The following is a 144,179-nucleotide window of genomic DNA, read 5'->3' as shown; positions in this document are numbered from 1 at the left end:
GGTAACTATGACATAGTGGGAATAACCGAGACATGGTTAGATGAAAGCTATGACTGGGCAGTTAACTTACAGGGTTACAGTCTGTTTAGAAGGGATCGAAGAAATCGGAAAGGGGGTGGAGTCTGTCTATATGTAAAGACGTGTCTAAAGCCTACAATACGGGAGGATGTATGGGAGGGAAATGAGGAGGTCGAGTCCTTATGGGTGGAGATACATGGGGCAAAAAACAATAATAAAATTATTATAGGAGTCTGTTATAAACCACCAAATATAGCAGAAGCCACGGAAAGTCTATTAATGAGACAAATAGACGAAGTAGCAAAAAATAACGAGGTGATTATTATGGGGGACTTCAACTACCCCGATATAGACTGGGAAACCGAAAGCTGTAGATCTCAGAAAGGAAACAGGTTTCTGTCAATTATCAAAGACAATTATTTGTCACAACTTGTGCAGGAACCAACTAGAGGGACGGCCCTTTTAGACTTAATATTAACTAACAGGCCAGACAGAATAACTGGGGTGCAGGTCGGGGGGCACCTGGGAAATAGTGACCACAACATTATACAATTCCACATGTGCTTCAGTAGGGTGCCCAGCAAGGGAGTCACAAAAACACTGAACTTCAGGAGGGCAAAGTTTGATCAGCTAAGAGATGCCCTTCACCTTACAGACTGGGATAGTATCTTCAGTAATAGGAGCACGGATAGAAAATGGGAAATTTTCAAAACAGTCCTACATAGTCACTGTAGAAGGTACATACCTTATGGGAATAAAAGGGCTAGGAATAGGAGGAAGCCAATATGGCTAAATAAGGAAGTCAAGAGGGCAATGAAAAACAAAAAAAGGGCTTTCGGTAAACTTAAACAAGAAGGCAGCGAGGAAGCGCTAATATCTTATAGGGAAAAAAACAAAATCTGTAAGAAACAAATAAGAATGGCAAAAGAGGAGACAGAGAGACTAATTGCCAAGGAAAGTAAAACGAATCCCAAACTGTTCTTTAACTATATAAACAGTAAAAGGATTAAAACTGATGGAGTTGGCCCATTGAAAAATAACCTGGATAAAATCATAGAGGGCGATGAGGGTAAAGCAAACCTACTCAATAGCTTCTTCTCCACGGTTTTCACAAAAGAAAACAATTTATCGGAGGAAATGCAGAGTGATAAAGTAAACCCTCCGCTAAATATCACCCACCTAATCCTGAGGAAGTTCAGAAACGCCTAAATAATATCAAAATAGACAAGTCACCAGGCCCAGATGGCATACACCCCCGGGTACTAAAAGAATTAAGTAATGTGATAGACAGACCGCTGTATCTTATATTCAAGCACTCTTTATGGACAGGGACTGTCCCACTAGACTGGCGCCAAGCAAATGTGGTACCAATATTCAAAAAGGGGTCTAAAAGTGACCCTGGGAACTATAGAGCAGTAAGCTTAACGTCTGTTGTGGGTAAATTGTTTGAAGGATTTCTTAGAGATGCTATTGTAGAATATCTTAATGATAATAACTGTCTAACTCCATATCAACATGGATTCATGAGGGATCGCTCCTGCCAAACAAACCTGATGGCCTTCTACGAGGAGGTGAGCTCACAGCTGGACCGGGGAGAGTCAGTGGATGTTGTATACCTTGACTTCTCCAAAGCGTTTGATACCGTGCCACACAAAAGGTTGGTATATAAAATGAGAATGCTTGGTCTGGGGGATAATGTGTGCAAGTGGGTAAATAACTGGCTGAGTGATAGAAAGCAGAGGGTGGTTATCAATGGAGTAAGCTCAGGGGGTGTCAGGGTTACTAGTGGGGTGCCTCAAGGGTCTGTCTTGGGCCCTATATTATTTAATATATTTATTAATGATCTAGTGGAAGGGTTGCATAGTAAAATAGCAATATTTGCAGATGATACTAAACTTTGTAAAGTAGTTAATACAGATGAGGATAGGGCACAGCTACAGGAGGATTTAGATAAATTGGGGAGTTGGGCCAAAAAATGGCAAATGGGGTTCAATGCCGATAAATGTAAGGTCATGCACATGGGAAAGAAAAACAGCAGTCACCCATACATATTAAATGGGAAACCGTTGGGGAAATCTGACATGGAGAAGGACCTGGGCATCTTGGTTAACAGCAAATTAAATTGGAGTGCCCAGTGTCAGGCAGCAGCTGCGAAGGCAAATAGAGTCATGGCATGCATCAGAAGAGGAATAGGGGCATATGATGAGAACATTGTTCTTCCTCTGTATAAAGCGCTGGTAAGGCCGCACTTAGAATATTGTGCACAGTTCTGGGCTCCGGTGCTCAGGAAAGACATATTGGAGCTAGAGAGGGTACAAAGGAGGGCGACTAAGGTAATAAAGGGAATGGAGGGACTAGAATACCCAGAGAGGTTGTCAAAATTAGGCCTATTTACGTTGGAAAAGAGAAGGCTTAGGGGAGACCTCATAAACATGTATAAATACATCAGGGGGCAGTACAGAGATCTCTCCCATGACCTGTTTATACCAAGGATGGGGACAAAGACGAGGGGGCACACTATGCGTCTGGAGGAAAGGAGGTTCCTGCACCAGCATAGAAGGGGATTCTTTACGGTCAGAGCCGTGAGACTCTGGAACTCTCTGGGAGAGGAAGTGGTGATGTCCAACTCACTTAATGAGTTCAAGAGAGGCCTGGACGCCTTTCTTGAGAACAATAAAATTACATCTTATGCTTAGTGATAGTTAATTAATCCAGGGATTTAATCTGACTGCCAGATTGGAGTCGGGAAGTGAATTTTTCCACAATGATGTAAATTGGCCTATACCGCATGTTTTTTTTTTGCCTTCCCCTGGATCAACGCTGCGGAATAGCTGCAGTGCACAAGAAATAGGCTGAACTGGATGGACGCTTGTCTTTTTTCGGCCTTATAAACTATGTAACTATTTAACTATATGTAACACACTGCAACAAAATTTAAATGGAGGCCAGAAATGGCTGAATTTGAAGCACACTTATATATGATATGTGTGACAGAAAACCACAGTTTTAAATAGCTGGCCTGTAGGTTACTATTTTCCACAGCTACCTGGTGCCAATAAGTTCATTAACACACTGCAACAAAATTTAAATGAAGGCCAATATTTTCCACGTTCACTATAAATTTCTGGATTTTTATCACTGTAATATGGAAAGGATTTGTCTGTATTCTGCAGTGCCAACAAGCAAATGGAGCAGAAAAACAGTGTTCTCTGGATTGCTTTTTAAGCAAAGAATCAGGATTAAGATAAAAAAAAAAAAATTATCCCTGGCCCCTGATACCTGGGGCTATTTGTAGAAATATCTGTAATAGCAGCAGCAGACAGAACTGGAATGGAGCCTCTTGTGCTGTATTATACACTGCAGTCTGCCACATACACTGCCTATTATAATAACCCGGCACTCAAAAACTTAGATTAATTTTCTTGATTTGATTTTAATGAGGTTTAATAGAGTGTACAAACCTTTCGGTCGCTTAAGACCTTCATCAGTGTACTAAAACAACAAAACAAAAGGAAATAACAATCAATATTTGGTCACAGAGGTTGAGAAAAAAAACGCCATTATATAACAAGATATATAATATGTGACATGTAGTTTATAGTTGTGGCAATTGTGGACTACCTGTACTGGGAAGGTCAGGGAAGGAGGGGAAGGAGGCATGAGGTAGATGTCCCAGAAATGGAAGAAAAGAAAGAGAACATACCAGTATTTGTTTGTTTAGAGTTTCATGAGGTGGGCATGTGGCACCCTGCTGTTCACAGGAACCACAGGACCCAAAATGGTGTATGGATGGACTTCTCCACAAGAGGCCCTCATTACATGCAGACATCTCCATCCTTCCACCTCAAACCACCAGAGGGAACCCTGTTAGGGATATATAGGAGAGAAGAGAGGAGTTGAGGGGGCAGAGGAGCATCATAGGCTCACCCCAAGACACAAACCGGACACCGGGTCCGCGCCTACAGGGTCCTCTATACACAGTAGGGACAACCGGCATACCAGGAGGCTTCCAGACACCTGGTCATCCTGAAGCTACCAGCAATAACCGGACTAGGAACCACAAAGGCCCCGGCGTCCAGGGATAGTGGTTGCCAAAGAAAGGTCCTACCACCAAGCGGTCAGGTGAGAGAGCAACACAACACAGAAACTAGGCCAAGTTTCAGGCTGGCTAGAAGCTTAGAGAGAGAAACACAGATCAGGAGGCCTTATACCCACTCACTGGGGAGAAGTCCTGAAGTGCACCCTTTTTAGAAAGTACCCTGGACCATACCTGCCCTTACACCAGTAAAGTTACTGAAGCGAATCCCCTGTGTGAGTGTCCGTCATTCCCCCTGACCTGGCCGTCTCTCACCTGCACCCTTTCCATCTCCACTGCCCCTGGGGCTCGCTCCACCTGTGGGGAGCGGAAACATACCAGATGCCATCCCATCACCCCTGGAGGTCTGCAGCAGCGCCGGTAACCGTTACCGGAAGCCACAGGTGGCGTCACGAAACAAACTTTACACTAAAAAACACTTTTTCAAGAGAGACCCCAGAGTACGGGCCCGGGAGCCGACTGCCGTGACATCCTAAGCAAGGTAAAAGGCCTGGGTACCGAGTCCCCTATATCACCCTGGGTAACACATCTCTCTTCATGGCGTCACGAACAGGATTTCGTGCCCGTTGCCACCGGGTACTGTGTGCCATAATTGAACTGTGTTTAAACTGTGGTGAACATCGCCGCCATTACCGCGTCGCCGCGCGGGAAGAAGAGGGGCGTAACCGCGGGAACCAGAGAGGCATGACCGTTGGTAGCGCGCGAAGCTCAAGCCCCACCTCGCGCTCTGACGCAGCACCAGGAAGCGCCAGGTCCTGGAAGGTGACCGTCGTCTGCGGAGCTGTGGCCTACCTGAAAAAGAACAGGAGGTAGGCTACGGTTTACTAGGGGGGCGCAACCATGGCCTACCACCAGCAAGATGCCGGAGCACTGGATAATGCTCTCGATGCTCAACTTGCGCCCAGCGCTGATCTGACCGGAGCGGCCTCCCCACCAGCAGGGGTCGTGACTCCGTTAATACCTATGGCCCTGCCGTATATCCCTGGAGCAAAATGGCTTCCCCAGTATGACGGCAAGCCTGAAACTCTGTCTGGATTCAAAAGGAAAATATGCGGTGTATTGGACATGTATTCAATGACTGGTAAACAGGTTAGTCCAGCCAGCATTCATGGTGAGGACAAAATGCTGACAGAACAGTTCATCCGGGGGTTGAGGTCTCGGGAGGAGAGCAGTACGGTGTGGTCCTTAGATCATCCAAATGCCATACTGCTATCCAGTGTTACCAGGGTGGGGCCACCCCAGTGCCCGCAGCACCCACTGCTCCTTCATTAACGGCTGAAACAAATATGAAAACAGTGCCCCCTAGCGAGCTGGACAGCCTGCGCTCTGAAGTGCGTCAGCTAAGTAAAACCCTGACCACCCTGACCACTGTCCTGAGCGCCCTGCAGCTACAGGCGGAGCCCGAGCTGGAAGGAAGGATCCTACTCGCCGACTGTCCTCAAGATGTCCCCTGGATGAGGAGAAGAAGGAGGACAACGCCACCCCGTGGGAGGACAACGCCACCTCATGGGAGGACCAACGACCAACGTTGCCCTCCAGGAGACTTCATCTGCTACCGTTTCCACAAGGCAGGCCACACCGCGCGGAACTGTCCTTTAAACGGGCATACCCGGGGGCCAAGGGCCAACACCCATGAGTAGATCAATCAGGCCCATCAAGCTGGTACCACCGGTTTGTAGGAGGAAGGCCTTTCCTGTCTATCATGCTGGATGGCATAGCAACACCAGCATTTCTGGACACCGGCTCATAGGTAACCATCATACCTGATGTCCTCTACAAAAAGTACTGGTCCATAGATGAACTCCACCCGCCAGCCCCGAACCTCTCTGTGTATGCCTCGAATGGCCTTCCTCTTAACCTAGTGACTCGCCCCCGGGGGCCTTACTGTTTGGGGGTAGTATATCACAGTGGCTGGCCCGGGGCGGTCAGTGCACAAACGGGTAGCAATTACTAATAACAGTTCAGAGAATTTGTGATGCCATCGAGGTGTTGAAGGCCGTCTTCTCCCGATCGTCCTCAGCAACAGTTACTTGCCAGTACCCACTAGTGAGGTCAAGGGTGGAGAAGTAATTTTCAGACTTTAAGGCAGCCAGGGATTCCTCTATATGCGGTAAAGGGTATGCATCTTTATGTGTAATGCGATTTACTTGTCTGTAATCTACCCACTTTCTCATGCTTCCATCCTTTTTCCTGACTAGAACTAGGGGAGCTGCCAAGGGACTACAACTATCCCTTACTACCCCTGCCTTCTTTATGTGGTGCAACATCTCCTTCGCCTTCTGGTACTGTGCTGGTGGTATAGGCCTGTAACATTCCTTGGTGGGTGGATGGTCACCTGTGGGTATATGGTGTTGTACCCCTTTAATCCTCCCAAAGTCAAGTGGGTGTTTACTGAATACCTGCTCGTATTCCTGAACCACCCGGTGTACACCCTGTTTCTGATGTGCAAGAGTGGTGTCTGTCCCAACATGGAGCTGTTGACACCAATCCTCCACCTGGGTTCCCGGGTCATTATCCTCCACTTCGTCTGGTGAGGTTAAGGACTCCGCCGTGTGTATGGAGTTGTTATCTACTGTGTACAGTTTGGCAACAGTGGCGTAGCATGGTAATCTAATCTCGTCCTCCCCATAGTTTAGGATGCGTATGGGCACCCTCCCATTGTGTACATCAACTACCCCTCTGGCAGTCAAGAGTGTAGGTCTGTGCTCCGAGCTAAGGGGCTCTACTATCGCCTGGTAGCTCCGTCCTTTGAGACCTATTGCTGCTCTACACCAAATCAGCATTTCACTCATTGGGGGAATCACAATGGGTATCGGGTCTGTCACCCGTACATTACCAATTAAACCACCTGATAGCTTTACCTGTTGCTGGTACATAAGGGTTTGGATCTCTTTCTGGAGCACCCTCCTCTGCCCTGGTCTGGCGGTGTCAGCCATCTGTTGGAGCAAAAACAACACTTCTCCCAAACAGTTGCCGACAATATTTGTGCCAAGTACCATATACAAATCTGCATCATCAGGATTAGTCTCTACTACAATTAGTCCCTGGTCCTTCACTTCCACTCTTCCCACCTTTACTGCCACATCCTTAACCCCTAGGTTAAGGGGAAGGTCATTGGAGGCATACACGGAAAGATTTGGAGCTGGCGGGCTCAGTTCGTCTATGGACCAGAACCTTTTGTAGAGGACATCAGGCATAATGGTTACCTGAGATCCTGTGTCCAGCAGGGCAGGGGTCACGATGACGTCCAGCACAATGGACAGGAAAGGTCTTCCTCCCACGAACCGGCGGTACCAGTTTGATGGACCTGGTTGGTCTACTCCTGGGTGTCGGCCCCCGGCCCCAGGGTTTCCTCGTTTAAAGGACACCTCCGCGTGGTGTGGCCTGCTTTATGGCAGCGGTAGCAGATGAAGTCTTCTGGAGGGCGACGTTGGTCGTTGGTCCTCCCACGGGGTGGCGTTGTCCTCCTCCGGGGTGGTGTTGTCCTCCTATGGGGTGGCGTTGTCCTCCTTCTCCTCATCCAGGGGACATCCTCAGGGCTGTCAAATAGCAAGATCCTACCTTCCGGCTCATGCTCCGTCTGTAGCTGCAGGGTGCTCATGACAGTGGCCAGGGTTTTACTTAACTGGCGCACTTCAGAGCGTAGGCTGTCCAGCTTGCTAGGGGGCACTGTTTGCATCCTTGTTTCGGCCGTTAGTGAAGGAGCGGTGGATGCTGCAGGCGCTGGGGTGGCCCCACCCTGGTAACGCTGGATAGCAGTGTCTGTGGTTTCAGGGGATGAAGGCCCTTTATAGCCAGGTCCTTCAGGGTGTCAAAGGTGGCATCTGGATTGTCTAAGGTCCACCACTGTACAGTTCTGCTCTCCTCCTGGGACTTTAACCCCCGGATGAACTGTTCCTTCAGCATTTTATTTTCATCATGGATGCTGGCTGGACAAACCTGTTTCAGGGACCGCAGGACCTCCTGCAAGAGCCAGGGATAGTTCCGGATACTGTCCTCAGGTCTCTGAACACACTGGTAGAACCTCATCCGGAGATCTGTCTTAATGCGGTTTTCAAACGCGGTTTGCAGTCTTTTAAAGATGGTGGACACTGATTCTTGGTCTGCAGCTGGCCAGGTTTCAACTTCTCTCTCAGCGGCACCAGTCAATTGTACTAACACTACAGAGGCTCTCTGCTTGCCAGTCATAGAGTACATGTCCAGTATGACGCATATTTTCTTCTTGAATCCGGACAGTGTGTCCGGTTTGCCGTTATACTGGGGAAACCACTTCGCTCCAGGGATATACGGCAGGGCCATAGGGATCAAAGGAGTTACGACCCCTGCTGGTGGAGCGGTCGCTCCGGCCGATGCAGCGCCGGGCGCAGGTTGGACATCAGGAGCGTTAATTGATGCTCCGGCGGCTTGCTGGTCGTCGGCCATTGTTGCGCCCCCCTAGTGAACAGGAGCCTACCTTCTTCAACAGGTAGGCCACAGGTCCGCGGGCGACGGTCTTCTATCAGGACCTTGCGTTGCTCGTGTCAGACATCAGAGCGTCCTCCGGCTCCTTCCAGGACCTGATGCTTCCTGGTTCGACGTCAGGGGTGGGGCATGTCCTCGACTTCGCGTGCTTCCAGCGGTTACGCCCCTCTTCTTCCCGCACAGCGACCCGAAAATGGCGGATAATGGCGGGAAAAGCTTCACCACGGTATGCAACAAAGGTTCTTTAAGGCGCACAGTACCCGGTGGCAACGGGCACGCAATCATGTTCGTGACGCCAGTTGGGATGACTCGCCTTGGGGGGCCTTACTGTTTGGGGGTAGTATATCACAGTGGCTGGCCCAGGGCGGTCAGTGCACAAATGGGTAGCAATTACTAATAACAGTTCAGAGAATTCATGATGCCACCCGTGGTGTCTGGTGAAGGTCGCCAGCGCTGCAGTAGTCCTCTGAGGCAGGTGTCAAGGCAGCTTAAGATGGTACAGCTCCCCACAGGTGGAGCGGGCCTCAGGGCAGTGTACATAGATAGATGGTGGAGGATACGCTGGGCATTGTAGTGAAGGGGAAGAACGATGGCGCAGCCGGAGTAACGGACAGAGACAGGGGGTTTGGCTTCGTTACCTTTACTGGTACAGCTGTTAGATACGGTCCAGTGTACTCCAGGTGAAGGGCGCACTTTTGGACTTCTCCAGAGGGAGCGGGTATAAGGCCTCCTGTTCCGTGTCTGCCTCTGTGTAAGCTCCTGGCCAGCCTGCAACTGGGCCTAGCTTATGTGTTCTGTTTCTACTCCACCTGTTGCTCTGAAGTAGGACCTCTGGTTGGTAACCACTTTCCCTGGACGTCGGGGCCTTCGTGGTTCCTGGTCCTGTATGTGTCTAGCTTCAGGTTTGCCAGGGACTTGTAATCCTCCTGGGATTCCGGTTATCCCTACTGGGTGTAAAGGGTCCCTGTAGGCTCGGACCCGGTGTCCGGTATATATACTGGGGTGAGCCTAGTATGCTCCTCTTCCCCCTTTATCACTCCTTTCCTCCTCTCCGTCGGCCACGCTCAGGGCCCTCACTAGGCTTCAGTGCTGCTGGAGGCCTAGCCTTCCTCACACAGCAGCCTGCGTGCTGCTCTCACTCTGAGCACTAACTGCACACTAAATTCTGACTAACTGAAGACTGAGCTGCCTGGCTCCACCTTCCCTTTATATATCCCTATCAGTGCTCCCTCTGCTGGTATGAGGTGGAAGCTGGAGGTGTTTGCATGTAGTGAGGGCCTCTTGTGGAGAAATCCATCCATGCACCCTTCTGGGTTCTGTGGCACCATGCGCAGCAGGGCGCCACACTAATAGGGGTTAAGGATGTGACAGTGAAGGTGGGGAGAGTGGAACTAAAGGACCAAGGACTAATTGTCATAGAATCTAACCCTGGTGATACCAATCCGTATATGATACTTGGTACAAATATTGTTGGTAACTGTTTGGGAGAAGTGTTGTTTTTACTCCAACAGATTGCTGACACTGCCAAACCAGGGCAGAGGAAGGTGCTCCAGAAAGAAATTCGAGCCTTCCTGTACCAGCAACAGGTAAACCTAACAGGTGGTGAGATGGGTAATGTACGGGTGACAGACCCGATACCCATTGTGATTCCCCCTATGAGTGAAATGCTGATTTGGTGCAGAGCAGTAATAGGTTTCAAGGGACAGAACTACCAGGCGGTAGTGGAGCCCATTAGCTCAGAGCACAGACCTACACTCCTAACTGCTAGAGGGGTAGTTGATGTACTCAATGGAAGGGTACCTGTACGTCTCCTAAATTGTGGAGAGGAGGAAGTTAAATTGCCAAGATACGCCACTGTTGCCAGATTGTATACTGTGAATAATGATGCCATACACACAGTGGAATCCTTGACCCCACCAGATACAGTGGAGGACAATGACTCCGAAGCTCAGCTGGAGGATTGGTGTCAACAGCTCCATGTTGGGACTGATGCCACCCCTGTCCATCAGAAACATGGTGTTTACAGAGTGGTTCAGGAATATGAACAATTGTTTAGTAAACACCCACTTGATTTTGGAAGGGTTAAAGGGGTAAAACAACACATACCCACCGGTAACCATCCACCCATTAAGGAGTGTTACAGACCCGTACCACCAGCACATTACTAAAAAGCCAAGGAAATATTGCATGACATGAAAAAGGCAGAGGTAGTTAGGGATAGCTGTAGCCCGTGGGCAGCTCCCCTGGTCCTGGTCAGAAAGAAGGACGGTATCATGAGGACTAGATGGTGGCCCGATTCTAACGCATCGGGTATTCTAGAATAGGTATGCGGCCGACCGGGTGCAAGCAGCAGAGCGGTGTTTACATTTGGCGCCAAAATCGCTGATTGGTCGAGGCCGGCAACCGCGACCAATCAGCAAAGCGGTGTTAAAATTTGGCGCCTATATCGCAGATTGGTCACGGCCGGCGGTCGCGACTAATCAGCAGAGCGGGGTTTAAATTTGGTGCCAATAATGCTGATTGGTCGCTGCCAGCGAACGCGACCCATCAGCAGAGCGGGGTTTAAATTTGGCGGCAATAATGCTGATTGTTTGTGGCCGGCGGTCGCGACCAATCAGCAGAGCGGTATTTAAATTTGACGCCAATAATGGTGATTGGTCACGGCCGCGACCAATCAGCAGAGCGGTGTTTAAATTTGTCGCCAATAATGCTGGTTATTCGTGACCGGTAACCGCGACCAATGAGCAGAGCGGTGTTTAAATATGGCGCCAATATCGCTGATTGGTCGCGGCCGGCCACCGTGACCAATCAGCGATGCGGTGCTTAAATTTGGCGCCAATATCGCTGATTGGTCACGGCCGGTGGTTGCGACTAATCAGCAGAGCGAGGTTTAAATTTGGCGCCAATACTGCTGATTGTTCGCGGCCGGCGACCGTGACCAATTAGCAGAGCATTGTTTAAATTTGGCGCCAATCTCGCTGATTGGTCGCGGCTGGCGGTACCGACCAATCAGCAGAGCGGTGTTGGCGCAAAATTTAAACAACGCTCTGCTGATTGGTCGCGGACGTTGTTTAAATTTTGCGCCAAAATCGCTGATTGGTCGCGGCTGGCGGTAGCGACCAATCAGCAGAGCGTTGTTTAAATTTGGCACCAAAATTGCTGATTGGTCGCGGCCGGCCACTGCGACCAATCAGCAGAGCGGGGTTTACATTTGGTGCCAAAATCACTGATTGGTCGGGGCTGTCCACCGCGACCAATCAGCAGAGCGGGGTTTAAATTTGCCGCCCATATCGATGATTGGTCGGGGCCGGCGGCCGCAACCAATCAGCGTTGTATTAGTGAGGACCGGGGAGCGGCGCTGCCTGTGCGGCTACTTCCGCTGCGAGCAGCTGGGAGATGAGCGGCTGCTCGCAGCAGAAGCATCCCGACCGGCGGCGCCGCTCCTCGGTCCTCCGTTCACACTTGCCGCTATGGGAGATCATAGCGCTGTTTAAATTAGGCGCCAATCTCGCTGATTGGTCGCGGTCGGCTGGCGGTCGCAACCAATCAGCAGAGCTTTGTTTAAATTTGGCGCCTATGTCGCTGATTGGTCGCGACTGGCGGCCGCGACCAATCAATAGAGCGTTGTTTAAATTTTGTGCAAATCTCGCTGATTGGTCGCGGTCGGCTGTCATCCGCGACCAATCAGCAGAGCGTTGTTTAAATTTGGCGCCAATCTCGCTGATTGGTCGCGTCTGGTGTGCGCAACCAATCAGCAGAGCGTTGATTAAATTTGGCGCCAATCTCGCTGATTGGTCGCGGCTGGCAACCGCGACCAATCAGCAGAGCGTTGTTTAAATTTGGCGCCAAACTCGCTGATTGGTCGCGGCTGGCGTCCGCGACCAATCAGCACAGCAGTGTTTAAATGTGGAGGCAAGATCGGTGATTGGTCGCGGCAGATATTTAAATGTGGCGCCCAAATCGGTGATTGGTCGCGGGCAGCGGCCGCGACCAATCAGCAGAGCGGTGTTTAACTTTAGCGCCAAGATCACTGATTGGTCGCGGGAGGAGAGCGCGACCAATCAGCGAATCGTATTGGTGAGGACCGGGGAGCGGAATCGTATTGGTGAGGACCAGGGAGCGCCGCTGCCTGTGCGGATACTTCCGCTGCGAGAAGCCGGGACATGAGCAACTGCTCGCAGCAGAAGTATCCCGACCCGCAGCGCCGCTCCCCGGTCCTCCCTTGTCACGCTAGCCACTGATGTCCCCACAGTATCCGCATGGTGTTACAAAGGTCCGGACTTTTGTGTTAAAAATCGCTGATTGGTCGTGGGCGCTGCCCGCGACCAATCACCGATTTGGGCGCCAAATTTAAATATCAGCCGCGACCAATCACCGATTTTGGCGCCACATTTAAATAGCGTCCGCGACAAATCAGTACAGCGGTGTTTAAATGTGGAGCCAAGATCAGTGATTGGTCGCAGCCAATATTTAAATTTGGCGCCCAAATCGGTGATTGGTCGCGGGCAGCGTCCGTGACCAATCAGCACAGTAGTGTTTAACTTTTGCGGCAAGATCAGTGATTGGTCGCGGGCCAAGACCGCGACCAATCACCGATTTGGGAGCAACATTTAAATAGCGTCCGCGACCAATTAGCACAGCGGTGTTTAAATGTGGCGCCAAGATCGGTGATTGGTCGCGGCCGATATTTAAATGTGGCGGCCAAATCGGTGATTGGTCGCGGGCAGTGCCAGCGACCAATCAGCGATTTTTAACACAAATGTCCGGACCTTTGTAACACCATGCGGATACTGTGGGGACATCAGCGGCTAGGGTGTCGAGGGAGGACCGGGGAGCGGCGCTGCGGATAGGGATACTTCTGCTGCGAGCACCCGCTCATGTCCCGGGTTCTCGAAGCGGAAGTATCTGCACAGGCAGCGCCGCTGACATCCATGCGTCTAGGGTATGAAGGGAGGACCGGGGAGCGGCGCTGACATCCAATTGGTCGCGGCCGCTATTTAAATGTGCCGCACAAATCGGTGATTGGTCGCGGTCTTGGCCCGCGACCAATCACTGATCTTGCCGCAAAAGTTAAACACTACTGTGCTGATTGGTCGCGGACTCTGCCCGCGACCAATCATCGATTTGGGCGCCAAATTTAAATATCGGCCGCGACCAATCACCGATCTTGGCTCCACATTTAAACACCGCTGTGCTGATTGGTCGTGGACGCTATTTAAATGTGGCGCCAAAATCGGTGATTGGTCGCGCCCGGCGTCAGCGACCAATCAGCACAGCAGTGTTTAAATGTGGAGCCAAGATAGGTGATTGGACGCGGCCGATATTTAAATTTGGCGCCCAAATCAGTGATTGGTCGCGGGCAGCGTCCGCGACCAATCAGCACAGCGGTGTTTAACTTTTGTGGTAAGATCAGTGATTGGTCGGGTCCGAAGACCGCGACCAGTCATCGAATCGTCTTGGTGAGGACCGGGGAGCGGCGCTGCCTGTGCGGGTACTTCCTCTGCGAGAACCCGGGACATGAGCGGGCGCTCGCAGCAGAAGTATCCCGACCCGCAGCGCCGCTCCCTGGTCCTCCCTATCGCATGGAGGTCAGCGACGCCGGCGGTCCTTCCGCTGCTACCGGCCGGGATATGAGCGCCTCGCGCCGCTCATCTCCCGGCTTCATCGCCGCTGAGCTCCGTCCCGCAGATGAGCCGCTAACGGCCGCCATCTTTTTTCAGAAATCCCGCGGCGCTGATTGGCCGCTGCCGGACCAATGAGCGACGCAGGATTTCCAGGACAGACAGACAGACAGAAAGACAGACAGACAGACAGACGGGATAAGACGATTATATATATAGATGTGTGTAGATTATAGACAAATTAATCGAATAACACATAAAGATGCATACCCTTTGCCCCGTATAGAGGAATCCCTGGCTGCACTAAAATCTGCCAATTACTTCTCTACATTGGATCTCACTAGCGAGTACTGGCCAGTATCTGTTGCTGAGGAAGACCGGGAGAAGACAGCCTTCACCACCCCGATGGGATTATGCAAGTTCAACAGTATGCCGTTTGGGCTCTGCAACGCCCCTGGTATGTTCCAGAGGCTGATGGAGTGTTGCTGCTATACCTGGATGACGTTATCGTGTACTCGAGGACGTATGAAGACTAGTGTTGAGCATTCCGATACTGAAATATCGGGTATCGGCCGATATTCGTGGTATCGGAATTCCGATACTTAATTCCGATACTTTTGCAATATCGTATACCGAAATCGGAAGTTCCCATAATGCAATGAGCCATTTTCATTTTATTCAGCCAATGAGGATCCTAAGAAGTGTGGGCACATCCTGTTAGGCATGTAGGCATCTTAACTAATGGCATTGCTGTGATTGGCTGCTGAAATGATGTCATGATGCACTATAAAAGCCGCCGCCGCCATTTTGAGCTCACTCTGCTGTGAATTCAGTTAGGGATAGGATGCTGTTGTTCTGAGGGACAGTTTTAGCTACCTATTTGGTCTATTCTGCTTTACCCTAGCTACTTTATAAATCGCTGTGCCTTGCAGCGCTAGTGCACAGTTCTCTGTGCTGTTCACCGCTGTCTGCAAGGTCTGTGTGTGTGAGTGCAGCTCACTCTGTAGTGTTTGCTTCAGCCACGTCTGGTTGTAGTGCACTCAGTGTGTGTCACTGCCTCATACATTGTCCTTTTTTGCCAATTCATAATTTTTCCTGATATCTCCTATTAGTGTGGTGGTTCCATCCGTATTCAGCTAAATTGGTTCCAAACACACTATATAGGAGTAGGTAGAGGAGCCTTTCTGCAGCATTGTGCCCTGCAGCCCCAGCCAGATTAGTATTAGCCTATTTTTTGTAGCCTCATCTATTGCATTGTAGGTTACCTTCCTACATTGTAATAGCTACAAAAAGTTTGTGATACTATCGGTATTACATCTTTGGGCACATCCAGTGTCTTTGTGACAAAAAAAAACCTAAATAAAGTTCACTAAACACTCCACTTTACAGTTGTGTAGGCCACATTAGCTCATATTAAAGTCTAGTCCACACTTTATAAAATTAGTGTTTCTTATACCTGTTAGCAGCTGTTCAGGAATAAGCACACTAAGCCCTTAGTACTTTTCTGCCTATCTTTATCAGTCTACCAAGATGAAGAAGGCAGGGAGTAAGGCATGTGGTCGTGGTCGTGGGCGTGGAGTTTCTGCAGGGAGAGGACGTGAGGATTCTGTGCCTGCAGGGAGAGGACGTGGGGATTCTGTGCCTGCTGCGGGCACCAGTGACTCAGCATCCCCCAGTTTTACCAGGGAATAGTCCTTTACGCGCAGCTTTGTAGGAGCTAGCCATACCCCACTGCTGCGGGAGGACCAAATTGAAGCCATTGTCGGATGGATGGCAGCTAACGCATCGACTTCAATTAGTTCCAGATCCTCTCAGGTCCTGAGCACTGAAGAGCACCCATCTGTCTCTTCACCACCTGCCAAATTGGCCAGGCAGTCAGAGAGCCCTGGACAGGAGCCATCTCTACTTCTGTTCTCTGAATCTCTTGGCTTGGAAAGAGGGGGCCAGTCAAGCAGAATTCGAGAATTTGAAGAAGAGGTAGTATGCAGTGATGCGCAACCGTTTTGTCTCTCTGAATCTGAAGAGGCGGGTGGGCCAGTGCCTATGGTCAGCAGCACACCTCAGTACGCATCTGATGATGAGACTCAGGTGCCACTTTCTGGTGCATACTGTGCTGTCGAGACTACCCAGGAGAAGCAGATGTTTGAAGAGGGTGGTGTAGATGATGAGGTCCTTGACCCATCATGGCGTGAGGGACAGGAAGGTGGTGGGAGCAGCTCTGAGGAAGAGATTCCCGGAACAGCCCAAAAAGGAGGGAGAGGGAGGGGGCAGACTTGGTTGCCTGTAGCCTCCACTTAGGCACCCATTAGGAGCATGGCTCTTCCAAAATCCAAAGCGGGCGCTCCTAAGACTTGCAGTGCCTGGTCCTTTTTTGACACAGTTGCAGATGACATTTGCTTTGTCAAATGCAAGCTGTGTAATCATAAAGTGAAAAGAGGGAAAAGTGTCAGCAACCTCAATACCACAAATATGTGGAAACATGTGCGGACCAAGCACGTGGTGGAGTTACAAAAACACACTGAAGACCTAGGACAACCTACAGCACCACCTACCACCTCTTCAGCTCGTGTTGTAGCCTCTTCCTCCAGCTCACACACAGCTGGTTTGGCTTCCTCACAGGATCGACATGGAAGAATCTCTGGCACTGTTGTACAGAGACACAGTGTAATTCCACCCACAGCACCACTTTCCCAGTCATCCTCACACTCCCAGGCCAGTCTACAGCCATCGTTAGCACAGGCATGGGAGAAAAGGCGCCCATACTCAACAAACCACCCCCGAGCACAGGCTCTGAATGCTGGCATTTCTAAACTACTGGCCCTTGAAATGCTATCATTCAGGCAGGTGGAGACTGACACCTTCCGTAACTTTATGGCATTGGCAGTTCCACAATACAACGTGCCCAGCCGCTTTTATTTCAGCAGGCAAGCCGTCCCTGCCCTGCAACATCATGTGGAGGGAAAAATTAAACATGCGCTACAAAACGCCGTCAGTAGCAAGGTCCACCTGACCACCGATGCGTGGACCAGTAAGCATGGACAGGGACGATACCTTTCCCTCACTGCCCATTGGGTAAATGTTGTGGAGCCAGGTACAGATCTTGAGAGTGGCGCTGTACGTGTTCTGCCAACTCCAAGGATTGCAGGAATCCAGTCTGTACACATTGACTCCTCCTCATACTCCAATTCCTCTGAATCAGCGCTGCAGGAGCCGTCACGGTCTACCTCCACATCGACCCGTGAATGGTTACCTGTTATGATGACCGATATGAGCACAGCCATGGCCAAATGTCAACAGGCCGTATTAAAATTAATTTTTTTGGGGAATCGAAGCCACACAGCGCAGGAGCTCTGGAATGCCATCAAGCAGCAGAGCGACGTATGGTTTGTGCCAGCGAATCTCCAGCCAGGCATGGTAGTATGTGACAATGGCCGAAATCTGGTGGCAGCTCTGGGCCTAGGCAACCTCACTCACATCCCATTTCTGGCACATGTGCTCAACTTGGTCGTGCAGAGTTTTTTGAGGGACTATCCGGATCTTGATGCACTGCTTCACAAGGTCCGCATAGAGTGCGCTCACTTGCGGCGTTCCAGCAACGCAAGATCACGCATTGCAGCTCTGCAGCGCCGATTACGTCTTCCGGAACATCGCATCATATGTGACCTACCCACCAGGTGGAATTCAACGTTACATATGTTGGAGAGGTTGTGTGAGCAGCAGGCAGCAGTAATGGAGTACCAGCTGCAGCAGGCGCAAACAAGTCGCAGTGCGCGCCGTTCACACTTCACCACCACTGAGTGGGCCTCTATGAAGGACATTTGCCACGTTTTGCGTGCCTTCGATTATTCCACGCGGATGGCGAGTGCAGATGATGCACTAGTCAGCATGACTATCCCCCTTATCTGCCTGCTTGAAAAAGTACTGCAAGCACTAAGGGACGAGGTTTTGGAAGAGGTGGAGGATGAGGAGTCACAAATGCCATCATCTGCTTCTCTACAGTCTGCGCAACGTGGTTCCTCACAAAGACCTAGGCAGGGGACACTTTGTGAGGAGGATGATGAGGAGTCAATGGATGAGGAAGACATCTGTCCAGAGGAGGGAGGTACACAATGCTCTAGTAGTCAGTATCTAGAGGGACGGTGGGGTGATGCAGAGCAGGCAGAGATCACGCCTCAAGCAGGGGACAGCGTTTCTTGGCCAGTAGGCAGTCTGCAGCACATGGTTGATTTCATGCTGCAGTGCCTGAGAAACGACCGCCGCATCGCCCACATTCTCAACACGGCTGATTATTGGGTGTCCACCCTCCTAGATCCTCGCTACCGGGACAACTTACAAAGCCTCATAACACCGTTGAACCGGGAGCGTAAAATGCGGGAGTACCAAGACGCACTGGTGCATTCCATCATGTTCTCCATTCCAACTGAGAGCAGTGCTGCTAGTGCTTTACAAAGCAGCTCAGTGCGTCGAGGCAGTGGAGGAAGCTCTGCACAAAGAGGGAGCAGAAGCAGCGCCTCAGCACAAGGCAAGACCAGTATGGCCGAAATGTGGCAAAGTTTTGCGTCCCCGCCGCCACAAATGTCTACACCATCACAGACGGCTCCAGTCAGCAGGAGGCAACGTTTCCGTCAGATGGTGACAGACTACATGTCTTGCCCTCTTAGTGTACTCCCAGACGGCTTTTCTCCCTTCAAGTTTTGGGTCTGTAAGCTGGATACATGGCCAGAGCTTAGTCAGTATGCATTGGAGGTGCTAGCTTGCCCTGCTGCTAGTGTATTATCGGAACGCGTCTTTAGTGCCCCAGGTGGTGTACTAACAGACCGTCGCATGCGACTATCCTCCGATAACGTTGACCGGCTTACTTTTCTCAAAATGAACAAGGCCTGGATCTCTCATGAATTTGCCAGTCCTCTTCCAGAATAATTAATTGGTTGGGAACAGTATCCAGGTCTCCTGTTGTGTTCATGTTTCTACCACCTGAACTGTAATCCCTGAGCTCCAACATCACCAGTTGGCGCTCGGAAGTGCCATCTGCACAGTCAACACTTGTTGCCGTGTTATTGGGGCTCAGTAACGTCAGCTGTTCCCCTGCTGTGCGGACGGCAATGTCTCCTGCTCTGTCCACATTCTAAATACTACAGATTTTAAAGTTGCTCCAATTACACCTCTGGCTCCTCTGTTTTCAGTATTATCCCTGAGCTCCAACACCGCCAGTTGGCGCTCGGAAGTGCTGTCTGCACAGTCAACACTTGCTGCCGTGTTATTGGGGTTCAGTAACGTCAGCTGTTCCCCTGCTGTGCGGACGGCAATTTCTCCTGCTCTGTCCACATTCTCACTACTACAGATTTTAAAGTTGCTCCAATTACACTTCTGGCTCCTCTGTTTTCAGTATTATCCCTGAGCTCCAACACTGCCAGTTGGCGCTCGGAAGTGCCGTCTGCACAGTCAACACTTGCTGCCGTGTTATTGGGGTTCAGTAACATCAGCTGTTCCCCTGCTGTGCGGACGGCAATTTCTCCTGCTCTGTCCACATTCTCACTACTACAGATTTTAAAGTTGCTCCAATTACACCTCTGGCTCCTCTGTTTTTAGTATTATCCCTGAGCTCCAACACCGCCAGTTGGCGCTCGGAAGTGCCATCTGCACAGTCAACACTTGCTGCCGTGTTATTGGGGTTCAGTAACGTCAGCTGTTCCCCTGCTGTGCGGACGGCAATTTCCCCTGCTCTGTCCACATTCTCACTACTACAGATTTTAAAGTTGCTCCAATTACACCTCTGGCTCCTCTGTTTTCAGTATTATCCCTGAGCTCCAACACCGCCAGTTGGCGCTCAGAAGTGCCGTCTGCACAGTCAACACTTGCTGCCGTGTTATTGGGGTTCAGTAAAGTCAGCTGTTCCCCTGCTGTGTGTCCGTCAAATTCTCCTGCTTTGTCCAAATCCACTGTACTACTGATTTAAAACTTGCTCCAATTACACCGATGGCTCCTCTGTTTTTAGTATTTACCCTGGGCTCCAATACCGCTAGTTGCTGCTCAGAAGTGCCGTCTGCACAGTCAACGCTTGCTCCAGTGTTATTGGGGTTCAGTAACGTCAGCTGTTCCCCAGCTCTGTGTCCGTCAAATTCTCCTGCTTTGTCCACATCCACTGTACTACTGATTTAAAACTTGCTCCAATTACACCTCTGGCTCCTCTGTTTTTAGTATTTAACCTGGGCTCCAATACCGCTAGTTGCTGCTCAGAAGTGCCGTCTGCACAGTCAACGCTTGCTCCAGTGTTATTGGGGTTCAGTAACGTCAGCTGTTCCCCAGCTGTGTGTCCGTCAAATTCTCCTGCTCTGTCCACATCCACTGTACTACTGATTTAAAACTTGCTCCAATTACACCTCTGGCTCCTCTGTTTTTAGTATTTACCCTGGGCTCCAATACCGCTAGTTGCTGCTCAGAAGTGCCGTCTGCAAAGTCAACCCTTGCTCCAATGTTATTGGGGTTCAGTAACGTCAGCTGTTCCCCAGCTGTGTGTCCGTCAAATTCTCCTGCTTTGTCCACATTCACACTACTACAGATTTTAAAGTTGCTCCAATTACGCCTCTGGCTCCACTCTGTTTTTAGTATTTACCCTGGGTTCCAGCACCGCCAGTTGTTTCCCAGCAGTGTCTTTGGCACGAGTACTCCCTCCTGCCCAGCCTGGTTCCAGCACGCCAGCTGTTCCCAGGTAGTGTCAACGTCACTTTGCCTCCAATGCATTGTCCTGTCGTTTTGCGGTCGGGTTTGCCGACTCTACGGTGCCTGCAGTTTAGGTGACTCCTATGTGGGCTGCGGGATCTGGCAATGAAGGCTGGTTCCATAGTGCCAATAGGACAAGCACCCCCTGTAGGACGGTGGGTTTTGGTAACTGCGGCCGGCTCGCGGCCTTGAAACTTATCTTTACATGGGTACCTTCTGCTACCCATCCGGGTTCCAGTACCGTCAGCTGGTTCTCGGCAGTGCCTTTGGATTAGGTGCCTCCTTCTCGGTATCCAAGTTCCACCAACGTCTGCTGGTCCTTGGTAGTGCTTTCTGGCACAGGTACCTCCTGCTTAGTAACCGAGTTCCAGTACAGTCAGCTGGTCTTCAGTAGTTCTATTGGCTCTTGTACCTTCTGCTACCAATCCGGGTTCCAGTACAGTCAGCTGGTCCTTGGTAGTTCCTCAGCCTTCTTGTACCTTCTGCTACATTTCCAAGTTCAAGCTTTTTGAAATGGTTCTTGGTAATCACTCTGGATCTCCCTGACGAGGACCCTGAAGACGAGCACCCTGAAGACCAACCCGAAGAAGACGAGGACCCCGAAGACGAGGACCCTGAAGACGAGGACCCTGAAGACCACCCCGAAGAAGACGAGGACCCCAAAGACGAGGACCCCGAAGACGACGACCCTAAAGACGAGGACCCCGATGACGACGACCCTGAAGACCACCCCGAAGAAGACCAAGAAGATGACCCTGAAGAAGTTGACCAAGAGGACAAAGAAGATAAGACAACCACCAAGATACAGAAGAACAAGAGACAGAAAACCAAGAAGCAGAAATACAAGAAGCTGCAGAACAAAAAGCGGAAGAACATTAAGCACAAGACTAAAACTCAGAGCAAAAGATAATATCTAAATTATAAGCAGAAGATGACTAAGCAGTGTATGGGGGTGAGTCCGTTCCTCCTCGTGGTGCCCCTGGAAAAGACCTGCTGCTGCAGGCCAAACTGAATGCGGACAAATCCTGTTGTAAATCTTTTGTGACGGGCAGAACGAAAGGTGTAATGTTCAAACTTTTATAGATAGCAACTACAGGAATGCCTGTCACAAATAAGAATATGATGAAGAAGAAGAATATGAAGAAGATGAAGAAGTAGAATATGAAGAATAATAATAGTTGAATAAGAAGAATATGAAGAATCTAAAAAAAAAGAATAATACGAAGAAGGTGAAGGAGAAGAAGATGAAGAAGGTGAAGAAGTTGATGAAAAAGATGCTGATGCTGAGGATGATGAAGGAGAAAGTATGGGAGAAGTAAAAAAGAAGGTGAAGAGCATGGAAGTAGTGAAACATAAATATCTGACAAAATATAAAAATACTTAACATAGTCAATATTTCCGTAACTCAGAACGTCTTAAAAAAAATATTAATTCCTGCTATTTCATTTGATTGGGCTAAACCTCTATGCCTTTATTGTCTCCCCCACCTCCCCCAATACATTCTACATTATTCTTAGTTGTTTTCCTTCATGTAGAATTAACCTACAAGGAAAGAAAGGGTTTATTTTCATTCCGATATTTCTGTCCCATTGGCTTGCATTGGTTTCCGGTATCGGAATCGGCGATATCCGATACTTTTTGGGTATCGGTCCGATCCAATTCGATCCGATATTTCCCGATATCGGAAGGTATCGCTCAACACTAATGAAGACCATCTAAAGCACCTGGCGGAGGTTCAGTAGCTGGGACACGTGGTCAGCTCAGAGGGAGTAGCACCGGACCCCGAGAAGGTCACTGCCATGCAGAAGTGGCCTGAACCGAGAAACATCAAGGAAGTACGTCAGTTTCTGGGACTGGTCGGGTACTACCGGAGGTTCATAAAGGATTACACCAAAAAGGCAGCACCTTTACAAGATCTCCTGGTAGGACAGTCCAAGAGAGGTAAAAGTCCCCCATTCGAGTGGGGTAAGGAGCAGGCTGAATTCTTTGCCGACATGAAGGAAGTCCTAACTGTTGAAGAAATCCTGGCTTACCCTGACTGCAGCCAGCCTTTCCTGTTGTATACTGACGCCAGCAACGAGGTACTGGGAGCTGTGTTGTCCCAGAAGCAAAACGGCAGAGAAAAGGTAATTGCTTATGCCAGTAGGAAGCTTCGCCCTACTAAAAGGAACCCGGAGAATTACAGTTCCTTCAAGCTGGAGTTCCTGGCCTTGGTCTGGGCTATCAATGAAAGATTCAAGCATTACCTAGCCTCAACTAAGTTCACAGCCTTTACCGTCAATAATCCTTTGACACACCTGGAGACAGCCAGGTTGGGAGCCATGGAACAGCGTTGGGTGGCCAGACTGTCGAATTATCAGTTCACAATCAAGTACGGGGCAGTTCACAAGAATACCAATGCTGATGCCTTGTCGAGAATGCCCCACCAGTCGGACACCGAGGATGAAGTGGATGATCTCGAAGAAATTGAGCTACCTGCTTTCCACAGAAATGGAATGGTCCACAAGCAGTAAGCCTCCAGAAGATGTCATGGTAGGACGCCAATCCCTCTACCTCATCACAGCTGGAAGGAGAACCAGGACAGTGACCCGGTTGTCAACCTCATCAAAAGACTGATAACCCAAGAAGGTTCTCACTTGGAGAAGAATGCTCCCCCACAAGCCAAACACCTGTGGAATGAGAGAAGCCGGCTGTTTATCTACAGAGAGAAGCTGTGCAGAAGGTATGTCAACCCCAAGACCCATGAAATGGTGTGGCAGATTGTTGTACCTAAGACAGATATCCAGATGGTGTTAGAGGCCTACCACGACCAGGCAGGTCACTTTGGCAGGAAGAAGCTGGAAACCCTGCTGAAGGACCGGTTCTGTTGGTTTGGAATGGGGAGTTCCATAGAAAGGTGGTGCCGGAATTGTGGGCCCTGTAGCCTCAGAATGAAAGACTATGACAGCCAGAAAGCACCCTTGCAGTCCATTAAAACAACCCTACCCCTGGAGATTGTCGCTGTGGATCACGTCAAATTGTCACCCAGCAGATCAGTCTACTCCTATGCCCTGACCATGGTTGATCACTATTCCCAGTTCCTGGTGGTAGCCCTTGTCAAGGACCTGACAGCAGAAACTGCAGCAAGAACGTTCCAAGCCTACTTCTGCAGACCCCATTGATATCCGGAAAAGTTGCTCATAGATCAAGGCCCTGCTTTGGATGCTGAGCTATTCAAGGAATTCTGCCACCTGTATGGATGCAAGAAGATCCGGACTACGCCATATCATCCGCAAACCAACGGTATGTGCGAGAAAATGAACAACATCATTATAGACCTGTTGAAAACCCTACCTTTGGAAGAAAGGAACCAGTGGCCAGAAAAGCTACCTGACCTAGTGAACCTGTATAACCACATACCTGTGAGTTCTACTAATTGTACCCCAGCGTACCTTATGAGAGAAAGACCTGGAAAATTGCCCATGGACCTGGAGCTTGGAGTGGTAGAACCTGCTGCAGATACGTCCACTGAACACTGGGACACAAGTCGGCAAGAGCAGTGCAGGAAGGTACAGGCCTGTGTCGAAGACAGTCTAAACAAGGTGAGGGAAAGACAGGAAGAGCAGTATAACAAACATGCACCAGCAGAACCCTTGGCACCTGGAGAGATAGTGGTAAAGCGGAAAAGAAGAGGTCACAAGCTCTATGACCAGTGGGAAAGAGAGCCCTACACTGTGCTAAACTCCAGATTTGACAACAGTAAAACCTGCCTGATTAGTAAGGATGGAGGTAAGACAACCGCAACAGTCTCAATAGACCACTTGAAGGTGTGACCAGGTCTACTGAAGACAGCGGAGGAAGAAGTACCTCCTATAGCACCGGAAGAACCCAAGGAAGATGTGCTTCACACAGTTCTTGGAGATTTCCCTGTGGACTGGAATCAACTTGATGGAGCAGTTTTTATACCAGTAATACACTTCTATCAACCACAAGAAGAACCTGTGAGCGCCCTAGAGGAACCTGCTCAGGAACAGGAAGAGTCCCCAGTCAGAAGAGGATCACCCGTTGAAGTAGAGCCTGAAGGCCCATTAATCAGTGCACTTTCCAGTCCCATAGAGAGATTGAGGCAGTTTTATAATCTACCAGCACCTGATAGGTTAGCAGAGAGTGCATGCACAAAGACCAGTACCACCCCAGTGCTACGAAGATCCACACTCAGCACACAAGGCCAAATCCCTGCTAGGTTTAGGGATTAAAATATGAAATGCCTAAAGTATAAATAGTTACCCAGTTGGGTATTGCCTATTGTTTATTGTGTGAACTGAAATTAATGTGTGCCTGTAGTTACCCGACAGGGTATAAAGACTTGTAGGCTGAGGACTGTGAGCAGGCAAAAATTGTCCTTGCAAATAGTTGCACTCATCCAAAAGTGCTCCTCTTATTTGACCACTGAACAAATACCCATTTGGTGTGGCCGAAGACATGGTCCAACACCTGGATCACTTATGCCCTGTAGCCACGCCCAGGGAGTACATTGAGGGTTTTCAGGCGGGTCCCTCATGTTACTCATTTTACGCTTTCTTTGGTGAAATGGACACCGGGTTACTGGACTCACTGAAACTTTATTATTGTTATTGTTATTATAATTATTGTTATTGTTGTTACCTGTTTTAAAAAAATGCTTCAGTCCAGGAGTACTGAATTGTACTACGGGGGAATGTGGCACCCTGCTGTTCACAGGAACCACAGGACCCAAATGGGTGCATGGATGGACTTCTCATCATTACATGCAGACACCTCCACCCTTCTACCTCAAACCACCAGAGGGAACCCTTTTAGGGAAATATATACATGGAGAGTGGAGTTAGGCAGTCAGTCTGAGAGACAGTTCAGTCAGAGAGCGTGCTGGCGCTTAGACCAGTGAAGAAGCAGCACGTCTGCTGCTGTATTGAGGGCCCCGAGTGTGGCCGGAGGCAAAGAGGAGAGGAGAGAGGAGTTGAGGGGGCAGAGGAGCATCATAGGCTCACCCCAAGAAATAAACCGGACACCGGGTACACGCCTACAGGGTCCTCTATACCCAGTAGGGACAACCGGCACACCAGGAGGCTTCCAGACCCCTGGTCATCCTGAAGCTACCAGCAATAACTGGACTAGGAACCATGAAGGCCCTGGCGTTCAGGGATAGTGGTTGCCAAAGAAAGGTCCTACTACCAAGCGGTCAGGTGAGAGAGCAACACAACACAGAAGCTAGGCCAAGTTTCAGGCTGGCTAGAAGCTTAGAGAGAGGGAGACATGAATCAGGAGGCCTTATACCCGCTCACTGGGGAGAAGTCCTGAAGAGCACCCTTCCTAGCAAGTACCCTGGACCATACCTGCCGTTACACCAGTAAAGGTACTGAAGCGAATCCCCTGTGTGAGTGTCCGTCATTCCCCCTGACCTGGCCATCTCTTACCTGCACCCCTTCCATCTACACTGCCCCGGGGGCTCACTCTGCCTGTGGGGAGCGGAAACATCCCAGATGCCATCCCATCACACCCGGAGGTCTGCAGCAGCTCCGGTAACTGTTACCGGAAGCCACAGGTGGCGTTACGAAACAAACTTTACACTAAAAAACACTTTTTCAAGAGAGACCCCAGAGTACGGGCCCGGGAGCCGACTGCCGTGACATCCTAAGCAAGGTAAAAGGCCCGGGTACCGAGTCCCCTATATCCCCCTGGGTGACACAGACAGAAGCCACTAAGGAGGCTGTGGAGAGAAAGGGTATTATTAGGAAAAGAAGGTAATAGCCGCTGGGTCCAGAGAGGGGTCAGTGGTGGACACATATCTTGCATTAATGTATGGGCTGCATGGAGCTATAAGAATGCGGTATCCACCACTTGTTCCGGAGATGTGTGGTGTGGACTGTATGTGGTAGGCCTTAAATAGGCTGTGGGTGAGTCTAGTGTGAATGAATGAACATTGGTGGCAGTTGGACGCCGAGGATGCGCGCAATGCTGGAAGGACCTGCCGGACCGGAAGTGACGCGTCGGACACGTCACCAGGCCCTGTAGCTGAGCGGCGGTCATGTGGGCAGAAGTGACGTGCCGCTTTCGTTCCACTCCGTGGGCTGTGCGTTCCACTGTGCAGCTGGTGAAAATGGCTGGCTATTGCAGGGGATAAAGCAAAATAATGAAAAAAGGAAAGAAGAATCCAAAGTAGGGACATAAGGAGGGATCAGGGAAGAAGGCTGGGATCTAGGGAGGATTCTAGGAGATAAGGAAAAAGAACGTTAGAATACATACAATGATACTTATACCAGAATGTATCCTCCTTAGTGGCTTCTGTCCACCTCATGAAACTCTAAACAAACAAATACTGGTATGTTCTCTTTCTTTTCTTCCATTTCTGGGACATCTACCTCATGCCTCCTTCCCCTCCTTCCCTTACCTTCCCAGTACAGGTAGTCCACAATTGCAACAACTATAAACTACATGTCATATATTATATATCTTGTTATATAATGGTGTTTTTTTTCTCAACCTCTGTGACCATATATTGATTGCTATTTCCTTTTGTTTTGTTGTTCTAGTACACTGATGAAGGTCCTAAGCGACCAAAATGTTTGTACATTGTATTAAACATCATTAAAATCAAATCAAGAAAATTAATCTAAGTTTTTGAGTGCTGGGTTATTATGATAGACTTATATTTGGCTTGGTACCATACCCGGGCACCAACCTTTACCAGGAGTGCAATAGTTTTTCTAATGCATACACTGCCTGCCTGCCTAGCTCTGATATATAAACAGCTCTGGCAAAAATTAAGAGACCACTGAACAGTTTTGTATTAGAAAGCATGGAAAGACTGGTGGAAAACCTGCCAAGATGCATGAAAGGCGTGATAAAAATCATGGTTAGTCCACCAAATATTGGTTTCTGAACTGTTCCTGAGTTAAAACATGAGTAATTTGAGGTCTTTTAGCACTGTTTCTTTTTTTGTATTTTGACGCATTATCATTTGTTGCAAATAAATACAAAATTTTTAGCTTTGAATTTCGGAGACATGTTGTCAGCAGTTTATAGACTAAAACAACAATGTACATTTTACTCAAATATATACCTATAAAGAGAAAAATCAGAGAAACTGAAAATTTTGCAGTGGTCTCTTAATATATATTGTGGAATACCTAGACAAACAGAATGTTCAATGGACCCTCTTGCTAAATGCACTGCAGTCTGCCACATACACTGCCTGACTGCCTAACTACTGCTATCACCTTCACCACTGAAAATATGCAGCCGGATTGTTTGTTGAGATGGATATGTGTCTCTAATATAGCCTGGTATACCGGGTTAGACTGTGACGAGCATGGCGGCGCCAGGTCTTATATAGACCTGATGACGCTGTGTGGCCAGCCAATCACTGTAATGCCACAACCAACATGGCTACTGTATGTGCGTGGCAGGCATTCTCTTCATGTTCATTGGCTCTCTAAAGAGCGCCAAACATGCAGGGAGGGGACCCGAGCTCCCGCCTGAGCAACCAGGTAATACTCGTAGAGCACCGAGCATCTCGAGCTTTTGTATTTACAGTCATGGAGTCAATCCATAGTTTAATTGCTACATAAAACCCTGCAAAAAGGAAAGAAAAACTGCCAGACATGTATAAAAACAAACAATCTTTTATTAAAATTAATGTAGACAATAAATAAACATGAATACAGTGTAAATATGTAGTGAGCTGGCAGGCTCTGGCTGTTCTGTGATAATTGAGATAGAGCCTGTGACAGAAATGATAACGCAGGATGGTGTTGCCACCTTGTGGCCAGAGGTTGCACTTGCGCAGGATGTGATGACAGAGAAAAAGACTGAGTCTCCTGGGTCCCTCCCTGGAGAGTCATGTGAGCAAAGTGAAAAAAAAAAGCAAAAGCGCGCAAAGAGTCTGAGGTGGTCTCTGAAAGGAACCAGGAAGGTGTGCAGGTCCTCGTGTGTGCCGTAGAGGATACTCTCAACGTGGTTTCTGTTATCTGACACCTTATCCTCAGAGTTTTCCCCAGCTTCCGCACTGCTGAAGGATTCAGCTGTTACACTCCCCGCTACTGGAGTGTGAACCACATAAGGGAATCCACAAGAGCTACTACCCGGATCAGAGAGACTGTAAGCGGGACCTCTGGCGAGAGGCCGAAGTATTCCTTCCTTTCAGCGAAGTGTGCTGTTCCTGTTTTCTTCGGCTGGGACGCCTTCCTGCAAAGACAGACAGGCCTGCGACGGGGGACACATCCTTCTGGAGTAAAGGACTGGTAACGTGTGAGTAGGGACAGTGAGGGTCAGCTTATAAGTACGCGTTATTGCTGTGAACATTTACGGTTGTCATTTATTGTGTTCTGCTGTGTTAAAAATGTATACAAGTAAAGATACGGTTATCAAGGTAGAGTCTGTGTGTGGGGATCTTGCTGGGCCAGATCATAGATACCAATGTGCGGCCTTGCCCGCGGTCACTTCAAATATACAAAGGAAACCATAAGCATAAAAGGTATGGAGACCAACATACACAAACATAGCCTGACATCCCAGATTAAGCTGTAGTGAAACGTGTGTCGGGTGTGTCTAATGGGTGAGTATGTGTATCTTGATGTTTTATAGCTATACATTTTTATATATATATGTCTTTTTTAGTGATCAGCGAGCGTGCTCACCACTGATCGATACTCGATCGAGCATCGGGGTGCTCGGGTATTGTGGGTGCTCAAGCGCCATGCTCGAGTCCCCACCCTGCATCTTTAAGTGATATTATACAGCCATTAAACAAGAGGAGATTGCCTGTCATACAGGGTAATGCCATAGCCATGTTGGGCAATGTTTAATTGCTATTGCAGTACTTGTATACTGCTGCTGTGCTATTAAAAAGTTGTCCACTACTTGGACAACTGTTTGTCATGCCTCATGCTAGACCTCGATAAAATAAAAAAGCTTAAACTCACCTCCTGTGCTGGCGCTGTTCCAGTAGTGTCATCACTCGCGATCCCGAAACTCTTGTGCAGTTGTTGTGACACGTGACCCCGGCACCCAATCAGCACTGGCGTCACTGTTCCCAACTTTGTACAAATTGAACATGAAGAAGAAGTCAGAGATCAGCTGCAGCCTGGAATTCCTCTTCATGTTCAATTCGACAATAGGCGAGGACAGTTATGCCAGCACTGATTGGGTGCCGAGGTCACATGTCACAACAACTGTACGAGAGCCCCGGGACAATGAGAGACGACAAAGCTGGAATGGTACCAGCATAGGAGGTGAGTATAAGTTTTTTTATTTTATCGGGGCCAGATATTTCGATCAAGAAGGGGTTGTCCTAGTAGAGGACAGCCTCTTTAAAACAAAAGTCATTTTAAGGGCTACATAACTATCCTTTCTCTAGTAAAGCCACTATTATCTGCATTCAGTATAGAGATAGATGGTGGAAGAGGTATAGTTTTTGATTAAGCTTCTTAATCATGATCAGTAATACTAGTATACTGGACACTACGTATTTTCACTGCATCTAAAATGCTGCGTTGTATAGTACAAGCACAATGGATGGGATTAACAGAACTCCCATGCCCACTGTGCTTTTTTTTTACTCTGCGTAAACTGAACTGCGGTGCATGTTTCTGAGCCGCAGCATGTCAATTTTTCTTGTGGGAACGCTCAGTCTTCTCTGTGTAATTTTCCCATAGACTTGCATTAGATGCGGTAAATCCACAGTTAAAAAAAAAACACATGCATTGTAAGTGCATTCGTACAGGTATTTTTAGCTTGGTTTTAATAAATAAATAAATAATTAAAAAAAATTACATGTGGCCATATTTTTGATAACCAGCCAAGGAAAAGCAGACAGCTGCGGGTTTATATTATCAGGCTCGGAAAGTCCCTGGTTATTGGACCCTTTCCAGACTAAAAATACCAGCCCTCAGCCGCTCAAGAATTGTTGCACTATATTAGATGAGCCAATTCTGGCATTTTGCGTGGCACTTCCCGATTGCCTAGGTATGGTGGCATTTGTGGTAATGGTAGTTGCGGTTGATGACAGCTGTGATTTGTCAAAAATCACAGCTGCCTTCAAAACCTAGGGTTAGTAATGGAGAGGATAAGACTCCCCCATTACTAACCCGGTAATAAAAAATAAAATCACACAGAAAAAAAAACACTTTATTTGAGTAAAGACTCCCCCACACTATCCTTCGGTTACCAATTTATTACCCAAAATGTTGCCACGCAGGTCCAATCTGGTCCACGTTCCTCGATTCTGTCTCCGGCATCTGTGAATATATCTTTGCATATCTAATAACATACCAAAGAGAGACAAAAATGCATGCTGCACAGATGTAACAAAAAAGCATGCGGCAAAAACAATTACAAAAACCGCAAGTGAGCCCAGATGCGGGATTAATGTGGAAATTCAGCTGCCTACAAGCCTGAACAAACACTGATTGTGGGCAAATACCATTAAAGCAGAAAGACTTGTCCCTTCTGCCAGAAAAAAATGAACAAGTGTCTCCAGTACGCGTGAAAACTGTCACCACATGTGCCAGAAGCACTGACGTGTGAAGGAGGTGTGTACAGGGTGTATCAGAGTCCCTCTTCATTCTAATTTTTGGCTGTTCTTGCATTATCCGCATAGGTTTTGTAGGTTTCAGAGTTCCACCTTCATAAATTAAACAGGATGTGTTTGACCTTGTCACACATACTACGTATATGCCGAGATAAGGTAGTAAAAAATTAAAATTACATTTGCTGGTGACTATCGGTGGGTGTAGTTTTATTTCCCCACCTATTATGTAATTTAATGTAGTCAAAGGCGACAGGTAAATGTGTTGACAGATGGCCCGGCTAATAAGGGGTGGAGGAGGCGTTTTTTATTTTTTTCTTTAATTTTGCCTTATATAAGAGTCATTATACAGGAAAGAATGTTTCCTAACATTTCTTCCAGTAAAATACATTTTATCTTCGGTTTTGGACATTCTATTGTCGGTCCGTAAAAAGGGCGAAATACTCAGGCAAAATTGTTCACAGCAGTGTCGTGGGATTCAGAGATACTTCCAGGGGTTTTCCCCAATTCTGTTCCCATGTCATTTAAGTGCTGCTTCTATCCATTTCAGTGATTTTCCAGCCTCCCCAGCCCTCCTGTTAGAATCTTCCGTAAAAAAGCTCAAGTTTCTCATTGACTTCCATTATACTCGGTACTCGAGACACACCTGTCCGAGCGTCCGACCTGCTCGATTCGAGAACAGAACGTTCAAGCATTTTATTACTCGGCCATCACTACTTATTACTAGTGTTGAGCGAGCACCGTGATACTCGTGTGCTCGACCCGAGCAACGAGCTCAATGTTAGTCTATGGGAGACCTGAGCATTTTTGCGGCTGCACCCCCGGCCGTCTGTAGAAAGCCTAAAAAGTACCCAAAACGATAGTGACAGTGTTCAAATGACATGGGGGCAGTATGGGGATCGCCCCAGGAAGCATTTCTGACCCCCAGGTCACTGCTTTCAACAACGTGGTCAGAGGTATTAAGCCACTTTTACGGGCTCACAATAAAACGTTCAAAAACGAAACTGAAACGGTTTTCCTGTGAAATATGTTGAGGAACTTCCTTTCCAGGGTAAAGACTTGTGTATAATGTACAATAAATAACCAAAAACAAAAATACTCCTCCACACCTTGGGCTATGTTCACAAGTAGCATTTTTTATGCATTTTTGCACTTTTGTATTGCTTTCAACTGTGACAAATGCATTCACCGGGAAATGTCATTTTAACATTTTACAACCTTATCTGGCCATGTGCTGTGTGACACATGCATACAGTGCTGAAAAGACATGGGAACAGCATGGGGAAGACACCTTGAAGCAACTCTGACACCCAGGTCATTGCCTAAAAGTGTGCCCATCAGAAGATGCAGACTTGTGCAAGTCCTTGTCCCAGGGCACTGTTCAATTGTACCTCACCCATTCCTTGCAATGCAAGCGCAAGTATGCAGCCTGCCACCCACCACCCCCAGGCTGCAATACCATCCTGCTTGCTTGATCTTGAAATTGGGCCTTTTAGGCATGTGGAGGCGGAATCTGGCCACCACGAAATGGCTGCGTCGGCAGCCTGGTGTCCATACTCAGTCCCCAGCCGCCCGGCGGCCGGGTGTCCACTCTTGGTCCCCAGCCGCCAGGGGGCGGCCGGGTGTCCATACTCTATCCCCAGCCGCCCCGTGGCCGGGTGCCCACACACAGCCTAACCACAAACACGTGGACAAGTGAATGTGGCCAGGGATGGTCCATCTCACTGACGCCTTCACACTGGGTTAATATTGTGGAAGCCGGGGCACAGTTGGACACTGGGATGCAACACGTCCTCCAGACATAGAGGATTGCGGTTCCTGGGTCAATCGGGCTACAACACAAAGTTCAGAAGGTAGACAGCAGCAGTGGTCGGCTCCTACACAACAAGTACATTATTCATGATCATGAGGCCATCCATCTCCTTAGCTTTCTGTGCCTTGGAATTCAAGCACATGTATGTAGTAGCGGCTAGGCCTGAGGTGGTCAGTGTTTTGGCGCATATCCTACCTCCTTCGAGGATTGCTGGATGTTTTCCTGCTACTATCCCATTTCTATGACTCCTGTTAAAACAAAGCTTCAGGTGATGAATGATGGATGAGGTGATAGCAAAGGAGAAAGAGCAGGAGGAAAAGGGACCATTCACATCAATATCAGGCCAGTCAACCACACATGTCTTGTAGGATATGTTTCTGTACCAAAAGGAGCGGTTCGGCTACACCGTTATAGGGCATACAGTTAGTGCTATGCCTACCAAAAATTTTGAGGCACTCCAATGCCCCTTGGAAGTGACATGGAGGTCAGAGGACCTTAACTAAACCGTTTTTTCCATTTATAGCAACTGGGTCTCCTGTACACTGCTGGCCTAAGCAGTGAATGGAAGGCTTTCCAAAAATTAAGAGGAAATGCAATGCCCCTTGAAACAGATGTTGATTACAGCGTACTAAAAGCCTTCTACCCATTATTGGAGAGTGGGTCTCCCTTAGTTTTCGCCTATGCATTGAAAAGCAAAAGCTAACTAAAATTAGGAGGAAATACAATGCCCGTTGGAAGAGTCATGGAGGTTAGAGGTAATTAAAAACAACATTTCAATGCCCCTTGGAAGAGCTGTGGAGTTTAGAGTGGTTTAACAAGACGGTTTTAATGCCCCTTGGAAGAGACGTGGAGGTCACAGTAGCTTAACAAGAAGGTTTTAATGCCCCTTGGAAGAGAAGTGGAGGTCACAGTAGCTTAACAAGATGGTTTTAATGCCCCTTGGAAGAGCTGTGGAGTTCAGAGTGGTTTAACAAGACGGTATTAATGCCCCTTGGAAGAGACGTGGAGGTCACAGTAGCTTAACAAGACAGTTTTAATGCCCCTTGGAAAAGTAGTGGAGGTCGCAGTGGAATAAAAAGACAATATCAATGACCCTTGGAAGAGTGGTGGCGGTCACAGTAACTTAACAAGACGGTTTTAATGCCCCTTGGAAGAGCTGTGGAGTTCAGAGTGGTTTAACAAGATGGTTTTAATGCCCCTTTGAAGAGACGTGGAGGTCAGAGAAGCTTAACAAGACAGTTTGAATGCCCCTTGGAAGAGTGGTGGAGGTCGCAGTGTAATAAAAAGACAATATAAATGCCCCTTGGAAGAGACGTGGAGGTCACAGTAGCTTAACAAAACAGTTTTAATGCCCTTTGGAAGAGTGGTGGAGGTCGCAGTGGAATAAAAAGACAATATCAATGCCCCTTGGAAGAGTGTTGGAGGTCACAGTAGCTTAATAAGATGGTTTTCATGCCCCTTACAAGAGCCATGCAGTACAGCATATTAAAAACATTATTCTCATTATTGGGGAGTGGGTCTCCCATAGTCTTTGCCTATGCCTTCCAAGCAAAGCTGCCAAAAATTAGGACGGAGGAACTTGCAATGCTGGCAAACAAGAGCCATGCAGTACAGCATATTAAAAACATTATTCCCATTTTTGATGAGTGGGTCTCCCATAGTCTTTGCCTATGCCTTCCAAGCAAAAGCTGCCAAAAATTAGGATGGAGGAACTTGTAATGCTGGCAACACAGACCCCGGTCACCCTGGTGGTATAGTGGTGGTGGAGGTTGAGGATAAGGAGAAGAGCAAAATACATCTGAAATGAGGAAGCGTATACCCATGTGTGGGTGTGAAGCGGTGCATGGGAATGCACCTCCCGAAATAACACAGTGGATTTGACTTTATGTAACTCTGCTGTCATTTAGTGGTGATGAGAAGTCTGGCTCAATCCAGCCCTTGTTCATTTTGATAAGGGTCAGCTTTTCAGCATTGTCAGTTGACAGGCGAGTGCGCTTATCAGTTATAATTCCCCCAGTGGCACTAAAAACACGCTCCGATAACACGCTAGCTGCAGGGCAGGCCAGGACCTCCAAGGCATACAGAGCAAGTTCATTCCAAGTGTCCAGCTTGGATACCCAATAATTAAAAGGCACAGAGGAATCACGGAGAACACTGGTACAGTCAGCAATGTACTCCCTCACCATCTTTTGAAACTTTCTACTCCTTCTGAGAGTACCCCGCGCCTCAGGGCCTGTAAGCTGGGAGGGTCTCAGAAAACTGTCCCAGAACGTTGACAGTGTTCCCCTGCCTCTGCTGGATTGGAGTTGCGTCTCTCTCGCCTGTACACCTTGGTTGGGCAACGAACTGTGACCTCTGCCGCTAGAGTGTTCAGATGGGAATTTTTTTTAACAGTTCTGCAGCAAGGGCCTTCTGGTACTGCCATATTTTTGTAGACCTCTCCACCTCAGGAATAAGAGAGTTCAAGTTCTCCTTGTAGCGGGGGTCTAAAAGTGTCACCAACCAGTAATGACTGTCACCCAACATTTTGACAACGCGACGGTCACAGTTAAGGCAGTGTAACATAAAGTCAGCCATGCGTGCCAGACTGGTAATGGGCAAGAATTCCATGCCCTCACCAAGATGACGACTGACCATGCTCTCCTCCTCTTCCTCCTCCCCCCCTGTCCTCAGGCCACCCACGCTGAACCGACGGTATGACAGTTGTTCAGGTACTACCATCTACAGCGCATGTTCCTCCTCCTCCTCCTCCTCTCCCTCATTGTCCACCGATGCACGCTGGGATGAGATGAGGCTGGGCTGTGTGTAATCGCCCGTTACTGCTTCTTGATTCATCTCATCATACTCTGGCTGCAATACCTCCTCTTTAATTCTCTGCAGAGAGCGTTACAAAAGACAGACAAGTGGGATGCTGACGCTAATGATGGCATCATCGCCACTCACCATCTTGGTGGACTCCTCAAAGTTTATCAGGATGGTACATATGTCAGACATCCAGGTCCACTCCTGAGGTCTTATGTGTGGAGTCTGACCTGAATATCGAAGGCCTTGCTGCAGCTAGTACTCCACAACTGCTCTCTTCTGCTCTCAAATCCTTTGCAACATGTGGAGGGTAGAGTTCCAACGTGTGCGGACATCACACACCAGTCGGTGTGCCGGAAGCTGCAAACGCTGCTGCAACACAGCAAGGGTAGCAGAAGCTGTAGCCGACTTCCGAAAATGAGCTGACAGGCGGCGTACTTTGACGAGCAGATCTGGCAACTCGGGGTACGATTTAAGAAACCGTTGAACCACGAGGTTAAGCACATGAGCCCGGCATGGTACGTGTGTGATCTCTCCTCAGAGCCGCCACCAGGTTACGGCCATTGTCACTAGAGATGAGCGTTGTTCTACTCGAACTGTTCGCCAATCTCAAATTCGAGCTGTTTTGGGCGGTGTTCGAGCCGGTCGGCGAACACGAACAATTTGAGAAAAATTCGGCTGTTCGAGGTTATGTTCGATAACTGTTCGTGCACCAAAATCATAACTGGATTTTTTCTCAGTAATGATGAAAATTAATGTTAATACGCAGTTTGAGTGTACAGCGGGGCGGGGGGAGGGGCAGGGGATGGATCTCTGCAGGAACAATGAAGATCTCCATTTTTTTTTCTCTTTCCCGCATTTGCAGTGGGGAGGTGCAATCTGTCAGCCTATCAGCAGCGCACACACGGAGCGAAGTGCTTTTTTTCACACAAGCAAGGGCATGTGTGATTGGCAGTGTATGTCACATGTCCTTGCCCTATAAGACCAAGCCATTTTCCCCGTCGCCACCATTTTCTCACTGCTGCAGCTGCGTGTTAGACGGCACCGCTGTTGCTGTGTGCGCTATACCTTGTTAATTTCAAGCCAATTTTCGCACAAATGTACAGATAGCTTGGGAGTAGGGAATAGTTGTGATTGCAGTCCTTTTAAGGACTAGGTTACAGCATTTCCTACGACTTTTATCAGGCAGGTCTGTGCTCTTAAATAGATAGATTGTGGGAGTAAAGACTAATTGTAATTGGAGTCCTTTTCAGGACTAGGTTACATCAGTTCCTATCAGTTTTTGCCAGGCAGGTCTGTGCCAGTGCTGTGCAAGTTTTTTTCACAGCATTTGGCTGAATCTAGCAAAGCTAATCCTTTTTGGCCTATTGCAGAGTGTGTTAGTCAGTGGAGTAGCCTATCTGTGTTGCAAGATATACCACCTGTGTATAGAATACCAATTTTTTTACTGCACCTAGTGAAGTAAAATCTTTTGGGCATAGCATCATTCTATTAGTCCATCTATACTGACCTCCATCAGGTTGCAAACTGAATATAATTTTTTTCTGCATCTAGCTCTGAAAAAATATTTGGGCTTCTAGCGGTGTGTGGGACTTGGTCTATTAGTCCATCTATACTGACCTCCATCAGGTTGCAAATTAAAAATAATTTTTTTCTGCATCTAGCTCTGAAAAAATATTTGGGCTTCTAGCAGTGTGTGGGACTTGGTCTATTAGTCCATCTATACTGACCTCCATCAGGTTGCAAATTAAAAATAATTTTTTTCTGCATCTAGCTCTGAAAAAATATTTGGGCTTCTAGCAGTGTGTGGGACTTGGTCTATTAGTCCATCTATACTGACCTCCATCAGGTTGCAAATTAAAAATAATTTTTTTCTGCATCTAGCTCTGAAAAAATATTTGGGCTTCTAGCAGTGTGTGGGACTTGGTCTATTAGTCCATCTATACTGACCTCCATCAGGTTGCAAATTGAATAAAAAAAAATTCTGCATCTAGCTCTGAAAAAATATTTGGGCTTCTAGCGGTGTGTGGGACTTGGTCTATTAGTCCATCTATACTGACCTCCATCAGGTTGCAAATTAAAAATAATTTTTTTCTGCATCTAGCTCTGAAAAAATATTTGGGCTTCTAGCAGTGTGTGGGACTTGGTCTATTAGTCCATCTATACTGACCTCCATCAGGTTGCAAATTAAAAATAATTTTTTTCTTCATTTATCTCTGAAAAAATATTTGGGCTTCTAGCAGCGTGTGGGACTTGTTCTATTAGTCCATCTATACTGACCTCCATCAGGTTGCAAATTAAAAATAATTTTTTTCTGCATCTAGCTCTGAAAAAATATTTGGGCTTCTAGCAGTGTGTGGGACTTGGTCTATTAGTCCATCTATACTGACCTCCATCAGGTTGCAAATTAAAAATAATTTTTTTCTGCATCTAGCTCTGAAAAAATATTTGGGCTTCTAGCAGTGTGTGGGACTTGGTCTATTAGTCCATCTATACTGACCTCCATCAGTTGCAAATTGAATAAAAAAATTTTCTGCATCTAGCTCTGAAAAAATATTTGGGCTTCTAGCGGTGTGTGGGACTTGGTCTATTAGTCCATCTATACTGACCTCCATCAGGTTGCAAATTAAAAATAATTTTTTTCTGCATCTAGCTCTGAAAAAATATTTGGGCTTCTAGCAGTGTGTGGGACTTGGTCTATTAGTCCATCTATACTGACCTCCATCAGGTTGCAAATTAAAAATAATTTTTTTCTTCATTTAGCTCTGAAAAAATATTTGGGCTTCTAGCAGTGTGTGGGACTTGTTCTATTAGTCCTTCTATACTGACGTCCAGCAGGTTGCAAATTGAATATAATTTTTTTCTGCATCTAGCTCTGAAAAAATATTTGGGCTTCTAGCGGTGTGTGGGACTTGGTCTATTAGTCCATCTATACTGACCTCCATCAGGTTGCAAATTAAAAATAATTTTTTTCTGCATCTAGCTCTGAAAAAATATTTGGGCTTCTAGCAGTGTGTGGGACTTGGTCTATTAGTCCATCTATACTGACCTCCATCAGGTTGCAAATTGAATAAAAAAATTTTCTGCATCTAGCTCTGAAAAAATATTTGGGCTTCTAGCGGTGTGTGGGACTTGGTCTATTAGTCCATCTATACTGACCTCCATCAGGTTGCAAATTAAAAATAATTTTTTTCTGCATCTAGCTCTGAAAAAATATTTGGGCTTCTAGCAGTGTGTGGGACTTGGTCTATTAGTCCATCTATACTGACCTCCATCAGGTTGCAAATTGAATAAAAAAATTTTCTGCATCTAGCTCTGAAAAAATATTTGGGCTTCTAGCGGTGTGTGGGACTTGGTCTATTAGTCCATCTATACTGACCTCCATCAGGTTGCAAATTAAAAATAATTTTTTTCTGCATCTAACCCAGCCAATAGTTTTGGCCTAATACCACAGTTTGGCCACTCAGCTCTGCTCGGTTACCATCCATTGTTTTTTTGTGCAAACAACTCCAGAGTTGTGAATTAGTTAACCACCAAAATGAGTGGAAAAAGGCCTGCTGCTGGTGGAAAGGGGAATAGGCGTGTTGGGAAGGGGAAAAAAGGTTGTGTCCGTGGGGTAGGTGCAGAAGAAAGACAATCTTCCAGCCAAACTAAAATGTCTACTTCTTTTAGCGGACAATGTGATAAGATCCCTTTCTTACGGCCACGCCAATCGCTACAAATTCCAGATGAGGCACAAAAACAGCAGGTGCTTCAACGGATATCAAGTGCTCCTTTAAGTGGGCTCTCCTCCACATCAACTTCAACATCACAAATACTCCAGTCCTCAAAGGTGTCACCCAAATCACACTTGCTTCCTCACAGCTCCCAAATCTCCAGCTGCCCGTCTGAGTATGAGGTAGAACAGATGGTTGAGTCTGCAGAGCTGTTTACTCATACTATAGCCTGGGAATCAGAGGTCGACTCCAGCGCTTCTGTGAATCCAGACGAGGAAATGATCTGCACTGATGCCCAGAATCTTTATGAGTCGGATCCAGGACCAGACGCAGAAGGTTCTGACCATAATGTAGACCCTCATTCCCAAACTGTAACTCCTGTTGGTGGAGACAATGAGGAAGACGATGATAAGACTCAAATACCTGATTGGAGCGACAACTTTAGTTTTTTGTCAGGGCAGGAACAGGTTGGCTCTGAGGACGACGGGTGTGATAACGCACAGGGTGATGATGATGAGGTCGGAGATCCCACTTACTGTCAACCCACAGTCAGCCAAGAGATGACGTCAGCAGAGGAGGTGGAGGAAGATGCTAGTGACGACGAGGTCAGGTTGCGCCTTCTTGGACAGAGACGTAGTACTGGAAGCACGTCAACAACTGCATCCTCAAACACAACTCTGCCTCTCACCACAAGTCGTGGTGGCTCTTCAGGTCGCATGGGTGCTAAGCCTTGCATAGCCTGGGCATTTTTTCAGATCGATAAAGATGACCCAACTCGTGTTATCTGTAACATTTGTCAGCAAAAGCTAAGTAGAGGCCAAAAAATACATAGTTTGAGTACTTCATGCATGAACCGGCACATGGACATGAAGCATAAGTTGCAGTGGGAAGCTCAGTGTGCTACAATGCGGTCTAGCCGGCCGGGCCAACCACCGTCTGCCATATCTTGTGCATCCGCGGCCTCTTCATCCTCTGTGACTGGGGGGACAGCAGTCACACCTGTTTTGGGGCGCAGACCTGCCACCTCTTTACCCGCAACAGCCAGCGTGATTGGCAGGTCATCATTTTCTTTGGAGGTGGTAACACCAGCTGGTCTTGAGCGCTGTCCGACATCGATAGCACCACCTTTGGATCAAGGCAACCTAACATGTCCGCCTGCATCTTCCTCACAGACCGGCAGTTTGCCGGGGACACCCTTATCAACCCCGTCTAAGCACAATAGCCAGCCCTCGGTCCCTCAGATGTGGACAAGTAAAAGACCATTTCCTCCTAGCCATGAGAAAGCTAAGAGGTTGAATTTCACCATCTGCAAGCTCTTGGCTACAGAAATGCTGCCTTTCCGCCTGGTGGACACAGAGGATTTTCGAGACCTTATGTCCGTCGCAGTGCCCCAGTACCAGATGCCCAGTCGGCACTACTTCTCAAAGAAAGGTGTGCCTGCGCTCCACCAGCATGTCGCACACAACATCACCGCTTCTTTGAGAAACTCTGTGTGTGACAGGGTGCATTTCACCACAGACACTTGGACGAGTAGGCATGGACAGGGGCGTTACATGTCGCTGACTGGGCACTGGGTAACTATGGTGACAGCAGGACAAGGGGCTGCAGTCCAAGTCTTGCCGTCCCCACGAGTTGTGCGTCAATCCTCTTTATGTCATTTTTCCTCCACTGCTTCTGCCTCCTCAACCTCCTCTCGGTCTTCCACCTGCACCCAAAGCCTGTCTGGTCATGCCACAAGCTTTCTAACTGCGCAGAAGGGATCCTGCACACCTCCTTACTATGCTGGCAGTAGGGCTCAACGTCATCAGGCGGTTTTTACATTGAAATGTCTGGGAAATGTGAGTCACACAGCTGAGGAGTTGTGGTCAGCTCTGGAGAACCAATTTCATCAATGGTTGTCTCCACTGGACCTGAAACCAGGGAAGGCCGTGTGCGACAATGCTGCAAACCTGGGTGCGGCCCTTCGCCGGGGCAATGTCACACACGTGCCTTGTATGGCTCACGTGTTGAACCTGGTTGTCCAGCAATTTTTAGCCCACTATCCCAGACTAGATGGCCTTCTGCAGAGGGCACGGTCGCTGTGTGCTCACTTCCGCCGTTCGCATCCCGCAGCTCAGCGACTTACATCTCTACAGAAGTCGTTGGGCCTGCCACTTCACCGGCTAAAATGCGATGTGCCTACCCGGTGGAATTCAACTCTGCACATGTTGCAGCGACTGTGGCAGCACCGACAAGCCCTGGTGCAATACGTTCTGACGTATAGCCTGGGCCAACGAGATTCAGAGGTGGGGCAAATCACGCTGGAGGAGTGGTCTCAGATCAGGGACCTATGCACCCTTCTGCACAGTTTTGAAATGGCGACGAAGATGTTTAGTGCTGACGATGCCATTATCAGCATGACTATTCCGGTGATTTACATGCTGGAGCACATGTTAAACAGAATTCGGAGTCAGGTGGTGGCACAAGAGGAGGTGGAGGAAGTAGAGGAGGAGGAGTTGTATGCGGAAGGGCTAACATCTGCAAGGTCCAGACGGTCGGCAGCACCAAGGCGGCAGGCATGTGAGGGTGGGGGAGATGGTTTAACCAGGGCGCATGGTAGCAGCCAAACTAGTGAGGAAGGTGCAGGAGCCCAGGAAGAAGTGGAGGACGAACTGATGGAAGACTCATCAGATGAGGGAGACCTTGATCACATTTCTGTTGTGCGAGGTTGGGGGGAGAGGACAGAGGAAGGAAGCATGATTGTTACCTCGCCACCAACACAACAGGGACTTGGTGCTCCTGGATGCGCAACACACATGAGTGCCTTCTTGCTGCACTACCTGCAACATGACCCTCGAATTGTGAGAATTAGAAATAATCCTGACTACTGGGTTGCCACACTGTTAGATCCCCGGTACAAAAGTAAATTTGCAGAAATTATTCCTGCCATAGAAAGGGATGCACGCATGCAGGAGTATCAGCAGAGACTGTTGCAGAATCTTACATGTGCTTTTCCACAAAATACCAGTGGTGCACGTAGTGAATCTCACAGTTCCAACTTGCCAACCGTGGGACCGTCAAGTGTTCAGCACTCAAACCGTAACAGAACCACAGTATCTGCTGGTAACATCAATTTTGCGGAATCATTTCACCACTTTTTTAGCCCATCCTTTGCAAGGCCACAGGAGACAAGAAGTCTGACACATAGTCAACGCCTAGAGACGATGGTACAGGAGTATCTCCAAGTAAACATTGAAGCCACGACTGTGTCACTGGACCCTTGCTCTTTTTGGGCTTCCAATCTGGATAAATGGCCGGAGCTAGCCACTTACGCCTTGGAGATCTTGTCATGCCCCGCAGCCAGCGTTCTGTCTGAACGTGTGTTCAGCGCTGCTGGTGGTGTGCTGACAGATAAGCGCACGCGGCTCTCCACTGATAATGTAGACAGACTCACGTTCATAAAGATGAACAAATCATGGATCCGAAACGACTTTTCTACCCCTGTGTCATCCTGGGGAGAGTAAAAGCTTGATGATTGGTTAAAATCACCCTACCAACCGTTTTAAGCTTTCAAATTACTAATCATGTTTATCTGTATCTTGACTGGAAAATAATTTGGGCTTTGTAGCAGTGTGCAGCACTGATCCTATTAGGCCATCTATAATAAGCTTCACCAGATTTAAAATTAAAAATAATTTTTAGCTGCATCTAGCCCGGAAAATAATTTTGGGGATCCGAGATGCGCAAGACACATAAGTGCCTTTTGCTGCACTACCTGCAGCATGACCCTCATATTGTCAGAATTCGAAGTAATCATGACTACTGGGTTGCCACACTCTTAGATCCCCCAAACTTTTCGATCAACCTTTTCATTTTAATAAAGACCAAAAAAATGGTCATTTTTGAAATTATAAGCATTAGCAGGTTGTTAGAAACTGAAATCAAACAGTTTTCAACTCAAAACTTTATTCTAGGTGATGTTGCATTTTCACATAGGACCCCTTGTTCGAAAGGAGCTTCTGAACTCTCTCGTCCATTGAATTTGTCAGGTTTTGGATGGTTTCTGCTTCAATTGTTTTGCATGAGGACAGAATACCCTCCCAGAGCTGTTGCTTAGATGTGAACTGCCTCCCGCCATCATAGACACTCCTTTTAATGATGCTCCAAAGGTTCTGAATGGGGTAGAGGTCAGGGGAGCATGGGGGTCACACCATAAGTTTGTCCCCTTTTATGCCCATATCAGCCAGAGATGCAGATGTTTTATGTGCAGCATGAGATGGTGCATTATCATGCAGAAAAATGATCTTGCTGTGAAATACACGGTTCTTCTTCTTGAACCATGGCAGGAAGTGCTGTTTGAGAAAATCCACATACATTATGGAGTTCATCTTTAGCGCCTTCAGGGATCCTAAAGGGGCCGACAATCTCTCTCCCCATGATTCCAGCCCAAAACATTACTCCACCTCCTCCTTGTTGGCGCTGTAGCCGTGTTTGCGTGGGGTGTCCATCAACCAGCCATCCTCCACTCCATTCATCTGGACCATCGAGCGCTGCACGGCACTCATCCGTGAACAAAACAGTTTTGAAATCAGTCTTCATGTAATGTTTGGCCCACTGGAGCCGTTTCTGCTTGTGTGAAGTGGATAGAGGAGGTCGACAGGATGGCGTATGCACAGCTGCAAACCTCTGAAGGACCCTGCATCTTGTTGTTCGGGGGACGTTGGAGGCACAAGCAGCTTCAAAAACTTGTCTGCTGCTATGACAAGGCTTTTTTGCCGCTGCTCTTTCAACCTGACGTAATTGCCTGTAGGAAAGAGTCCTCAATTTGCCCTTATCAGCACGCACACGTGTGTACTGTGAATCAGCTACATACTTCTTGATTGCCAAGACACTTCATCCTGATCATCGCACAATGTTGATTGTAGTCATGCCTTGACCTAAACACTCCACAATTTGTTGCTTCTCAGCAGCCGATACATCCTTTTTCTTTCCCATTTTGGCAGAAAATGTAGGCTGCTTAATAATGTGAGAGAGCCTTCTTAAGTAGTCTTGCCTTTATTGGACACACCTGCCAAACTAATTAGCACAGGTGTCTGCAATTGCTTACAGTGATATAAAGAGCCCTGACACACATCACCATCAATGAGTTTAACTGACAAACAAACAAATTCTTCCCTTATCACTCCTAAACACTTTTTGCATAATAATTTGGAACGCGGTGTACATGTGCTTTTCCACAAAACACCAGTGGTTCACGTAGTGAATTTTACAGTTCTAACTTGCCAACCGTGGTCTGTATGGAATTGTTCAATAAAGGGCCCAAAATTAAGATAACATAGATGGGAGAGGTCTCTATGAATAGGAATTCCTAAGTATTTGATACCCTGTGAGGGCCAGGCAAAGGGAAAGTTGGACTGGATGGAATCCTATATGGATTTAGGGAGGGAGACATCGAGGGCCTCAGACTTCGCTGCATTGATTTTAAAATTTTACCATGTAACAAAGTGATCTATTTCAGCCATAACAGCAGGGATGGATATATGTGATTGAGTGATATATACTAGGACATCATCAGCAAATAGAGAGCACTTGTACTCGGTGCCTCCCACCTCAATCCACCTAATATTGGGGTTATGGCGAATTGATGAGAGCAGGTGCTCCGTCACTAGGATGTATAGGAGAGGGGACAGAGGACATCCCTGCCTTGTCCCATTGGTGATTGTGAAAGGTGATGAAAATGTTCTGACGCACCCCCTGGGCCTTGGGACACCCGGAGCCGGACCCTTTTTGGTGGATGCTGGTGGTTGTAGTCTTCGTGGCGGCGATCCGGTTCCGTGGCTCAGGGCGGTCAAACCAGTGGCGGAACTATTTATGTGGTTTTGATGTTTAAATGTCCGACTACGCCACCCGTGGATTGCGGTCAGAGTGAACCGCCGCTACAGGGCAGACCGCTAAGGCTGGTGTTGTGGGTGCAGCAGAGCGTAGCATAACTCCCCACGGGAGGAGTATAGCCTCAGGGCAGTGTATGCGGAGGATGGGGGTGATGGTGCAGGGCAGCAGCAGTAACGACACGGAGTCAGTGATGCAGTTCAGGGCCTTTACTCACAGTTCTTATTATCCAGACCACGTCTGCAGGTAACGGCTGCCCACGTCGTACTGTGCTCACCAGGTGAGGGGCTCAGACAACTCCCAGATAACTTTGGAGCGCTTCACAGGACCCCCTTTGTGTGTCCTTTGTCTGGCCTTTCTTACCAACACTTCTGTCCGGCTGCCTCGGGCCTCCTCTTGGTAAACTTGGCGCCAGTTTCCCTGACCCTATGTGGTGCCTTCCTAGCGGGTGGAGCAAGGGGCTGCGCCACATAAAATGTCAGAGCCTCCGGTTTCTAGCTGAGGGTCGTTTCCTGCCTCCACTAGTTCGGGGACCGGTCTCCCCCTTTGGCCTGACCCCTCCACGCAGGTGAATTCGGGCGTGCGGTGGCGACTCGCCCGTCCGCACCCCTGGGATCCCTTCATTCCTCGTTCCTGGAGCCTTCTCCGCTCCTCTTCCTTCCTTCTCCCTCTTGCAGGCCTGGGCCTCTGTTACTAGGCCCGCCTCCGGAGCAGAGCTCATGCAGAGCCCCTGCTCCCTGCCACTTCTGCTCAGACTTCTCTGCACTGAACTAAGATGGTGCCCACCTTTTATACTCCCTTCTCAATGCACCCAGGAACTGCTTCCTCCCTGCTCCTGCACTGCAGGGTTCCCCTTCCTCAGTGTTCCCTCCCCCCACTCCAGCCAGGGACAGGGACTGTCGTGCCCATCTCAGGGGCATATTGGTCGCCCTGCCCCACGGCAATGTGGTGTAATGCATGCAGGTGTCGGGTCCTGATCCACACTCCATCCTTATCTGAGAGTGAGATATCACACCTCTGGGTGATGTGCAATACGTCTGTAGCAACCGAGCCCTCGGTGCTACAGTTCCATTTATCTTCAGCCTAGGTGACGTATTGTGATACAGGGCCGTGATTTTGGCTATAAAAGGGTCCCCTAGACCCCTACCCCAAGCTTTTTAAGAGAATCATATATGGCGTGCCAGGAGACTCTATGGAATGCTTTCTCAGCATCCAACGAGAGTATCTACTTACAAATTTTTAACTGCATCTAGCCCAGGAATTACTTTGTGCCTAGTAGCAGTGTCTGCTAGTCAGCGGATTATCCCGGCTGTTAAGCAAGCTACACCACCTGTAGTTTGGACACTTAATTTTTTCAAAGGAAATGCTTCGGGACCACGGGATACTTAGTGAAGAGCATCAGGAGGCACCCCAAGGCATAGGGGCTGGGACTGGCACTAGGATGCCTTGCGGTGGACAGCCGAGCTCGATCCTTATAAAAGCTTTTTAACTGCAGCAGCTTTAGTGGACGCTACTGGAGCTGGAATTACGTGGCTGCTGGCATGAGACTTGCCCTCCAATAGATCCTTGTAAATGGATTTAAAGTGTATTCATTCAAATTAGAGGGACAATTTAAATTAAAAAGCTTAGAGCTGCCTCCACCACAGGGGGGCTCTCTCGACCCACCAGCGGACAGGCACCAGTATTGGGAGAGGGGGGCTGGCCCTCAGGGTTCACCGCGGCTCTGGCACAAACCCGGCGACACGGAGGTGGCACGGGCAGGAGCGGTCTGGCCGTCTCGGCTTCTCACTTTTTGGATTTTAGAAGGGCATGACATGCCTATATCTGTGTCTCCCCCTCCTTTTACTCCTCCACCTCTTTTCTTTTCGCATGACTATATGTACTTGTCACTTTTCCATGTGTTAGTTGTGTCTTCTGAGCAGTTTGTCAGCATTTGGACACCTTTGAAGGTGTTTTCTATGTGTTTCTATGTGTTTTTGTTTGCCTGCCATTGGTTTTAACGGTGTTTGAAGGTGTTCGACGAACAGTTCGACGAACTGTTCGGCGAACACACGGGTGTTCGACGAACCGAACCGAACTCGAACACTACGGGGGTGGCTCAACACTAATTGTCACACACGACCATGCCTGGATTTAGTTTCAGCGGTCTCAGCCACAGATCTGCCTGCTCTTTCACAGCTGTCCACAACTCACAAGCAGTGTGAGGTTTATCACCTAAGCTTATGAGTTTCAGTACAGCCTGTTGCGGCTTGGCGGAGGCAGTACTGCAGTGCTTCCAGCTTGTAACTGATGTGGTGATATCTGAGATGGAGGCTGAACATGAGGAGGAGGAAGAGGATGATGTGCAGGAGCTGTACACTGTGGGGGCAACTCTAGCTGACATAGGGCCCGCAATACTCGGTGTGGGGAGGATGTGTTCCGTCCCAAGGTCCGACTGGGTCCCGGCTTCCGCTATGTTTACCCAGTGTGCCGTCAGGGACATGTACCGTCCCTGGCCACAAGCACTTGTCCACGTGTCCGTTGTCAGGTGGACTCTCCCAGTAACTGCGTTGTTGAGGGTACGGCAGATATTTTGGTGCACGTGCTTGTGTAGTGCGGGGATGGCACACCGGGCAAAATACTGTCGGTTGGGGACCGAGAACCGAGGGACGGTCACCACCATAAGGTTGTGGAAGGATTCCATCTCCACCAGCCTTAAAGGCAGCATTTCCAACCCAAGCAGTCGTGAAATGTGCATATTTAGGACCGTGGCCTGTGGGTCATTGGCTGTGAATTTGCGCTTTCTTTCAAAGCTCTGGGATATGGACAATTGAACGCTGGGGTGGGACGTGGACATTGATGCTGTTTCTTGAGAAACTGCCATAACAAGTGAAGACTGAGAGGAGGGGCACCTTTGCATGAAGTATGGACAGGGGATTGCCTTGCACACACAACAGGGGGTTCTCTTACATGCACAACAGTGGATGAAACAGTGGTGACACCTGCTGAAACTGGTCATGGACCCTGGTGTTCGCCCCACAAAGTCGGGTGCTTTGCTGACATGTTCCTGATCATGCTGGTGGTGGTCAGGCTGGAAGTTTTGTCACCCCTGCTGATGCTGGCATGGCAGGTGGTACAAATGGCCTTTTTGAGGTTATCAGCAGACTCTTTAAAAAAATTCCAGACTCTGGAAGACCTACCGGTTGTACTGGCAACGTCCCTCATGTTGGTGTTACGGGGAACTGTTGCCCGCCTTCTGTGTGCGGCCACCACACTGCTTCTTACCACCTGTTGGGGTACTCTGCCTCCCCCCACCTGTGTTCTGCTGGCCTTGCTCTGCGTGTCCTCCTGCCACGTTGGGTCAGTTACTAGATCATCCACCAAATCCTCCTCTTCCACTTACGCACCACGATCCTCCTCCTCACTTCCTGGCAATTGTGTCTCTTCATCGTCCACTTCTTGTGACAAATTTCCAGCGTTGACTTCCTGTGGCAGTGGCTATTCAAATATTTGGGCATTGCTACATGGGATCTCCTCTTCCACCACTTCAAGCGGAGCAGGCGAGGGGCACAAATCTGGAAATAGACCAGTGAACAGCTTTTCAGAGTGTCCAAGTGTGGGATCAGTTGCTGTCTGATGACACTCGGCATGGTGGGAGGAAGGAGCATCAGGGAGAGGAGGAGTATGCGGTCGAGACTCACGGCTACTAAGATTTGACCGTGAGGAAGACGGACCGGAGGTGGTGGTGCCCAGGTAACTGGAAGTATTATCTACTATCCAATTAATAACCTGCTCACACTGATCAGTTCGCAATACTGGTGTTGTAGTGTGCTTCCCTAGTAATTCGGTCAAGAAGTGGGAGCGAGAAGATGTGGCTGTAGGTTGTGGCACATTTTCACCTTGGCCTCTGCCCCGTCCTCTACAAACACCATCACCAGAACATCCAGTTCCATGTCCCTTGTCACGCGCCTTGCCCATTGTAAATGAAGTAAAATAGCTTCCACTCGCACTATCAATGGAAAAAGGGTAATAAAAAGGAGATTAGAACCGTGGAATAGGAAAACCACAGTTCTATTTCTCTGGCCTACACCAGAATCTTTTAAACAGATATATTTGTGTCTGAACACTGAGCGTGACACTCAATTTTTTTTATGTAAAAAAGGCAAAAAGGTGGATAATATATAGGTTTGAACAGTGGAACTGCCAAATCACAGTTATAGTTATGTGGCCTACACCAGAATCTTTTAAACAGATATATTTGTGTCTGAACAGTCAGGGAGACACTACTACTGTTTGTTTATACGGAAAAAAGGCCAAAAACTGGATAATACAGAGATTTGAACCGTGGAACTGCAAAACCACAGTTCTAATTATCAGGCCTACACCAGAATCTTTTAAACAGATATATTGGTGTCTGAACAGTCACAGACACACTCAATTTTTTTTTTTGGGGGGGGAGGAATACCAAAAGGTTAATAAGACGCGTACTTGTACAGTCTGACTGATGAAAAAAAAAAAAGTACAGGATTTAGATGAAAAAAATGATTTTTTCCTGGCCCAGGAGACCGGGGGATAAGTTTAGCAATTTGACCAGCAGGAGCATACAGGACTGTAATGCAGTGTTTGTTGGTATAACCACTGTGTCTCCTATACAACCTGCCTGCCTGCCTGATATCTGGGATGGATATTAATCCTGAGAACGACTGTTTGTTTGATTTGGCAGGCTTTAGAGACCCCACACTACCTATTTTGCACTATATATCTCTCGCTAACTCAGCAGCACTGACCCTACACTGTCTGATCCCGGGCGACTGTGTCCAAGATGGCGGTGCCCAGTTTTAAATACTCGAGGTAACGCTGTGCGGCCAGCCAATCACTGTAATGCCCACAAACAACATGGCTGCGGCATTACAGTTGCTGGCTGGCAATCCCTGCATTTTCATTGGCTCTGTAAAGAGCGTCAAACGTGCAGGGCGGAGACCCGAGCTCCCGTCTGAGTAACCCAGAAATGCTCGGTGCTCGCCGAACATCCCGAGCAGTGTGAAGCTCAGATGAGTACCGAGCAGTGTCGAGCATGCTCGCTCAACACTAGTTATTACCCTTTGGCTCTTGAGATATCCAATATTTGATATGGTCCACACTATGTGACGTTCAGATCACGGCATCTTAATGTTTTTATGATATTTTCATACTTTATATGTTTCCAAAGCCATGTACGGAGAAGAAATTCATAAGGAGACTAGCCTTTATTATTTCACATTGTCTCTGCCCCACATGCATCTGTACCATTGTATATGATGTCTTCTATGACAGCTACCTAATAAAGGTACCAATCATTTCCTCCTATTTAGAAACAATTGTGTAGAAGGGAAGCTCCCCAGAATGGACATACACACGGTCAAAATTGTTGGTACCCCTTTATATTGCATGTTCGCCCATGCATGCAAATATATATATATATAAATATATATATACAGTACAGACCAAAAGTTTGGACACACCTTCTCATTTAACGATTTTTCTGTATTTTTAAGACTATGAAAATTGTACATTCACACTGAAGGCATCAAAACTATGAATTAACACATGTGGAATTATATACTTAACAAAAAAGTGTGAAACAACTGAAAATATGTCTTATATTCTAGGTTCTTCATAGTAGCCACCTTTTGCTTGGATGACTGCTTTGCACACTCTTGGCATTCTCTTGATGAGCTTGGCTTGGCTTAAATATCGGCCGGCGACCAATCAGCGATTTTGGTGCAAAATTTAAACCCCGCTCTGTATCACTCTGCTGATTGCTCGCGGTCGGCGGCCGCGACCAATCAGCAGTATTGGCGCCAAATTGGCGCTCCACCGACATTTTATAAAAGCCGGAGCCCCGCACCTTCCATACTGTTCCATGCGTCAGTCTCCGGGAAAATGGCCGCCGGAGGCGGTGCATGCTCAGATTCAGATCTCGGCACCGAGATCTCATTTCCCGAGATTTTGGCTCAGATCTCAATCTGAGCATGTGCCGCCTCCCGGCGACCACTGCATGGAATAGTATTGCTCCGGCTTTTACAAAATGTCGGCGGAGCCCCTGCACCACCGGACACCAACTGGACTGCAGCATGAGAGTTCTGAAGCATGGGATGTCCACAGCATGGGAGGTCCGCAAGCAAGGGGACCACAGCATCAGGACCGCAACAATCTCCTGCCTCGACCCTGCCACCCGGGATCCCGCTCCACCAACGCCTCAACCCTTCAGGTAAACAGATTATAACATGCACCGGTTTATAAAAAAACATTTTTTTCCTATTCTCCTCCCCAAAATTTGGGGTGTGTCTTATAATCCACACAGTACGATCTATTTCAAGTGTTTATTTAATGTTGATGGTTATGGCTTACAGCCAATGAAAACACAAAAGTCATTATTTCAGTAAATTAAAATAATTAACAAAAAAACACTTGCAAAGGCTTCTTAATCATTTAAAAAGGTTCCTTAGTCTGTTTCAGTGGGCTCTACAATCATGGGGAAGATTGCTGACTTGACAGATGTCCAGAAGGCAGTCATTGACACACTCCACAAGGTCCCAAAGTTCCAATTTTCATTCAGAAATCAAGGTCCCAGAGTCTGGATGAAGAGTGGAGAAGCCACAATCCAAGCTGCTTGAGGTCTAGTGTGAAGTTTCCACAATCAGTGATGGTTTGGGGAGCCATGTCATCTGCTGGTGTAGGTCCACTGTGTTTTATCAAGACCAAAGTCAGCACAGCCGTCTACCAGGAAATTTTAGAGCACTTCATGCTTCCCTCTGCCGACAAGCTTTTTGGAAATAAAAATTTCATTCTTCAACAGGACTTGGCCCCTGTCCACACTGCCAAAAGTACCAATACCGGATTTACACACAACAGTATCACTGTGCTTGATTGACAGCAAACTCACCTGACCTTAACCCCATAAAGAATCTATTACAGACAATCTATGGGGTATTGTCAAGAGGAAGATGAGAGACACCAGACCCAACAATTCAGACGAGCTGAAGGCTGCTATCAAAGCAACCTGGGCTTCCATAACACCTCAGCAGTGCCACAGGCTGATCGCCTCCATGCCACGATGCATTGATGCTGTGATTGATGCAGAAGGAGCCGCGACCAAGTATTGAGTGCATTTACTGAACATACATTTCAGTAGGACAACATTTCGGATATTAAAAACATTTTCAAGCTGTTGTTATAAAGTATTCTAATTCACTGAGATAATTTTGCAAATTGTTATGCAAATGTTCAGCCGCCTTTTGCAGTACCAGCAAATTCTAGGAGAAACTAGAATTCTCTGTTCACACATCATGTTTGTTTTTTTTTTTGTTCAGGATTTTGTGCCTTGTATGGTTCTTTGGAAAATAGAGCATGTCACTTCTTTCAGCATTTTTTCACTGATAGGAAATAATGGGTGATGAAAAAAACGCTAAAAAACGCATCAAAAATGCATCCAAATTTGTATCAGCGTTTTTGATACCAAAATAGAATGGGGTTCTAAAAGAGACAGAAGGACAGTGAAAAAACGCTGAAAAAACACCAAAAATGCATCAAAAGAGCACCAAAACTGCAAGAAAAATCCTGAACAAAATGCCTTTGAAGACAGATTTTGCTGCAGAAAATTGACACAAAAAAAACATGATGTGCCAACATGTAAAGAGAGGAGAGAACAAGGCGCAATGGGTGACTCAGTATTGCAATTGTTAGAGGGGTGTGAGGATGGCTACTAACCTTATGAAGTTGTGCACCTCTGCACAACCCCAGTGTAAAGCTCCACAAGCTCCGCTCTGTTGGTGGCTGTCATCTAATTCCAGCGGCGTTCCCAGATCCTGATCTCTCGGTGGTGGATCACGTGGTCAGGTTAGTTGCATGTAACGCCGAGATGGACGCCCAGCTTCACCAACACCCCAGGCAGCGCTCGGGAGGGCTTAGAGCAGCGCAGCTTGGAAAACCTGGGTAGTGATTCTAATTAAATTCCTCCCACAGGTGAAAGAACAATAAATTAAAGGCAGCTCTACCGCACCCCAACAGGGGGAAAGGGACAATCAGTGAATATGGATAGCGGTACTAGAGCGCCAATAACAGGGCAAAAATATTAAAAGGACTGATTTATTAATATACACACAACGCGTTTCGGTGGACACAGCCACCTTCAGGAAGTATCTGCCTGTGCGGATACTTCCGCTGCGAGTACCCGGGACATGAGCGGGCGCTCGTAGCAGAAGTATCCCGACCCGCAGCGCCGCTCCCCGGTCCTCCCTTCACACCCTAGCCGCTGATGTCCCCACAGTATCCGCATGGTGTTACAAAAATCCAGACATTTGTGGCTGTGTGATGAAGGTGGCTGTGTCCACCGAAACGCGTTGTGTGTATATTAATAAATCAGTCCTTTTAATATTTTTGCCCTGTTATTGGCGCTCTGGTACCGCTATCCATATTCACTGATGATGTGCCAACATAGCCTTATGCTTATAGCCTCCTTTTTATATTCATACTGTATTCGTGTTTATTTTTTGTGTACTTTTTATTTTTAATAATGCTTGCTTGTTTTTATACGTCTGCCAGTTTTTCCTTCCTTTTTGCTTATTATACATCTATGCGAGTAAAACACATTACTGTTCTGCAATTGCCTTATAGGGTTACATAAACCCAGTACACAATCCAAGCAAAGTAACTCCTGCAGCCGGGGGCTCCAGCTCTTGGGGACAGTATTATTATACTAGATGGTGGCCCGATTCGAACGCATCGGGTATTCGAGAATAGGTATGCGGCCGACTGGGCGCAATTAGCAGAGCGGCGTTTAAATTTGGCGCCCAAATCGCTGATTGGTCGCGTTAGGCAACCGCTACCAATCAGCAAAGCTGTGTTTAAATTTGGCGGCAATATCGGTGACTGGTCGCGGGCGGCGGCCGCGACCAATCTGCGAACCGTGTTAGTGAGGACTGGAGAGCGTGTTTAAATTTGGCACCAAAATCGCTGATTAGTCGCGACCAATCAGCAGAGCGGTGTTTAAATTTGGCGACCAATCAGCCATTTTTAACACAAATGTCTGGATCTTTGTAACACCATGCGGATACTGTGGGGACATCAGCGGCTAGGGTGTGAAGGGAGGACCGGGGAGCGGCGCTGCGGGTCGGGATACTTCTGCTGCGAGCGCCCGCTCATGTCCCGGGTACTCGCAGCGGAAGTATCCGCACAGGCAGCGCCGCTGACATCCATGCGGCAAGGGTGAGAAGGGAGGACCGGGGAGCGGCGCTGACATCCAATTGGTCGCGGCCGCTATTTAAATGCGCAGCACAAATCGGTGATTGGTCGCGGTCTTGGCCCGCGACCAATCACTGATCTTGCGGCTAAAGTTAACCACTACTATGCTGATTGGTCGCGGCCGATATTTAAATTTGGCGCCCAAATTGGTGATTGGTCGCGGGCAGCATCCGCGAAAAATCAGCACAGCGGTATTTAACTTTTGCGCTAAGATCAGTGATTGGTCGGGTCCGAAGACCGCGACCAATCATCGAATCGTCTTGGTGAGGACCGGGGAGCGGCGCAGCCTGTGCGGCTACTTCCGCTGCGAGAACCCGGGACATGAGCGGGCGCTCGCAGCAGAAGTAACCCGACCCGCAGCGCCGCTCCCCTGTCCTCCCTTCCGCATGGATGTCAGCGACGCCGGCTGTCGTTCCGCTGCTACTGGCCAGGACATGAGCGCCTCGCGCCGCTCATCTCCCGGCTGCAACACCGCTGAGCTCCGCCCCGCAGATGAACCGCTAACGGCCGCCATCTTTTTTCTGAAATCCCGCGGCGCTGATTGGCCGCTGCCGGACCAATGAGCGACGCGGGATTTCCTGGACAGACAGACAGACAGACAGACAGATAGATAGATAGAGAGACAGACAGACAGACAGACAGACAGACGGGATAAGACAATTATATAGTAGATAGGGTATTTTGCAAAATATCACAAAGCACCTAGTTCATTAAACACAGTCTCTTTCTAAACCTACCCCGTCAGTTTCTAAAAATTTCTTGAATTGCAATTGAACAAAACACATGCGAAATGAGGCCACGGTTAACCTCACCCATGTTCTAATTCTTACTTGACATAGTAAGAGCAGAACTGTTTTCAAGCCAGAAAATATCTGAAGAACGATCAGAAGCCAGAATGTATCTCTCAGAAAATATTACCTTCCTTCTTACAGCTGCGGTGTCTTGTCTCATCTTAATCATAAGTTTTTTGCATTTTTGGAGAAAGGGGAACTTACCACCTGGACCTATCCCATTGCCAATATTGGGAAACTTACTACAACTAAGAAAAGAAGACATAGTGAAATCTCTGCTGAGTGTAAGTGTTTACCAAGATCTGATCAGCCTATGAGTAAGTAATCTAAAGTTATATTTGCTTCACGTACTGTATGGACTTGCTATTGTGACAGCAGAAGGGACAAACACCAGTCTCTGCTGCCATCACTGAACCTACAATGGTCATGAGTGACCGAGGTTAGAGACTGGGGCACAGTGGCTGGCATTGTAACATCGCATGATACGAAGTCCTTAGAAACATTAGTGGTTGCTTCCTTGAGTCCGAGGGTGAGGGCTTTTGCTGAAACCCTACTGTTTGTTTAGCAGCATACAGTTAGGTCCATATATATTTGGACAGAGACAACATTTTTCTAATTTTGGTTCTAGACATTACCACAATGAATTTTAAATAAAACAATTCAGATGCAGTTGAAGTTCAGACTTTCAACTTTCATTTGAGGGTATCCACATTAAAATTGGATGAAGGGTTTAGGAGTTTCAGCTCCTTAACATGTGCCACTCTGTTTTTAAAGGGACCGAAAGTAATTAGACAGATTAAATAATTGTAAATAAAATGTTCATTTCTAGTACTTGGTTGAAAACCCTTTGTTGGCAATGACTGCCTGAAGTCTTGAATAGTGTTGAGCTACCCCCGTAGTGTTCGAGTTCGGTTCGGTTCGTCGAACACCTGTGTGTTCGACGAACTGTTCGTCGAACTGTTCGTCGAACACCTTCGAACACCGTTAAAACCAATGGCAGGCAAACAAAAACACATAGAAACACATAGAAAACACCTTCAAAGGTGTCCAAAAGCTGACAAACTGCTCAGAAGACATAACTAACACATGGAAAAGTGACAAGTACATATAGTCATGCGAAAATAAAAGAGGTGGAGGAGTAAAAGGAGGGGGAGACACAGATATAGGCATGTCATGCCCTTCTAAAATCCAAAAAGTGAGAAGCCGACACGGCCAGTCCGCTCCTGCCCGTGCCACCTCCGTGTCGCCGGGTTTGTGCCAGAGCCGCGGTGAACCCTGACGGCCAGCCCCCCTCTCCCAATACTGGTGCCTGTCCGCTGGTGGGTCGAGCGAGCCCCCCTGTGGTGGAGGCAGCTCTAAGCTTTTTAATTTAAATTGTCTCTCTAATTTGAATGAATACACTTTAAATCCATTTACAAGGATCTATTGGAGGGCAAGTCTCATGCCAGCAGCCGCGGTAATTCCAGCTCCAGTAGCGTCCACTAAAGCTGCTGCAGTTAAAAAGCTTTTATAAGGATCGAGCTCGGCTGTCCACCGCAAGGCATCCTACTGCCAGTCCCAGCCCCTATGCCTTGGGGTGCCTCCTGATGCTCTTCACTAAGTATCCCATGGTCCCGAAGCATTTCCTTTGAAAAAATTAAGTGTCTAAACTACAGGTGGTGTAGCTTACTTAACAGCCGGGATAATCCACTGACTAGCAGACACTGCTACTAGGCACAAAGTATTTCCTGGGCTAGATGCAGTTAAAAATTTGTAATTAGATACTGTCGTTGGATGCTGAGAAAGCATTCCATAGAGTCTCCTGGCACGCCATATATGATTCTCTTAAAAAGCTTGGGGTAGGGGTCTAGGGGACCCTTTTATAGCCAAAATCATGGCCCTGTATCGCAATACGTCACCTAGGCTGAAGATAAATGGAACTGTAGCACCCTGAGGGCTCGGTTGCTACAGACGTATTGCACCTCACCCAGAGGTGTGATATCTCACTCTCAGGTAAGGATGGAGTGTGGATCAGGACCCGACACCTGCATGCATTACACCACATTGCCGTGGGGCAGGGCGACCAATATGCCCCTGAGATGGGCACGACAGTCCCTGTCCCTGGCTGGAGTGGGGGGAGGGAACACTGAGGAAGGGTAACCCTGTAGTGCAGTAGCAGGGAGGAAGCAGTTCCTGGGTGCATTGAGAAGGGAGTATAAAAGGTGGGCACCATCTCAGTTCAGTGCAGAGAAGTCTGAGCAGAAGTGGCAGGGAGCAGGGGCTCTGCATGAGCTCTGCTCCGGAGGCGGGCCTAGTAACAGAGGCCCAGGCCTGGAAGAGGGAGAAGGAAGGAAGAGGAGCGGAGAAGGCTCCAGGAACGAGGAATGAAGGGATCACAGGGGTGCGGACGGGCGAGTCGCCACCGCACGCCCGAATCCACCTGCGTGGAGGGGTCAGGCCACAGGGGGAGACCGGTCCCCGAACTAGTGGAGGCAGGAAACGACCCTCAGCTAGAAACCGGAGGCTCTGACATTTTATGTGGCGCAGCCCCTCGCTACACCCGCTAGGAAGGCACCACATAGGGTAAGGGAAACTGGAGCCAAGTTTACCAAGAGGAGGCCCGAGGCAGCCGGACAGAAGTGTTGGTAAGAAAGGCCAGACAAAGGACACACAAAGGGGGTCCTGTGAAGTGCTCCAAAGTTATCTGGGAGTGGTCTGAGCCCCTCACCTGGTGAGCACAGTACGACGTGGGCAGCCGTTACCTGCAGACGTGGTCTGGATAATAAGAACTGTGAGTAAAGGCCCTGGACTGCATTACTGACTCCGTGTCGTTACTGCTGCTGCCCTGCACCATCACCCCCATCCTCCGCATACACTGCCCTGAGGCTATACTCCTCCCGTGGGGAGTTATGCTACGCTCTGCTGCACCCACAACACCAGCCTCAGCGGTCTGCCCTGTAGCGGCGGTTCACTCTGACCGCAATCCACGGGTGGCGTAGTCGGACATTTAAACATCAAAACCACATAAATAGTTCCACCACTGGTTTGACCGCCCTGAGCCACGGAACCGGGTCGCCGCCACGAAGACTACAACCACCAGCATCCACCAAAAAGGGTCCGGCTCCGGGTGTCCCAAGGCCCAGGGGGTGCGTCAGAACATTTTCATCACCTTTCACAATCACCAATGGGACAAGGCAGGGATGTCCTCTGTCCCCTCTCTTATACATCCTAGTGACGGCGCACCGGCTCTCATCAATTCGCCATAACCCCAATATTAGGTGGATTGAGGTGGGAGGCACCGAGTACAAGTGCTCTCTATTTGCTGATGATGTCCTAGTATATATCACTCAATCACATATATCCATCCCTGCTGTTATGGCTGAAATAGATCACTTTGTTACATGGTAAAATTTTAAAATCAATGCAGCGAAGTCTGAGGCCCTCGATGTCTCCCTCCCCAAATCCATATAGGATTCCATCCAGTCCAACTTTCCCTTTGCCTGGCCCTCACAGGGTATCAAATACTTAGGAATTCCTATTCATAGAGACCTCTCCCATCTATGTTATCTTAATTTTGGGCCCTTTATTGAACAATTCCATACAGACCACGGTTGGCAAGTTAGAACTGTAAGATTCACTACGTGAACCACTGGTGTTTTGTGGAAAAGCACATGTACACTGCGTTCCAAATTATTATGCAAAAAGTGTTTAGGAGTGATAAGGGAAGAATTTGTTTGTTTGTCAGTTAAACTCATTGATGGTGATGTGTGTCAGGGCTCTTTATATCACTGTAAGCAATTGCAGACACCTGTGCTAATTAGTTTGGCAGGTGTGTCCAATGAAAGGCAAGACTACTTAAGAAGGCTCTCTCACATTATTAAGCAGCCTACATTTTCTGCCAAAATGGGAAAGAAAAAGGATGTGTCGGCTGCTGAGAAGCAACAAATTGTGGAGTGTTTAGGTCAAGGCATGACTACAATCAACATTGTGCGATGATCAGGATGAAGTGTCTTGGCAATCAAGAAGTATGTAGCTGATTCACAGTACACACGTGTGCGTGCTGATAAGGGCAAATTGAGGACTCTTTCCTACAGGCAATTACGTCAGGTTAAAAGAGCAGCGGCAAGAAAGCCTTGTCATAGCAGCAGACAAGTTTTTGAAGCTGCTGGTGCCTCCAACGTCCCCCGAACAACAAGATGCAGGGTCCTTCAGAGGTTTGCAGCTGTGCATACGCCATCCTGTCGACCTCCTCTATCCACTTCACACAAGCAGAAACGGCTCCAGTGGGCCAAACATTACATGAAGACTGATTTCAAAACTGTTTTGTTCACGGATGAGTGCCGTGCAGCGCTCGATGGTCCAGATGGATGGAGTGGAGGATGGCTGGTTGATGGACACCCCACGCAAACACGGCTACAGCGCCAACAAGGAGGAGGTGGAGTAATGTTTTGGGCTGGAATCATGGGGAGAGAGATTGTCGGCCCCTTTAGGATCCCTGAAGGCGCTAAAGATGAACTCCATAATGTATGTGGATTTTCTCAAACAGCACTTCCTGCCATGGTTCAAGAAGAAGAACCGTGTATTTCACAGCAAGATCATTTTTCTGCATGATAATGCACCATCTCATGCTGCACATAAAACATCTGCATCTCTGGCTGATATGGGCATAAAAGGGGACAAACTTATGGTGTGACCCCCATGCTCCCCTGACCTCTACCCCATTCAGAACCTTTGGAGCATCATTAAAAGGAGTGTCTATGATGGCGGGAGGCAGTTCACATCTAAGCAACAGCTCTGGGAGGGTATTCTGTCCTCATGCAAAACAATTGAAGCAGAAACCATCCAAAACCTGACAAATTCAATGGACGAGAGAGTTCAGAAGTTCCTTTCGAACAAGGGGTCCTATGTGAAAATGTAACATCACCTACAATAAAGTTTTGAGATGAAAACTGTTTGATTTCAGTTTCTAACAACCTGCTAATGCTTATAATTTCAAAAATGACCATTTTTTTGGTCTTTATTAAAATGAAAAGGTTGATCGAAAAGTTTGGGGGATCTAAGAGTGTGGCAACCCAGTAGTCATGATTACTTCGAATTCTGACAATATGAGGGTCATGCTGCAGGTAGTGCAGCAAGAAGGCACTTATGTGTCTTGCGCATCTCGGAGCCCCAAAATTATTTTCCGGGCTAGATGCAGCTAAAAATTATTTTTAATTTTAAATCTGGTGGAGCTTATTATAGATGGCCTAATAGGATCAGTGCTGCACACTGCTACAAAGCCCAAATTATTTTCCAGTTAAGATACAGATAAACATGATTAGTAATTTGAAAGCTTAAAACGGTTGGTAGGGTGATTTTAACCAATCATCAAGCTTTTACTCTCCCCAGGATGACACAGGAGTAGAAAAGTCGTTTCGGATCCATGATTTGTTCATCTTTATGAACGTGAGTCTGTCTACATTATCAGTGGAGAGCCGCGTGCGCTTATCTGTCAGCACACCACCAGCAGCGGTGAACACACGTTCAGACAGAACGCTGGCTGCGGGGCATGACAAGATCTCCAAGGCGTAAGTGGCTAGCTCCGGCCATTTATCCAGATTGGAAGTCCAAAAAGAGCAAGGGTCCAGTGACACAGTCGTGGCTTCAATGTTTACTTGGAGATACTCCTGTACCATCGTCTCTAGGCGTTGACTATGTGTCAGACTTCTTGTCTCCTGTGGCCTTGCAAAGGATGGGCTAAAAAAGTGATGAAATGATTCCGCAAAATTGATGTTACCAGCAGATACTGTGGTTCTGTTACGGTTTGAGTGCTGAACACTTGACGGTCCCACGGTTGGCAAGTTGGAACTGTGAGATTCACTACGTGCACCACTGGTATTTTGTGGAAAAGCACATGTAAGATTCTGCAACAGTCTCTGCTGATACTCCTGCATGCGTGCATCCCTTTCTATGGCAGGAATAATTTCTGCAAATTTACTTTTGTACCGGGGATCTAACAGTGTGGCAACCCAGTAGTCAGGATTATTTCTAATTCTCACATTTCGAGGGTCATGTTGCAGGTAGTGCAGCAAGAAGGCACTCATGTGTGTTGCACATCCAGGAGCACCAAGTCCCTGTTTTGTTGGTGGCGAGGTAACAATCATGCTTCCTTCCTCTGTCCTCTCCCCCCAACCTCGCACAACAGAAATGTGATCAAGGTCTCCCTCATCTGATGAGTCTTCCATCAGTTCGTCCTCCACTTCTTCCTGGGCTCCTGCACCTTCCTCACTAGTTTGGCTGCTACCATGCGCCCTGGTAAAACCATCTCCCCCACCCTCACATGCCTGCCGCCTTGGTGCTGCCGACCGTCTGGACCTTGCAGATGTTAGCCCTTCCGCATACAACTCCTCCTCCTCTACTTCCTCCACCTCCTCTTGTGCCACCACCTGACTCCGAATTCTGTTTAACATGTGCTCCAGCATGTAAATCACCGGAATAGTCATGCTGATAATGGCATCGTCAGCACTAAACATCTTCGTCGCCATTTCAAAACTGTGCAGAAGGGTGCATAGGTCCCTGATCTGAGACCACTCCTCCAGCGTGATTTGCCCCACCTCTGAATCTCGTTGGCCCAGGCTATACGTCAGAACGTATTGCACCAGGGCTTGTCGGTGCTGCCACAGTCGCTGCAACATGTGCAGAGTTGAATTCCACCGGGTAGGCACATCGCATTTTAGCCGGTGAAGTGGCAGGCCCAACGACTTCTGTAGAGATGTAAGTCGCTGAGCTGCGGGATGCGAACGGCGGAAGTGAGCACACAGCGACCGTGCCCTCTGCAGAAGGCCATCTAGTCTGGGATAGTGAGCTAAAAATTGCTGGACAACCAGGTTCAACACGTGAGCCATACAAGGCACGTGTGTGACATTGCCCCGGCGAAGGGCCGCACCCAGGTTTGCAGCATTGTCGCACACGGCCTTCCCTGGTTTCAGGTCCAGTGGAGACAACCATTCATGAAATTGGTTCTCCAGAGCTGACCACAACTCCTCAGCTGTGTGACTCACATTTCCCAGACATTTCAAAGTAAAAACCGCCTGATGACGTTGAGCCCTACTGCCAGCATAGTAAGGAGGTGTGCAGGATCCCTTCTGCGCAGTTAGAAAGCTTGTGGCATGACCAGACAGGCTTTGGGTGCAGGTGGAAGACCGAGAGGAGGTTGAGGAGGCAGAAACAGTGGAGGAACTTTGACATAAAGAGGATTGACGCACAACTCGTGGGGACGGCAAGACTTGGACAGCAGCCCCTTGTCCTGCTGTCACCATAGTTACCCAGTGCCCAGTCAGCGACATGTAACGCCCCTGTCCATGCCTACTCGTCCAAGTGTCTGTGGTGAAATGCACCCTGTCACACACAGAGTTTCTCAAAGAAGCGGTGATGTTGTGTGCGACATGCTGGTGGAGCGCAGGCACACCTTTCTTTGAGAAGTAGTGCCGACTGGGCATCTGGTACTGGGGCACTGCGACGGACATAAGGTCTCGAAAATCCTCTGTGTCCACCAGGCGGAAAGGCAGCATTTCTGTAGCCAAGAGCTTGCAGATGGTGAAATTCAACCTCTTAGCTTTCTCATGGCTAGGAGGAAATGGTCTTTACTTGTCCACATCTGAGGGACCGAGGGCTGGCTATTGTGCTTAGACGGGATTGATAAGGGTGTCCCCGGCAAACTGCCGGTCTGTGAGGAAGATGCAGGCGGACATGTTAGGTTGCCTTGATCCAAAGGTGGTGCTATCGATGTCGGACAGCGCTCAACACCAGCTGGTGTTACCAACTCCAAAGAAAATGATGACCTGCCAATCACGCTGGCTGTTGCGGGTAAAGAGGTGGCAGGTCTGCGCCCCAAAACAGGTGTGACTGCTGTCCCCCCAGTCACAGAGGATGAAGAGGCCGCGGATGCACAAGATATGGCAGACGGTGGTTGGCCCGGCCGGCTAGGCCGCATTGTAGCACACTGAGCTTCCCACTGCAACTTATGCTTCATGTCCATGTGCCGGTTCATGCATGAAGTACTCAAACTATGTATTTTTTGGCCTCTACTTAGCTTTTGCTGACAAATGTTACAGATAACATGAGTTGGGTCATCTTTATCGATCTGAAAAAATGCCCAGGCTATGCAAGGCTTAGCACCCATGCGACCTGAAGAGCCACCACGACTTGTGGTGAGAGGCAGAGTTGTGTTTGAGGATGCAGTTGTTGACGTGCTTCCAGTACTACATCTCTGTCCAGGAAGGCGCAACCTGACCTCGTCGTCACTAGCATCTTCCTCCACCTCCTCTGCTGACCTCATCTCTTGGCTGACTGTGGGTTGACAGTAAGTGGGATCTCCAACCTCATCATCATCACCCTGTGTGTTATCACACCCGTCGTCCTCAGAGCCAACCTGTTCCTGCCCTGACAAAAAACTAAAGTTGTCGCTCCAATCAGGTATTTGAGTCTTATCATCGTCTTCCTCATTGTCTCCACCAACAGGAGTTACAGTTTGGGAATGAGGGTCTACATTATGGTCAGAACCTTCTGCGTCTGGTCCTGGATCCGACTCATAAAGATTCTGGGCATCAGTGCAGATCATTTCCTCGTCTGGATTCACAGAAGCGCTGGAGTCGACCTCTGATTCCCAGGCTATAGTATGAGTAAACAGCTCTGCAGACTCAACCATCTGTTCTACCTCATACTCAGACGGGCAGCTGGAGATTTGGGAGCTGTGAGGAAGCAAGTGCGATTTGGGTGACACCTTTGAGGACTGGAGTATTTGTGATGTTGAAGTTGATGTGGAGGAGAGCCCACTTAAAGGAGCACTTGATATCCATTGAAGCACCTACTGTTTTTGTGCCTCATCTGGAATTTGTAGCGATTGGCGTGGCCGTAAGAAAGGGATCTTATCACATTGTCCGCTAAAAGAAGTAGACATTTTAGTTTGGCTGGAAGATGGTCTTTCTTCTGCAGATGTTACTGTTGCTTTAACACCTACCCCACGGACACAACCTTTTTTCCCCTTCCCAACACGCCTATTACCCTTTCCACCAGCAGCAGGCCTTTTTCCACTCATTTTGGTGGTTAACTAATTCACAACTCTGGAGTTGTTTGCACAAAAAAACAATGGATGGTAACCGAGCAGAGCCGAGTGGCCAAACTGTGGTATTAGGCCAAAACTATTGGCTGGGTTAGATGCAGAAAAAAATTATATTCAATTTGCAACCTGATGGAGGTCAGTATAGATGGACTAATACAACAAGTCCCACACACAGCTAGAAGCCCAATATTTTTTCAGAGGTACTGTAGATGCAGATAAAAATTATTTTGAATTTGCAACCTGATGGAGGTCAGTATAGATGGACTAATAGAGAAAGTCCGACACACTGCTAGAAGGCCAAATATTTTTTCAGAGGTACTGTAGATGCAGATAAAAATTATTTTTAATTTGCAACCTGATGGAGGTCAGTATAGATGGACTAATAGAGAAAGTCCGACACACTACTAGAAGGCCAAATATTTTTTCAGAGCTAGATGCAGAAAAAAATTATATTCAGTTTGCAACCTGATGGAGGTCAGTATAGATGGACTAATACAACAAGTCCCACACACAGCTAGAAGCCCAATATTTTTTCAGAGGTAGATGCAGAAAAAAATATATTCAGTTTGCAACCTGATGGAGGTCAGTATAGATGGACTAATACAACAAGTCCCACACACAGCTAGAAGCCCAATATTTTTTCAGAGGTAGATGCAGAAAAAAATATATTCAGTTTGCAACCTGATGGAGGTCAGTATAGATGGACTAATACAACAAGTGCCACACACAGCTAGAAGCCCAAATATTTTTTCAGAGGTACTGTAGATGCAGATAAAAATTATTTTGAATTTGCAACCTGATGGAGGTCAGTATAGATGGACTAATAGAGAAAGTCCGACACACTGCTAGAAGGCCAAATATTTTTTCAGAGCTAGATGCAGAAAAAAATTATATTCAGTTTGCAACCTGATGGAAGTCTGTATAGATGGATTAATAGAACAAGACCCACACACAGCTAGAAGCCCAATATTTTTTCAGAGGTAGATGCAGAAAAAAATATATTCAGTTTGCAACCTGATGGAGGTCAGTATAGATGGACTAATACAACAAGTCCCACACACAGCTAGAAGCCCAAATATTTTTTCAGAGGTACTGTAGATGCAGATAAAAATTATTTTGAATTTGCAACCTGATGGAGGTCAGTATAGATGGACTAATAGAGAAAGTCCGACACACTGCTAGAAGGCCAAATATTTTTTCAGAGGTACTGCAGATGCAGATAAAAATTATTTTTAATTTGCAACCTGATGGAGGTCAGTATAGATGGACTAATAGAGAAAGTCCGACACACTACTAGAAGGCCAAATATTTTTTCAGAGCTAGATGCAGAAAAAAATTATATTCAGTTTGCAACCTGATGGAGGTCAGTATAGATGGACTAATACAACAAGTCCCACACACAGCTAGAAGCCCAATATTTTTTCAGAGGTAGATGCAGAAAAAAATATATTCAGTTTGCAACCTGATGGAGGTCAGTATAGATGGACTAATACAACAAGTCCCACACACAGCTAGAAGCCCAATATTTTTTCAGAGGTAGATGCAGAAAAAAATATATTCAGTTTGCAACCTGATGGAGGTCAGTATAGATGGACTAATACAACAAGTCCCACACACAGCTAGAAGCCCAATATTTTTTCAGAGGTAGATGCAGAAAAAAATATATTCAGTTTGCAACCTGATGGAGGTCAGTATAGATGGACTAATACAACAAGTCCCACACACAGCTAGAAGCCCGATATTTTTTCAGAGGTAGATGCAGAAAAAAATATATTCAGTTTGCAACCTGATGGAGGTCAGTATAGATGGACTAATACAACAAGTCCCACACACAGCTAGAAGCCCAAATATTTTTTCAGAGGTACTGTAGATGCAGATAAAAATTATTTTGAATTTGCAACCTGATGGAGGTCAGTATAGATGGACTAATAGAGAAAGTCCGACACACTGCTAGAAGGCCAAATATTTTTTCAGAGCTAGATGCAGAAAAAAATTAGATTCAGTTTGCAACCTGATGGAGGTCAGTATAGATGGACTAATAGAATGATGCTATGCCCAAAAGATTTTACTTCACTAGGTGCAGTAAAAAAATTGGTATTCTATACACAGGTGGTATATCTTGCAACACAGATAGGCTACTCCACTGACTAACACACTCTGCAATAGGCCAAAAAGGATTAGCTTTGCTAGATTCAGCCAAATGCTGTGAAAAAAACTTGCACAGCACTGGCACAGACCTGCCTGGCAAAAACTGATAGGAACTGATGTAACCTAGTCCTGAAAAGGACTCCAATTACAATTAGTCTTTACTCCCACAACCTATCTATTTAAGAGCACAGACCTGCCTGATAAAAGTCGTAGGAAATGCTGTAACCTAGTCCTTAAAAGGACTGCAATCACAACTATTCCCTACTCCCAAGCTATCTGTATATTTGTGCGAAAATTGGCTTGAAATTAACAAGGTATAGCGCACACAGCAACAGCGGTGCCGTCTAACACGCAGCTGCAGCAGTGAGAAAATGGTGGCGACGGGGAAAATGGCTTGGTCTTATAGGGCAAGGACATGTGACATACACTGCCAATGACACATGCCCTTGCTTGTGTGAAAAAAAGCACTTCGCTCCGTGTGTGCGCTGCTGATAGGCTGACAGATTGCACCTCCCCACTGTAAATGCGGGAAAGAGAAAAAAAAATAGAGATCTTCATTGTTCCTGCAGAGATCCATCCCCTGCCCCTCCCTCCACCCCGCTGTACACTCAAACTGCGTATTAACATTAATTTTCATCATTGCTGAGAAAAAATCCAGTTATGATTTTGGTGCACGAACACTTATCGAACATAACCTCGAACAGCCGAATTTTTCTCAAATTGTTCGTGTTCGCCGAACGGCTCGAACACCGCCCAAAACAGCTCGAATTTGAGATTGGCGAACAGTTCGAGTAGAACAACGCTCATCTCTAGTCTTGAACTCATGGACATCAACAGATGCTGTGTTTCCTCCTTTTTGATGCTCTGCCAGGCCTTCACTGCGGTGGTTTTCAGTTGCTGTTTATTTGTGGGCCTTTCTGTCTGAAGTTTAGTCTTTAACAAGTGAAATGCATGCTCAATTGGGTTGAGATCAGGTGACTGACTTGGCCTTTCAATAATATTCCACTTCATTGCTTTAATAAACTCCTGGGTTGCTTTGGCTTTATGTTTTGTGTCATTGTCCATCTGTAGTATGAAACGACGACTTGTGTTGAGCAATAACTTCCAATATCGGGAAATATCGGATTGGATTGGATCGGACCGATAGCCAAAAAATATCGGATATCGCCGATTCCGATACCGGAAACCAATGCAAGTCAATGGGACACAAATATCGGAATGAAAATAAACCCTTTCTTTCCTTGTAGGTTAATTCTATATGAAGGAAAACAACTAAGAATAATGTAGAATGTATTGGGGGAGGTGGGGGAGACAATAAAGGCATAGAGGTTTAGCCCAATCAAATGGAATAGCAGGAATTAATTTTTTTTTAAGACGTTCTAAGTTACAAAAATATTGACTATGTTAAACTTTTTTATATTTTGTCAGATATTTATGTTTCACTACTTCCTTGCTCTTCACCTTCTTTTTTACTTCTCCCACACTTTCTCCTTCATCATCCTCAGCATCAGCATCTTTTTCATCAACTTCTTCTTCACCTTCTTCATCTTCGTCTTCTTCACCTTCTTCGTATTATTCTTTTTTTCTTCATTCTTCATATTCTTCTTATTCAACTATTATTATTCTTCATATTCTACTTCTTCATCTTCTTCATATTCTTCTTCTTCATCATATTCTTATTTGTGACAGGCATTCCTGTAGTTGTTATCTATAAAAGTTTGAAGATTGCACCTTTCGTTCTGCCTGTCACAAAAGATTTACAACAGGATTTGTCCGCGTTCAGTTTGGCCTGCAGCAGCAGGTCTTTTCCAGGGGCACCACGAGGAGGAACGGACTCACCCCAATACACTGCTTAGTCTTCTTCTGCTTATAATTTAGATAATATCTTTTGCTCTGATTTTTAGTCTTATGCTTAATGTTCTTCTGCTTTTTGTTCTGCAGCTTCTTGTTCTTCTGCTTCTTGGTTATCTGTCTCTTGTTCTTCTGTATCTTGGTGGTTGTTTTCTTGTTCTTTGTCCTCTTGGTCATATTCTTCAGGGTCATCTTCTTGGTCTTCTTCGGGGTGGTCTTCAGGGTCGTCGTCTTCAGGGTCGTCGTCTTTGGGGTCCTCGTCTTCTTCGGGGTGGTCTTCAGGGTCCTCGTCTTCAGGGTCGTCGTCTTCGGGGTCCTCGTCTTCTTCGGGATGGTCTTCAGGGTCGTCGTCTTCAGGGTCGTCGTCTTCGGGGTCTTCGTCTTCTTCTGTGGGGTGGTCTTCAGGGTCCTCTTCTTCAGGGTCGTCGTCTTCGGGGTTCTCGTCTTCTTCGGGGTGGTCTTCAGGGTCCTCGTCTTCAGGGTCGTTGTCGGGGAGATCCAGAGTGATTACCAAAAACCATTTCAAAAAAGTTTGAACTTGGAAATGTAGCAGAAGGTACATGAAGGCTGAGGAACTGCCGAGAACCAGCTGACAGTACTGGAACCTGGATGGGTAGCAGAAGGTACTAGAGCCAATGGAACTACCGAGGACCAGCTGACGGTACTTGAACCCGGTTACTAAGCAGGAGGTATCTGTGCCAGAAAGCACTACCAAGGACCAGCAGACGTTGGTGGAACTCGGATACCGAGAAGGAGGCACCTAAGCCAAAGCACTGCCGAGAACCAGCTGACGGTACTGGAACCCGGATGGGTAGCAGAAGGTACAAGAGCAAATGGAACTACCGAGGACCAGCTAATGGTACTGGAACTCAGATAGGCAGCAGAAGGTACCCATGAAAAAAAAAGTTGCAAGGCCACGAGCCGGCCTGATTTACCGAAACCCACAGTCCTACAGGTGGTGCTTGTCCTATTGGCACTATGGAACCAGCCTTCATTGCGAGATCCCGCAGCCCACATAGGAGTCACCTAAACTGCAGGCACCATAGAGTCGGCTAACCCGACCGCAACATGACAGGACAACGAATTGGAGGCAAAGTGACGTTGACACTATCCGGAAACAGCTGGCGTGCTGGAACCAGGCTGGGCAGGAGGTAGTACCCGTGCCAAAGACACTGCCGGCAAACAGCTGATGGTACTGGAATCCGGATGGGTAGCAGAAGGTAGTAGAGCCAATGGAACTACCAAGGACCAGCTGACGGTACTGGAACCCAGTTACTAAGCAGGAGGTACCTGTGCCAGAAAGCACTACCAAGGACCAGCAGACGGTGGTGGAACTTGGATACTGAGAAGGAGGCACCTAAGACAAAGGCACTGCCGAGAACCAGCTGACGGTACTGGAACCCGGATGGGTAACAGAAGCTACTAGCGCCAATGGAACTACCGAGGACCAGCTGACAGTACTGGAACCCGGATGGGTAGCAGAAGGTACAAGAACAAATGGAACTACCGAGGACCAGCTGACGGTACTGGAACCAGGATGGGTAGCAGAAGGTACAAGAGCAAATGTAACTACCGAGGACCAGCAAATGGTACTGGAACTCAGATAGGCAGCAGAAAGTACCCATGAAATAAAAAGTTGTAAGGCCGCGAGCTGGCCTGAGTTACCGAAACCCACAGTCCTACAGGGGCTGCTTGTCCTATTGGCACTATTGAACCAGCCTTCATTGCGAGATCCCGCAGGCCACACAAGAGTCACCTAAACTGCAGGCACCATAGAGTCGGCTAACCCGACCGCAACACGACAGGACAACGTATTAGAGGCAAAGTGACGTTGATACTACCCGGAAACAGCTGGCTTGCTGGAACCATGCTGGGCAGGAGGTAGTACCCGTGCCAAAGACACTGCCGAGAACCAGCTGATGGTACTGGAACCTGGATGGGGAGCAGAAGGTACAAGAGCAAATGGAACTACCGAGGACCAGCTGACGGTACTGGAACCCGGATGGGTAGCAGAAGGTACAAGAGCAAATGGAACTACCAACGACCAGCTAATGGTACTGGAACTCAGATAGGCAGCAGAAGGTACCCATGAAAAAAAAAGTTGTAAGGCCGCGAGTCGGCCTGAGTTACCGAAACCCACAGTCCTACAGGGGGTACTTGTCCTATTGGCACTATGGAACCAGCCTTCACTGCGAGATCCCGCAGCCCACATAGAAGTCACCTAAACTGCAGGCACCATAGAGTCGGCTAACCCGACTGCAACACGACAGTACAACGTATTGCAGGCAAAGTGACGTTGACACTACCCGGAAACAGCTGTCGTGCTGGAACCAGGCTGGGCAGGAGGGAGTACCCGTGCCAAAGACACTGCCGGGAAACAGCTTGCGGGGCTGTAACCCAGGGTAAATACTGAAAAAAGAGTGGAGCCAGAGGTGTAATTGGAGCAAGCTTTAAATCTGTAGTAGAGTGGATGTGGACAGAGCAGGAGAATTTGCCGGACACACAGCTGGGGATCAGCTGACGTTACTGAACCCCAATAACACGGCAGCAAGTGTTGACTGTGCAGACAGCACTTCTGAGCAGCAACTGGCGGTGTTGGAGCCCAGGATAAATACTGAAAACAGAGAGGAGCCAGAGGTGTAATTGGAGCAAGTTTTAATTCTGTAGTAGTAGTGAGAATGTGGACAGAGCAGGAGAATTTGCCGGACACACAGCTGGGGATCAGCTGACGTTACTGAACCCCAATAACACTGGAGCAAGCGTTGACTGTGCAGACGGCACTTCTGAGCAGCAACTGGCGGTGTTGGAGCCCAGGGTAAATACTGAAAACAGAGAAGAGCCAGAGGTGTAATTGGAGCAAGTTTTAAATCTGTAGTAGAGTGGATGTGGACAGAGCAGGAGAATTTGCCGGACACACAGCAGGGGATCAGCTGACGTTACTGAACCCCAATAACACTGGACCAAGTGTTGACTGTGCAGACAGCAATTCTGAGCAGCAACTGGCGGTGTTGTAGCTCAGGGATAATACTGAAAACAGAGAAGAGCCAGAGGTGTAATTGGAGCAAGTTTTACATCTGTAGTAGTAGTGAGAATGTGGACAGAGCAGGAGATATTGCCAGACACACAGCTGGTGATCAGCTGACGTTACTGAACCCCAATAACACTGGACCAAGTGTTTACTGTGCAGACAGCACTTCTGAGCAGCAACTGGCTGTGTTGGAGCTCAGGGATAATACTGAAAACAGAGAAGAGCCAGAGGTGTAATTGGAGCAAGTTTTAAATTAGTAGTAGAGTGGATGTGGACAGAGCAGGAGAATTTGCCGGACACACAGCTGGGGATCAGCTGACGTTACTGAACCCCAATAACACGGCAGCAAGTGTTGACTGTGCAGACAGCAATTCTGAGAAGCAACTGGCGGTGTTGTAGCTCAGGGATAATACTGAAAACAGAGAAGAGACAGAGGTGTAATTGGAGCAAGTTTTAAATCTGTAGTAGTAGTGAGAATGTGGACAGAGCAGTAGATAATGCCAGACACACAGCTGGTGATCAGCTGACGTTACTGAACCCCAATAACACTGGACCAAGTGTTGACTGTGCAGACAGCACTTCTGAGCAGCAACTGGCGGTGTTGAAGCTCAGGGATAATACTGAAAACAGAGAAGAGACAGAGGTGTAATTGGAGCCAGTTTTAAATTAGTAGTAGGGTGGATGTGGACAGAGCAGGAGAATTTGCCGGACACACAGCAGGGGAACAGCTGACGTTACTGAACCCCAATAACACTGAACCAAGTGTTGACTGTGCAGACGGCACTTCTGAGCATCAACGGCCAGTGTTGGAGCCCAGGGATTACAGTTCAGGTGGTAGAAACATGAACACAACAGGAGACCTGGATACTGTTGCCAACCAATTATTTATTCTGGAAGAGGACTGGCAAATTCATGCGAGATCCAAGCCATGTTCATTTTCAGAAAAGTAAGCCGGTCAATGTTATCGGAGGATAGTCGCATGCGACGGTCTGTTAGTACACCACCTGCGGCACTAAAGACGCATTCCGATAATACACTAGCAACAGGGCAAGCCAGCACCTCCAATGCATACTGGCTAAGCTCTGGCCATGTATCCAGCTTAGAGACCCAAAACTTGAAAGTTGAAGAGCTGTCTGGGAGTACACTGAGAGGGCAAGACATGTAGTCTGTCACCATCTGACGGAAACGTTGCCTCCTGCTGACTGGAGCCATCTGTGATGGTGTAGACATTTGTGGCAGGGACAAAAACTTTGCCACATTTGGGCCATACTGGTCTTGCCTTGTGCTGAGGCCATGCTTCTGCTCCCTCTTTGTGCAGAGCTTCCTCCACTGCCTCGACGCACTGAGATGCTTTGTAAAGCACTAGCAGCACTGCTCTCTGGTGGAATGGAGAACATGATGGAATGCACCAGTGTGTCTTGGTACTTCCGCATTTTACGCTCCCAGTTCAACGGTGTTATGAGGCTTTGTAAGTTGTCCCAGTAGCTAGGATCTAGGAGGGTGGACACCCACTAATCAGCCATGTTGAGAATATGGGCGATGCGGCGGTCGTTTCTCAGGCACTGCAGCATGAAATCAACCATGTGCTGCAGACTGCCAACTGGCCAAGAAACGCTGTCCCCTGCTTGAGGCGTGATCTCTGCCTGCTCTCCATCACCCCAGCCTCGCTCTAGATACTGACTACTAGAGCATTGTGTACCTCCCTCCTCTGGACAGATGTCTTCCTCCTCCATTGACTCCTGCTCATCCTCCTCACAAAGTGTCCCCTGTCTAGGCCTTTGTGAGGAACCACGTTGCGCAGACTGTACAGAAGCAGATGGCATTTGTGACTCCTCATCCTCCAACTCTTCCAAAACCTCCTCCCTTAGTGCTTGCAGTGTTTTTTCAAGCATGCAGATAAGGGGGATAGTCATGCTGACTAGTGCATCATCTGCACTCGCCATCCGCGTGGAATAATCGAAGGCACGCAAAACGTGGCAAATGTCCTTCATAGAGGCCCACTCAATGTTGGTGAAGTGTGAACGGCGCGCACTGCGACTTGTTTGCGCCTGCTGCAGCTGGTACTCCATTACTGCTGCCTGCTGCTCACACAACGTCTCCAACATATGTAACGTTGAATTCCACCTGGTGGGTAGGTCACATATGATGCGATGTTCCGGAAGACGTAATCGGTGCTGCAGAGCCGCAATGCGCAACCTTGCAGACAGCCGTGAACAGCACAGAGAACTGTGCACTAGCGCTGCAAGGCACAGCGGTTTATAAAGTAGCTTGGGTAAAGCAGAATAGAGCAAATAGGTAGCTAAACTGTCCCTCAGAACAGCAGCGTCCTATCCCTAACTGAATTCACAGCAGAGTGAGCTCAAAATGGTGGCAGCGGCTTTTATAGTGCATCATGACATCATTTCATCAGCCAATCACAGCCATGCCATTAGTTAACATGCCTACATGCCTAACAGGATGTGCCCACACTTCTTAGGATCCTCATTGGCTGATTAAAATGAAACTGGCTCATTACATTATGGGAACTTCCGATTCCGGTATCCGATATTCTAAAAGTATCGGAAATAAGTATCGGAATTCCGATACCGCGAATATCGGCCGATACCTGATATTTCAGTATCGGAATGCTCAACACTAATGACGACCAATCAGTTTGGCTGCATTTGGCTGGATCTGAGCACACAGTATGGCTCTGAATACATCAGAATTCATTCGGCTGCTTCTGTCCTGTGTCACATCATCAATAAACACTAGTGACCCAGTGCCACTGGCAGCCCTGCATGCCCAAGCCATCACACTGCCTCCGCCGTGTTTTACAGATGATGTGGTATGCTTTGGATCATGAGCTGTACCACGCCTTCACCATACTTTTCTCTTTCCATCATTCTGGTAGAGGTTGATCTTTGTTTCATCTGTCCAAAGAATGTTCTTCTAGAACTGTGCTGGCTTTTTTAGATGTGTTTTAGCAAAGTCCAGTCTAGCCTTTTTATTCTTGATGCTTATGAGTGGCTTGCACCGTGCAGTGAACCCTCTGTATTTACTTTCATGCAGTCTTCTCTTTATGGTAGATTTGGATATTGATACGCCTACCTCCTAGAGAGTGTTGTTCACTTGGTTGGCTATTGTGAAGGGGTTTCTCTTCACCATGGAGATTATTCTGCGATCATCCACCACTGTTGTCTTTCGTGGGTGCCCAGGTCTTTTTGCATTGATGAGTTCACCAGTGCTTTCTTTCTTTCTCAGGATGTACCAAACTGTAGATTTTGCCACTCATAATATTGTAGCAATTTCCCGGATGGTTTTTTTCTGTTTTTGCAGCTTTAGGATGGCTTGTTTCACCTGCATGGAGAGCTCCTTAGACCGCATGTTTACTTCACAGCAAAACCTTCCAAATGCAAGCACCACATCTCAAATCAACTCCAGGCCTTTTATCAGCTTGAGCATGACATAATGAAAGGATTGCCCTCACCTGTCCATGAAATAGCCTTAGAGTAAATTGTCCAATTACTTTTGGTCCCTTTAAAAAAAAGGTGGCACATGTTAAGGAGCTGAAACTCCTAAACCCTTCATCCAATTTTAATGTGGATACCCTCAAATGAAAGCTGAAAGTCTGAACTTCAACTGCATCTGAATTGTTTTGTTTAAAATTCATTGTGGTAATGTCTAGAACCAAAATTAGAAAAATGTTGTCTCTGTCCAAATATATATGGACCTAACTGTAGATTGGGGTGAACGATGCTGTTATGTCTCTGTTACATACAGTTCATTCTTTTTTGGACAATGATGGTTCCACTGTCCCGCAAAGAATAAATCTGATTTTTACCACTTTCAAAAATTCTCAGAGGAATCCGTGGTAGTTGGATGCATTAGATGGGGCCGGGATGAAGAGGAATATAGGAGGTTGGTGTTGGATTTTGTAGATTGGTGTCAAGCTAACTATTTACAACTAAACATAAAGAAAACTAAGAAGCTGGTGGTGAACTATAGCAGGAGAAAGATGGACTGTTCACATGTGACTATTGCTGGTCAGGAAGTGGAGCAGGCCAAGAGTTACAAATATTTGGAGGTCTACATGGACTGTAAACTTGATTGAAGGTGCCATACAGAATGGGTTTACAAGATGGGGATGAACAAACTGTACTTTCTATGGAAAATATGGTAATTTAATGTGTGCAGCAAAATGTTAGAAATGTTCTACTAAGAATGTACAACAACTACCTAAGTGGTAGTGATTTGTTGTTTTATTGGGTTTTATTTATATCACTCACTTATATAGCGCCATTAATTCTACAGCACTTTACAGACATTATTATCACTGTCCCCATTGGGGCTCACAATCTACATTCCCCATCAGTATGTCTTTGGAGTGGAAGGAAACCAGAGAACTTGGAGGAAACCCACACAAACACAGGGAGAACATACAAACTCCTTGCAGATGTTGTCCTTGGGTGGATTTGAACCCATGGCCCCAGCATTGCAAGGCTGCAGTGCTAACCACTGAGCCTATATTTGTGTACAACCTGTGAATAAGTTGGCAGGAATAATAGTAATGCATGATATTATTCTGTGAATTCTACTATTTTGTTTAGTATTAAGTTAGTAATTCATGTTCTTGTTTATGTTGTGCTCCTGTGATACTACCATTTGGCTCAGGATCAATAAAGTGTATTGTATCGTAGAATATTGAAGGTCAAAAAATTGACTCATAGATCAGCATTGAGTATTTATTCAGCAATAAAAGAAAAATATTAACGGTCAATACTTGCAAGATAGCACATGGACTCGTGCAATATTCTTTATTTACAGGACTGTCCCAGTAATCAAACTAGAAGAGAGATTAAGTTTATGCTAACCACATCAAAAGGGGTATTTCATGTAGATTTGGTGGGTAGATGCAAAAAATTTATAAATGACCTGCTTTTTGGGATCAACCCTTGACTTTGGTCTGCAATCACCCTTTCCTGCAGTGACACCTCGGGAAGAGTCTCTCATATATAGTAAGATTTTGCTCTCATTATGGCTAATAAACCACAGACTAATTGTGGTAGTCACTATCGATTTATTTGCATTACAACAAAGTCGTTTTTCATCTCCAATGGGAACTTAAAATTTGTGGGAGTCTTGTTGAAAAGATTGGAGGAAATTTATTACTTTGACATGACAATATTAATTTTCGAATTCCAACCAGCTTAGTGAGAAATATGGAGAAGTGTTCACCGTCTACCTGGGTTCCCGACCAGTCATTGTGGTCACAGGATACAAAGCTGTGAAAGAGGTTTACGTGGACAGAGGGGATGATTTCTTAGCTCGAGGAGATGTCGCTTGCTTTGATTCTGTTCACAAAAACTATGGTGAGTCTTTATTTTATCACTTTAATGTGGCAGCAATGGTGGATGGAGAAGACAGAGGGCATCTGTTGAAAAAATTTGTGTTGGTCTCTTGGACTTCAAGAGCTGAGAGAGATTACCACCTAATGGATCTCTAGCAAATATACCAATGTAATTTTTTCGAGGGTATACATATTTATTAATCTATTATAAAAGCAATACTCTTCTACTAAATACAGAAACTACTAGATTCTTGCAGTCTTGACCTCACTGCACATGCCACAATTCCAGCTGTCTGTTTAACATTTATGTATTTTTTAACAGCTCCATCACAATTCACAGTGTTTTTAACAAGGACCTGTTAAATTGTTCATGTTGATCTAGATACATGATGTGATAGTGGCAACAGAGTGGAATTAAACATGTTTTTCTAATTCTCTTCTCTGTTGCTGAGGTATTTGCAATAAAGTATTTGGCACCCACAGAGTTAACACCCACTTGGACTTAAAGTGAACTTGTCAGCAGGATTTTGCTAAGTAAACTACAGGCAGTGTAATATTGGGGCTGCAGCACTGATTAATATGATACCTGAGGTGAAGAAATCCATCTTGTGGTTTTTGTGTAATAAGTGTTTGCAGTTTTGAGTTAATGATATGCTCGTGCTCCGGGGCAGGACTGTAGGCAGGGTCTTATCTTGGTGATCTAGGCCTCATCAGCAAGAAAAAAACTGCCCACAGGCCTTCCCCTGTCTCGATGATGAGGAACATACTTGTGCTTTGGGGCGGCCTGGGGGAAGGTCTTTTCTTGCTGATCTGGCCTAGATCACCAGGATAAGACCCTGCCTACAGTCCTGCCCCGGAGCACGGGCATATTATTAACTAAAAACTGTAAACACTTATTACACAAAAACTACAAGACGGATTTCTTCACCTCAGGTATCATATTAATCAGTGCAACAACCCCAACCTGACACTGTCTGTACTATACTTGGCAAAATCTTGCTGATAGGTTCGCTTTAACAAAAGTTCTTTTATAGTTTTTGCTGGGGTGTGCCCTTCTTCTACATGTATGAGTTGCCCAAACATGTGCAAGCAGAAACACAGCAGAAAAAGAACACGGCTATAATTTAGGTTTCCCAGTGTGTGAGATGTAAGAAATCAATTCTGGATGCCTGGTCTAACTTCTTCCATGATATGAAAGTAAAGCTAAGTTTAGCTGTGTCATAATACATACATAATACATTCCTTTTTATCTGTTTTCATTCTCTCACAGCAAGTTCAGCTCTGTTGTACTTCACTTTCTCACAGACGGCCTGTTTGGAGATGTGTCATATTTGTCATTGCTATGCAGTGAGAGCAGAAAAGTGAACTTCTGTGTGAGATATAATGATTCCCAGCTCTGTTCTTATTGCAGAGGGATTACAAGTTGCTGTGAGCACACAGACATAAATGTGACTTCTCTTCAGGCAGTGTGGAGGGGAGAGGCAGTAAAGCAGAGATGACAGTGCTAAGAGTGGTGGAGAGCTGATAAAAGGGTTTGAAAAGTGACACAGCTAAACTCTGTTGCATTTTCTAATCATGGAGGAGGTTAGACCATAAGATCAGAGCTGTATCATTTCATCTCACACTGAGAAATCCAAGCTAAGGTGGGGGCATGCTCTTTCTCTATTATGTTGCTGCCTGTTTATGATTGTGCAGCTCATACATGAGAAAACAATACAAGCCCCCAGTGAAAACTAACAACACTCACTTGGACTTAACAAAACTAAATTATTACGTACCATATACTTTGCTAATATTTCCATACTGGAGAGTCAAAATTGAAGAAAAATTTTTAATCCACTCTTCAGGCACTAATACAGTCATAGGTTTACCACAACAGAGAGGGGTTAGAAGATCGCAGCATCTGATTTCTCATAATCTTGCACTGATCAGAAGCACTTCTCCTTCATATTAAACGGTGAAGGTTTTTGTTAGCACCTCATGGGTTAATCTGTTCATCTTAGAGTCTCTGAAATTTCCCAGCTTGGATGATCACTGCTATTCAGTATTGGCCACTCCCCTCTCCTATATATACTTGCCTCTGGCAATCTGGTGAGGAGTGGAGGAGTCGGTTGTTGGTAGATGCGTTTGGAGTGCTTATCTTTACTGTTGCTAGGTGTTTCAACTGTGTTCAAATCCTCATCCGCTCCTACTTAGTTTTCCTTCCTCTTCTCCCCGGTGTTCCTCTCTGTTGTCTGTGAGTGCATATTTGTATGATTGGTATTTTCATTAATCCCTGTATGTCCTTCTTTGTTTGTCTGGTTTGTGAATATTCATACACTATTCTTCCCCACTTCCCTGGGTGGAGGAAGGGGACACAAATAGGGCTGATTCAGGAGTTCAGCAAGGTACGTAGCCCCAGCATCTTCACCATCAGAAGTAATCTGGGGAACAGGAATTGCTAGGGCACCCCTAGCATTAGGGACCAGGAAAGAGCTCCTGACCCCGGGTAATCTGACAACAGAATTGTAACAATTACATTGTGTATCCAGTATCCAGTAAGAAAAATGGAGCTAAAGGTTCTTTTTACATTATTAATATTGTCCCCATTGGGGCTAGCAGTCTAAATTTCCTATCAATTTGATATTTCACAGACTTTGGATACTTTCATCCCACCTGAATGTGCTGAGCTGCCATTTCTTGTGCATGAAAATAGCCAGAACAGGGACATCCCCTGAGACTGTCTCATATAGAAAATAGACTGTTACTATAGATGTCGGCACCAACATTATGTGTGATTTCTTCTCAAAAAATATTTTACTAATGTGTATGAGGGGGGTGCAGGTTTAGAGGGAAGTTATACTTGTCTACTGTTAAGTTTGTGAAACTACAGGAGCAAACTGCTCCACAGATTCTAAGGATAAATAATTTTTCTACTCTCCTATCCAAGTACTAATCAGGCACAACCCTGATTAGCTTACTAAATCAGACCAGATCGGGCATGTTCAGGGTGGTGTGGCCGTAGGCAAATGATTTTTATGTTCTAAGCGACACACACCTATCAGAAATGTATCCAGATATGCATAAAAAAGGGGAACCTAACAAAACAAGTAAAAAAAGTCACATTTTCTACACCAGTTGCTACATAGTTTGCTTTTTTATTTGCTTGCATGAATATTAAGTTGAAAAATTAATTCATTCTGGCTATTTTCACCCTCTTAGGAATTGCCTTCACGAGTGACATGGAGAGATGGAGGGAGCTTCGTAGATTTTCTGCTTCTGCAATGAAGGATTTTGGCATGGGAAAAAAAACTGTAGAAGATCAGATTCAAGATGAAGCTTTGTGTCTAGTGACGGAATTCAAGAAAACAAAAGGTTGTTACTGGCAATAATAACCTTTCCAAAATCAAAGTATTTCTTGTTTTAGTAAAGAAAAATATTTAGATTTGAGAGTCCTCAGTGGTTGATACCTTTTAATGGCTAACTGAAAAGATGGTAACAAATTGCAAGCTTTCGAGACTACTCAGGTCTCTTCATCAGGCTAGTATAACACAAAATCTGAAGAGTCACATATTTATACACAATAAGACACACAAGAGAAAAAAAAATAGGTAAGACAGGTGATGAAAAGCAGAGTTATTATGGAATAAATAAAAAGTTCTGGCTATAAATATTTTAGCAGTTACTAGATAAGGAGTGTGAAGATTTTATTGTCCTGTGACTAGGTCCAGTGTTGTGATGACCTCACAGGTCTGAGAGTCTGAGGAGCACATTCCTTAGTTGATGTAGAATGACATAAATCCATGCGACACATTCATTCCTGCTCTGAAAGTGTTAAAGGTCATCATCAGTTTATATTCTGAGACTCTTCTTTCTCTTTGAGATTTGAAGTTACCTTTTAATACTACTAATTTTATACCTTTTATGCTGTGATCAGGGGAACAAAAATGCTTGGCTACAGGCAAATCTATTCTTTTTTCTTTTATTGTGTGGCGATGATGATTCACCCTTGTTCTAAGTTTTTGCCCTGTCTCCCCTACATAAAGACCCCCAGCTGGACATTTGGTGCATATAATTAAGTACACTACATTAGATGTGATACTGCTGAACGTACCTGGGATCTTATAGTCCTGATGTGAATTGGGGATCTTTATCTTGTCTGTGGTCATTAGACATGGACAGGTTTTAAATTTTTTCTGGTTGCAAGGAAAGCTTCCTGTAGCTGGTGGAGATCACAGGGAGCTTCTGATAATGATCTTTCTTAGATTTGGAGGCTGCCTGAAACACAGAAGTGGGGGGGTCTGGAAATATGGATTGTAATCGGGCATCTTTTTGTATTAAGTGTTGTAGTTTCCGTGCAGCTCTTCTTAGCGCCTCCAGATTTGGATTGTAGGTGACTACTAGAGCCACCCGGTTGCTTTCTTGTTTAGTTTAGTAATGTAGGAGATGATTCCTCGATATTCTGGTGGCTCTTGTAATCTGGTTCTCAATTGTTCTCGGATGGTAGCCCTGTTTCAAAAAGGTCTTTCTGAGGCCATCAAGGTGTTTGTCTCTATCCATCTGGTTGGAACATATCTGATTGTATCTGATGGCTTGGCTGTAAACAATAGAGTTTTTTATGTGTTTTGGATGGAAACTGTCCCATTTCAGGTATGTAGGACGGTCGATTGGTTTCCGGTACAAGGATGTCTCTATTTCATTGTTCTGTAGCTTCATGATGGTGTCCAAAAAGTTAATTTCAGTACAGGAGTAGTTGAGTGTTAGGTTGATGGTGGGATGAAATTGATTAAAGTGTTCATGGAACGTCTTCAGCTGTTGCTCAGACCCCGTCCAGATGATTAAAATATCGTCAATGAAACGATAGTAGGCCAGAGGCCTGATGGGACATGAGGACAAAAGTCACTTTCAAGCTTGGCCATGAAAAGATTTGTGTACTGTGGAGCCATTTTACTTCCCATCGCTGTACCAGTTTCCTGTAGATATATGTTGTTATCAAATTCAAAGTAATTGTGAGTGAGGATGAATTCTGTAAGTTTCAGCACAGAATCAGCAACAATTCCTGTATTTTCTATGAAGATTTTGCAGGCATTTAATCCATCCTTGTGTGGGATATTAGAATACAAAGATTCCACATCCATGGTGGCCAGGATGGTTCCTTCTGGTAGAGGACCTACTGCTGCTAGTTTATTCAGTATGTCTGTCGTGTCCTGGATGTAGCTGGGTGTACTCTTTACCAGGGGTTTAAGAACATACTCTACCCATCCAGAAATTTGCTCAGTAAGGGTGCCCACACATGAAATAATTGGTCTTCCTGGATTTCCAGATTTGTGGATTTTGGGGAGCATATAGAATGTCTCTATTCTTGGACTCTCTGGTATCAGGTCATCGGCTCTTATGGATTCATCAGGCAGACACGATACCAACTTGTTTAGTTCCTTGTAATAGTCCTGTGTAGGATCAAACTCCAGTTTTTTGCAGTAGCACGTGTCCACCAGTTGTCTGTTTGCTTCCTTCATGTAGTCTGATGTGTTCATCATGACTATTGCACCACTCTTGTCAGAAGGTTTAATGATGATTTCTTTGTTGGTTTTCAAAGATTGTATGGCCTTTCTCTCCTGGGCACTGATGTTGGATGCTTGTCTCCTGTTTGTGTCTAAGATGGTGGATTTTATCACATGTCTGAAGGAATCTATATATGTATCCAAATGAGAGTTTTGTCCAGGTGGAGGTGTCCAATCTGACCTCTTCTTGTTTGTCAAAATCCCTTTTCCTTCAGTTAGGGTGGGTTCTGAATCTTCTGTAGCATTGAAGTATTCCCTCAGGCGCAGTCACCTGAAATTATTTTCCTTATCACTACAGAGTTCAGTTTTATCTAGGGCCTTAGTAGAACAAAATGAGAGTCCTCTAGAAAGCACGGTCAGCTCCTCTTCGTTTGGTGTATAATCTGAGAGATTGATGACAGAGTTAGATGCTTCTGTGTCTGGAATGGAGTGGTTGTCCAAATTGTCAGGTTTTGGCTTCGTTTTGTAACTGTTTGCATAGCGTCCTGAGTTTAGGCGCAATCTGTGCAGCTTCTTTTCCTTGTTATGAATCAGAAGGGTCCATAGTTTGTTATAGTATTGCTGTAATTTTTGCTCTGTGTTTTCTGTAAGTGTTTTCCTCCGAGTTTCAAATTGCCCTTGGACTTTACTCTTGATGCTGTAGAAGACATGCAAGAGGTGGTTCCTTAGTCTCTCAGAAGTCCAGTGACAAAGGTTTTGTTCATAATGAGTATTGTAGGTATGAAGAATTGGGTTTGTAATCCAGAGTCCTTTGGGAATTAGATTCTCCTTTTTGCATTTAGATAAGAAAAAAATGTCGCTGTCCAATTGTGCACATTTCTTCAGAAGTGGCTTAAGTTCCATGAAGATGCGGTACATTCTGGTATCCTCCATTTTGATATAGGGAAAATATATATTCTTGTACCGTATTAGCCAGTAGATAGAAAAATATTTAGATTTGAGAGTGCTCAGTGGTTGATACCTTTTAATGGCTAACTGAAAAGATGGTAACAAATTGCAAGCTTTCGAGACTACTCAGGTCTCTTCATCAGGCTAGTATAACACAAAATCTGAAGAGTCACATATTTATGCACACAAGAGAAAAAAAAAATAGGTAAGACAGGTGATGAGAAGCAGAGTTATTATGGAAGAAATAAACAGTTGTGGCTATAAATATTTTAGTAGTTACTAGATAAGGAGTGTGAAGGTTTTATTGTCCTGTGACTAGGTCCAGAGTTGTGATGACCTCACAGGCCTGAGAGTCTGAGGAGCACATTCCTTAGTTGATGTAGAATGACATAAATCCATGCGACACATTCATTCCTGCTCTGAAAGTGTTAAAGGTCATCATCAGTTTATATTCTGAGACTCTTCTTTCTCTTTGAGATTTGAAGTTACCTTTTATTAGTAAAAAAAAATGTAGTAAATTTTTTTAACAAATTTTTTAGTAAAAAAATCTTATCTCAAAGCAAAAACATATAACAACTCAGATATAGAGACAAGTATATACAGTAAGTAAAATGATTGCTAAGTCTCTGTGGATTACTTTGGAGGCAATTATCCTCCATGCTTTATATGTGAGAATATCAAAAAGCAAAAGGCGGCACCTGGGCTAGGCTCTGACATGTTTGTTGGGATGTTTGCCGCTGACATCTTTGATTATCATGTTTGAGATCATAATCAAAAGGGAATATTTATTCATTTTATTCACTTTTAAAGCAACATCATATTCCACAGCGCTTTACAGACTTTATTGGCACTGTCCCCATTGAGGCTCATAATCTAAATTTCCGATCAGTATGGTGTAAACATAATTTTACCCTTAGGGTGCGTTCACACTTGCCTACTTGTGTTGTTAAATGACTGTCAATTGGCTCATGTTTTCTGTGTGCGGTTGGTTCCTGGTCAAGTCCATGTTCGGGGTCCATGCCCGAACAGTAGGTGTTCAGTACGGCTTCCTTACTTTATTGTTCAGGTTCACCCATCTCTTTTTATAACCTGTTTAAACAGGTTGACCACTCTTCACATGTACATACAGTACAGACCAAAAGTTTGGACACACCTTCTCATTTAATGATTTTTCTGTATTTTCATGACTATGGAAATTGTACAATCACACTGAAGGCATCAAAACTATGAATTAACACATGTGGAATTATATACTTAACAAAAAAGTGTGAAACAACTGAAAATATGTCTTATATTCTAGGTTCTTCAAAGTAGCCACCTTTTGCTTTGATGACTGCTTTGCACACTCTTGGCATTCTCTTGATGAGCTTCAAGAGGTAGTCACCGGAAATGGTCTTCCAACAATCTTGAAAGAGTTCCCAGAGATGCTTAGCACTTTTTGGCCCTTTTGCCTTCACTCTGCGGTCCAGCTCACCCTAAACCATCTCGATTTGGTTCAGGTCTGGTGACTGTGGAGGCCAGGTCATCTGGCGTAGCACCCCATCACTCTCCTTCTTGGTCAAATAACCCTTACATAGCCTGTAGGTGTGTTTGGGGTCATTGTCCTGTTGAAAAATAAATGATGGTCCAACTAAACGCAAACCGGATGGAATAGTATGCCGCTGCAAGATGCTGTGGTAGCCATGCTGGTTCACTATGCCTTCAATTTTGAATAAATCCCCAACAGTGTCACCAGCACAGCACCCCCACACCATCACATCTCCTCCTCAATGCTTCACGGTGGAAACCAGGCATGTAGAGTCCATCCGTTCACCTTTTCTGCGTCGCTCAAAGACACGGTGGTTGGAACCAAAGATCTCAAATTTGGACTCATCAGACCAAAGCACAGATTTCCACTGGTCTAATGTCCATTCCTTGTGTTCTTTAGCCCAAACAAGTCTCTTCTGCTTGTTGCCTGTCCTTAGCAGTGGCTTCCTAGCAGTTATTTTACCATGAAGGCCTGCTGCACAAAGTCTCCTCTTAACAGTTGTTGTAGAGATGTGTCTGCTGCTAGAACTCTGTGTGGCATTGACCTGGTCTCTAATCTGAGCTGCTGTTAACCTGCGATTTCTGAGGCTGGTGACTCGGATAAACTTATCCTCAGAAGCAGAGGTGACTCTTGGTCTTCCTTTCCTGGGGCGGTCCTCATGTAAGTCAGTTTCTTTGTAGGGCTTGATGGTTTTTGCAACAGCACTTGGGGACACTTTCAAAGTTTTCCCAATTTTTCGCACTGACTGACCTTCATTTCTTAAAGTAATGATAGCCACTCGTTTTTCTTTACTTAGCTGCTTTTTTCTTGCCATAATACAAATTCTAACAGTCTATTCAGTAGGACTATCAGCTGTGTATCCACCCGACTTCTGCACAACACAACTGATGGTCCCAACCCCATTTATAAGGCAAGAAATTCCACTTATTAAACATGACAGGGCACACCTGTGAAGTGAAAACCAATTCCGGTGACTACCTCTTGAAGCTCATCAACAGAATGCCAAGAGTGTGCAAAGCAGTCATCAAAGAAAAAGGTGGCTACTTTGAAGAACCTAGGATATAAGACATATTTTCAGTTGTTTCACACTTTTTTGTTAAGTATATAATTCCACATGTGTTAATTCATAGTTTTGATGCCTTCAGTGTGAATGTACAATTTTTATAGTCATGAAAATGCAGAAAAATCTTTAAATGAGAAAGTGTGTCCAAACTTTTGGTCTGTACTGTATAACAATCAGTAACTAATGTACATAAACTTTGATTTTTCTCAGCAGCACATAACCTGCTTAGACAGGCCGATGTGCTGCCGAGACTGTAAGCCAGCTGAATAAGCATTGTACAAAACAGAAAATCTACAAAGCTCCCTACATTTCTCCTTGTCACTTTTGAAGGCAATTCCTGAGAGAAGAAAATATCAAGTAGGAATTAATTCTGCAAATAACATAAAAAACTGTAAACAAAATAGAACTTTTTTACTTCTTTTCTAAAGTTGTTTTGGAAAAAAAACTTTTTTGTATGCACATACCTCAGCAGAATGTTTTCATTGGGTGTATGGGAATAGGTTTACAATTGCCAAATTTTCAGGAAACAATCATTTCCAGGAATGCTCGTTCACGATAATCAGCCAGTGTAAATATACCCATAAATGATTCTACAGTATAATGTAAAGCCCATCTCTCACTGCTGAAATCTCTAATTTATCAACAAGTTATTTTAATGCTAAACTTGGTTCAAGAGTAGTGTTGAGCATTCCGATACTGAAATATCGGGTATCGGCCGATATTCACTGTATCGGAATTCCGATACTTAATTCCGATACTTTTATAATATCGAATACCGGAATCGGAAGTTCCCATAATGCCTGCGCTCTGCAGTGTCTGTGAAGGATGACAAGCTGGATGGCAGCGCTCAGCTGCGATCCAGCTTGTCATCAGAATGCCATCCCAGCGTGGGAGAATTCTCCTGATTGTTTAAAAGCCGGCGCGCGGTAAAAAGCCGCCGGCTTTTAAACAATCACACAGCCCCATACTGCTTCCCCGCAGCCTCCCACCCCGATCCTCCGGTCCCCTCGCCACCTCCAATCCCAATCGTAAATTAGGACCGGGCGGGGAGCGCAGCTCCAAGGAGCGGGGAGCGAAGGACCCGGGCGGGGAAGCCGACAGTGAAAAGACTTCACCGCCGGCTTTCCCGTTCTGTGCTGCGCTTTCCCGCCGGTTATTTCAAATGAACAGCTGAGGTATCAGGTGATGCCGATCAGCTGTTCATTTGAATTAGCCGCGGTGCCCTCAGAGGGTTCATGTGAGTTCATGCTTGACTGCATGAACTCACATCAACTTTCCCACGGCCGCACAGGTCAGCCTCACCTCCCAGACCCGTCATGATTAGTGTGTGCGGGGTGTGTGTGCGGGGTGTGTGTGTGTGCGGGGTGTGTGTGTGTGCGGGGTGTGTGTGTGTGCGGGGTGTGTGTGTGCGGGGTGTCTGTGCGTGCAGGCAGACATAGGCCGATGTGACACTACTACTCCCATCGGCCTATGTCTGTCCACCGTCCACTCGTGCCAGCAGGATCAGCTCGATGGGAGCAGTAGTTCCCATCAGCCTGATCCTGCTATTTAAATTGCCCTACTGTGTCCCCAATAAATGTTAAATACATGTCATTGGTGGCCAGTGGTTACCTAAAAGAAATTAGTTCATACATTACCTGTCCCCGCCGATCGCCACCTAAAATAAAGTAAAAAATAAAAAACTACACCTATACTCACCTAGACACCTAATTCCCCGAAGCCATCGATCTCCTGTAATAAAATATAAAATAATAAACCACAACCTTATCCTTACCCCTCCGTAGCAGTCCACGAGTGTCCCATGAAGATCTCCAGTTCAGAGCAGCCACATAGAATGTGACCGCTCTGAACCGCTGCCGCCACTAGAATGACGGGGCCGTAAGGGTTCACCGGAGTTCAGGCAGCGCTGCTCTGGTTAGCTCCTTTACGGCACTGCTGTATCGTGAGAAATTCCCACGGTACAGCACTGCCGTAAAGGAGGTCTCCGGAGCAGCGCTGCCTGAATGCACTCCGGTGACCTCAGTCAGTGGCTCCCGCTGCCGGGAGCGGACGTGTTCCCGGCAGCGTGAGCTTACAGCAGCCATGCACAGCTGTCACCATCTCCAGATGTGACAGCTGTGCATGGGAGATCAGCGCAGGAACGTGGACAGGTAACTATTTTTTTTTTAGTAAACTAAGAATTAAATAAAATGGTGTTTTATTTCAAATAAATTATTTTTTTCTGGGTGTAGTGTGTTTTTTCTTTTCAACACTTTGTAGGTTAGTAATGGGGGTGTCATATAGACGGCCATCATTACTAACCTGGGCTTCATGGCAGCTGGCGCTGACATGAACCCCACCACTATTACCCCCTGCCACCGCACCAGGGCAGCGTGGAAGAGCGAGGCTAAGTGCCAGAATTGGCGCATCCTATGGATGCGCCATTTCTGGGGCGGCTGACGGCTGGTGTTTCTAGCCTGGGAGGGGGCCAATATTTATGGCACCCTTCCTGAGCTATTAATATCAGCCCCCAGCTGTCTGCCTAGCCTTTGCTAGCTATTAAAATAGGGGGGACCCCACGTCATTTTTTTTGGGGGGGTCCCCAATTTTAATAGCTAGTAAAGGCTATGTATTCATCTGGGGGCTGATATTAGTAGCCTGGGAAGCTCCGTGGGTTTTACCCCCTTCCCAGGCTTCAAACATCTGCCCCAGCCGTCTGCTTAACCTCCGCTAGAGACTAAAATTATGGGGCATCCCACGCCATTTTTTTTTTAAATAAATCCTTTATTTTAACACTAAATGACATTTGAGGACTTAATAAAGATGCAGTCCCTAAATTATTATTTATTTTTTAATAAATTTTTCCCAAAACTTTTGACGTGGGCTTCGCCATATTTTTGTATGCCAGCCAGGTACAGCATCCAGCTTCTATGAACGCGCCATTTTCCGGGGCGGCCGCGGACTGCAATTTTCAGCGGGGGGGGGGCAGAAAGCTTGGGCCTCCCTGCGCTGCAGATTCCATCCCCCAGCTGCCTAGTTGTACCTGGCTGGACACAAAAATAGGGAGAAGCTTCACGTATTTTTTTTTTTTAATTATTTCATGAAATTCATGAAATAATTAAGAAAAAAAGGGCTTCCCTATATTGTTGTGTCCAACCAGGTACAAATAGGCAGCTGGTGGTTGGGGGCAGCCCGTTCCTGCCTGCTGTACCTGGCTGGACACAAATATAGTGTGAAGCCCCACGTCAATTTTTTTTTAATTATTTCAGGAAATTCATGAAATAATTAAAAAAAAATTATGTGGGGCTTCGCCCTATATTTGTGTCCAGCCAGGTACAGCAGGCAGGAACGGGCTGCCCCCAACCACCAGCTGCCTATTTGTACCTAGCCGGACACAACAATATAGGGAAGCCCTTTTTTTCTTAATTATTCCATGAATTTCATGAAATAATTTAAAAAAAAAATGTGTGGCGCTTCGCCCTATTTTTGTGTCCAGCCAGGTACAACTAGGCAGCTGGGGGCTGGAATCTGCAGCGCAGGGAGACCCAAGCTTTCTGGGCCCCACCCGCTGCAAATTGCAGTCCGCAGCCGCCCCGGAAAATGGCGCGTTCATAGAAGCGCCATCTTCTGGCGCTGTACCCAACTCATCCAGGGCCCTGGTGCGGTGGCTCACTGGGTAATAAAGGGGTTAAGGCCAGCTTGGCATTATCAGCTGGCACTAAGCCCGAAATTCATGGGGTCACGCCAATATTAGACATGACCACCATGAATTTCTAGTAAAGTATTTAAAAAAACACAACACCCAGAAAAAAGTCCTTTAATTGAAATAAAGACACAATTCTTTATTGTTCTAAATTAAACCATACTTACCGCCACGCCCATTCCAGCTGAAGCCAACGATTTCCTGCAATAAAAGTAAAATAATAAAGCAACCTCATCCTTACCTTTCCATGGTTCCCAGGACAGCTTCAGCTCTGCTACATCGAGATGACAGGCTGGACCGCAGCAGAACGCTGCCATCCAGCCTGTCATCCCGCGGACACTGAGAAGCGCAGGCATGCTTGCGCTCCTCAGTGTCTCTCTGTGACGTCATCCAGATGAGCCGAGGTCATGTCCAATGAACTCAGCTCACCTCATGCACGTCACTGACAGCGTGGGAAAATTCTCCTGCACTCAGCGCTTCAGCGTGAGAATTCTCCCACGCTGTCAGTGACGTGCATGAGGTGCGCCGAGTTCATTGGACATGACCTCACCTCATGCACGTCACTGACAGCGTGGGAAAATTCTCACGCTGAAGCGCTGAGTGCAGGAGAATTCTCCCACGCTGTCAGTGACGTACATGAGGTGAGCCGAGTTCATTGTCGGCTCATCTGGATGCCGTCACAGCCAGACACTGAGGAGTGGAAGTATGCCTGCGCTTCTCAGTGTCTGCGGGATGACAGGCTGGATGGCAGCGTTCTGCTGCGGTCCAGCCTGTCATCTCGATGTAGCAGAGCTGGAGCCGTCGTGGGAGCCATGGAAAGGTAAGGATGAGGTTGCTTTATTATTTTTCTTTTATTGCAGGAGATCGTTGGCTTCAGCTGGAATGGGCGTGATGGTAAGTATGGTTTAATTTAGAACAATAAAGAATTGTGTGTTTATTTCAATTAAAGGACTTTTTTCTGGGTGTTTGTGTTTTTTTTAAATACTTTACTAGAAATTCATGGTGGTCATGTCTAATATTGGCGTGACCCCATGAATTTCGGGCTTAGGGCCAGCTGATAAGGCCAAGCTGGCCTTAACCCCTTTATTACCCAGTGAGCCACCGCACCAGGGCCCTGGATGAGTTGGGTACAGCGCCAGAAGATGGCGCTTCTATGAACGCACCATTTTCCGGGGCGGCTGCGGACTGCAATTTGCAGCGGGTGGGGCCCAGAAAGCTTGGGCCTCCCTTCGCTGCAGATTCCAGCCCCCAGCTGCCTAGTTGTACCTGGCTGGACACAAAAATAGGGCGAAGCTCCACGTTTTTTTTTCTAAATTCATGAAATTCATGGAATAATTAAGAAAAAAAGGGCTTCCCTATATTGTTGTGTCCGGCTAGGTACAAATAGGCAGCTGGTGGTTGGGGGCAGCCCGTTCCTGCCTGCTGTACCTGACTGGACACAAATATAGGGCGAAGCCCCACATCAATTTTTTTTAATTATTTCATGAATTTCCTGAAATGATTTAAAAAAAATTGACGTGGGGCTTCGCACTATATTTGTGTCCAGCCAGGTACAGCAGGCAGGAACGGGCTGCCCCCAACCACCAGCTGCCTATTTGTACCTGGTTGGACACAACAATATAGGGAAGCCCTTTTTTTCTTAATTATTTCATGAATTTCATGAAATAATTAAAAAAAAAAAATACGTGAAGCTTCTCCCTATTTTTGTGTCCAGCCAGGTACAACTAGGCAGCTGGGGGATGGAATCTGCAGCGCAGGGAGGCCCAAGCTTTCTGCCCCCCCCCCCCCCCCGCTGAAAATTGCAGTCCGCAGCCACCCCGGAAAATGGCGCGTTCATAGAAGCTGGATGCAGTACCTGGCTGGCATACAAAAATATGGCGAAGCCCACGTCAAAAGTTTTGGGAAAAATTAATTAAAAAATAAATAATAATTTAGGGACTGCATCTTTATTAACTCCTCAAATGTCATTTAGTGTTAAAATAAAGGATTTATTTTAAAAAAAATTGACGTGGGGCTTCGCCCTATATTTGTGTCCAGCCAGGTACAGCAGGCAGGAACAGGCTGCCCCCAACCACCAGCTGCCTATTTGTACCTGGCCGGACACAACAATATAGGGAAGGCCTTTTTTAAAAAAATTATTTCATGAAATAATTAAAAAAAATTGACGTGGGGCTTCTCACTATATTTGTGTCCAGCCAGGTACAGCAGGCAGGAATGGGCTGCCCCCAACCACCAGCTGCCTATTTGTACCTGGTTGGACCCAACAATATAGGGAAGCCCTTTTTTTCTTAATTATTCCATGAATTTCATGAAATAATTTAAAAAAAAAATGCGTGGGGCTTCGCCCTATTTTTGTGCCCAGCCAGATACAACTAGGCAGCTGGGGGCTGGAATCCGCAGCGCAGGGAGACCCAAGCTTTCTGGGCCACCCCCGCTGCAAATTGCAGTCCGCAGCCGCCCCAGAAAATGGCGGGTTCATAGAAGCGCCATCTTCTGGCGCTGTACCCAACTCATCCAGGGCCCTGGTGCGGTGGCTCACTGGGTAATAAAGGGGTTAAGGCCAGCTTGGCATTATCAGCTGGCCCTAAGCCCAAAATTCATGGGGTCACGCCAGTATTAGACATGACCACCATGAATTTCTAGTAAAGTATTTAAAAAAACACAACACCCAGAAAAAAGTCCTTTAATTGAAATAAACACACAATTCTTTATTGTTCTAAATTAAACCATACTTACCACCACGCCCATTCCAGCTGAAGCCAACGATCTCCTGCAATAAAAGTAAAATAATAAAGCAACATCATCCTTACCTTTCCATGGCTCCCACGACAGCTTCAGCTCTGCTACATCGAGATGACAGGCTGCACCGCAGCAGAACGCTGCCATTCAGCCTGTCATCCCGCAGACACTGAGAAGCGCAGGCATACTTCCACTCCTCAGTGTCTGGCTGTGACGACATCCAGATGAGCCGAGGTCATGTCCAATGAACTCAGCTCACCTCATGTACGTCACTGACAGCGTGGGAAAATTCTCCTGCACTCAGCACTTCAGCGTGAGAATTTTCCCACGCTGTCAGTGACGTGCATGAGGTGAGCTGAGTTCATTGGACATGACCTCACCTCATGTATGTCACTGACAGCGTGGGAGAATTCTCACGCTGAAGCGCTGAGTGCAGGAGAATTTTCCCACGCTGTCAGTGACGTGCATGAGGTGAGCTGAGTTCATTGGACATGAACTCGGCTCATCTGGATGACGTCACAGAGAGACACTGATGAGCGCAAGCATGCCTGCGCTTCTCAGTGTCTGCGGGATGACAGGCTAGATGGCAGCGTTCTGCTGCGGTCCAGCCTGTCATCTCGATGTAGCAGAGCTGGAGCTGTCCTGGGAACCATCGAAAGGTAAGGATGAGGTTGCTTTATTATTTTTCTTTTATTGCAGGAGATCGTTGGCTTCAGCTGGAATGGGCGTGATGGTAAGTATGGTTTAATTTAGAACAATAAAGAATTGTGTCTTTATTTCAATTAAAGGACTTTACTCTGGGTGTTTGTGTTTTCTTTTAACTTTGACTATGGGGTTAGTAATGGGGGTGTCTTATAGACGCCTCTCCATTACTAACCTGGGCTTGATGTCAGCTGGCATTATAAGCTGACATCAACCCCAACCCTATTACCCCCTGCCACCGCACCAGGGCAGCGTGGAAGAGCGAGGCTAAGTGCCAGAATTGGCGCATCCTATGGATGCGCCATTTCTGGGGCGGCTGACGGCTGGTGTTTCTAGCCTGGGAGGGGGCCAACATTCATGGCACCCTTCCTGGGCTATTAATATCAGCCCCCAGCTGTCTGCCTAGCCTGTGCTAGCTATTAAATTAGGGGGGACCCCACGTTATTTTTTTTGGGGGGTTCCCCCATTTTAATAGCTAGTAAAGGCTAGGTATTCAGCTGGGGGCTGATATTAGTAGCCTGGGAAGCTCCGTGGGTATTACCCCCTTCCCAGGCTTCAAACATTTGCCCCAGCTGTCTACTTAACCTCCGCTAGAGCCTAAAATTAAGGGGAACCCCACGCCAATTTTTTTTTAAATAAATCCTTTATTTTAACACTAAATGACAAGTACAGTAATCAACACTGTCACTGTACTTCATATATATGTGACTGACATGTTTCTATCTATCTAATCTATGTGTGATTCTCTATTCCTTCTATTCTAAATTGTCGGGTACAGATGCTGAATTGCCGGCCGGCTTTCTTAAAGAGACGGTGCATGAAAACACTATTATTTTTTTAAATAAATCCTTTACACTAAATGACAAGTACAGTAAGCAACACTGTCACTGTACTTCTTATATATGTGACTGACATGTTTCTATCTATCTAATCTATGTGTGAAGCTCTATTCTTTCTGTTATAAATTGTCGGGTACCGCTGCTGAATTGCCGGCCGGCTTTTTTAAAGAGACGGTGCACGAAAACACTAATATTTTTTTTAATAAATCCTTTACACTAAATGACAAGTACAGTAAGCAACACTGTCACTGTACTTCATATATATGTGACTGACATGTTTCTATCTATCTAATCTATGTGTGATTCTCTATTCTGTCTGTTATAAATTGTCGGGTACCGCTGCTGAATTGCCGGCCGGCTTTTTTAAAGAGACGGTGCACGAAAACACTAATATTTTTTTTAATAAATCCTTTACAGTAAATGACAAGTACAGTAAGCAACACTGTCACTGTACTTCATATATATGTGACTGACATGTTTCTATCTATCTAATCTATGTGTGAAGCTCTATTCTTTCTGTTATAAATTGTCGGGTACCGCTGCTGAATTGCCGGCCGGCTTTTTTAAAGAGACGGTGCACGAAAACACTAATGTTTTTTTTAATAAATCCTTTACACTAAATGCAAGTACAGTAAGCAACACTGTCACTGTACTTCATATATATGTGACTGACATGTTTCTATCTATCTAATCTATGTGTGAAGCTCTATTCTTTCTGTTGTAAATTGTCGGGTACCGGTGAATGCCGCTGATGAATTGCCGGCTTTTCATGTCATTCTACATTATTCTTAGTTGTTTTACTTCATGTAGAATTAACCTACAAGGAAAGAAAGGGTTTATTTTCATTCCGATATTTGTGTCCCATTGACTTGCATTGGTTTCCGGTATCGGAATCGGCGATATCCGATACTTTTTGGGTATCGGCCCGATCCAATCCGATACGATATTTCCTGATATCGGAAGGTATCGCTCAACACTATTCAAGAGATTAATTATAAGATAAATGGAGGCAATTTTGAAAAGATTTGAGGAATAATCTACAACGAGTGGTGAGGCCAAGAGAAGGGATGAAAAAGCCGCAATGAAGGGTAAATATCTCTTGGTGACAACCTTTTAAATTAATTCAACCCTTCAAATAATTTTGAAACATCACCTACAAAAAATATCTTACCAATCAAAAGCCTGTTCATAACTAACCAATGTCATGCTCTAAAAAGTTATGGAAAGTCAGACTTTAGTTAAAAGAGTAATCATGCATAAATAGATTTCTTCTTTGTGGAATATCTTTCCCAGTAGTTTTGTCGTAAAGGCTCTCAGAGACTTGAGACCTTTTCAGAGTACATTTTGTGATGCTTAAAAACATCTCTATGACAAACATTTTATAAAGAATATGGCCTAGGACCTTAATTTACTGAAAAAGGTCACAACAAGTACCTTTGGGCACAAAGTGCCAAAGTTAAACCATCTGCTCAAATTCTGATGACCTTACTTCAATCGAATCATAGTGAACATATGATCCTGTTTTGTCAAGGCACTTTGAAGGTTTTGACTTTTTGATCTATGCATGAAAGTGATAGGTCTTCTATCCTTTCCTTGGGTGCTTCAAATGGGTTGCATCTTTGTGTAGCTTATGGTGCACATGGTGGTCGGGGGCAGCAATGTACATAAATGTCTGAATTGTTCATGCATATCATTTTCTTTCTCTAGAGTCATTGGTGGAACCTCTCCACTACCTCAATAAAGCCACCTGTAATGTTATCTTTACCATCATGTTTGGAAATCGTCATGAGTACGAGGATGTAGAGCTCCTGAATGTTATGTCCTTGATGTATGCCACAGCCTCAATCACCAGCTCGAAATGGGGCCAGGTAAGAAGTCAGGATGGATTTATTCCAAATATATATTCACTTTTGCAAAGGTTTTTTTTTTAATGTTTATTATTTTAGCAAATAAGAGAAATTTGAGAAATTGAGTCTGAGTAGTAGTGGTCGTGGTCATTCTCTCGAGTGCTACGTATCATCAGTATAAGTAATTTGTGTTTTTTAGTGGTGGAAATTAGACATGAAGAAGGCCCTGTATGATTGAATTAGTTTGAAGAATATTTGGTAAATTGTCAGTTTCTCTATTATAAATTACATGATGCTAACAGTTTTGAAATATTATGACTTTTAGATATGTGACGGACCCCCACTTTACCTGAAAACAACCATAGCTACTGTAACTCTAGACACTGGAATAAATACAAAAAACACATTACTTTGGTTGTCAAAATGGCAACAGATCTATTTAAATCAGGATTAAAACAATTACACTAGAAGTCAGGTGAAGTGCTAGTACATTGGAATTCACAAGTATTGTGATATTTCCAACTGCCTGACATACAGTGGGTACGGAAAGTATTCAGACCCAATACATTTTTCACTCTTTGTTTCATTGCAGACATTGGGTAAATTCTAAAAAGTTCATTTTTTCTCATTAAAGTACACTCTGCTCCCCATGTTGACTGAAAAAAACAGAAGTGTAGAAATTTCTGAAAATTTATTAAAACTGATTACGCTGCTATAATTCGGTGCTGTTGAGAAGTTTGGCCCAATCCAGCCCTTGTTCCTTTTTATAAGAGTCAGCCTGTCTGCATTTTCAGTTGAAAAGTGGATGCACTTATCACTTATTATTCCAACAGTGGCACTAAAAATCCACTCTGATAAAATGCTAGCGGCAGGGCAGGCCAAGACCTCCAAGGCGTAGAGAGCCAGTTCATTCCACGTATCCACCTTGGATACCCAATAATTATAAGGCACAGTGGAATCACGGAAGATGTTGTTACGGTCGGCAGGGTACTCCCTCACCATCTTCCCAAACTTTGCACTTCTTTTGAGAGTACCCCGCGCCTCAGGGCCTGTGCGATGGGAGGGGCTAATAAAATTCTCCCAGAACTTCGACAGTGTTCCCCTGCCTCTGCTGGATTGGAGTTGTGTCTCTCTCGCCCGTAGTCCTTGAATATCCAACAAACTATGAACTCTGCTGCCAGCGTTTTCAGATGGAAATTTTTTTAATAGTTCCGCAACAAGGGCCTTCTGGTACTGCCCCATTTTTGTACACCTGTCCGCCTCAGGAATGAGAGATATAAAGTTCTCCTTGTAGCAAGGGTCTAGAAGTGTCACCAACCAGTAATGACTGTCACCCAAAATATTGAGAATGCGAGGGTCATGGGAAAGGCAGCGTAACATAAACTCAGCCATGCGTGCCAGTCTGCTAACAGGCAAGACTTCCGTGTCCTCACTAGAGATGAACGGTGTTTGACTAGAACTGTTCGCCAATCTCAAATTCGAGCTGTTTTGGGGGTGTTCGAGTCGTTCAACGAACGCGAGCGATTTGCAATTAAATTGCTATTAAAATGGGGGACCCCCCAAAATATGACGTGGGGTCCCCCCTATTTTAATAGCTAGCAAAGGCTAGGCAGACAGCTGGGGGCTGATATTAATATCCCAGGAAGGGTGCCATGAAAATTGGCCCCCTCGCAGGCTAGAAACACCAGCCGTCAGCCGCCCCAGAAATGGCACATCCATAGGATGCACCAATTCTGGCACTTAGCCTCGCTGCGGTCCAGCCTGTCATGTGAAAGTAACAGAGCTGAAGCTGTCGTGGGAACCATGGAAAGGTAAGGATGATGTTGTTTTATTATTTTACTTTTATTGCAGAAGATCGTTGGCTTCAGCTGGAATGGGCGTGATGGTAAGTATGGTTTAATTTAGAACAATAAAGAATTTTGTGTTTATTTCAATTAAAGGACTTTATTCTGGGTGTTTGTGTTTTTTTTTTTACTTTGACTATGGGGTTAGTAATGTGGGTGTCCTATAGACGCCTCTCCATTACTAACCTGGGCTTGATGTCAGCTGGCATTATAAGCTGACATCAACCCCAGCCCTATTACCCCACTGCCACCGCTACAGGGCAGTGGGAAGAGCGAGGCTAAGTGCCAGAATTGGCACATCTTATGGATGCACCATTTCTGGGGCGGCTGACGGCTGGTGTTTCTAACCTGCGAGGGAGCCAATATTTATGGCACCCTTCCTGGGCTATTAATATCAGCCCCCAGCTGTCTGCCTAGCCTTTGCTAGCTATTAAAATAGGGGGGACTCCACGTCATTTTTTTTGGGGGGGTCCCCCATTTTAATAGCTAGTAAAGGCTAGGTATTCAGCTGGGGGCTGATATTAGTAGCCTGGGAAGCTCTGTGGGTATTACCCCCTTCCCAGGCTTCAAACATCTGCCCTAGCCATCTGCTTAACCTCCGCTAGAGACTAAAATTACGGGGAACCCCACGCCAATTTTTTTTTTAATAAATCCTTTATCTTAACACTAAATGACAAGTACAGTAATCAACACTATCACTGTACTTCTTATATATGTGACTGACATGTTTCTATCTATCTAATCTATGTGTGATGCTCTATTCTTTCTGTTATAAATTGTCGGGTACCGATGCCGAATTGCCGGCCGCCTTTTTTAAAGAGACGGTGCATGAAAACACTATTATTTTTTTTAATAAATCCTTTAACACTAAATGACAAGTACAGTAAGCAACACTGTCACTGTACTTCTTATATATGTGACTGACATGTTTCTATCTATCTAATCTATGTGTGATGCTCTATTCCTTCTTGTCTAAATTGTCGGGTACCGGTGTATGCCGCTGCTGAATTGCCGGCCGGCTTTTTTAAAGAGAGCGTCTTCTGAACAGTTTCTCAGCTTTTGGACACCTTTGAAGGTGTTTTCTATGTGTTTCTATATGTTTTTGTTTGCCTACCATTGGTTTTAACGGTGTTCCACGGTGTTCTAAGGTGTTCGACGGACAGTTCCACGAACATCCCGGGGTTCGACGAACCGAACCAAACCCGAACACTACGGGGGTGGCTCAACACTAGTCCTCACCAAGAGGATGAGTGACCACGCTCTCCTCCTCCTCTTCCTCCTCCTCTTCCTGCTCCTCTATGTCCTCAGGCCATCCACGCTGAACAGATGATATGACAGTTGTGAAGGTAGTAGCGCCTATAACGCATGAAACTAGCTCCTTTTCCTCCTCCTCCTCTTCATCATTGTCACCCAATCCACGTTTGGATGAGATGAGGCTGGGCTGTGTGTAATAACCCTGTATGGTTCCTTGCTCCATCTCTTCATGCTCCGCCTGCAATGCATACTCTTTGATTGTGAGCAAAGAGTGTTTCAGAAGACAGAGAAGCGGAATGGTGACACTAATTAGGGCGTCATCGCCGCTCACCATCTTGGTGGAGTCCTCAAAGTTTTGGAGGATGGTACATATGTCTGACATCCATGTCCACTCCTGAGGTCTTATGTTTGGAGTCTGAACTGAATACCGACGGCCTTGTTGATGCTGGTACTTAACAATTGCCCTCTTCTGCTCACAAATCCTTCCCAACATCTGCAGTGTAGAGTTTCAATGAATGGAGACATCACGCACCAGTCTGTGAGCTGGAAGCTGCAAACGCTGCTGAAGCATGGCAAGGGCGGCGGAAGCTGTAGCTGACTTTCTAAAATGGACACAAAGCCGGCGTACTTTGACAAGCAGATCCGGCAGCTCCGGGTAGGATTTGAGAAATCGCTGAACCACGAGGTTAAGCACATGAGCCAAGCATGGTACGTGTGTGAGCTCGCCTCAGAGCCGCCACCAGGTTCCGGCCATTGTCACACAAGACCATGCTGGGCAGTAGGTTCAGCGGTGTGAGCCACAGATCCGCCTGCTCATTCAGAGCTGTCCACAACTCTTCAGCATTGTGCGGTTTGTCACCTAAGCATATTAGCTTCAACACAGCCTTTTGCTGCTTGGCCGAGGCAGTGCTGCAGTGCTTCCAGCTTGTGACTGATGTAGTCATTTCGGAGATGGAGGCTGAAGAGGAGGAGAAGGCTGAGGAGGATGAGGTGCATGAGCTGTAGACTGTGGGGGCAACCCTGATTGACATAGGGCCTGCGATCCTTGGCATCGGGAGGACGTGTTCCGACTGGTTCCCGGCTTCCACTATGTTAACCCAATGTGCCATCAGCAAGATGTAGCGTCCCTGTCCACAAGCACTTGTCCACGTGTCCGTGGTTAGGTGGACTTTCCCGGTAACTGCGTTGTTGAGGGCACGGCTAATGTTTTGGGACATGTGCTTGTGTAATGCGGGGACGGCACACTGGAAGAAATAGTGGTGGCTGTGGACCAAGTACCAAGGAGCGGCCGCAGCCATCAGGTTGCGGAATGCTTCCGTCTCCACGAGCCTAAAAGGCATCATTTCTAGCATAAGCAGTCGCGAAATGTGGGAATTTAGTAGTGTGACATGTGGGGCTTTGGCTGCATATTTGCGCTTGAGTTTCAACGACTGGGGTATGGACAACTGAACGCTGTGCTGGGAAAAGGACTTGGACGTGCTTCCTGATGCTGCTACTTGAGAGTGTGCAATTATAGGTGCAGGGCAGGAGGCATTTTCGCATGCAACATGGACAGGGGATTGGCTTGCATGCACAACAGCGGAAGAAGCAGTGGTGCCACCCACAGAAACTGTTCCTGGACCCTGTGGTTCGGCCCACAAAGTCGGGTGCTTTGCTGCCATGTGCCTGATCATGCTGGTGGTGGTCAGGCTGGTCGTTTTGACACCCCTGCTGATACTTGCAAATGGCCTTTTTGGGGTTACAACCAGACTCGGGAAGACCTAACAGTTGTACTGGCAACTTCCTTCGTGTTGGTGTTACGGGGAACGGTTGCCTGCCTTCTTTCTACGGCCACTACACTGCTTCTTCCTGCCTGTTGGGGTGCTCTGCCTCCCTCCCCCTGTGTGCTGCTCTCCTCACTCTGCATGTCCTCCTGCCAGGTTGGATCAGTTACTATGTCTTCCACCACCTCGTCTTCCACTTCCGCACTCTGGTCCTCCTCCTGACTTTCTGGCAATTGTGTCTCATCATCATCCACCTCTTGTGACACTTTTCCACCATCGCCTTCGTGTGACTGTGGCTGCTAAAATATTTGGACATCGCTACATATGATCTCCTCTTGCCCCGCTTCAAGTGGACCAGGCGAGAGGCCCGAATCTATAAATGGAAAAGTGAAAAGTTCTTCGGAGTGTCCAAGTGTGGCATCAGTTGTCTTTGGGCACTCGGCATGGTGGGAGGAAGTAGGTTCAGGGTGAGGAATATGTGGTCCATACTCACAGCTACTGAGACTTGACCGTGTGGAAGACAAGGTGGTGGTGGCTAAGTGACTGGAAGCATTATCTGCTATCCAACCTATAACCTTTTCACACTGCTCTGTGTTCAATAGCGGTGTTCTGCTGTCCCCTATAAATTGGGACAGGAAAGTCGAGCGAGAAGATGTGGGTGTTTGTTGTTGCACAATTTCAGTTTGCCCATGGCCTCGGCCTCTGCATGCATCATCACGTCCAGTTCCCCGTCCCTTGCCACATGCCTTGCCCATTTTAAATGGAGGACAATATCTTCCACGCTCACTACAAATGACTGAACTTGGAGCGAACTTACATGTGATCCATGTGACGGACAAACCATGGTTTTAAATACCTGACCTGCCGGTGACTATTTTGTCAATTGCTTCACTTACAAGCTGAAACAAATTTTTAATGGATGCCAGAAATGGCAGTATTTTCAGCGCAATTATATGTGATCCTTGTGATGGACAAACCACAGTTTTAAAAAGCGCAGAAGAACGGTGTTCTCTGGATTGCTTTTTAAGCAAATAATGAGGATAAAGATCCTAAAAAAAATTATTCCTGGCCCCGGAGACCTGGGCATATTTTTAGAAATATCTAACAGCAGCAGCAGCAGCAGACAAAACTGGAATGGAGCTTCTTGTGCTATGTCCACTGCAGTCTGCTATATACACTGCCTGCCTGCCTATATACACTGCCTGCCTGATATCTCTGCAGATGGATTAGTCCTCAGAAGGACTGTTTGTTGAGATGGATATGTGTCTCTAATATAGTTTGGTACACCTACACTAACTAAAAACAAGCAAATCTCTCCCTAGCTAAGAAGCACCTCTCCCTACACTGTCTGATTCCGGAGTGACTGTGACGAGCATGGCGGCATCAGGTCTGATATAGACCTGATGACGCTGTGCGGCCAGCCAATCACTGTAATGCCTCAACCAATATGGCTATGACATTACAGTGAGTGGCAGGCAATGCCTGCATGTTTATTGGCCCTGTAAAGAGCGCCAAAAGTGCAGGGTGGAGACCCAAGCTCCCGCCGAGCAATCCCGGAAATATTCGGAGAGCGCCGAGCATGTCGAGCAGTGAGATGCTCAGGCGAGCACCGAGCAGTAGCGAGCATGCTCGCTCATCACTAATGAGTATATATAAAGAGAAAGATATTATAAAGAGTGAGTACTTAAAAGCTATATACATATAACATCAACATTAAAGGGGTTTCCACTACTTTATATTACACCCCCAATGTATCCCCCCCGGGACGCCTAAGACTTTTTGGAAATACCTTCCGTTGCAGGTAATGCGTGTGAGAGGCGCTATCACTGGCCGCTCACAGGCATCACGTGACCCCCGGCTGCTGCCGGCTCTGATATCCGCTGATGTCACGACAAGTGCTGGCAGCAGCAGGGGGTCTTTTTCTTACTGGTTCCACGGTGGATGCCAGTCTGTGGGCGGGGTTACCCCCCCAAGTCACACCCAGCATCCACCGCGCGCTCTGCCTCTCCCATTCATTGAGAAAGCGCGCAGTGGATGCTGGGTGTGACGCGGGGGTAGTTTACCCCCGCATAGTCTACCTATAGCGCCGCTCTCAGGCATTTTCTGCAACGGAAGGTATTTACAAAAAGACTTGGGGCCTCGGGGGTATACATTTGGGGGGTAGTCTACAGTAGTGCACAACTTCTTTAATTACTAATAAATAACATTTATAATATTTGGACATAGTAATTGAAATAAACCTATTGTAGAAAAACTTTATGAAGTCATTATTAATAACCATGCCACTCCTTCATTAATCATTTTTTGGGCACTTGATGACGTTTACCCTTAGCTACTTCCACTGACCCAAGAGCACCCAGACTAGACATAAATTGCTTGTAATTTTTAGTGCACTTGGTGACATTACCCTTAGTTACTTCCACTGACTCAATGGCACCAGGGAATGGCATATTGCCCTTCGTGTTAATGCACTTTATTAAGCTTAGTCACTTCCAGAGATTCAAGGGCACCCAGATTAGATTTATTTCTTTTCATGTTAATGCACTAGATCACTGCATTGTCACGGTGACAACCTAGAAATAAACAGGAATTGGTTAATTTAAACATAGTCCTGATGTAGAATTCTCAAGTCGCACAGAAAAAAAGGGTTGTTGAAGCTATAGATTGTATTGAAAACATACCTACTAGTAATGAATGAGCATGCTCGCCACTACTTGATACTCGATCGATTATAGGGATGCTTGGGTACTCTCGCTACTCGATCGAGTATCGCGGGTGCTCGAGCTTCATGCTTGAGTCATTGCCCTGCATGTTTCGCACATGTTAGAAAGCCAATAAACATGTGGGGATTGTCTGCCATGCACAGTTATTCCGTAGCCATATTGGCAACTGACACTACTGTTATTGGACAGCGGCAACGCTTCATCGGGTCTCATATACAGTAAGACTCTGTAATGCGATGCTCGGTACACTCTCCTCTGGAAGCAGTTAAGAGAGAGTTAATCTAGGAGGAAGAGTTTAGATTAAAGCAGGTATATCGGCAGTGTATAATTGCTATTGCAGTACTTGTATACCACTGCTGCACCATTAAAATATAAGTCCTTTTCAGCGCTAAATACAGTCCTTTCTGTAGTAAATCCACTGTTACCTGCATTTAGTATAGGGATAGCTGGTGGAGGAGGGACAGTTTTGAATCGGACGCATAATGGTAGGGTTTATTGCTTTACAGTCCTTGTATAGGTATACAGCTGCTGCAACCTAAAACCAAGGTCCTTTTCAGGGCTACATATTTTCTTTTCCTTATTAATACCATAAAGTTTGCAAGCATATATTATATAGCTAATTTAAAATGTGCAAGGTATGCAGTAAGGGACCAAGAAGTGGACGTGCTGCTGATGTTATATGAATAGGCCGAGGCCAGGAGGCAGGTGTAACTGTACCTGCTGCTGGAGCACAACAAAACATGGTCATCTGTGAGACCTAGCTTTCTGTCCCACTTTGCAGTGTGGCATGGGACACCACTCTTGAAACCAGAACAGAGCAAACAGGTGGTCGGTTGGATGGTAGAAAATGCTTCCTGTATTTTTCCCAGCACCACCCTGTCTTCCACATGGTCCAGTGTCACAAGCCATGTGTCTGGACAAAATAATCTTCACCCTGATCCTTCTTCCTCCCACCATGGAGAGTCCCAGGAAACAAGTCATCCCACACTCGGACACTCCAAACAGCTCTTTACATTTCCATTTATTGATTTTGGCCTCTCGCCCTACATGTTTCAAGAAGGACATGAGAACATTGTGTGTAGTAATGCTTAAATATTTGAGCAGCCTCAGTAAGAAGAAGGCAAAGGTGGGTCATGGCAATTAGTGTCTCATGAGGTAGATGATGATGAGACACAGTTGCCAACAAGTGATGTTGTTAAGTCATCAGGAAGACCAGAGTGCGGAAGTGGTAGATGAGGTGGTGGATGATGAAGTCACTGATCAAACCTGGGTAGGTGCGAGGAAAGCAGGGCAGAGGGTGTGTCATTTGCAGAACCACAACAGGCAAGAAGAGGCAGTGGGGTGGCCAGTGGGAGAAGGTGGACAACTGTTCCCCAGAGCTCCAACAATCAGCAAGTTTCCAGGTAAAGATTTAGGGGTTTCACAGTCTGGCGCTTTTTTTAAGAATGTGCAGACAATAAAAGAACGGTCATTTGCAATCGGTGCTGTACCAAGATTAGCAGTGGCCTGACCACTATCAGTCTGATCACCACCAGCATGCTCATGCACCCGACTATGTGGGACCAACGCCTGGGTCCACAACCAGGGTCTGCAAGTGACACCATTGTCTCTTTCCCTTTGCAGCATGCTTGCCAATCCCCTGTCCAGGATGCAGGCGCAGATGCCTCCTGCCATGCACCTGTCGTTGCACATTGGTAAGCACCATAAGTAACCAGGTCCAATTCTTTGTCCCAGTGTAGCATTCAGCTATCCCCATACTAGGCCATGGAAGGCAAACAAAAATAAGTATAAAAATTCCCATCTGACAATGCTGGCGGCAGAGGTTATATTTCCTTGTGCAACCAAGGAGGAGAGATGAGTAAGACACACACCTGGTCCAACAGAGGCAGGGAAACACTATCAAAGGTCTGAGATAGTTTCATTAGACCCTCTCAGCATCCTGTCCATGATGCGCGGGGAAGCCTGACAAGGAGGGAAAGGTTTTGGAAGATGATGAAGGAGTAACTAGCTGACCGTACCAACGTCCTCCATGTCTTCATTACTATTTTGCTCTGACCGGCCATTTCTTTTCTTAATATTAGTTCTACGAGATGTTTCCCTGGGTGATGCGGTATATTCCTGGGAGACACCAGAAGATCTTTATCTGTCTGAAAAATCTCATTCAGTTTGTGGAAAAGAGAGTTGAAATTAACAAAAAAAATTTTTATGAGAGTAACCCCCGGAGTTATGCTGATGCCTTTCTCACTAAAATGGAAAAGGTAAATATGAAAAAGAAAGAGTACAGCACTCTCCCAGCCGATCACTGCAAAAAATGCAAGCGGCTTATAAAAAGCTACCTATTGAACCAGTTCTACGCCCAGGTGGTGAGCATTTTTATTTGTATGTGGTATCCCATTATGGTATTTTTGCAGCCCCCATCCAGGTATTTGTGCTCCCCAATCATGTTCCCCCATCCTGTTATGTGCTGCCCCCATCCTATCCTGATATGCATGGCACCCCTCATCCCCAATCCTGGTATGCATGGTACCCATCACCCCCAATCCTGGTATGCATGGCACCCCTCATTCCCAATCCTGGTATGCATTGCACCACTCATCCCCAATCCTGGTATGCATGGCACCCCATCACTCATCCAGGTATGCATGGCCTCCTCATCCCTAATCCTGGTATGTATGTCCCCCTCATCTCCAATCTTTGCATGTATGGCACCTCTCATCCCCATCCTGATGTGCATGGCACCCCTCATCCCCAATCCTGGCAGGCATGGCACGCCTCATCCCCAATCCTGGTATGCATGGCCCCCATCATCCCCGATCCTGGTATGCATGGCACCCCTCATCCCCAATCCTGGTATGCATAGCACTCCTCACCCCTATCCTGGTATGCATGGTACCCCCTCATCCGTATCCTGGTATGTATGGTAGCAATCATCCCAATCCTGGCATGCATGGCGCCTAACATCCTGGTATGCATGGCTCCCTCATACCCAATCCTGGTATGCATGGTACTCCATCCCTAAACCCTATCCTGGTATGTATGGTACCCCTAATCCTGGTATGCATGGTACCCCTAATCCCTATCTTGGTATGCATGGCACCCCATCCCTCATCCTAGTATGCATGGTACCCCTCATCCCTATCCTGGTATACATGGTACCCCTCATACCTATCCTGGTATACATGGTACCCCTCATCCCTACCCTGGTATGCATGGCCCCCTCAAATCCCTATCCTGGTATGCATGTTACCCCTCATCCCTATCCTGGCATGCATGGCACCATTCATTCCCATCCTGGTATGCATGGCACCCCTCATCCCCAATCCTGGTATGCATGGAACCCCTCATCCCCAATCCTGTTATGCATGGCACCTCTCATCCCTAATCCTGGTATGTATTGTACTCCTCATTCACAATCCTGGCATGCATGGCACCCCTAATCTCCAAACCTGGTATGCATGGCACCCCTCATTCCAAATCAGGTTTACATGGCACCCCTCATCAGAAACCTGGTACTCATGGCACCCCATCCCTCATCCTGGTATGCATGGCCCCCTCATCCCCAATCCTGGTATGTATGGCACCCTCATCCCCAATCTTCGTATGTATGGCACCCCTAATCCTCATCCTGGTATGCATGGCACCCCTCATCCCCAATCCTGGTATGCATGGCACCCCTCATCCCCAATCCTGGTATACATGGCCCTCTCATCCCCAATCTGGGAATGCATGACCTCAGTCATCCCCAATCCTGGTAGGCATGGCACTCCTCACCCCTATCCTGATATGCATGGTACCCCCTCATCCATTTCCTGGTATGATATGATACACCTCATCCCAATCCTGGCATTCATGACGCCCCTCATCTTGGTATGCATGGCTCCCTCATCCCAGATCCGGGTATGCATGGCCCCCCTCATCCCCAATCCTGGTATGCATGGCACTCCTCACCCCTATCCTGGTATGCATGGTACCCGTCATCAGTTTCCTGGTATGTATGGTACCCCTCATCCCAATCCTGGCATGCATGGCACCCCTCATCCTGGTATGCATGGCTCCCTCATACCCAATCCTGGTATGCATGGCCCCCTCAGCCTTATCCAGGTATGCATGGGCCCCTCAATCCCATCCTGGTATGCATGGAACTCCTCACCCCTTTGCTGGTATGCATGGTACCCACTCATCTGTATCCTGTTATGTATGCTAACAATCATCCCCAATCCTGGCATGCATGGCACTCCTCATCCCTATCCTGATATGCATGGTACCCCATCCCTCAATCCCATCCTGGTATGCATGGCACTCCTCACCCCTATCCTGGTATGCATGGTACCCCATCATCGGTATCCTGGTATGTATGGTACCAATAATCCCAATCTTGGCATGCATGGAGTTCCTCATCCTGGTATGCATGGCTCCCTCATAACCAATCCTGGTATGAATGGCCCACTCAGCCTTATCCTGGTATGCATGGGCCCCTCACTCTCATCCTGGTGTGCATGACACTCCTCACCCTATCCTGGTATGCATGGTACCCCATCCCTCATCCCTATCCTGGTATGTACTTTATGGTACCCCTAATCCTGGTATGCATGGTACCCCTAATCCCTATCTTGGTATGCATGGTACCCCTCATCCCTATCCTGGTATACATGGTACCCCTCATACCTATCCTGGTATACATGGTACCCCTCATCCCTATCCTGCAATGCATGGCCCCCTCACATCCCTATCCTGGTATGCATGGTACCCTCATTCCTACCCTGGTATGCATGGCACCCCTCATCCCCATCCTGGTATTCATGGCACAGCTCATCCCCAATCCTGTTATATATCGAACCTCTCATCCCCAATCCTGCTATGAATGACACTTCTCATCCCGAATCCTAGTATGCATTGCACTCCTCATTCCTAATCCTGGTATGCATGGCACCCCTAATCCCTAATCCTGGTATGCATGGCACCCCTCATTCCAAATCTGGTATACATGGCACTCATCATCCCAATCCTGGTACGCATGGCACCCCATCCCTCATCCTGGTATGCATGGCCCCCTCATCCCCAATCCTGGTATGTATGGTCCCCTCATCCCCAATCTTCGTATGTATGGCACCCCTCATCCTCATCCTGATGTGCATGACACCCCTCATCCCCAATCCTGGAATGCATGACACTCCTCATCCCCAATCCTGGTATGCATGGCACCACTCATCCCCAATTTGGGAATGCATGGCCCCCCTGATCCCCAATCCTAGTATGCATGGCACTCCTCACCCCTATCCTGGTATGCATGGTACACACTCATCCATTTCCTTGTATGCATGGAACTAATCATCCCAATCCTGGCATGCATGGCGCCCCTCATTCTGGTATGCATGGCTCCCTCATACCCAATCCTGGTATGCATGGCCACCTCTACCTTATCCTGGTATGCATGTGCTCCTCAATCCCATCCTGGTATGCATGGCACTACTCACCCCTAACCTCGTATGCATGGTACCCCCTCATCCGTATCCTGGTATGTATGGTACAAATCTTCCCAATCCTGGCATGCATGGCACCCCTCATCCTGGTATGCATGGCTCCCTCATCCCCAAACCTGGTATGTATGGCCCCCTCATCCCCAAACTTGGTATGTATGGCACCCCTCATCCTCATACTGATGTGTATGGCACCCCTCATCCCCAATCCTGGTATGCATGGCACCCCTCATCCTGGTATGCATGGCTCCCTCATCCCCAAACCTGGTATGTAAGGCCCCCTCATCCCCAAACTTGGTATGTATGGCACCCCTCATCCTCATCCTGATGTGTATGGCACCCCTCATCCCCGATCATGGTATGCATGGCACCCCTCACACCCAATCCTGGTATGCATGGGCCCCTCATCCCATCCTGGTATGCATGGCCTCCTCATCCCCAAACCTGGCATGTATAGCCCCCTCATCCCCAATCTTGGTATGTTTATGCACCCCTCATCCTCATCCTGATGTGTATGGCACCCCTCATCCGCAATCCTGGTATGCATGGCACCCCTCATCCCTAATATTGGTATGCATGGCACTGCTCATCCCTAATCCTAGTATTCATTGCACCCCTCATCCCAATCCTGGTATGCATGGCACCCCTCATACCCAATCCTGGTATGCATGGGCCCCTCACTCCCATCCTGGTATGCATGGCCCCCTCATCCCCAATCCTGGTATGTATGGCCCCCTCATCCCCAATCTTGGTATGTATGGCACCCTTCATCCTCATCCTGATGTGTATGGCACGCCTCATCTCCAATCCAGGTATGCATGGCACCCCTCATTCCTAATCCTTGTATGCATGGCACCCCTCATCCCTAACAATGGTATGCATGGCACCCCTCATACCCAATCCTGGTATGCATGGTACCCCTCATCCCCAATCCTGGTATGCATGGCACCCGTCATCCCTAATCGTGGTATACATATCACCCCTAATCCCAATATTGGTATACATGGCATCCCTCATCCCCAAACCTGGTATGTATGCCCCCCTCATCCCCAATATTGGTATGTATGGCACCCCTCATCCCCAGTCCTGGTATGCATGGAACAACTTATCCCCAATCCTGATGTGCATGGCATCCATCATCCCAAATCCTGGTATACATGGCACCCTTCATCCCCAATCCTGGTATACTTGGCCCCCCTCATCCCCAATCCTGGCATGCATGGCACTCCTCGTCCTCAGTCCTGGTATGCATGGCACCCCTCATTCCCTAATCCTGATGTGCATGGCACCCCTCATCCCCAATCCTGGTATGCATATTAGTTCTCATCCCTCAATCCTAGTATGCATAGCACCCCTCATCCCCAATCCTTGTATGCATGATACACCTCATCCCCACTCCTTGTATGAATTGCACCCCCAGCCCCAATCCTTGTATGCATGGCACCCATCATCTCCAAACCTGGTATGCATGGCACCCCTCATCTAAAATCCTGGTTTGCATGTCACTCCTCATCCCCAATCGTGGTATGCATAGCACCGCTCATCTCCAATCCTGGTATGCAAGTCACTTCTCATCGTCAAACCTGGTAGGCATGGTACTCCTCATCCCCAATCCTGGTATGCATGGCACCCCTCATCCCCAAACCTGGTATGCATGGCACCCCTCATCCCCAATCCTGATATGCATGGCACCAATCACCCCCAATCCTGGTATGCATGGTAACTCTCATTCCTAACCTGGTATGCATGGCACCCCTCATTCCAAATCTGGTATACATTGCACCGCTCATCCCAATATTGGTATGCATGGCACCCCATCTCTCTTTCATGGTATGCATGGCCCCCTCATCCCAAATTTGGTACACATGTAACCCCTCATCCAAATCCTGGTATGTATGGCACCCCTCATCCCCCGATCCTGGTATGTATGGTCCCAAATCCCTCTTCCTCGTATGCATGGCTTCCTCATCCCCAATCCTCGTATGCATGGCTTCCTCATCCCCAATCCTGGTATGCATGGCACTCCTCATCCCCCAATCCTGGTATGCATGGCATCCCTCATCCCCAATCCTGGTATGCATGGAACCCCTCATCCCCAATCCTTGTACGCATGGCACCCCTCATCCAAATCTGGTATATATGGCACCCATCATCCCATTCCTGGAATGCATGGAACCCTCATACGCAATTCTGGTGTATATGGCCCCCTCATCCCTAATATTGGTATGCATGGCACCCCTCATCCCCAATAATGGTATGCATGGCACCCTTTATCCCCAATCCTTGTACACATGGCACCGCTCATTCTAAATCTGGTATACATGGCACCCATCATCCCAATCCTGGTATGCATGGCACCCCATCCCTCATCCTGGTACGCATGCCCCCCTCATCCCCAAGCCTGGTCTGTATTGCACCCTTATCTCCAATCTTGGTATGTAAGGCCCACCTTATCTCCAATCCTAGTGTGCATGGCACCTTCCATCCCCAATCTTAGTATGCATGGCACCCCTCATCTCCAATCATGATATGCATGGCACCCCTCATTCCCAATCCTGGTATGCATGGCCCCCCTCATCCCCAATCCTGGTATGCATGGCCCCCCTCATCCCCAATCCTGGTATGCATGGCACCCCTCATGCCCTATCCTGATATGTATGGCACCCCATCTCTCATCCTGGTAAGCATGGCCCCCTCATCCACAATCCTGGTATGTATGGCCCCCTCATAATCAATCTTGGTATGGATGGCAGCCCTCATCTTGGTGTGCATGGAACCCCTCATCCCCAGTCCTGGTATGCATGGTTCCCCTCATCCCCAATCCTGGTATGCATGGCACCCCTCATCCGGAATCCTGGTATGCATGGTTCCCCTCATCCCCAATCCTGGTATGCATGGCACTCCTCATCCCCAATCCTGGTATGCATGGCACCCCTCATCCCCAATCCTGGTATGCATGGCCCCCCTCATCTCCAGTCCTGTTATGCATGGCACTCCTCATCCCAAATCCTGGAATGCATGGAACCCCTCATCCCTATCCTGGTTTGCATGACACCCCATCCCTCAACCTGGTATGCATGGTACCCCTCATCCCTATCCTGGTATGCATGGTCCCTCATCCAAATTCTGGAATGCATGGCCCCTTCACATCCGTATCCTGGTACTTATTGTACCCTCCTCCCTATTCTGGTATAGATGGTACCACTCATCCCTATCCATGTATGCATGGCCCCTCACCTTCCAATTCTGGTATGCATGATACCCCCTCATCCCTATCCTGGTATGTATGGCACCCCTCACCCCCAAATCCTGGCATGCATGGTCCCTTCACCCCACAATCCTGGTATGCACAGTCCCCTCACCCCTCAATCCTGGTATGCATGGTCCACTCACCCCTCATTCCTGGTTTGCATGGTACCCCTCATCACCAATCCTGATATGCATGGTACCACTCACCTCCCAATCCTGGTATGCATGGTACCCCCTCATCTCTATAATTGTTTGTATGGTACCCCTTCATCCCTATCCTGATATGCTTGTTTCCCTCAAAACCCAATCCTGATATGCATGTCACTCCTCACCCTCCAATCCTGGTATGTATGTACCCCTCATCCCCAATCCTGGTCTGTATGGTACCTCTCATCTCCAGTGCTTGTTTGCATGGCACCCCTCATCCCCCAATCCTGGTATGTATGGTACCCCTCATCCCCAATGCTGGTATGCATGGCACCCCTCACCCCTCAATCCTGGTATGCATGGCACTCCTCATCCTCAGTCCTGGTATGCATGGCACCCCTCACCCTCCAATCCTGGTATATATGGAAACCCTCATCCACAATGCTGGTACGTATGGTCCCCTCATCCCCAATTCTGGTATGTATGGTCTCCCCATCCCCAATTCTGGTATGCATGGTCCCCTCACCCCCCAATCCTGGTATGCATGGTGCCCTCTCATCCCCAACCCTGGTATGCATGGTACCCCCTGATCCCTATCTTGTTATGCATGGTACCCCCTCATCCCTATCCTGTTATGCATGGTACCCCCTCATCCACAATCCTGGTATGCATGGTACCCCTCATCCCTATCCTGTTATGTATGGTACCCCTAATCCGTATCCTGGTATGTATGGCACCCCTCACTCCCCAATCCTGGTATGCATGGGCCCCTCATCCCCCTATCCTGGTATGTAAAGCACCCCTCACCTCCCAATCCTAGAATGCATGGTCCCCTCACACCCCAATCCTGGTATGCATGGCCGCCCACATCCCTATCCTCGTACGCATTGTACCCTCATTCCTATCCTGGTATACATGGTACCCCTCATCCCTATCCTGGTATGCATGACCCCTCACCCCCAATCCTGGTATGCATGATACCCTCTCATCCCTATCCTGGTATGTATGGCACCCCTCACCCCCCAATCCTGGTAAGCATGGTTCTCTCACCCCCCAATCCTGGTATGCATAGTCCCCTCACCTCTCAATCTTGGTATGCATGGTCCCCTCACCCCCCAATCCTGGTATGCATGACCCCTCATCCAAATTCTGGTATGAATGACCCCCCCCACATTCCTATCCTGGTACACATTGTACCCTCATCCCTATACTGGTATACATGGTACCCCTCACTCCCCAATCCTGGTATGCATGGTACCCCCTCATCTCTATACTGGTATGTATTTTACCCATTCATCCCTTTCCTGATCTGCATGGTCCCCTCACCCCCCCAATCCTGGTATGCATGGCACCCCACATCCCCCAATCCTGGTATGTATGGCACCCCTCATCCCCAATTCTGGTATGTATGGTACCCCTCATCCCCAATGGTGGTATGAATGGCACCCCTCACCCCCCAATCCTGGTATGTATGGTACCCTTCATCCCCAATGCTGGTATGCATGGCACCACGCACTCCCCAATCCTGGTACGCATGTCACTCCTCATCCCCAATCCTGGTATGCATGGCACCTCTCACACTCCAATCCTGGTATGTATGGTACCCCTTGTCCCCAATGCTGGTACGCATGGTACCCTCATCCCCAATCCTGGTATGTATGGTACCCCTCATCCCCAATCCTGGTATGCATGGTACCCCTAACCCCCCAATCCTGGTATGCATGGCATCCCTAACCCCCCAATTCTGGCATGTATGGTCCCCCTTTCCCCAATCCTGGTATGCATGGTCCCCTCACCCCCAAATCCTGGTATCAATGGTGCCCCCTCATCCCCAATCCTGGTATGCATGGTACCCCCTCATCCCTATCCTGTTATGCATGGTACCCCCTCATCCCCAATCCTTTAATGCATGGCCCCCCTCATCCCCAATCCTGGTATGCATGGCACCCCTCATCCCCAATCCTGGTATGCCTGGCACCCCTCATCCCCTAATCCTGGTATGCATTGCACCCCTCATCCATATCCCTGTATGCATGACACCCCATTCCTCATCCTGGTATGCATGGTACCCCTCATCCCTATCCTGGTATACATGGTACCCCTAATCCCTATCCTGGTATGCATGGCCCCTCATCCTAGTATGCATGGCCGCCAAAGATACCTATCCTGGTACGCATGGTACCCCTTATCCCTATCCTGGTAGGCATGGCACTCCTCATCCCCATTCCTGGTATGCATGGCACCCCTCATCCCCTAATCCTGGTATGCATGGCACTCCTCATCCCTATCCTGGAATGCATCAGACCACATCCCTCATCCTGGTATACATGGTCCCTCATCCGAATCCTGGTATGCATGGCCGCCACAGATGCCTATCCTGGTAAGCATGGTACCCCTTATCCCTATCCTGGTAGGCATGGCACTCCTCATCCCCAATCCTGGTGTGCATGGCACCCCTAATCCCCTAATCCTGGTATGCATGGCACTCTTCATCCCTATCCTGGAATGCATCACACCACATCCCTCATTCTGGTATGCATCGTCCCTCATCCGAATCCTGGTATGCATGGCCCCCACACATACTTATCCTGGAACGTATGGAACCCCTCATCCCTATCCTGGTATGCATGGCACTCCTCATCCCCAAACCTGGGATGCATGGCTCCCCTCATCCCTATCCTGGTCTGCATGACACCACATCCCTCATCCTGGTATGCATGGTACCGGTTATACTTATCCTGGTATGCATGGCATCCCTCATCCTCATTCTGGTATGCATGGCACGCCTCATCCCTAATCCTGGTATGCGAGGCACCCCTCATCCCCAATCCTGGTATGCATGGCACCACTCATCTCCAATCCTGGTATGCAAGTCACCCCTCATCCCCAATCCTGGTATGTATGGCACCCCTCATGCCCAATTCTGGTATGCATGGCACCACACATCTCCAATCCTGGTATGCATGGCACTCCTCATCCCCAATCCTGGTTTGCATGGCATCCCTCATCCCCTAATCCTTGTATGCATGGCACCCCTCATCCATATCCTGATATGAGATGACACCCCTCATCCCTATCCGGGTATGCATGGCACCCCTCATCCCTAATTCTGATATGTATGGCACCTCTCATCCCCAATCCTTGTATGAATGGCACCCCTCCTCCCCAATCCTGGTATGAATGGCACCCCTCATCCCCAATCCTGATTTGCATGGCACCCGTCATCCCCAATCCTGGTACGCATGGCACCCTTCATTCCAAATCTGGTATACATGGCACCACTCATCCCTATCCTGGTATGCATGGCCCATCATCCGAACCCTGCTATGCATGGCCCCCCACATCCCTATCTTGTTACGCATGGTACCCCTCATCCCTATCCTGGTATGCATGGCACCCCTCATCCCCATCCTGGTATGCATGGCCCCCCTTATCCCCAATCCTGGTATGCATATTAGTTCTCATCCCCCAATCCTAGTATGCATAGCACCCATCATCCCCAATCCTTGTATGCATGGTACCCCTCATCCCCACTCCTTGCATGAATTGCACCCCCAGCCCCAATCCTTGTATGCATGGCACCCATCATCTCCAAACCTGGTATGCATAGCACCCCTCATCTAAAATCTTGGTATGCATGGCACTCCTCATCCCCAATCCTTGTATGCATGGTTCCCCTCATCCCCAATCCTGGTATGCATGGCACTCCTCATCCCCAATCCTGGTATGCATGGCACTCCTCATGCCCTATCCTGGTATGTATGGCACCCCATCTCTCATCCTGGTATGCATGGCCCCCTCATCCACAATACTGGTATGTATGGCCCCCTCATAATCCATCTTGGTATGTATGGCAGCCCTCATCCTGGTGTGCATGGAACCCCTCATCCCCATTCCTGGTATGTATGGTTCCCCTCATCCCCAATCCTGGTATGCATGGCACCCCTAAACCCCAATCCTGGTGTGCATGATTCCCCTCATCCCCAATCCTGGTATGCATGGCACTCCTCATCCCCAATCCTGGTATGCATGGCACCCCTCATCCCCAATCCTGGTATGCATGGCCCCCCTCATCCCCAATCCTGTTATGCATGGCCCCCCTCATCCCAAATCCTGGTATGCATGGAACCCCTCATCTCTATCCTGGTATGCATGACACCCCATCCCCTATCCTGGTATGCATGGCCCCTCATCCAAATTCTGGAATGCTTGGCCCCTTCACATCCGTATACTGGTACACATTGTACCCTCATCCCTATTCTGGTATAGATGGTACCCCTCATCCCTATCCATGTATGCACGGCCCCTCACCCCCAATTCTGGTATGCATGATACCCCCTCATCCCTATCCTGGTATGTATGGCACCCCTCACCCCCAAATCCTGGTATGCATGGTCCCTTCACCCCACAATCCTGGCATGCACAGTCGCCTCACCCCTCTATCCTGGTATGCATGGTCCACTCACCCCTCAATCCTGGTTTGCATGGTACCCCTCATCACCAATCCTGGTATGTATGGTACCCCTCATCTCCAATCCTGGTATGCATGGTACCCCTCATCCCCAAATCCTGGTATGCATGGCACCCCTCACCCCCCAATTCTGGCATGTATGGTCTCCCCTTCCCCAATCCTGGTATGCATGGTCCCCTCACCCTCCAATCCTGGTATCGATGGTGCCCCCTCATCCCCAATCCTGGTATGCATGGTACCCTCTCATCCCTATCCTGTTATGCATGGTACCCCCTCATCCCCAATCCTTTTATGCATGGCCCCCCTCATCTCCAATCCTGGTATGCATGGCCCCCCTCATCCACAATCCTGGTATGCATGGCACCCCTCATTCCAAATCTGGTATACATGGCACCCATCATCCCAATCCTGGTATGCATGGCACCCCATCCCTCATCCTGGTATGCATGCCCCCCTCATTCCCAATCCTGGTTTGTATGGCATCCTCATCCCCAATCTTGGTATGTATGGCACACCTCATCCCCAACCCTAGTGTGCATGGCACCCCTCATCCCAAATACTAGTATGCATGGCACCCCTCATCCCCAAACCTGGTATGCATGGCACCCCTTATTCCCAATCCTGGTATGCATGGCCCCCTCATCCCCAATCCTAGTATGCATGGCTCCCCTCATCCCCCATCCTGGTATGCATGGCACCCCTCATCCCCATTCCTGGTATGCATGGCACCCCTCATGCCCTATCCTGGTATGCATGGCACCCCTCACTCCCACATCTGGTATGCATGGCACCCCTAATCCCAATACTGGTATGTATGGCACCCTATACCTCATCCTGGTATGCATGGGCCCCTCATCCCCAATCCTGGTATGTAAGGCCCCCTCATAATCTATCTTGGTATGCATGGCAACCCTCATCCCCAATCCTGGTATGCTTGGCACTCCTCATCCCCTAATCCTGGTATCCTCGTCATAGCTCCTGGCGAAACGCGTGTCGCATCCTGGTCACACGGGTCAGTACTAGCTCTGTCACTTCATACACGCTTTATTGCTGCACACCACATTCACTCATCTATGCTGCATCATTATACATCTACTTTTGTGGTACTATACTATTAGAACTATGCACTTTATTGTTGTCTTTATTTATATACTTGCAGCACATTTATGTGGATGTTGGTTTTAATGAATTGATTGGTTGTATGTAAAACTGGTACCCACCCCTGTGTCCTTTTGTTTGTGTTACCTTTCCCTATTTTACTTGTATTATGTGATTTTTAGTATATTGACCAATAAATGTTATATTTTACAAACAAAATAGTTTGTGTGTCACACATGTAGGTTTGTCTGATTATGGACACGTAAACACCCATTTATTTATCCATATAAAGATTGTATATAAAAGACATAAATGTGTTTCCTTTTTATTCACAGGAAAATACTAATCCCAAAACTGAATTCCATATGACCAATTTATTGAACAGTACTTTACAGATTTTCGTAGCTGGAGTGGAGACCACCAGTACAACCTTGACCTATTCTCTACTTCTTCTTATGAAATTTCCCCAAATGCTTGGTAGGTAAAGAATGTTCTATCAAATTCAAGGTTTGTATTTAGCCTAGATATAAACACAATAAAGGGGTAATGGAATGATCGGCACTCCAACGAATAAAATCAGGTACTTTATTTAGGTCAAATTTAAAAAGGTTAAAAAACAAGCTAATGCATTTCTGGCACTAGAACAATGTGCTTTTTTTATATATTTCAGTTTTTTAATACTGTGCTATCTCTTATGCCTGTTGTCTCTAGTGATATCATATAATTTGCATACGAGTGCCATTTTTTCTGGCTTAATTGTCTATGTATTGACATGGTAAATTTTATCATCATGAATTCATAAAACTTAATTTTTTGTATTCTATCAGAGCAATTGTTAATGTAATCTTTCATCCTTGTATTACATATGCTGCTGTGATCCTTTTCTCAAGGTACTCCTGGTATGTATGCACAGCTGTACCGTTTGCTGACCAACTCATTTTCATTAGTGATTGCATCACTTCCTTGTATATATATTATTAATATTATTATTATTTATTATTATAGTGCCATTTATTCCATGGCGCTTTACATGTGAAAAAAGGGATATATATGCAAAAACAATGATCTTTAACAAAACATGACGGCGTCTGGTACAGGAGGAGCGAGGACTCTGCCCACGAGGCTCACAATCTACAAGGGATGGGTGAAGATACAGTAGGTGACGGTAGAGCTAGTCATGCAGCAGTATGGTGGAGCAATAGCTACTGCCGGTTGTAGGCTTGTTGGAAGAGGTGAGTCTTCAGGTTCCTTTTGAAGGTTTCCATGGTAGGCGAGAGTCTGATATGTTGGGGTAGAGAGTTCCAGAGTAGGGGGGACGCACGGGAGAAATCTTGTATGCGATTGTGGGAAGAGGAGATAAGAGGGAAGTAGAGCAGGAGATCTTGTGAGGATTAGAGGTTGTGTGCAGGTATGTACCGGGAGACTAGGTCACAGATATAAGGAGAAGACAGGTTTTGGGTGGCTTTGTATGCCGTAGTTAGGGTTTTGAACTGGAGTCTCTGAGCAATGGGGAGCCAGTGAAGGGATTGACAGAGAGGAGAAGTCGGGGAATAGCGTGGGGACAGGTGGATTAGTCGGGCAGCAGGGTTTAGGAGAGATTGGAGGGGTGCGAGAGTGTTAGAGGGGAGGCCACAGAGCAGGAGGTTGCAGTAGTCGAGGTTGTTTTTGCAGATTCGTGGTTGAGGAATGTGCGCATCCGGGAAATATTTTTGAGTTGGAGTCGGCAGGAAGTGGAAAGGTCTTGGATATGTGGTTTGAAGGAGAGATCAGAGTCCAGAGTTACCCCAAGACAGTGAGCTTGAGGGACTGGGGAGAGTGAACAGCCATTGACATTGATAGATAGGTCAGGTGGAGGGGATGAATGAGATGGTGGAAAGATGATGAATTCTGTTTTATACATGTTAAGTTTTAGAAATCTAGCAGAGAAGAAGGATGAGATAGCGGACAGACATTGTGGGATTTTGGTTAGTTGGGAGGAGATATCGGGTCCAGAGAGGTAGATCTGTGTGTCGTCAGCATAGAGGTGGTGCTGGGAGCCGTGAGACTCTGAGTTGTCCCAGGACAAAGGTATAGATGGAGAAAAGCAGGGGTACTTGGACTGAACCTTGGGGGACACTGACAGATAGAGGGCGAGATGAGGAAGTAGTGTGTGAGTGGGAGACACTGAATGCCCTGTCTGTTAAATATGAGAAGATCCAAGATAGGGACAAGTCTTTGACGCCAAGAGATGAGAGAATCTGTAGTAAGAGGGACTGGTCCTCTGTGTCAAAGGCAGATGACAGGTCAAGGAGGAGGAAGACAGAGTAGTGTTGCTTGGATTTGGCGGTTAGTAGGTCATTGGTGACTTACTTGTGTATATATATTATTAATATTATTATTATTATTTATTATTATAGCGCCATTATAACTGCCCTTTAGTCAGGTCAGTTTCAGTAGAATGGTGCGGTCGGAAGCCAGATTGGAGGCGGTCAAAGAGAGAGCAGGAGGAGAGGTGGGAGGACAGTTCAAAGTGGACATGTTGTTCCAGTAGTTTTGAGGCGTAGGGGAGGAGTGATATGGGGCGATAGCTAGTCGGAGAGGATGGATCAAGGGTTGGCTTTTTGAGAATGGGTGTGATCGAGGCATGTTTGAAGCATGAGGGGAAGACACCAATTGTTAGTGACAGGTTGAAAAGGTGAGTTAGGGTTGGGATAGTAGTAAGGTTGGGGGTGAGGTGGGATGGGATTGGGTCAAGTTCACAGGTGGAGAGGTATGATTTGGAGAGTAAAGAGGAAAGTTAATCTTCTGTAATGGTGGAGAAGCTGGTTTTGGAGGAGGAGGATTAAGTAGGTGTGAGGAGGGGCTGGGGGGACTTTAGGCAAAAGCTTTGTCTGATGGTGTTTATCTTCTGCTTGAAGAAGGAGGCAAAGTCTTCAGCTGGGATAAGAGGAAAGGGAGGAGGCGCTGGGGGACGGAGGAGAGAATTGAAAGTGTTAAATAGCAGTTTAGGGTTGTGTGACAGGAAGATATGAGAGATGAGAAGTATGTTTGTTTTGCTGCAGTGAGTGTGGGCTTGAAAGTAGCGAGGGACTATTTGAATGCGATGAAGTGCATATATATACCTGCCTTTTCCTTTTAAAGGGAATCGGTCACCCCCTGACTCTTATATGACCTCTAATATGGGTATACAAGCAGAGCTGGCTTTAGGTTTTTCTGGACCCCGGGCGAAAGAGTCTCAATGGGCCCCTTTAACACATACCACGATTCATGATGCACAGATACCACAGAGAAATATAGGTATAGTACAATGCAAAGATTTCACTTCTTACATTACATGAGATATATCTATTGTAAATTCCACAATAGCTCAGAATACCGGCGAATCGCTCCACACAGTATGCTTGCCCCCATAAAATGCTCCATACAGAATACTTAAAATGTAAAGAGAGGAGAGAACAAGGCGCAATGGGTGACTCAGTATTGCAATTTGTAGAGGGGTGTGGGGATGGCTACTAACCTTATGAAGTTGTGCACCTCTGCACAACCCCAGTGTAAAGCTCCACAAGCTCCGCTCTGTTGGTGGCTGTCATCTATTTCCAGCGGCGTTCACAGATCCTGATCTCTTGGTGGTATATCACGTGGTCAGGTTAGTAGCATGTAATGCCGAGATAGACGCCCAGCTTCACCAACACCCCCGGCAGCGTTCCGGAGGGGTTAAGGCAGCGCAGCTTGGAAAACCAGGGTAGTAATTTTAATTAAATTGCTCCCACAGGTGAAAAAACAATAGATTAAAGGCAGCTCTACCGCACCTCAACAGGGGAAAAAGGACAATCAGTGAATATGAATAGCGGTACCAGAGCGCCAATAACAGGGCAAAAATATTAAAAGGACTGATTTATTAATACACACACAACGCGTTTCGGTGGACACAGCCACCTTCATCCTGTGGGGATGAAGGTGGCTGTGTCCACTGAAACGCGTTGTGTGTGTATTAATAAATCAGTCCTTTTAATATTTTTGCCCTGTTATTGGCGCTCTGGTACCGCTATTCATATTCACTGACCATACAGAATACTGGCCCCCATATAATGCTCCATACGGAATACTGACCCCCAAATAATGCTCCATATGGAAAACTGGCCCCATATAATGCTCCTTACGGAATACTGGCCCCCATATAAGGTTCCATACGGAATACTGGCCCCCATATAACGCTCCATACAGAATACTGGCCCCCATATAACGCTCCATACAGAATACTGGCCCCCATAAAACGCTCCGCACAGGATACTGACCCCCATATAACACTCAGTACAGGAATACAGGAAAGTGGTCCACTTATAACGCTCATACAGGATACTGGCCCCCATATAATGCCCTATGCAGGCTGTTCCCCCTTATAATGCCCCATGAAGGCTGTTCCCCCTTATAATGCCCCATGCAGGATGTCACCACCCATATAATGCCCCAATACTGATGTCACCCCCCATATAATGCCCCATGCAGGATGTCACTCCCCCCATATAATGCACCATGCAGGATATCACTTCTCCCCCCCATATAATGCCCTATGAAGTATATCCCTTTCCCCCCATATAATGCCCCAAGCAGGATGTCCCTTCCCCCATATAATGCCCCATGCAGGATGTCACCCCTCATATAATGCCCCATGTAGGATGTCACTCCCCCATATAATGCCCCATGCAGGATATCACATCTCCCTCCCCATATAATACCCCATGAAGGATGTCACCCCCCCATATAATGCCCCAATGCAGAATGTTACTTCTCCCCCGCCATATAATGCCCTATGCAGGATGTCCCTTTCCTTCCCATATAATGCCCAATGCAGGATGTCACCCCCCATATAATGCCCCATGCAGGATATCACTTCTCCCCCCCATATAATGCCCTATGCAGGATGTCCCTTCCCCCCCGTAAAATGCCCCATGCAGGATGTCCCTTCCCCCCCATATAATGCCCCATGCAGGATATCATCCCTCATATTATGCCCCATGCAGGATGTCACCCCCCCCATATAATGCCCCATGCAGGATATCACTTCTCCCTCCCATATAATGCCCTATGCAGGATGTCCCTTTCCCCCCATATAATGCCCCATGCAGGATGTCCCTCCCCCCCCATTTGATGCCCCATACATGATATCACCGCCTCATATAATGCCCTATGCAGGATATCACTTCTCCCTCCCCATATAATGCCCCATGCAGGATGTCACTCCCCCCATATAATGCCCCATGCAGGATATCACTTCTCCCCCCCATATAGTGCCCTATGAATTATGTCCTTTTCCCCCCATATAAAGCCCCAAGCAGGATGTCCTTTCCCCCCATATAATGCCCCATGCAGGATGTCACCCCTCATATAATGCCCCATGCAGGATGTCACTCCCCCCATATAATGCTCCATGCAGGATATCACTTCTCCCTCCCCATATAATGCCCCATGCAGGATGTCACCCCCCCATATAATGCCCCATGCGGAATGTCAATTCTCCCCCCCTTATAATGCCCTATGCAGGATGTCCCTTTCCCCCCATATAATGCCCCATGCAGGATGTCACCCCCCATATAATGCCCCATGCAGGATGTCACTCCCCCCATATAATGCCCCATGCAGGATATCACATCTCCCCCCCATATAATACCCTATGAAGTATATCCCTTTCCCCCATATAATGCCCCAAGCAGGATGTCACCCCCCATATAATGCCCCATGCAGGATGTCACTCCCCCCATATAATTCCCCATGCAGGATATCAATTCTCCCTCCCCATATAATACCCCATGCAGGATGTCACCCCCCCATATAATGCCCCAATGCAGAATGTCACTTCTCCCCCCCATATAATGCCCTATGCAGGATGTCCCTTTCCCCCCCATAAAATGGCCCATGCAGGATGTCACCCCCCATATAATGTCACATGCAGGATATCACTTCTCCCCCCATAAAATGCCCTATGCAGGATGTCCCTTCCCCTCGTAAAATTCCCCATGCAGGATGTCCCTTCCCCCCCATATAATGCCCCATGCAGGATATCATCCCTCATATAATGCTCCATGCAGGATGTCACTCCCCCCCATAAAATGCCCCATGCAGGATATCACTTCTCCCTCTCATATAATGCCCTATGCAGGATGTCCCTTTCCCCCCATATAATGCCCCATGCAGGATGTACCTTCCCCCCCATATAATGCCCCATACATGATATCACCGCCTCATATAATGCCCTGTGCAGGATATCACTTCTCCCTCCCCATATAATGCCCCATGCTGGATGTCACTCCCCCCATGTAATGCCCCATGCAGGATATCACTTCTCCCCCCCATATAATGCCCTATGAATTATGTCCTTTTCCCCCCATATAATGCCCCAAGCAGGATATCCCTTCCCCCCATATAATGCCCCATGCAGGATGTCACCCCTCATATAATGCCCCATGCAGGATGTCTCTCCCCCCATATAATGCCCCATGCAGGATATCACTTCTCCCTCCCCATATAATGCCCCATGCAGGATGTCACCCCCCCATATAATGCCCTATGCAGAATGTCACTTCTCCCCCCCATATAATGCCCTATGTAGGATGTCCCTTTCCCCCCATATAATGCCCCATGCAGGATGTCACCCCCCATATAATGCCCCATGCAGGATATCACTTCTCCCCCCCATATAATGCCCTATGCAGGATGTCCCTTCCCCCCCATAAAATTCCCCATGCAGGATGTCCCTTCCCCCCCATATAATGCCCCATGCAGGATGTCATCCCTCATATAATGCCCCATGCAGGATATCACTCCCCCCCATATAATGCCCCATGCAGGATATCACTTCTCCCTCCCATATAATGCCCTATGCAGGATGTCCCTTTCCTCCCATATAATGCCCCATGCAGGATGTCCCTTCCCCCCCATATAATGCCCCATACATGATATCACCACCTCATATAATGCCCTATGCAGGATATCACTTCTCCCTCCCCATATAATGCCCCATGTAGGATGTCACCCCCCCATAAAATGCCCTTTGCAGGATGTCACTTCCCCCCCACATATAATGCCCGATGCAGGTTGTCCCTTTCCCCCCATATAATGCCCCATTCAGGATGTCCCTCCCCCCCATATAACGCCCTATGCAGGATGTTCCTTCCCCCCCATATAATGCCCCATGCAGGATGTCACCCCCATATAATGCCCCATGCAGGATGTCACTTCTCCCCCCATATAATGCCCTATGCAGGATGTCCCTTCCCCCCATAAAATGGCCCATGCAGGATGTCCCTTCTCCCCCATATAATGCCCCATGCAGGATGTCATCCCCCATATAATGCCCCATGCAGGATATCACTTCTCCCTCCCATATAATGCCCTATGCAGGATGTCCCTTTCCCCCCATATAATGCCCCATGCAGGATGTCCCTTCCCCCCATATAATGCCCCATACATGATATCACCCCCTCATATAATGCCCCATTCAGTATATCACTTCTCCCTCCCCATATAATGCCCCGTGCAGGATGTCACCCCCCATATAATGCCCTATGCAGGATGTCACTCCCCCCCCACATATAATGCCCTATGCAGGATGTCCCTTTCCCCCCATATAATGCCCCATGCAGGATGTCACTCCCCCCGTAAAATGCCCCATGCAGGATGTCCCTTACCCCCCCATATAATACCCCATGTAGGATGTCACCCTCCCATATCCATATAATGCCCCATGCAGGATGTCACCCCCCCATAAAATGCCCCATGCAGGATGTCACTCCCCCATATAATGCACCATGCAGGATGTCACCCCCCCATACACTGTCCCATGCAGGATGTCACCGCTCCCATATAATGCCCCATGCAGGATGTCACCCCCCATATAATGCCCCATGCAGGATGTCACTCCCCCATATAATGCCCATGCAGGATGTCACCCCCCATATAATGCACCATGCAGGATGTCACCCCCCCATATAATGCCCCATGCAGGATGTCATCCCCACCCATATAATGCCCCTTGCACGATTTCACCCCCCCTACATAATGCCCCCCCCCTACATAATGACCTTGCGTTTCTGACGCGCCCCCTGGGCCATATTCTTTTAGGGAGAATATCCGGAGCCGGATCGGATGGGGGTTGTAGTCTTCCGAGTGGCTGTGACCCGGTCCGTGCCCAGGGTGTCAAACTGAGTTGTATGTGGCAGTCATACAGATGTTATAAGTTCTTTATTGTCGACTACGCCACCCGTTGTGTTGCGGTCACTGTGGCCGCCGCTGCAGCAGGGTCCGCTGAGGCTGGTGGTGTAGGTGCAGCTTTGGTGATATAACCCCCAACGGGTGGGGTATAGCCTCAGGGGGATCAGGTGCAGAGGATGGGAGTTGTGGTGATGCAGTGTAGGCGGCAATCAGAGACAGAGTCGGGTTATGCAGTTTAGGATGTTTACTCACTGCTGATGTTCTGGTCACTCCAGCTTCGAGTGACCTCCCGAGCCGTGCTGCGTCCACCAGGTTCTGGATCCAGCCAACTCCCAAATAAGTCCGGAGCGTGACCCTGAGCTCTCCTTCTGTCCTTTCTCTGGCCGTCCCCACTATTGATCCACCCAGGTCCAGCTCCCTCGGGCCTTCTGTTGGGAGACCCTTGGCCTTGGGTTCCCTGACCCTCCTCGTGGTATGCCTTCGTGGTGGATGTGGTGGGTGACCGTGGCAAACGCTGCCCATGGTCTCCGGTCTCTGGCTGGGGAGTGTTTTTGCCCCCACCAGCTTGGGTTCCGGTACCCTGATGCCGACTCTTCACCCGGGGATTTAATTTGGGGTCTTAGAGTCCTTTCTTCTGCTTTCCCCTCTGGGTCTCTCTTTCTCCTCTCTCACTCTGGGTCTCTCTTCTCCTCCGCTCGCTGACTTTCTCTCTGCAACTGACCCTGTTCTTAGTTGGTGCCCACCTTATATACACCCTCTATGTGTGAGCTCAGGTGACCAGCACCCAATGAGCTCCTATCTTTACCCAGGCTGCTCCCCCTATCTGCCCCTACACTACTTGGGATGTACCACCCCCCTCCCACTCCAGCCAGGAACAGACTCGGTCGTACCTGCACATTTCTAAGTGGGAGTACCGTCGGCCTGTTCCTCAGAAATGGGATGTGTGTAGTGCATGCAGCCTACCGAGCTCAGATCCACACTCCATCCTTACCCGGGAGTGGAATATCACACCTCTGGGTTGAGGTGCAATACCCCTGTAGCAGCCGAATCCTCAGGGTGCTACATTCCCCCCTGGTAAATCACAGCACGTCCTCGGGCTGTAAGACATAACACCAAAAACATACAAAATTTTTTTTTCATAAACAACATAAAACATATAAAACAACATTATATATATATATAAAACATTCTCGTCGCCTCTGGCTCCTCCTCCGGTCACTGTGCAACTGTTGACCGGGCAAAGTGCGACAGTCTTTCTAGAAAAATGGTTTTCCTATAAAACCGGTAGGGGGCGCTTTAGGACGCGCAACTATATACAGGGATATGGCCGCTCTCAGTCCTCGGCCAGTGGGATTTAGGGGTTAAACAGGTAACAGTTCACACTTGCTGGTCCCAACGGGGACTATATTATCAACAGTAACAGTTTCAGTTTATGGTGCCCCGACGGGCAACTATATACAGCTCCTGCTTCGCTGTCCTTAGCGACGGCGTCCTCCTGCTCTTGCTTTTTGGTTACCTTTGGCTTCAGACCCGTTCGGGCACGTATGCTGGGCAAACAGGTCCTCTCCCAGATGCGGCACTCTTGGTCTTATGGGCGCGGTGGTGGTGGCGCCCGGGTTGCCCGGGCCTTGCGGCCAGGCCTGGGGCACCTGGAAGGTGAAGGGCACCGTCAGGACGGCGGCGCCCTGGGCTACCTGGCCTTGCGGCCAGGCCGGAGACTCCGCGGAGGTAGGGGGCGCTGTTGGTGATGCGACGCCCGGGAGTACTAGGCCTTGCGACCAGGCTGGTGGTACTTCCTGCTTGGTCACGCTCGGGGTCGAGGCGTGTGACGTCACAGGGGTCGCGGCTCCCGTTTGAGGCCTAGTCTGCGGCGGTGATGTTGCAGCGACGGGCACGGCAGGATAGACTTCGGGCTCTGCGACGGGGAGCTGGGGCAGGTACGCGGTTTCCGGTTTGGGGTATAGACGTCCCCTTTACCTGCCTCCACTCGTTCGGCTCCCTTCTCGGCGCCGTCTCCGGCCTTCAGTCCTCCCGCGCCATCCTCAGAGGCGGTCGGTCTCCTCGTCTTGGGTGGCGTGCTCCGCTGACAGGTCTCGGTCTGCTGGGCCATCTCTCGGCTCCACTCCGCCAACGTCTCTCGCTGCACCCGGGCCATCCTCCTTGCGAGGCCCTCCAGAGCGGTCTGCGCACACTCCCGGTCTCGGGGGAGCTGTGCTAGGACCTCCACTAGGCCTAGTGGGGTCGTTGTTTCCAGCAGGCTCCTGACCAACGGGTCGGTGCTGCTCTGCTCTCCTACAGTTGTTTCCAGCAGGCTCCTGGCCAGCGGGCCGGTGCTGCTCTGCTCTCCCTCTTCTGTTTCTAGCAGGCTCCTGGCCAACGGGCCGGTGCTGCTCTGCTTTCTCGCCATCTCCGGGTAAGCTCCTCCGATATTCTTCTCCCGGCTTCTTGCCTCCGGGTGCGCTCGCTCCAGACTGCTCCAGGCGGCACCTATCTTTGTTCTCTCCTTTCGTCTCCTCCCCCTTCGAGGGCGGTCCCGGGGCCACTTGGTGACTGTCAGCTCCAGGGGCTGTTCTTTCACGCTGACAGACACCTCTAGCATCACAGTCTCTGTTGGTGGGGGCGGTTTCCACTTTTGGCGCCATTTTCGGTCCTGGCCCACGATGGGAGGTGGCCTCTCGCCACCCTCTGGCACGCCCATAATGGCGTCCGCTCTTCCAAGGCGGGAAACCTTTGGAAATGGCGGGAATCGCTTCCCAGTGGCGGGAAACTCTGCAGATGGCGGGAAAACGCTGTTAATGGCGGACAACCGGCGGGAATCGACTGGTGATGGGGTCCGATGGCGGGGACCCTCCGGAACCGGCAGGAGACTTCTTTTTGAGGTAAACTCGCACTTTTCTTCAGGCACGCAGTACCCGGGTGTTGCGGGCACGTAATCCTGCCGACTACGCCAAAGTTGACGCGCCCCCTGGGCCATATTCTTTTAGGGAGAATATCCGGAGCCGGATCGGATGGGGGTTGTAGTCTTCCGAGTGGCTGTGACCCGGTCCGTGCCCAGGGTGTCAAACTGAGTTGTATGTGGCAGTCATACAGATGTTATAAGTTCTTTATTGTCGACTACGCCACCCGTTGTGTTGCGGTCACTGTGGCCGCCGCTGCAGCAGGGTCCGCTGAGGCTGGTGGTGTAGGTGCAGCTTTGGTGATATAACCCCCAACGGGTGGGGTATAGCCTCAGGGGGATCAGGTGCAGAGGATGGGAGTTGTGGTGATGCAGTGTAGGCGGCAATCAGAGACAGAGTCGGGTTATGCAGTTTAGGATGTTTACTCACTGCTGATGTTCTGGTCACTCCAGCTTCGAGTGACCTCCCGAGCCGTGCTGCGTCCACCAGGTTCTGGATCCAGCCAACTCCCAAATAAGTCCGGAGCGTGACCCTGAGCTCTCCTTCTGTCCTTTCTCTGGCCGTCCCCACTATTGATCCACCCAGGTCCAGCTCCCTCGGGCCTTCTGTTGGGAGACCCTTGGCCTTGGGTTCCCTGACCCTCCTCGTGGTATGCCTTCGTGGTGGATGTGGTGGGTGACCGTGGCAAACGCTGCCCACGGTCTCCGGTCTCTGGCTGGGGTGTGTTTTTGCCCCCACCAGCTTGGGTTCCGGTACCCTGATGCCGACTCTTCACCCGGGGATTTAATTTGGGGTCTTAGAGTCCTTTCTTCTGCTTTCCCCTCTGGGTCTCTCTTTCTCCTCTCTCACTCTGGGTCTCTCTTCTCCTCCGCTCGCTGACTTTCTCTCTGCAACTGACCCTGTTCTTAGTTGGTGCCCACCTTATATACACCCTCTATGTGTGAGCTCAGGTGACCAGCACCCAATGAGCTCCTATCTTTACCCAGGCTGCTCCCCCTATCTGCCCCTACACTACTTGGGATGTACCACCCCCCTCCCACTCCAGCCAGGAACAGACTCGGTCGTACCTGCACATTTCTAAGTGGGAGTACCGTCGGCCTGTTCCTCGGAAATGGGATGTGCGTAGTGCATGCAGCCTACCGAGCTCAGATCCACACTCCATCCTTACCCGGGAGTGGAATATCACACCTCTGGGTTGAGGTGCAATACCCTTGTAGCAGCCGAATCCTCAGGGTGCTACATTTCCCTCGCTGCTGACGTCAGAATGTGCGCTTGACGACGGTCTCCTTCGAGGACCTGACGCTTCCTGGTTTGGCATCGAGGCAAGAGGCGGGGCCTGAGTTTCGCGCTCTTCCAATAGTCATGCCTCTCTGGTTCCCGCGGTTACGCCCCTCTTCTTCCCGCGAAGCGACGCCGTAACGGCGGCGATGTTCACCACAGATAAAACACAGTTCAATACTGCACACAGTACTCAGTGGCAACGGGCACGAAATCCTGTTCGTGACGCCAGGAAGAGAGATGTGTCACCCAGGGGGATATAGGGGACTCGGTACCCAGGCCTTTTACCTTGCTTAGGATATCATGGCAGTCGGCTCCCGGCCCGTACTCTGGGGTCTCTCTTGAAAAAGGGATTTTTAGTGTATGGTTTGTTTCGTGATGCCACCTGAGGTTTCCTTTAATGGTTACCGGTGCTGCTGCAGACATCCGGGGGTGATGAAATGGCAGCTGGGATGTTTCTGCTCCCCACAGGGGGAGTGGACCCCCGGGGCAGAGTTGATGGAAGGGATGCCGGTGAGAGATGGCCAGGTCAAGGGGAATGACGGACACGTACACAGGGGGGTTCGCCTCAGTGCCTTTACTGGAGTAATGGCAGGTATCGTCCAGGGTACTCAGTAGGAAGGGTGCACTTCATGACCTCTCCCAAGTGAGTGGTTATAAGGCCTCCTGGTCCGTGTTTCCCTCTCTCTAAGCTCCTGGCCAGCCTGCAACTGGGCCTAGCTTCTGTGTCGTGTTGCTCTCTTCACCTGTCGCTTGGTAGTAGGACCTTCCGCTGGTAAACACTATCCCTGGGCGCCGGGGCCTTTGTGGTTCCTAGTCTTGTCAATGGTTTAGCTTCAGGTCGACCGGGGACTTGTAGACCTCCTGGTATGCCGGTGATCCCTACTGGGTATAAAGGGACCCTGTAGGAGCGGACCCGGTGTCCGGTTTGTATACTCGGGGTGAGCCTATGATGCTCCTCTGCCCCCTCAGCTCCTCTGTCCTCTCCTCTTTGCCTCCGGCCACACTCGGGGCCCTCAGTATAGCAGCAGACGTGCTGTGTCTTCGCTGCTCTCAGCGTCAGCACGCTCTCCTCAGACTCTCTGACTAAACTAACTACTGAACAACTCTCAGACTATCTGACTGCCTGGCTCCACCCTCCATATATACATATCCCTAACAGGGCTCCCTCTGGTGGTATGAGGTGGAAGTGTGGAGGTGTTTGTTTGTAGTGAGGGCCTCTTGTGGAGAAGTCCATCCATGCACCCTTTTGGGTCCTGTGGTACCTGTGAACAGCAAGGTGCCACACTCACCTCACTCCTCCTCACCTGCTGCGGCTGCTCAGGTCCGGACTCCAGCGTCGTTGGCGTCGTCCCGCTCTGTGTTGCCTGTGACGGCTCAGGGGAGGGCACAGTGGAAAGACGTCACTGCACCCTCCCACAGGAGACGTCACAGGGAGCACACAGCAGGAAGACAGCGGATCTGCGGAGGCACGTTGAGAGGTAAGTTTCCGGCTGCCGGGGCCCTGGGCAAGTGGGGGAGAAGGGCAGGCGCTGGCACCGCTCTCCACCGCCCATAGCCCGGCAGGGTGTCCGATCGTAAGTGGGCCCCCCCGCCTGCTCAGGGCCCCGGCACTTGCCCGTGTGCACCGGGTGCTGACGCCAGCCCTGCATACAAGTGATAGAAATGTAAATCTATACCTACCTCTATGCCTCATAGTAGAGGTCTTGTTGCTGTGAAATGTCTTTTTATTCAAACAAGTTTCTGATGCTTGCAGGCTCGGGGCTGGGATGAAATCCCACCTCCTGTAGTTATTATGTTCCCCCCTCCCCTTCATGTCAAAGTGCCGTGTGATGTGCAGTTTCAGTAGCCAAATCCGGGCACTGTGACATAATGGGAAGGGGGAAAACATTGTAACTCACACATCAGAAACTTGTAGGAATAAAAAGATATTTCACAGCAACCAGACCTCTAATATGAGGCATACAGGTAGGTATAGATTTACATTACTATCACCTATATGTCCATATTAGAGGTCAAATAAGTGCCGGGGGCTGACAGATTCCCTTTAAGTTTGCTACGACTAAGGGCGCAGTTCTAGCACTAGAAACAAGTCAGACTGTTTTAACCTTTTTAAATATGACCTAAATAAAGTACCTGATTTTATTTGTTGGAGTGACGATTATCCCTTATATCACATTCCATTGTTGTTTGCTGTGCTCACCAGCGAGACCGGCACCCTGTATTCAATCATATTCACCTCAGCGTGAATCCAGCGTGAAGCTCCCTGATCCTCATTCCCTATCCACAAGGAAGGGTGATTGAATCTCTTTGGCTGCCAGGTGCACCTAAGCTAAGTGATGTCAGTGCCGTCTCGAAGACCGGACAAAGGGCAAACTTTACACTTAATAACGGTGTGGATGCAGAAGACAATCCCCCTTCTGATCCTGGTTAATATGAACATTTTGATATTTAAAGACCTGAGTTAAGGTCCCTATTCTCATCAGAATAATGTCGACTGACCGAGTCAATATCTGTGGATTTGGCTGACGATCTATTGTGTATGGGGGCACCGGCCGACTGATGATCGGGAGAGATATCAATCAGGCATATCATATACATTATTTTCCATTACTATTAGAAAAAGTACACAAAGAAATTGACCAAGTGGTTGGTCGAGACCGATGTCCCAAAATGCAAGACCGGAGCAAGATGTCATTCACTAATGCTGTTATACATGAAATACAACGATTTTCAGATTTGCTTCCAATGGGTTTACCACGGAAAACGACAAAAGACATTACTTACAGAGGGTACTCCATTCCAAAGGTGGGTATCCCAAACATTCAAATGTTAGCTTTTCTTTTGGTACAAAAGTAAAAATATTTGGATAGGCGGATAAGGGTTGTCCTACCTAAGCTATACTGTCTGTATTTCCAGAACACCAATGTATATCCAATGTTGACAACGGTGCTGAAAGACCCTACCCACTTTCCGTACCCAAATGAATTCAACCCCCAAAATTTTCTGGATGAAAATGGTGAATTTAAAAAGAATGACGCCTTTATGCCTTTGGCTGCCGGTACGTTTTATGTATAATATAGGCATCTTGTAGAGTAAAATAAAATGGAAGAGGTTTCCTGGAATTTGGTTTCTTACAGGTGACAATGGCTTCAGTGGAATGGGTGTTAGGTGACTATACAGTATTTTTTATATTTAAATATATGATCAAAACTGTGTGTAATTTTATTTAAAATAAAAGACTTTATTCTGGCCTTGTCTTTATTTAAAAAACCTTACAATGGGGTTAGTAATGGGGGCTTTTATAGATGTCCTCCATTGCTAACCTGGGCTTCATGTAAGCTGCCAATACAAGGCTAACATGAACCCCAACCCTATTACCCCACTTGCTACCGCACCAGGGCAAGTGAGAAGAAAGGAGGATAAGTGCCAGATTTATTGCATCTTATGGATGCGCCAGTCCTGGGGATGCTAAGAGCTGATATTATTAGCCTCAGAGGGGGCAAGTATCCATGGCCCCTTCCCTGGCTATTAATTTCATCCCTCAGCTGTCTGCCTAGCCTTTGCTGGTTAGATTTTATAGGGGACCCTACGTCAATTTCTTTCTGTGGTCCCCCTGTAATTTAGCAAGTAAAGGCTAAGCAAACAGCTGTGAGCTGTTACTAATACCCAGGGAACATTTTTGGCTAATGGTCCCTTCCCTGGCTAGTAATATCAGCCCCCAGTGGTTGGCTTTCCCTTTGCTGGTTATGAAAATGATGCGGGAGTCCATGCCATTTTTTAAAATTTTAGGCTATATGCCGACGATCCGGATGTAGCAGCACTTTGGACGCAGCATATTTTTGCTGTGTCCAGAACGCTACATTATTTTGTGTTCACTGAACCATGCGCATTTACCACATTCAATACATTCTAGTGGTCAAATTTCTGTTGCAGAGACTAGCGACTGCATAAGTGAATTTGATATGTTGCGGTCCTGAAAGATGTGCCCCATGTCAGCCTCCACGGGTGATCTGCAGCCTCAGATGCACGCATAGTGGACAAGGGATTTCTAGAAATCCCATCCACTATGCTGTAACATCTGCCCGCTGCGGGTTTGATGCTACATAAATACATATAGTCAAACCCGCATCATTTCCTGATCATGGGCAAATACCAAAACTCACCCGCAGAATGTACATTTCTGTAGTGGAGATGCTGGTCTCCACTGCTGATTTTGACCTATTGAAAAGTCATTACATGCGGTGGGTTTGCATTAACTAAAAAAACAAGTGTGGCATTAGAACACAACATTTTGGATGCACTGAAAATACGCTGCATCCAAAGTGCTGCTGGTTGCTGATTATGGGGATGTAGCGGCTAACCAAACAGCTGTGAGCTGTTATTAATAGCCAGAGAACATGTTGGCCTAATGGTCTCTTCCTAGACTAAAAATAGCAGCCCTCAGCTGCCACAGAAATGACATGAATGGGAATTAGGGCAAATGGGATTAGGGCTTAGGGAGTTAGGGGTCGATAACACCAAGCCCTTTGTTTAGTGATGAGGAGGTGTGAACCAGACACCCTCATTACTAAACCTATAATTAAAGAGTTAAATAAACACACACACTGAGAGTAAACCACTTTATTTGAAGTACAACAAACACATTCTTTAATTTAAATAAACCAATATACTCACCTCAGGTCCGTCGGTAATCCAAGGGTTAAAGTGATGTCCCTTTTTTCAAATATCTTTATTTAGCGCCAAAGAGCATTCATTACTGTACAAAAAAAAAGCAAAAAAACGCACCTAAATTGTGGCAAAACGTGCTTTTATGCAGCAGCGTTTTTGCTGCTAAGAGATGCAGAAACCTTGCAGAAATTTCTGCAATCAAATCCTGAACATGTCCACATATTCTTAGACTGTCTGATCAAAGTTCATGACACTAGAAGGTGGACATTGACTTTTAGCTTGGACCATGACTGCTATCGTCTACTCCTTTCCCACCTTGTAGCAAAAAATCAATCAAGCGCTGGTTTATTATAGATGTTGAGTTGGATAATAATGTCATGACTGGTTCTGTTCATTTTCTTTCTGCTCAGGTAAAAGGATTTGCATGGGAGAAAACCTGGCTCGAGTTGAGATTTTTATTATATTAATCACAATATTGCAAAACTTCAACTTGAAATCGCCGATTCCACCAGAGGACTTGGATATCACTCCAGAGATTTCTGGGCTGGGAAACTTTCCAAAACTGTTCAATCTTGCCTTTATTCCACGTTTGGTATGACATAATGTTTATATCAGATTTTTATGTTAACTACTTAAAGGGAATCAGTCAGCAGATTTTCACTATTTAGTCTGAAAGCAGCATAATGTAGGGGCAGAGACCCAGATTCCAGAGATGTGTCAGTTGATCAGCGGCTTGCTGTAGTTTCGACACAATCAGTGATTTATTAGCAGGAGATTATCACTTAAGGACTAGGTCTCTTGTGCATGGCAGTCCAACTACTCTGTGTAACCCCGCCCCCACCACTGAAAATGTACACAGGAAGCTGCCAATCAGGGGTGTGGGTGGGGTTATACACAGTTCAGCTGCTACATCTATAGTAGAGGATACAGGGATTCTATCAAAACTTCACCAAGCAGCCCAGTAAGCTACACATCCCTGGAATCAGGCCTGCATAACAAAAAAATCTGCTGACGTGCATGACGTGAGCTGAGTTCATTGGACATGACCTCGGCTCATCTGGATGCCGTCACAGAGAGACACTGAGGAGCGCAAGCAAGCCTGCGCTTCTCAGTGTCTGCGGGATGACAGGCTGGATGGCAGCGTTCTGCTGCGGTCCAGCCTGTCATCTCGATGTAGCAGAGCTGAAGCTGTCGTGGGAACCATGGAAAGGTAAGGATGAGGTTGCTTTATTATTTTTCTTTTATTGCAGGAGATCGTTGGCTTCAGCTGGAATGGGCGTGATGGTAAGTATGGTTTAATTTAGAACAATAAAGAATTGTGTGTTTATTTCAATTAAAGGACTTTATTCTGGGTGTTGTGTTTTTTTTAAATACTTTACTAGAAATTCATGGTGGTCATGTCTAATATTGGCGTGACCCCATGAATTTCGGGCTTAGGGCCAGCTGATAATGCCAAGCTGGCCTTAACCCCTTTATTACCCAGTGAGCCACCGCATCAGGGCCCTGGATGAGTTGGGTACAGCGCCAGAAGATGGCGCTTCTATGAACGCGCCATTTTCTGGGGCGGCTGCGGACTGCAATTTGCAGCGGGGGTGGCCCAGAAAGCTTGGGTCTCCCTGCGCTGCGGATTCCAGCCCCCAGCTGCCTAGTTGTACCTGGCTGGGCACAAAAATAGGGCGAAGCCCCACGCATTTTTTTTTTAAATTATTTCATGAAATTCATGGAATAATTAAGAAAAAAAGGGCTTCCCTATATTGCTGTGTCCAACCAGGTACAAATAGGCAGCTGGTGGTTGGGGGCAGCCAATTCCTGCCTGCTGTACCTGGCTGGACACAAATATAGTGCGAAGCCCCACGTCAATTTTTTTTTAATTATTTCATGAAATAATTTTTTTAAAAAAGGGCTTCCCTATATTGTTGTGTCCGGCCAGGTACAAATAGGCAGCTGGTGGTTGGGGGCAGCCTGTTCCTGCCTGCTGTACCTGGCTGGACACAAATATAGGGCGAAGCCCCACATCAATTTTTTTTAAAATAAATCCTTTATTTTAACACTAAATGACATTTGAGGAGTTAATAAAGATGCAGTCCCTAAATTATTATTTATTTTTTAATTAATTTTTCCCAAAACTTTTGACGTGGGCTTCGCCATATTTTTGTATGCCAGCCAGGTACAGCATCCAGCTTCTATGAATGCGTCATTTTCCGGGGTGGCTGTGTGACACCCCAGGGGTCTGGTTGTCACAGTGATAGAGATATTACGTCTGAGAGCAGGTGGGAGGTCCTTTGGTCAGGGATCCTGTGCATGCCACACCTCCTGCCCAGCCTTGGGAGGGGAAGAACTTCCCCTGTATAAACCCGGGGCTGAGGCAGGGTTAGTGAGTCCAGGAAGAGTAGAGACAAGAGCAGCATAGGAAGCAGCGGAGTCACAAGGAGTCAGGGGCTGGCAGCTAAAGAGCTCGCCCTGACTAAGAAGATTCTTTACCGGACCCGGAGTCCGAGGCTGTGGGGACTAACTTCTACCCAGCAGCAGAATCCGTCAGGCAGGGGATTTCAGGTCCCCTGGCCCAGAAGCCCGAAGGCCCGGTCACACGCGTGGGACCAGCACCGCCATCGTGGAGCGGAAGCCATTAGAAGGCCCCGAGTCACCGGCCATACGGGTGAGCACCACACGGTACACTCAGGGACGTGGGCTACTTACATCAGCTTCTAGCAAGGTAGCCAGAAGAGTACAGTCAGCTTGGGAGGCCTACAACTACGCCTGGCCAGGGGAGATCCCATCTGCTCAAGGACTGACCAGGCCCCGTTCGCTAGCAAGTACTCCGGGAGGGTCTATCGTTGTTACCAGTAAAGACCCTGAACGCTACCATACCGTCTCTGAGTGGTTCCTGCTACCCCCATCATCCACGTCGGCTGCCCTGAGGCCATACCCCTCCCGTTGGGGGTTATACTATCACGCTGCACCATCCTTCCACCGGCCTCAGCGGTCTGCCCTGCAGCAGCAGCCCCCTGGCTGCATTCAACGGGTGGCGTAGTCATCAACCATTTTCTACCGCTAACAGACTGCCGTCCAGTTTGACTCCCTGGGCCCGGACCGGGTCACCGCCACGAGACTACAACCCTAAACAGATCCGGCTCCGGGTAAGCTCCCGCGTGCGCAACGCAGCGCGACACAGGCCCAGGGGCGCGTCAACTTTGGCGTAGTCGGCAGGATCACGTGCCCGCAACCACCGGGTACTGCGTGCCTGAAAAGCAAAGACTGTTCAAACTTACCAGTGGTGAAGATTCCCGCCATCGGTGAAGATTCCCGCCATCCGGCGCCATCTTCAGCCTTCTTCCCGCCATCGGTGAAGTTTCCCGCCATCCGGCGCCATCTTCAGCCTTCTTCCCGCCATCCGTGGAGTTTTCCCGCCATTGGACGCCATCTTGAGGACGCCGCGCGGGAAGAAGAGGGGCGTGGACTCCGAAAGCGCGCGAGAACTGAAGCCCCGCCTCACGTCCGGACGTTGCGTAAGGTCCTGGAAGGAGCCCAGCAGACGCCGACGTCACAGGAGCGCGACGGAAGGTCCTCAACCCTGACGATCCACTGCGGAGCCGCGGCCTACGGAACAGGATCATCGCAAGGTAGGCCACGGTCCACTAGGGGGGAGGAAGATGTCGGATACGGAGGAGAGCTCCACTGCCTCAACCCCCGCCAGCGCTACCGCTGTTGCAGTTATGCCCTTCACCATGCCCTATATCCCGGGAGCAGCTTGGCTACCCCAGTACTCAGGGGAGTCACATACCCTGCATGACTTTAGAGAAAAGCTGGATAGCCTCTTCCAGGTGTACCCCCTCACAGAAGAGCAAAAAGTGAGCATCCTGGTGGCCCAACTAACTGGGGCAGCCAAAAGGGAAGTAAAATCCTGGCCACCTGGGAGGAAGACTGTCGCAGGGATACTAACCCGGCTGAAGGACACCTTTGATACCCGCACCTCAGCCGAGATTAAACTTAGATTCTACGGGTGCAAGCAGCGAGCGCATGAGAGTATAAGGGACTATGCACTCAACCTACAAGAGGCCCTGAGGGCCATTAAGCAGACCGACCCTAATGGAGTGGGAAACGAGGACAGGCTGTTGACCGAACAATTTATAGAGGGTTTATATTGCAATGCCCACCGCACCCAGTTGCGGGCAATGGCCTTACAGGACCCTCATCTAGAATTTGCACAGTTCAAGGACAGAGCCATCCGGGTGCTCCGAGAACCGGCACCAGGTGGCGTTGTGACCCACAGACGCCCCACTACCACTTACTACCAGGAGGCGGCGCCCTTGTCAGCAGGGCCTGTGGGAGCTGATGCGCAGGCTTTGGACAATGACCCGGCTCCAGACCTACACCATCAGGTCCAAGAGCTAGCTAAAAGCGTTGCTGCGCTAACCCGAACTGTGCAGTCTTTACAGGTTTCCACTCCAGGGAAGATCCAGCTGGCATCCGGACCGGAGGACATCCCGTGGCGTCGACCAAGGAGGACCCCACCGGCCAGAGGAAGACCCAGTGACCGATACAGCGAGGACGGACGACCCATCTGCCGCCGCTGCAATCAACCCGGACATATGGAAAGGTACTGTTCTTTAAACGGGCACAACCTGGGGTAGAGGGCCAACCCCCAGGAAAAAGATCACCAGGCCCATCGAACTGGCGCGACAGATATGTGGGAGGACGTCCAGTCTTGCCTGTGGTACTGGATGGCATTCCCATGAGTGCCCTACTGGACACCGGGTCACAGGTCACCACCATCCCGTACGTGCTCTTCAAGCAGTACTGGAATGACTCGGATATTACCCGCTACCCTGACGACGACTTGAGTATCATCGCCAGCAATGGTCAGCCAGTGCCACAGATCGGATTTAAAGAGGTGACCATCAAAATTGGTAGAGTCGAACTGGCCGCACAGGGACTGATCATTGTAGATATTGACAAACATGAGAGTCACCCAAAAATAACTCTAGGAACTAATGTAATTGAAAATTGTCTTGCAGAGGTGATTTTCCTTTTACAGCAGGTTGCCAAGAATGCCAGCTCCGGCGAGCAGCGGGTGCTCCAGAAAGAGATCCGGGCACTGATGCAACGGCAACAAGTGGAACTCTCCGGCGGTGAGATTGGTAGCGTAAGAATGTGTGACCCTTTTCCTATTGCCATGCCCCCAAAAAGTGAAATGATGATTTGGTGCCGGGCAGCTATTGGTCTGAGAGGTAGAGATTACCAGGCAATGGTAGAACCAGTTTACTCAGACAGTAGGCCCACCATTTTGACAGCACGGGGGGTGGTCAATGTACGCCATGGGAGGGTGCCCGTTCGCATAATAAATATCGGGGAGAGGGAAGTGTACCTGCCCCGGTATGCCACGCTAGCCAAATTATATACCACTAATCAAAATTCTATACAATCTGTGGAACCCTTGCCTCCATCTCACCCGGAGGAAGGTAACGGCTCTAAGAAAGACATGGAGGACTGGTGTCAGCAACTACATCTGGGTACTGACTCCACTCCCTCACACCAGAAACAAGGAGTCTATCGGGTGGTTCAAGAGTATGAGAGAGTGTTTAGTAAACACCCGTTAGACTTCGGGCGAGTCAAGGGGGTAGAACACCGCATCCCCACGGGAGATCATCCTCCCATAAAAGAGAGGTATCGACCCGTACCCCCTGCACATTACCAACACGCCAAGGGGATGCTTAGAGACATGAAGGAGGCTGGGGTAATCCGGGATAGCTGTAGCCCCTGGGCAGCCCCACTAGTTTTAGTCAAAAAGAAAGACAACACCATGAGGATGTGTGTAGATTACCGGAAAATCAACCGTATCACACACAAGGATGCGTACCCCTTACCAAGGATAGAGGAGTCATTGGCTGCTTTAAGATCTGCTAACTTCTTCTCTACCTTGGATCTCACTAGCGGGTACTGGCAGGTTCCTGTAGCAGAGGCGGACCGGGAGAAGACCGCATTCACCACCCCGATGGGACTTAGCGAGTTCACCTGCATGCCGTTCGGACTCTGCAACGCCCCAGGAACCTTCCAACGATTAATGGAGTGCTGTCTGGGCCACAGAAACTTCGAGACGGTCCTGTTGTACCTGGACGATGTCATCGTATACTCCAAAACTTATGAGGACCACCTGAAACACCTGGCGGAGGTGTTCGAAGCTCTGGCGAGTTACGGCCTAAAGGTGAAACCCTCCAAGTGTCACCTCCTGAAACCAAAGGTGCAATACCTGGGACACGTGGTGAGCGCTGACGGAGTGGCTCCCGACCCCGATAAGATCACCGCAATTAAGGGATGGCCAAGCCCCTCCAGCGTAAAAGAAGTGCGGCAGTTCCTAGGGTTGGTAGGCTACTACCGAAGGTTTATTCCCGGTTTCACCAAAAAGGCAGCACCTATGCAGGACCTCCTGATAGGCCAGTCCCGGAAGGCCAAGAACCAGAAGCCGCCCTTCAAATGGGAAAAGCTAGAAGAAGAGTCCTTCCGCCAGCTGAAGATGGCCCTCACGGGGGATGAAATCTTGGCGTACCCGGACTATAGCCAGCCCTTCATCCTCTACACCGACGCCAGTAACATCGGGCTAGGAGCCGTACTGTCCCAGATTCAGCAGGGGAGAGAACGAGTAATCTCCTATGCCAGCCGAAAACTGCGACCCACCGAAAGGAACCCCGAAAATTACAGCTCATTTAAGCTAGAGTTCCTGGCCGTGGTATGGGCAGTCACCGAGCGCTTTAGGCATTACCTCGCTTCTTCCCGGTTCACCGTATACACGGATAACAACCCGCTGACACACCTGGACACGGCAAGACTCGGTGCCCTGGAGCAGAGGTGGATGGCCCGTCTGTCCAACTACGAGTTCACAATTAAATACCGGGCAGGGCGCTCCAATACCAACGCGGACGCCCTGTCCAGGATGCCCAACCTGCCGGACGGAGGAGAAGATCCGGAGGGACTGGAAGAAGTTGAACTCCCTGCGTTCCACCGTCATGGGACTATCCAGTATTCCCACCGGGTAAGGAGTAAGCAGGCTGCTACGTTGAACCCCTTACCTCACTACAACTGGGCGGAAACGCAAGACAGCGACCCTGCCGTCCGACTGGTGAAGGAGATGCTGACTCGCCCGGAGGCTAGCCTGGAATCAGACGCTCCAGAGGAAGCCAAACAACTATGGGCAGAGAAGAGTCGACTGTTCCTTTACAAGGGGAAGTTGTGCCGCAGAATGGTTAACTCCAGGACGCATGAACTACTCTGGCAAGTAGTGGTGCCACGAAGAGACGCAGCCATGGTGATGGAGGCATACCACGACGGAGCTGGACACTTCGGGTGGAAAAAGCTGGAGTTCCTGCTGCGCGAGCGGTTCCACTGGGTAGGCATGAGGGGAACCATCGAGAAGTGGTGCAGAGACTGTGGCCCGTGCAATCTGAGAAGGAAGGACCGGGCCAGCCAGAAGACTCCCCTGCAGTCCATCGTCACCCGGCAACCGTTGGAACTGGTAGCCTTGGATCATGTAAAACTGACCCCCAGCAGAAGTGGCTACGTCTACGCGTTAACCATCGTGGATCATTACTCCCGGTTTCTGGTTGTCGTCCCCGTCAAGGACTTAACGGCTCGAACAGCAGCTAGAGCCTTCCAGCAGCACTTTTGCCGTCCACACGGGTACCCGGACCAAGTGCTGACGGACCAGGGACCTGCCTTTGAAGCGGAGGTCTTCCAGGAATTCTGCAATCTGTATGGCTGCCGGAAGATAAGGACGACACCCTACCATCCGCAAACTAATGGACTTTGTGAGAAAATGAACCAGGTGGTAATGGATCTTCTAAAAACGTTGCCCCTGGAAGAACGCAGTCTGTGGCCTGAGAAGTTGCCCGATCTGGTGGACCTATACAACCACATCCCGGTAGGTTCCACCAACTGTACCCCGGCTTACCTAATGAGGGCAAGACCTGGTAAGTTACCTGTTGACCTGGAAATGGGAGTCCTGACGCCCGAGGACACTTCACCAGAAACGGACTGGGACACAGAGAGGCAGCAGCAGTACCGGAAAGTACAGGAGAGCGTGGAGCGAAGTCTCTGTCAGGCTAGGGAAAGACAAGAGAAGACTTACAACCAGTATGCTCCCGCTGTTCCCCTGGTACCCGGAGAGCAGGTCTTGAAGAGGAAGAGACGGCTCCACAAGTTGGACGACCAGTGGGAGAAGGACCCGTACACCGTACTGCCCTCAAGCCACGAGAACCCGAAGGTCTGTACCATCAGTAAAGACGGAGGGGAAACCACAGCCATTGTATCCCGGGACCACCTGAAGAAGTGCCCCGAACAACTGAGGAACCCTGAGGAGGAACAGGAAGACCATCGACCCGTGGAAGAAAGGGAAGATATGGTTAGTACCGTGCTCGGGGACTTCCCTCGGTCTTGGACTCAAGTCAATGGTGCAGTTGTGGTACCCGTACTCACCTTCCTCCAACCATCATCCCAAGAACCTACGGAGCAACGGGTAGAGCTGGAAGAGCAGCCGGTCCAGGAGGCAGAAGACTCCACCCAAGCGGAACAGGAGAATCCACCCTCTGCTTATAGTGAGCCTGCCGTACCCCTAGTGAGACAAAGAGCCGGTAGACAGCTGCCCAGTTTACCCTTGACAGCTCCTACACCCTGTAGTTCAGGGCCAGACAGTCAGCTCCGTAGGTCCACTAGGGCCACTAGAGGCCAGTTACCCGCACGTTGGAGGATCTAAATGTTTAAGTTGTTTTACAATGTTTACCTGTTTATTGTTGCTTGTGTGTAATTTTGTGTTTCTAGTTGTTTTTAGGAGTCTTCGGTGGATTTACCGGGAATCCTTTGTATATAGTTGGAGCGTAACCCAGGATGGACTAGAGACTGTTAAGGACTCGGGGTAGGACAGACCCCTACCTGGTTACGTCTCCCTGTGTTGGTGAAATGGACACCTTTGCTTTTCTTCAAAGACTGCACCCGGTTGCAGACATCCGTGACCATCTTATTGTGTTTCCTTATTGTATTTTATTGTTCTTTGATATACCTTGTTATATTTTTCTAAAAAGTGTTTAGTCCCGGAGTACTAAATTTCACTAGGGGGGAGTGTGACACCCCAGGGGTCTGGTTGTCACAGTGATAGAGATA

At 47.8% G+C, this 144,179-nt stretch overlaps 1 protein-coding gene across 2 annotated transcripts; it reads left to right on the top strand.

Moving 5' to 3' along the window:
• Window positions 1-55,713: 55,713 nt before the first annotated feature.
• LOC141155002 (cytochrome P450 2B4-like) lies at window positions 55,714-136,300 on the top strand. 2 transcript variants are annotated; one of them, XM_073641592.1, is made up of 9 exons: window positions 55,726-55,994; window positions 77,005-77,167; window positions 80,347-80,499; window positions 95,834-95,994; window positions 105,639-105,815; window positions 118,335-118,476; window positions 132,982-133,169; window positions 133,281-133,422; window positions 135,443-136,297. In XM_073641592.1, exons 1-9 carry the CDS (start codon window positions 55,815-55,817, stop codon window positions 135,628-135,630), a joined length of 1,494 nt encoding a protein of 497 aa, XP_073497693.1. In that variant the 5' UTR covers window positions 55,726-55,814; the 3' UTR covers window positions 135,631-136,297. The 2 variants fall into 2 exon arrangements, with proteins under 2 accessions (XP_073497694.1, XP_073497693.1); XM_073641593.1 differs by lacking the exon at window positions 80,347-80,499 and having other exon boundaries at window positions 55,714-55,994; window positions 135,443-136,300.
• The last annotated feature ends 7,879 nt before the right edge of the window (window positions 136,301-144,179 follow it).

This window comes from Phyllobates terribilis, unplaced genomic scaffold (assembly GCF_046119375.1).
Source record: "Phyllobates terribilis strain yellow unplaced genomic scaffold, ASM4611937v1 Scaffold_7__3_contigs__length_470593459, whole genome shotgun sequence".
NCBI classification, from domain to species: domain Eukaryota; kingdom Metazoa; phylum Chordata; class Amphibia; order Anura; family Dendrobatidae; genus Phyllobates; species Phyllobates terribilis.
The sequence above is the reverse complement of the archived record's forward strand: the minus strand, read 5'-3'. Positions and strand labels throughout refer to the sequence as shown.

Excerpts from the sequence above, each read along its gene's own strand:
- LOC141155002 (XM_073641592.1), top strand. The coding sequence starts at position 55,815 with ATGTATCTCTCAGAAAATATTACCTTCCTTCTTACAGCTGCGGTGTCT. Across the intron at positions 133,170-133,280 it reads GAGGGTACTCCATTCCAAAG|AACACCAATGTATATCCAAT; the intron begins GTGGGTATCCCA and ends CTGTATTTCCAG. Across the intron at positions 133,423-135,442 it reads CTTTATGCCTTTGGCTGCCG|GTAAAAGGATTTGCATGGGA; the intron begins GTACGTTTTATG and ends CTTTCTGCTCAG.